Source organism: Desmodus rotundus, chromosome 10, assembly GCF_022682495.2.
Source record: "Desmodus rotundus isolate HL8 chromosome 10, HLdesRot8A.1, whole genome shotgun sequence".
In the NCBI taxonomy this organism is placed as follows: Eukaryota; Metazoa; Chordata; class Mammalia; order Chiroptera; family Phyllostomidae; genus Desmodus; species Desmodus rotundus.
Genome location: NC_071396.1, coordinates 56,999,569 through 57,121,464, shown reverse-complemented (window position 1 = coordinate 57,121,464; position 121,896 = coordinate 56,999,569). Strand labels below are relative to the sequence as shown.

General features: G+C 41.3%; 3 protein-coding genes and 2 pseudogenes across 18 annotated transcripts; 2 read left to right on the top strand and 3 right to left on the bottom strand.

Annotated features, from left to right (window-relative positions):
- Positions 1-1,482: 1,482 nt before the first annotated feature.
- HMCES (5-hydroxymethylcytosine binding, ES cell specific) lies at positions 1,483-27,992 on the bottom strand. 3 transcript variants are annotated; one of them, XM_024580671.4, is made up of 7 exons: positions 27,922-27,992; positions 27,192-27,397; positions 17,218-17,361; positions 16,236-16,361; positions 6,843-7,024; positions 4,182-4,374; positions 1,483-2,256 (listed from the first exon to the last, which is right to left on the bottom strand). In XM_024580671.4, the coding sequence occupies exons 2-7, from the start codon at positions 27,372-27,374 to the stop codon at positions 2,020-2,022; spliced, it is 1,065 nt and encodes a 354-aa protein (XP_024436439.1). In that variant the 5' UTR covers positions 27,375-27,397; positions 27,922-27,992; the 3' UTR covers positions 1,483-2,019. The 3 variants fall into 3 exon arrangements, with proteins under 3 accessions (XP_024436439.1, XP_024436440.1, XP_045043906.1); XM_024580672.3 differs by having other exon boundaries at positions 27,860-27,970; XM_045187971.3 differs by having other exon boundaries at positions 27,192-27,311; positions 27,922-27,940.
- A 1,256-nt stretch (positions 27,993-29,248) lies between these two features.
- COPG1 (COPI coat complex subunit gamma 1) lies at positions 29,249-58,774 on the bottom strand. The gene is made up of 24 exons (XM_024580218.3): positions 58,631-58,774; positions 57,667-57,719; positions 56,903-56,983; positions 56,570-56,641; positions 56,306-56,385; positions 55,139-55,214; positions 54,804-54,896; positions 54,290-54,376; positions 52,874-53,031; positions 52,646-52,779; positions 50,615-50,682; positions 50,178-50,366; positions 49,130-49,225; positions 46,431-46,674; positions 45,670-45,745; positions 44,492-44,595; positions 43,976-44,101; positions 43,594-43,662; positions 40,610-40,752; positions 40,112-40,283; positions 39,340-39,437; positions 37,670-37,808; positions 36,698-36,796; positions 29,249-29,724 (listed from the first exon to the last, which is right to left on the bottom strand). The coding sequence occupies exons 1-24, from the start codon at positions 58,665-58,667 to the stop codon at positions 29,594-29,596; spliced, it is 2,625 nt and encodes an 874-aa protein (XP_024435986.1). The 5' UTR covers positions 58,668-58,774; the 3' UTR covers positions 29,249-29,593.
- Positions 29,731-34,110, bottom strand: LOC128779410 (dolichol phosphate-mannose biosynthesis regulatory protein pseudogene; annotated as a pseudogene).
- Positions 58,736-80,311, top strand: LOC112322642 (golgin subfamily A member 3-like; annotated as a pseudogene).
- Positions 59,518-114,878, top strand: CNBP (CCHC-type zinc finger nucleic acid binding protein). Of its 14 annotated transcripts, none has more exons than XM_053912874.2 (6): positions 59,518-59,707; positions 82,158-82,260; positions 112,319-112,435; positions 112,555-112,647; positions 112,814-113,015; positions 113,793-114,878. In XM_053912874.2, the coding sequence occupies exons 2-6, from the start codon at positions 82,242-82,244 to the stop codon at positions 113,908-113,910; spliced, it is 549 nt and encodes a 182-aa protein (XP_053768849.1). In that variant the 5' UTR covers positions 59,518-59,707; positions 82,158-82,241; the 3' UTR covers positions 113,911-114,878. The 14 variants fall into 14 exon arrangements, with proteins under 14 accessions (XP_053768849.1, XP_053768848.1, XP_053768853.1 ...); XM_053912873.1 differs by having other exon boundaries at positions 112,811-113,015; XM_053912878.1 differs by lacking the exon at positions 82,158-82,260 and adding an exon at positions 63,120-63,210 and having other exon boundaries at positions 112,811-113,015.
- The last annotated feature ends 7,018 nt before the right edge of the window (positions 114,879-121,896 follow it).

The following is a 121,896-nucleotide window of genomic DNA, read 5'->3' as shown; positions in this document are numbered from 1 at the left end:
ATTCACATGCTCATGAAATAAGTGAAAATTTGAACAACTGGCGATACCTAGGAAAGGTGATGACCCAGATAGAAAACTGCAGAATGAAATGTCCTAGATACCATTTATGTAAACCTGAAGTCACAAAATATGTTCTCAGATATAAGAATATGCTTTTGACATCACATTTATATAAAAGTATAAAAACTTAAATGAAAAGAACATACTGCTGAGGACATTCTATTCCTTCTTATTAAAATGAAAAGACCCTGCCAAACTGACTTACAACCCTGACAGTGGGAAGATAGTAATGAAAAATAAAGGGAATCTCATTTCTGTTGTTTACTAAACCTGTAGTAAATATGACAAAAGTCCTAACAGTCAACCTTCTGGAAAGTTACATGTATTTTTAAAGTCTCTCAGTAAAACCACCCAAACTCCATGCAAATAAGCTCAAACAAAACTGGAGGCCACAAAGCAAAGCACCCCTGACCTTCAGTGAAATGTTCTTGAGTACAAACCACCACCAGGGTGATCTCACTTCCTCACCTGGAATGGTGATCTAAAGATAAATTTAGTGACGAGGCAGTGTAGGTGGAAGTCACCGCAAGGGTTGGAGTCAGAGACTTCCCTCCCCTCACCGCCCCCGCCCCCAAGAGGCGCTGGAACTGCCCTCTAACTGGTGAAAACATCGGCCCCTGATTTGCATAGGGCTTTAGCCAGAGCCCCTCCGGAGATCCGGTGGTGGTGTTGCAGCCTGCCCTCCACTTGGCTCAGAGCATGCTTCCACACAGCGGCACAGGACAGCATTCTGCAGGGTCGGAATGCCCCAAACAGTTAAAAGCATATCACTCGGGAAGGTTTTCTCCTAGCATACCACAGCCCGATTGGGGGGGCACGCACACGTGCACTCTCATGTGTGCTTAATTGCCAGGTGTGGCATCTAGTTAATGCCTGTGGCTCCTTGCCTAGCACAGGGCAGGACATATAATAAATGCTCACATTCATTTAACAAATATATGTACACCTACGGTTAACACTGGGAAAACAAAACAGTGAACAAGCGGTCTCTGCTTTCATGGAATTAATGATCTGGGTGATAGAGGGACAGTAGATAACTACCCCAAATAACTAACTAACTAACTAACAATAAAGTGATTCAGTGCCAAGGAGTAGCTTACAGAACAAATTATAGTGTCTCTGATCAGGCTGGGACAGACAGATGGTCAGCTCCCACCTGCACCGCAAGACCAAGTCATCCTCTGTGCCCTGCTCTACCGAGAGGCTGGGGATCTGCACAGGGCTTGGAGGGCTGGGACTTTGGGATTTCTCCTCACTCAGACTCTATGCTCCCTGTGTAAGGACAGGGTCTTGGCCTCTGTACCCCGTTCTACCCCCAGTCCCCTGTGTTTGGCAGGCATGCATTCAGGTAGATTTTAAGCTATTTTAAGCTACAGGATTCAGACAACTTTCAAGATTGAGAGAAAAGAGACTCAACAAAGAACCCTCCACCTAGTCTTTTTTATTGTTTCCAAAAAGGCAGTTTTGGCCACAGAAAGCCCAAAATAGTAAGATCCCAAATTACCCCCACCAATAGCATTTTCTGAAATATAGACAGTTTATCAAATATAATTTAATCAGAAAAAAAATACGTGTTAAGAACTTAATTCCAAAAGACAGAAAGAGTCCAAAGGCTGAGTAGAAAATGGCCTTTTACTAGCAGCACCAGGTAAGGTTGGTGCTAAGAACTGCCAGCAGGGTCAGGCTTTGAGGGAACGCTCCAACCAGTACTACCAACAGAAGACTGTAGGCATAATGAACCCCTGTGAGTTGATGGACGTGGACCTTCCCCTTCCCAGGCTGCCCCATTGTGGGTTCCTGGTCACAGCCAGGAAAGCCACTCCCCCACAAACCCACAGCTGTTAACTAACACCATGCTACCTCCTCCCAAAGCAAATTCACACACACAATGCAAGAATCTGTCATCAGCAATAGTATTCAGTGCAGCAAACCATGACCTTGGTCTCTCAAAGCCCTGCATTACTGGCTGTGAGGCCTCTTGGCCACTGGTTCCTCCTCTTTCTCCTTCTTCAGCCATTGTTCCAGGAGTCTAGCTCTGCCTCTCTTGGTGGGGAATGGGCTCTTCTGCAGGAGCTGGCTGGACCATTGGGGCACGTCTGATTCTGCCTTTTGGGATGTTTTGGGGTTTTCCTTTTTGGGTGACTTTGTGGCCAGCCACTGCAACATCTTCTGGCTGCTGCCACTTGCCTTCAGCTCCTAGGAAAAAGACAAAAAAGCTCAGCCCATTCAGCTTAAGCTTTTGGGAAAAGGACAACTCCAAGGGGCACAAGGTACTGATGCCTCTTTCCCTGTTAGAAAATGTTACTGAGGGCCAGTTAGGGCTCACTAGTCAGGAGAGGGAAGAAAGCAGCAACTGAGTGTGCTCCAAGGGGGGTATAAACGGTAGGGAGTAGCTCTTAAAGAAAGCTTCACGGAGGTATGTGGGGGCCATTCAGAGAAGAGCACTGACAGGCATTCAAACATGCAGCTAATGAAGCATTCTCAGGGAAAAGAATGTAACTTAGTGACCAGGCAGAGAGTTAGGAAATGAAGCTGGGGAGATATGGCTTCAAACAGCCTCCATAATTAGGGATTCAGCCTAAGGTTGAATAGGCTATTTCCCTACCATGCAGTCAGCCCCTCTGTACAGCCTCTTCTTGCCTGGCACTTCTCTTTTGCTTCTCTTACCTGCAGCCCCACCCTAAACTAAGGGTTCTGAATTCACATAATGCCACCACTCCAGAACATAAATTCTGTTGAGGTAAAGACCATGGCTGCAGTGGGGGCAGTGTGTAGTGTACAATGAATGATTTTTAGAGATATCTAATAAAAAAAAAAGTAACAGGGATGCAGAAGTTTGCAGAGAAATGAGACAAAAAAAAATGATGACACTGACTATGGGTGTGAAAATTTAAAAAACTTAAAGAAAAATAGGGGTGGGGGGATAGCTGTTCTTGTAATCATCGTCCTTAACACTGCTCAGGCATTCTAAGATGCCTGTTCTTGGCATACTCAGAGCCATGTCCTACTTCAGATCCCCCTATGCCACCTAAAAACAGTGTGACTCCTAAACGTTTATCCCTGAATGTCAGTAGGGGCCAGTGTTTTGCTCTGGAGCTCCCCTCTCCAGTGCAGATGCAAACACTTGATCAACTTCCTTTCAAAATACATCTTCAGGATCCTTACCAATTCTAAGAAGTTAAAAGTTTTTGGCAGGAACATTCTCGAATTGTCCTGAAGCAGAACACGGATTGGAACTTCTCCATCATGTGGTTGGGAAAGCAGAGGTACAGAGAGAAGACATCAAAAATAACACAGTTGGCCCTGGCTGTTGTGGTCCAGTGGATTGAGTGCTGGCCTGTGAACCAAAGGATTGCTGTTTTGATTCCCACTGAGGGCACATGTCTGGGTTGTAAGTCAGGTCCCCAGAAGGGGGCCTGCGAGAGGCAACCACACACTGATGTTTCTCTCCTTCTCTTTCTCCCTCCCTTCCCCTCTCTAAAAATAAATAAATAAATAAAATCTTGAAAAAAAAATAACATAGGCAGAGATGCAATTATGGTCAAGGGCTCCTTTGCTTTTCTCACAGTCACCTTCTAGATTAGGAGTCCCCAAACTTGATTTATTACCAGACTTACCAAGAGCTTCTCAATAGAAAAGTCCAAGCTCACTCCTGAATACTGATCAACTCAGTATGTCTAGATAGGGTCTAGCATTTATGTTTTGAAAGAGCTCTCCTGAGGACTCTGAGTTACAGCCAGCTTTTTTTTTTTTTAATCCTCATCCAAGGATATTTTTTATTGATTTTAGAGAGAGAGGAAGGGGGGGAGAGAGAGAGAGACATCGCCTGGCTGTCTCCTGCATGAACCTGCAACCTAGGTATGTGCCCAGACTGGGAATTGAACCCACGACCTTTTGGTGAACAGGGGTGTACTGGACAATTCTCCAACCAACTGAGCCATAACAGCCAGGGCAGAGCCAGATTTGAATCACTGCTCTTCTCACCCTTGCCATAACAAACGAATATGAGTTTTGAGTGGTTTAAATGAAAGCTGTGATTGTAAAAGGCCATATCCTAAAAGAAAATGCTAAACTGACAGAAGAAAGCTCAAAGAGGACTGTCAAGAGTTACAGGCTCCTACCTTTTTGACCAGTAAGTCCACAGGAATCAGACACTCAGGAGTGTTGTTTCGGGAGTTGTTCACCACATGAGAGACAGGATGGAAGATGACGTTCTCTGTGGGGTGGATTAACTTCAGAGCTTCCTGAGTTGAGACCTTACCAAAGTCAAGCCATTTAGAGACTGCTTCCTCTCCATCTAATATGGCAGGCATCCTAGCCAGTGAGGCCAAGACATTGGTTAGAAGAGGCAGAGTGAGGATAGGGAGAGAAAGGAGACAGACTTGAATCAGTTGATAGCACATATCACCACAAGGAGAAGCTTGTCCTCCTTCTGTGCCTCACACACTGATTGTTGCCATATGCTCCCTGACTTAACAGGGCACAAAATTCAACACTAGGAGAGCCAATTTATAAAGTTTTATGGCAAAGACAGTGAATAGTAATTATGAGTAGATCCAGTGGTGCACACATTAGAAAACTGGTGACTTTTCTATGATGCACCAGCCTAGAATTAAAGGAGAAATAGATGCTGGAAAACTTGTCTATCAACAATAATCTCCAGCCTTATATCCTATAACAGATTTACAGTAAGCAAGAGTTATTCACACAATTATAAACAAAAGGAACCTATGCCTCTGAAAGCAAAGAGGCTGTAAGACGACTCCTGGTACCCAGGAAGATGTTAAAAAAAGATCCTTTGTTTGGCTTCCAGTTTTATGTCCTAGGCCACAGGTGGCAAACACAAGGCCTGTGGGCCGAATCCTGCCCTCCACCTTGTTTTATACTGCCCGGCACCTTGTTTCTACCTGGAGGCAGTGCCAAGATCTCACTTAACTGTTAAGGAGTCGTTACGTGTATACAGTCCTAAAATTACATTTGGCCCTTTGAAGGCAACCTTAAGGCTGATGTGGCCCCTGGTGAAGATGAGTTTGACACCCCTGTCCTAGGCCAATGCAGAGCATCGTACACACTTCATTGGTGAGTGGTTGATTTTAGGAGACAAATGCATAGATCTATTTTAATCATTATTCTCACTTCAAACAATTGAACATACTTAAAAAATATTTTACAGGAAGTAGGTAAACATTATGCTCATCTCCTTTCACAACCACGACAAAACTGGAACTAAATTTAGAACAACCACTCTTGAGAACTACCTGAACACTATAACTCCCCTAACTAAGGACATAAAGCCACCTCAAGAATGGCAACGGGGGTAGAAATGAGCAGACCACACACTCATGTGTAGTGGTTAAGAATAGGGAGGGATATATCTTGACTGTGGAGGTTCCCACTGAGGAGCAAAGGGTCCCAGGCCCACACATGGCTTCCCAGCCTTTGTGAAGCAGTGCTGGGAAGAGGAGTCACCACAACAGCTGGTTATGAGAATCAGCAGGAACTCAGTGCAGGTGAAATGAGGCACTGCCTGCTGTAGACCCAGGCATCCTTTTAAAGGGCCTGCACATAGAGTCACTTGTTCATAAACACTCGCCCTAAGCTCAAGAGAAGGAACAGCAATTCAAAAGCACCAGGGACATACAGAGAGGAACTGAACTGTCTGACTTCAAGGAGAGGGCTGGAGGGGCAGCTATGTCTGGGACTAAAATGCCAGCAGGTGACATTTTTCCTTTATTGAGCCCTCATCTCAAATAGCTGGACAGATGCCAAATCTAAGATTCTATTAACTTGGATAACACTGCTGTTGCCCCACGCTGGTGATTCTCCGAGACCCTGTCTCAATGCACAGGCCTGACCTGTGCCGTAGACTTCCCTAAAAGCTCTCACAAGTCTATACCCCTGTCCTGGCTGGTGTGGCTCAGTGGATTGAGTGCTGGCCTTTGAACCAAAGGGTCACTGGTTTGATTCCCAGTCAGGGCACATGCCTGGGTTGCAGGCCAGGTCCCCAGTGGGGGTGTGTGTGAGAGGCAACCACACATTGATCTTTCTCTTCCTCTGTTCCCCTCTCTCTAAAAATCTTAAAGAAAAAAAAAAAGTCTATAAACCCCAAACAAGCTGGTCTTGATGTGCCCTGTACCTCTTGCAAAGCGATCCCAACCTTGGCACTAGTGGCCACTAGCCTGGGTTCACAGCATGACTAATCTAGGATCCTTTAAGCCCAGTGTAGGCAGCTACCAAACGCAAATCACTTTGTAACTCCTACCAGGCTGGGCACAGGCAGTGGCTAATGTTGGCCTGCATCAGAGTCCCTCCCTAGAATCCCCAGAACCAACACACCTGGTGGCTGGCCTCAGATAACACCAGAGTAGCACTCAAAAGGGCGAGCTTGTTGGGCACGAGAGCCCTGCTAAAGTTCATCCTGCTCTAGGGTCAGCACTCCCCACCCCGTGCCCCGCAAGGGCTCATCTACTGTGGTCACAGTCTTCAGCCAGTCAGCTTGAGAGTCAATTCTACCCACTGATGTGCCAACAGCCATGAAGGGCCAACTATAATAAAAGAACACATACAACCCACACAAGGGACACCTTTGGAGCAACTGGATTAGGTGAACAGGGAGGCAAACTGACTATTAACTGTATTTTGCAAAGCAACTCTCTTAGTTTCCAACTGTCTAAATTTGTACACGCAGAAACTTTACATTCCAAAAGCAACCTATCTAAAAGCAAAGAGAACAAACCCTTCCATGAATCCTTTTGGACCCATGGATAAGAAGTGTGACTTGCCTATGGTGGATGTCATTCAAGCCTTTGCAGGAATCCACTGTGATGACAGTGTAGGAATACAGGCAGTCTCCTCCCTCTGGTGGCTCCCAGCAGTCAAAGATCCCGGCCATTGTTAGTGGCCTCCAGTTGTCCCAGACTTTCTCCCAGTCCTCAGGACTGTGTGCAGCATCAATGCTGCCAGACTGGAAGGAAATACAGGGGCAAATAAGACACTTGGCAGCTTTCTTCTACATGCAAGTTGGGCACTACTACAGACTTAAGAGCACTGCAATCATTTTAGAAGTAATGGTCCATGATTATTAACTGCCTTTTAAAGGAAAGAGGGTTGGTGGTAAATACCATTCAAAGCTATATATATAGATTTAGGGCTCTTTCATTGCTTTCAGAATACACTTTAATACCTTCATTAGGCATTCAGGCTTTCTATGATCTGGCCCATCATTCTAGCTTTCACTTACAATGTTAATCTGAACCTGCTGTTTGTCAAGGAAGCTACCATGCAATTTTGTTCCCACTATCTTGCTGAAACAACATTACCCTGTCCACAATGTCCTTCCTACCCTTTCTTATCATGCCAATTCCTACTTGCCATTTGAGATTCAGTTCAAGGCCTAGAATACAGAAAGCTAGAAAGAGCGTCACCTCCACCTTAATAAGACAAAAAGCTAGGCTATCTATCAAATTATAACTTTTCTTAAATTCATTAGAGAACGGGGGTCTCAGGGCAACCAATTAGCCTGAACTTCATGCAAGGACAGGGGCCTCCACAGGGAGATCAGACACAAGCACTGGCTTACCAGTGGCAACATGAGGAAGGCAAGTTCTTCATATAGTAGATAAGAATTCAGATAAAATTATTATCAAATTCCTAATTGCAAAGTGTGGACTAGCCTGAGAGTATAGAATCCCTGGGAACCACAGACATCAGGGGCATTTGCATCAGCTTGTAGACTCTTCTCCACAGACCTCCGAGTTGTTCTCAGGAAAGACTGGGGGCAAGGCAGGAGACTAGAGAAAGCCTTCTTTGCTGGTGCATGCCTAGAGGAGGGAGCTCTCCTGCTTCAGGAAAGGCGTGAAGCTTTACCTGATCACTGTTCCTCTAAGGCACAGGTGGCAACCACAAGGCCCATGGGCTGAATTTGGCCTTCCACCTTGTTTCTACCTGGCGGCAGTGCCAAGCTCTTGCTTAACTGTTAAGGAGTAGTTACATTTATACAGTCCTAAAATTACATTGGGCCCTTTGAAAGCAACCTGATGTGGCCCCCAGTGAAAATGAGTTTGACACCCCTGCTCTAAGGAATAAAAGCCTTAAAGAGTCAGGGGAAGGGTAATAAACCTTATCACCCTCAAGAAACAGATAAAGACTCATTGAAGCTGGGGAAGAGTAAAACAAAAAGAACTTCTATTCCCCTGGGGAAGGAGAAAGATCACACAGAAAGGATGAGAGCTAGTGATACAGTTCTGCCTAAGACTGAGGCTGAACGAAGACGAGAGATCACTCTCCATCCCCCTTCAGATTGGTGACACCAAGTGACAAGCAACAGCAGTCTAATTCTGGATAAGGGGCAAGAGCATGGGGAGATCCTCTCTAAGGCACAAGATCAAAAGAAATACTGCAGCTGAAGGGAGCAGAGCAACTGAGGAAAACCCTCTGGAAAAATCAACCCTTACTATAAATGCAAGGTGACACCAGAGAAATTTAAAACCAGTGGTGCACAAAGGTAATCATAAAAACAAAATCCAAATCCAGTTCAGCTGACAAGATCCACTCAGTCTCACATCTTAATGGACTAATAGAAGGATAAGTGTATCCATTTCCAGGCATAAATATTATTTATCTCAGTCTCTGTGCTACATACTATGGCAATCAATCAAAAATTACAACACACATTAAAAAAAGCTAAATTGAAAACAAACAAAACAACAACCAATCAACTGCCAAGAGATAAAGAAACAAACAGAATCAGGCTCAAGAGATTATATTTCCAAATGCTGAAAATATCAGGGAATTTAAAGTTAATTGATATGTTAAAGGCTCTTATAGAAAATGTAGACTACATGCATGAACAGTTAAAGAATTTGGGCAAAATTAGAAAGAATCACAGGTCAATAAAAATTCCAGACTAAAACATGGAGTAAAATTAATGAAGCACACAGAAGAGAACATCCAAAAACTATGAACAATATCAAATTGTCTAACACATGTGTACTTAGAATCCCAGAAAAAGAAAAAAAATGTGACAAAGAAATATTTGAATGACTAATTTTCCAAAAATTATGAAAGACTCCAAGAAGCTCAGAGAACATGCCAAACACATACACGCACACACCCTACACATGTCATATTTAAATTGCTGAAAACCAAAGAGGAAATCTTTAAAAATATATCTTAAAAGCATTGGGGAATGAAGTTGTGATGGAAGTACACATTACAAACAGAAACCCCCCCACAAAAACTACAAAAATTACAGTAGGCTTCTCAAAAGAAACAATGAAAGCCAGAAACAATTAAGTACTTTTTTAAAGTACTGAAAGAAAACCCCCCAAACTGATAACCCTAAATTCTAAACACAGTGAAAATACCTATCAAAAATGCAGATAGTGTTCCCTGACTGGTGAGGCTCAGTAGGCTGGGTGTCATCCAGCGAACCGAAAGGTCACTGGTTAGATTCTTGGTCAGGGCACATGCCTGGGTTGCGGGCCAGGTCCCCAGTTGGGTGTGTGCACGAGGCAACCAATAGGTGTTTCTCTCACACATAAATGTTCCTCTCCCTCTTTTTCTTTCTTCTTACCCTCTCTCTAAATATAAATAAATACAATCTTTTTTTTTTTTTAAATAAAATCTCTAAAAAAATGCAGACACTGGTTGCCAGGTGCTGGGTCCAAGGAGTGACTAATAATGGGAATGGGTTTTTCAGGGGGTGATGATAATGTTCTGAAGTTAAGATAGTGATAATGGTTGCCCAGTATTTTGAATAAACTAAAACCACTATACACTTTTAAAGGGTAAATTTTAAGGTATATGAATTATATCTCACCAAAGAAAATCATGATTATTAAAAAAATGAAAAACTTGTTTTTTTGACAAAAGAATAGAATCCATTACCAGCAGACATGCACTACACAAAATATTAAAAAGAAATTTGTTAGGCAGAAGGAATATGATACCAGATAGAAAGAACCCTGAATACACACAAAGAAGTGAAGATCAATGGAAATGGCTAAAATGAAGGTAAATGTAAAATTTCTCTTTTTTATCACTCTAAAATATAATTGACTGTCTAAAACAGTAGCAATATATTGTGAATTTAAAGCATATGAAGAAGTAAGATGTATGATAATATACCAAGAGGTGGAGGAATTGGGAATACAGTGTTGTTAAGTCCTTATACCATACAAGAAGCTGTATATTATTATTATTTTTTTAAGATTTTATTTATTTTTTAGAGAGGGGAAGGAAGGGAGAAAGCAAAGGAGAGAAACACCCATGTATGGCTGCCTCTCATGCGCCCCACACTGGGGGCCGGGCCCGCAACCCAGGCATGTGCCCTGACTGGGAATCGAACTGGCGACCCTTTGGTTCTCAGGCCAGTGCTCAATCCACTGAGCCACACCAGCCAGGGCTGTATATTATTTAAAAGGAGATAGTAATTTAAAATGTAATTACAGAGCAGCTAGTAAAACAGTTTTTTTAAAAGTAAAACTGGGACTTCCAGCCAAAGATGCAGGCATAGGTAGATACACTGTGCCTCCTCTCACAACCAAAAGAAGGACAACAACAAATTTTAAAACAAAAAACAACCAGAACTGACAGAAAATTGAACTGTATGGAACTCTGACACCAAGGAGTTCAAGAAGAAACATTCATCCAGGCCAGTAGGAGGGGTGGAGATGGGGAGCTGGAGTGGAGAGGACATGGGGCAAGGAGGCAGCTGGAGGAGTGGGTAAGGTGGTGGCCAGCAGAGTGGGTGGTCCCACATTTGCCTGTGGATAAACCGGGAGGACAACTGGGGAACGAGATAGACCATGCAACCCAGGGTTCCAGCATGGGGAAATAAAGCCTCAAAACCTCTGACTGAAAAAACCTGAGGGCATTGCAGTGGTGGGAGAAACTCCCAGACTCACGGAGAGTTTGCTGGAGAGACACACAGAATTCTAGAACAGACACAAAAGCACCCACCTGGGAATCAGCACCAGAAGGGCCCAATTTGCTTGTGGGTAGCAGCGGAGAACAGAACAAACACCATTGTTCCCTCTCGGACCCCTTTCCCCACGTACAGTGCCATAGTGCAGTGATGTGGTAGCCCCACCCTGGTGAATACCTAAGGCTCCACCCCTTACTACGTAAAAGGCACGCCAAGATAAATGGCCCAAAATAAAGAACAGATCAAAGCTCCATAAAAAAAAATACAACTAAGCAACAAAGAGATAGCCAACCCTATCAGATGAACAGTTCAAAACACTGGTAATCAGGATGCTCACAGAAATGGTTGAGTATGGTCGCAAAGTAGAGGAAAAAGTGAGGCTATGAAAAGTGAAATAAAGGAAAATGTACAGGGAACCAACAGTGACAGGAAGGAAACCGGGACTAAACTCAATGGTTTGGACCAGAAGGAAGAAATAAACATTCAACCGAACAGAATAAAGAAAGAAGAATTCAAAAGAATGAGGAGAGGCAGAGGAAGAAATTGAAAGCTTATTTGAAAAAAATAATGAAGGAGAACCTCCCTAATATGGTGAAGGAAAAGACTTCCAGGAAGTCCAGCAAGCTCAAAGAGTCCCAAAGAAGTTGGACCCAAGGAAGTACACACCAAGGCATATCATAATTATATTATCCAAGATTAAAGAAAAGGAGGGAATCTTAAGAGCAGCAAGAGAAAAGGAGATAGTTACCTACAAAGGAATTCTTGTAAGACTCTCAGCTGATTTCTCAAACAAAACCTTGTGAGCAAGAAGGGGCTAGAAAGAAGTATTCAAATCATAAAAGGCAAGGACCTACATACAAGATTATCCAGCAAAGCTATCATTTAGAATGGAATGGCAGGTAAAGTGCTTTACCCTGATAAGGTCAAGTAAAAGGAGTTCATCATCACCAAGCCCTTATTATGTGAAATGTTAAAGGGACTTATCTAAAAAAAAGAACATAAAAATATGAACAGCAAAATGACAACGAACTCACAGGTATTAAAAACTGAACCTAAACAAAAACAAAAACAAAGCAAACAACTAGAAAATGAATAGAATCACAGAAATGGACATCACATGGAGGGTTACCAGTGGAGAGGGGGGTGGGGAAGAATGGGGGGAAAGGTACAGGGAAGAAGTAGCATAAATGTTAGGTAGAAAATAGACAGGGGGAAGAAGGACAAAGTAGGAGGGATCACAATACCTGATATCAAACTGTATTACAAGGCCACTGTAATCAAAATAGCCTGGTCCTGGCATAAGAACAGACACACAGACCAATGGAATAGAATAGAGAGCCCAGAAATAAACCCAAGTCTCTGTGGTCAATTAATATTTGACAAAGTGGGCAGGAGCATAAAATGGAATAAAAATAGCCTCTTCAACAAATGGTGTTGGGAGACCTGGACAGCTACATGCAAAAAAATGAAACTCGATCACCAACTTACACCATACACAAAAATAAATTCAAGGTGAATAAGAGACCTGAATATAATTCGTGACATCATAAAAGTCCTATAGGAAAAACATAGGCAGGAAAATCTCAGACATTCCACGCAGCAATATCTTTATAGATATGTCCCCTAGAGCAAGGGATATAAAGGAAAGAATAAACAAATGGGACTTCATCAAAATAAAAAGCTTCTGTGTGGCTAAAGAAAACAGCATTAACATGAAAAGAGAACCAACTGTATGGGAAAACGTATTTGCCACTGATACCTTGGACAACGGCTTCATCTCCAAAATATACAAAGACCTCACACAACTCCACTCCAGGAAGACAAACAACCCATTTAAAAAATGGGCAAAGGACTTGAACAGATACTCCTCCAAGGAGGACATACAGAGGACCCAGAAACATATGAAAGGATGTTCAGTATCGCTAGCCATCAGAGAGATGCAAAGTAAAACCACAATGAGATACCACTTCACACCGGTGAGAATGGGCATTGTAAACAAATCAACAAACAATAGTACTGGCGATGTTATGGAGTAAAGGAAACCCTAGTGCACTGTTGGTGGGAATACAGACTGGTGCAGCCACTGTGGAAAACAGTATGGAATTTCCTCAGAAAATTAAAAATGGAACTGCTTTTTGACCTGGCAATTCCACTGCTGCGATTTTATCCAAAGATCCCTGAAACACCAATCCTAAGAACTTATGTACCCCAAAGTTCATAGCACAATTTACAATGGCCAAGTGCTGGAAGCAACCCAAGTACCCATCAGTAAATGAATGGATAAAAAAAACTATGGTACATTTACAAATGGAATATTACGCAGCAGAAAGAAAGAAGGAGGTCCTATCCTCTGTGACAGTGTGGATGGAACTGGAGAGCATTATGCTAAGTGAAATAAGCCAGGTGGTGAGGGACAAATACCATATGATCTCACCTTTAACTGGAACCTAATCAACAAAAGAAAAAAAGCAAGAAAATATAACCAAAGACATTGAAATTAAGAACAACCTGACAGTAACCAGAGGGGAGGTGGGAATGGATAATGGGAGGAAAAGTCGGGAGGGTTTTCAGGAACATCAATAAAGGACACATGGACAAAACCAAGTGGAGGTGGAATCAGGGGAGGGAGGTGGGGATGGCTGGGGTGGGGGGAAGACGTGGGGAGTAAGTGCAGACAACTTTACTTGCACAACAATGAAATAATTAAAAAAAGAAAAAGAAAATAGACAGGGGGAGGTTAAGAATGGTATAGGAAAATGAGAAGCCAAATAACTTATATGTATGACCCATGGACAAGAACTAATGAGGGGGAATGGAATGTGGGTCGGAGGTGGTGTGCAGGGCTGAGGGGAATTAAGGAGGGAAAATGGGACAGGTGTAATAGCATAATCAATAAAATATATTAAAAAATAAAGTTTGGGGGAAAAAATAAAGTAACTGTTGACAGATTAAAAAAAATCACTGACGGAGAACCAAGATGGCGGCGTAGGTGGACACACTGCGCCTCCTCGCACAACCAGAACTGACGGAGAATAAAACGGCAAGGACGTCTGGCACCAAGGAAATAAAAAAATATACGTTCATCCAGACCGGTAGGAGGGGCGGAGACGGGCACCTGGGTGGAGAGGACTCTCGTGGCTGTAGCTGGACCGAGACTGGAGGAGTGTGGGACAAACGGTGCAGGCAGTCCAAGCACTAGCAAACCCTGTGGCCCCACATTCACGAGGATAAACCGAGAGGGCCGGACTCAGAGTGTAGGAGAACGGGGCAGGCAGAGCGGTGGGTAGCACCCCGTGGCCCCACATTCGCACATAGATAAACCGGATGAACGGCGGGAGAGTGAAGCAGACCGTGCAACCCAGGGCTCCAGCTCCCGGAAATAAAGCCTCAAACCTCTGATTGAAAACGCCCGTGGGGGTTGGGGCAGCAGCAGGAGAGACTCCCAGCCTCACAGGAGAGGTCGCTGGAGATACCCACAGGGGCCTAGAGTGTGCACAAGCCCACCCACTCGGGAACCAGCACCAGAGGAGCCCAGTTTGATTGTGGGTATTGGAGTGAGGGATTGAAATCAGGAGGAGAGTGAGGCAGGCGCCATTGCTCCCTCTCGGCCCCTCCCCCACATACAGCATCACAGCACAGCTACCAGCCTTACCCCGCCCCGGGAACACCTAAGGCCCCTTAAAGTAACAGACGCACCAAGACAAAAAAAAAAAAAAAATGGCCCAAATGACAGAACACTTCAAAGCTCCAGAAAAAATACAACTAAGCGAGGAAGAGATAGCCAACCTATCGGATGCACAGTTCAAAACACTGGTTATCAAGATGCTCACAGAATTGGTTGAATCTGTTCAAAAACCAGATGAAAAAATGAAGCCTATGCCAAGAGAAACAGAGGAAAATGTACAGGGAACCAATAGTGATGCGAAGGAAACTGGAACTCAAATCAACGGTGTGGACCAGAAGGAAGAAAGAAACATCCAACCAGAAAAGAATGAAGCAACAAGAATTTGGAAAAATGAGGAGAGGCTTAGGAACCTCCAGGACATCTTGAAACGTTCCAACATCCGAATTCTAGGGGTGCCAGAAGGAGAAGAGGAAGAACAAAAAATTGAAAACTTATTTGAACAAATAATGAAGGAGAACTTCCCCGATCTGGCAAAGGAAATAGACTTCCAGGAAGTCCAGGAAGCTCAGAGAGTCCCAAAGCAGCTGGACCCAAGGAGGAACACTCCAAGGCACATCATAATTGCATTACCCAAGATTAAACGCAAGGACCTACATCCAAGATTACTGTATCCAGCAAAGCTATCATTTAGAATGGAAGGGAAGATAAAGTGCTTCTCAGATAAGGCCAAGTTAAAGAAGTACATCATCACCAAGCCCTTATTGTATGAAATGTTAAAGGGAGTTACCTAAGAAAAAGAAGATAAAAAATATGATCAGTAAAAATGACAGCAAACTCACAGTTATTAACAACCACACCTAAAACAAAAACAAGAGGAAACTGGGCAGACAACTAGAACAGGAACAGAACCACAGAAATGGAGATCACATGGAGGGTTTTCAGTAGGGGAGTGGGAGGGGGAGAGGGGGGGAAAGGTACAGAGAATAAGTAGCATAGATGATAGGTGGAAAATAGACAGGGGGAGGGTAAGAATAGTGTAGGAAATGTAGAAGCCAAAGAACTTATAAGTATGACCCATGGACATGAACTATAGGTGGGGAACGTGGGAGGGAGGGGGTGGGCAGGATGGAGTGGAGTGTGGGGGGGAAATGGGACAACTGTAATAGCATAATCAATAAATATATTTTTAAAAAATCACTCACTTGCATACTTTAAAAAGATAAGTTATATCTCAATAAAGCTATTACCAGTATTTAAAAAAAAAATCTAGCCCTGGCTGGTGCAGCTCAATTGATTGAGCACAGGCCTGTGAACTGAAAGGTCGCTGATTCAATTCCCAGTCAAGGCCCATGCCTCAGTTGTGGGCCAGGTCCTGTGTGTGTGTATGTGGGGGTGGGTGGCGTGTGAGAGAAGCAACCAAAAGATGTTTCTCTGACACACTGATGTTTCTTTCCCTCTCTCTCCCCCTTCCCCTCTCTAAAAATAAATAAATAAATAAACAAATAAATAAATAAATAAATAAAATCTTTTAAAAAAATCCATGAAGGAAGAAAAAAATGCCCTTCTTTGGATTAGTTTCTCTGTACCTTTCTAAATGTTTATTGTGAGTGCTGATGATGATACCTTTTCCGTTTCTATTTGGGGGAAGTAGATGAAGTATGGCTGCCTCTGGCTTGTTCTCTGACATCGCTGCCACTCATAGAATCCATCTGCTAAAACAACACAGCGTCTCCCTTTTCCCAGAGGCACCTGAGGGAAAATGTGAGCAAGATATGGTCTTAGTGATAGAATCATGTTTCATGGACTTGAGTGAAAATCTTAAGTCTACCAATGTGTAACCTTGGAGCAGTTATTTAATTTCTCTGTACCTCACTTTCCATATGTAGAAAGTCACCACTCAAACAGATGTTGAAAAGATTAAATAATGTATGCAACAGTAATAGCTCTCTAACAAATAGGCACTTGTTGTAGCTAGTCTCCAAAGTTGGCTCCCCAATTAGCCATGCATCCAAGTATTCACATCCCATGTAGTTTCCTCCCACACTGATTTAGGGCTGGGCCAATAGAATACTGTACAAGTGATGCTATACAACTTCCAAGGCTAGGTCACAAAGCCTTGCAGCTTCTGCCCTGCTGTCTTGGATCATGTGCTTTGGGAAAGCCACATGCCATGTAAAAAGGCCTACTACCCTGACAACCACAGCCAGGCATGTGGAAAGGATTCCCATTGCTCTACCCATCCCAGCAGGGGTATCAGACATGTGGGTAAAGAAGCCATCTTAGACATTCAGCCCCAGCTGTCATCTGATTATAACTACACAAGAACTTCCAAGTGAAAACTGTCCACTTGAGACCAGTTAACCCACAGAATATAAGAAATGATATAATATAAATAGTTGATTTCTTTTAAACCATTAAATCTTGGCATGGTTTGTTACACAGTAATAAATAAAACAGCACTCAACACGAACAAAAAGAAACACACTTTGGGACTCTAAGGTAAGTTCCAAAGAGAGCTTTATTTTATTTTTCAGGTATGTAAGGCACTAAAAGCTCTGTTTGAAAAAAGAACAGAATAGGTCTTTGCCCTACATAAGCTACCTACCTTGAAGGATGGTTTCTCCATTATAGTATCACTACGACAGTTGCTAGTGTTGAACTGCAGTTTGGAAGGATCACCTTCTTTGAACCAAGATGGGACCAAGCCCCAACGCATGGGAGTAATGACACGCTCAGATGAGTCTGCACCCTGTCAGAAAAAGGTTAAGATCCAGTGAGATCATAATGAAACTTAAAAAACCAAATACAGCACATATATTACATTACTATCAAATACAAAAAATAGATTATTGAAAGGGAAGGATTCTACTTGAACACAAGTTTAGTGACTTATCACTATGTAACTTGTGTTCTTTAGCAATCATATTTATTAGAACACTACTCATATTCTGCTTGGGTAGAGTAGGGGATACAAAGAGGTTTTGTTCCTGCAAACATTTAATTGGTGCCTACTAAGGGAGCGACATAGAGCTAGGCTCTGCACTTTACGTGGTACCAGCTCTCAAGAGACACATATTATAGACAAGCTGACTACAATGAGGTACAAGCTGTGATTATGGGATATGGGGACATGTGGAAGAATGCTTAGCCTCAATGGGCTTACACTGTAACATGTGAGCCCACATAGACATAAAAATAGTAGGCTAAGGGCCATATAAGTGGTATATAGTGAGTGTCATAGAAGTTCTGTGGATGGTGGTCTGTGAGGGATGGAATGGATAAGTATTAGCTCCTAAGAAGGGGCAAAAGTGGCAGGGGTAGGATAAGATGGTTCTTGAATGGATCCCATAAACTGTACAGGACTGAGACAGAGAAGAGGTGGGAAGAAAGACCAGATATGAACTGATATAAGAAGCCATATCAAGAATATGCAGGAAGTGGTTTTGTGTACAAAAGCAAGTGTAAGGATACTATTTTTAGGAGGGCCTGCTTATAAGACTGGCTTTCAGTTAGCATCTAGGAAATAAGATTTCGAGTGTTCCCATCTTTCCCTTAACTGATAAGAATGGTTTACTGTGACTACTTTGTACAAAAAATGAGGCTTATGCTGAACACCCTCTTTCCTTCTGGGATTCTGGAATTTTAGTTATTGCTAAGCAGAGTGCTTATGTAACCAGCCCCCAATAAAAACCTGGGGCCCTAAGTTTCTAATGGCTTTCCCCTGGGCAGAAAAACTGCACACATATTTTTCATTGCTGGAGAAGCAATGTACTTAGTTTGTCCCTTCACAAGAAGAGAAGATAAGGAAGCATGTACACAAAGTTTTCCAGATTTCTACTTGTATCTTTTCCCCTTCCTGATTCTCTTGTGTATCCTTTCACTATAATAAAGCTTAGCCACTATATTCCTTATATGTTGAGTCCTTCTAATGAATCTCCAAACATGGAGGTTGTCTTAGGGTCACCCAACACATGGTTGTTAAACTTTATTGTTGGCATTTGTCCCTTGAGAATTTGATGATATCTACAGATTAAACTGCACAGACTATTCTGCATGACACAGTACACTATGGTTTGGAAGAAACCAGTAGTGGAGAGTGCATTTGGGGCGCTACTACGGTAGTTCAGGGATCTGGTGACAAGGATGCGGTAGCTTTGGTTACAGTAGTGAGAATAAGAGACATTCAGCCCTGGCTGGTGTGGCTCAGTGGACTGAGTGCCGGCCTGTAAACCAGAGGGTCGCCGATCCAATCCCAGTCAGGGCACATGCCTGGGTTGCAGGCCAGGTCCCCAGTTGGGGGTGTGCAAGAGGCAACCACATATCGATGTTTCTCTCCCTCTCTTTCTCCCCCTGCATCCTCTCTCTAAAAATAAATAAATAAAATCTTAAAAAAAAAAAGACATCCAAAAGATAGAAAAAATAAAATTGTGGTGCAATCGTAAAAAGAAAACAGGGATGATTAAGTTTTCAGGCCCAGAAGACTGAAATAAGGATGGCACTATTGAACAAAAAATCTGAAGAAGGATTTGATTTGGGGAAAGATTATGTTTTGACTTTTGGATAATAGAGGCAAGATTGTGGCAGTTTAAGGAAATGGTCAATAAATCGTTACCATTTTCCCCATGAGAGCTGGGGTCTATGTGATTTGCAGAATGTGGCAAAGTGACACTGATTTCTAAGGCTAGGTCAGAAAAGGTTTTTCAGCTTCCTCCTTATTTGCTCAGCTATTACTTTTAAAACTCTGAGCTGCCAGGTAAGAAATCCAACCAACCTAAGATTGCCATAGCATAAAAAAGCTCAGGCTGTGTGGAGAAGCCACATGTAGGTACTCTGGTCAACAGCCCAAGTTAAGAGCTAACATCAACTGCCAGTTAAGTGACTTAAGAAGCCTCTAGATCAGATATTGGCAAACTTTTCTATAAAAGGCCAGATATTAAGTACTGTGCAGGCCAAACAGTCTCTGTTGCAACTATAACTGCTATTATAGGGACAAGGCATATAGAGACAATAGATAAATAAAGGGATATTGCTGTAGTCCATAAAATTTCATTTACAAAAATGGTCAGATGGCCCTAGTTTTCTGATTCCTGCTCTAGATGATTCTAGCCCCAGATGCCAAGTCTTTTTGGCTGAGACCCCAGACTTCAGGGAAGAGACAAATCATATCTGTAATGCTTTGTCTTAATTCCTCATAATGAACATAATAAATGTTATTTTAAGTGACTAGAATAAAATCCAAATTAGAGCTGTTTACTATGTCCAAAAGTGTGTGGATTTAAAGCTTAGGAGACAGGCAGCATCGTAGAGAGAATTGGTCACCACACCTCATCTGTAATGGGCCAGATAGTAAATATTTTTGGCTTTGTGAGTCCGTATAGTGTCTGCTGCAATGACTCAAGCAAATGAACTCTGCCACCACTTATAGTGTGAAAGCAGCCAAAGACCAAATGAATGAGTGTGGTTGTATTCTAAGAAAACTTTATTTACAAAAAACAGGCAGTGGGTCAGATTTGGTCTGAGGGCTGTAGTTTGCCAACCTCTGGTATAGAGGAAAAAATAAGGCCTTTGTAAGACCCTGCTTCAAAAAGCCCTTCACTGCTACTTATGAAACTACTTGGACTAGTTTCAACTTCCTGGATCCTCAACTTTCCTTTTCTGTCAAAATAGAGTGAATAATACCTACCTTGCAGAGTCATTAAAATGTGTGGCATGGCTTCCTTCCCCCAATTCTGGGCACTCTTCTGCTTTTCTTCTGCTTATCAGTTGTCTATCACCTCTTCCCCCTAAATGTGCTTTTTTTCTCTCTTAAGAGAAAATTGGGGAGCCCCTATTCAACCCTAAATCTGTCCCTCTCCTAAATTCTCCCCATCCCAGAAGAACCTCTCAGGCCTAGGGTGCATGCAGGGGTGATTCAACCTTTGTGCTGGAAGGATGTAACTTCCTCTTGAAGAGTGTGCTGTTGTAAACATACTTGAAAACTACTACAAATAAAGTTTTGTTTAAAAAACATGCGTGGCATGGAATATGGATACAAATTGTAGTTTAGTATTTTTAGAATTATAAAGGTAGCTGGTAAAGCCATTAGTATAAAGTTTCTTAGGGAGTAAATCAAACACAGAATTTAACCTGGGGGATACAAACAGAGAAAAGGAGAAATGAAGGAAAAAGCAGAGTCCAAGAAAAAGTACTTAGAAAGGAAAAAGTAGAATGAGAAAAGAAAGGAATCATCAGTAGTGATGTCTCAGAAGGTCTTCTCTTTTGTTGCTCTTGGTAAGATCCTGTCCTGTTTCTTTCAAAATCTTGCCCATTTTAGTCAATCCCCTTTCTACAAACGTATAATACAACACACAGTACATTCTCATTATTCACGACAGGTTCTACAATGGTGCTGCAAACAATGAATTAGCGAATACTGAACTTTTGCTCTTAGGGGAAATAGAGGAAATACAGGACTAGTTTCCCATGAGCCTACAGTGACAATATTTTCATCAACTGATTAATATGTCACCTTGTTTTACTTGTATTTCTGTTTAAAGACACTATTTTATATATATTGTTGATTCATTAATGTTGAATTCATGACTAACAGCACAGTAAATCATACTGGAATGAAGATTATCTAACACATGTATTTTCTCTATAAGGCATATTATATATAAGCTTCTTACACTTGAGAATACCAGTCAGCAAGCACTTCAGGGCTATGCTTGAGAACAGCTTTTTTTTTTTTTTTCGCGGGGGGGGGGGGCAATTTTAAACAGTGAAATAACTAATGCAAAAAAGTAACACTAAATAGATTGCAAAAAGGATACTCGTTTATAACATAACAGCCAAAACGAGAAGGTAGAACTTCCTTTTTTTTTTTTTTTTTTGGTTTGTTTTTTAAGAGCTTTGTCTAACTCAGTCTCAGCTGGGAATGTGTATATCAGGTGACTCAAATATTCACCACCTGTATTGTCCATGAATGAACAGGAATATTATTTGGGGGGTTACAAATATATTTAGCAAGTAGGCAAATTTGCAAAAACAATCTATAAATGAGGATCAACTGTGTGTGTGTTTCATTTTTAAAGACAGGCAGCCTAGGTATGTGTGGACCCTGAGAAAGAAGATACTAACTAAGAAGGGCTCCGGATGGCTAAATGGGGTCAAATTTAAAACACTGAGCCTACCAGCCATGTCTATACAGGGGACTCTCATACCAATTTCACTTCAGAGAGAAGCCTGCACTAAGCTGCCTGCTTCCTGCACAGAACTGCTTGCTGGCACTGTGTTCCTGCCTTCTGAGCCAGCCCTTATAAATGAATTCCTGGGATCTTATTTCAACCAATAAGACTGAGGCTTTTCCTATCCAAACAGAGCTGTGCAGCTATATCCCATCAGCTTCTTCACCCACCAACCAGAGCAGCTCCATTCTGACCAGTCAGGACAGTGGCTTTTGGACCAAAAATGAGAGAATTTGGAATTCTCATTTGCATGAGGACAGATCAATCAGGGACCAGGGGCAGGAATTTCTGTCTACATAAGTTAGCTCCCCTCTGGCTCTGAGAGCCACTTTTCTTTTCCACAGAAGACTGAAGACTGTGTTACTCTTCCTGAGAGCTGACACACCAAAGAAACACTGAAGATATCTTGCTGTAGCGAAGCAGAGCAGACAAGTGAAGAGCAGAGCTGTCTACTTGGAGAGCGGCCTGTGTTCTCACAGCTGTGCTGTGTCATAGTTGGGCTGTTTGCCCTGAATAAAATTTCCTTCTTTACTACACCCCAAGTTGGGGATTCCTGTTGGAGTTGAATTGATACCAGTGACTTTGGATTGACAACTGTATGCCAAAAGAAAAAAAATTACGGTAATATGTGTTCAGGATAACTAAGAAAAAGACAACCCTGGAAGAAATGTAAAAGGACATAAATCCAAGTGTTAATCTCATCAGGGATAGGAGGAAGAAGAACAAATGTGTGAAAACACGGAGCCTTAGGCCCTAACCCTAACCCTCTCTTCCAGAATCAAATGTGCTTTCTAAGCAGAAGGGACCCTTGCCCAAAGCATAGATTAGAATAAAAGATATGTGTGTGTGTGTATGCATGCCAACTAAATGCTCTCTCATCAGAAATTTACAGGACAATACTTTTACATCTAAGGTTCTCAAAAAGGGGCAATTCTGACACCCACCCATCCCACCACTATCACAATCAAAACCTGGGGCAGGTGGGAAGGGGTGGTGTGCAAACCTAGTGGGTATATTTGGCAATATCAGGAGATGTTTTTGATTATTATGACCAGGACAATGCTACTGGCATCTAGTGGGTAGAGGCCAGTGATACTGATAAACATGTTACAATGCACAGGGCAGCTTCCCACGGCAAAGAATTATCCCACACAAAATGTCAATAGTGGTGAGGTTGAAAAATCCTACTCTTACAAATTCCAGTGATTATCTTTAACTTTAACGTGCTCACTGGACAACTGTAAATGAAACCTAAATGTGAGGCTGCCCTCTACTGGGAACAATCAATAAAAAGTGGCTGCAAAGCCACAATACTGAAAATATTGCTCAATATTAGTCATCTTTTCCTCTATCTTTTTGAACTGTGACCAGAAGAGCTGGTAGCTCTGGGGTAGATAAATGAAAAAGGAAGTGATTTGCAAACCAGTGGTTTCAAATGTAAATGTTGCAATCTATACATATGTGCTGGCCGTTGATGATATGGATTAAATGAACTGCTGAAAGTGGTTCTAATTTTGCTTCATTTTTTTTAGTATATTTTATTGATTATGCTATTACCCATTTTTTTCCCTCCTCTTTAGCTCCATCAGCCCTTCAGCCCCCTCTTACTAGCATTCACCCCTGCCCAGCCCAGTTCATGTTCTTTGTAATATAAGTTTTTTTTAACATTTGTAATGTTAACTTATATAACACATACAAGTTCCTTGGCTTCTCCATTTCCTATACTATTCTTAACCTCCCTCTGTCGATTTTGTACCTACCATTTATGCTTCTTATTCCCTGCACCTTTTCCCCATTCTCCCCCTCCCCCCTCCCTGCTGATAAGCCTCCATTTGATTTCCCTTTCTGTGATTCTGTTCCTGTTCTAGTTGTTTAGATTTAGTTTTTTAGGTTCAGTTGTTGATAGTTGTGAGTTTGTTGTCATTTTTGCTGTTCATAGTTTTGATCTTCTCCTTTTTCTTAGATAAGTCCCTTTAACATTTCACATAATAAGGGCTTGGTGATGATGAACTTCTTTAACTTGACTTTATCTGAGTAAAGCACTTTACCTGCCCTTCCGTTCTAAATGATAGCTTTGCTGGATAGAATAATCTTGGATGTAGGTCCTTGCCTTTCAGGACTTTGAATACTTCTTTCCAGCCCCTTCTTTCTCACAAGGTTCCTTTTGAGAAATCAGCTCACAGTCTTATGGGAACTCCTTTGTAGGAAACTGTTCCCTTTTCTTTTACTGCTTTTACGATTCTCTCCTTATCTTTAGTCTTTGGCTATTTAATTATGATGTGCCTTGGTGTGTTCCTCCTTGGGTCCAAATTCTTTGGGACTCTATGAGCTTCCTGGACTTCCATGTCTATTTCCTTCACCAGATTAGGGAAGTTTTCCTTCATTATTTGTTCAAATAAGTTTTCAATTTCTTGTTCATCCTCTTCTCCTTCTGGCACCCTTATGATTCGGATGTTGCGATGTTTAAAGTTGTCCTGGAGATTCCTAAGCCTCTCCTAATTTTTTTGAATTCTTATTTCCTCACTCTTTTCCTGTTGAATGTTTATTTCTTTCTTCCATTCCAAATCATTGATTTGAGTCCCGGTTTCCTTCCTGTCAATGTTGGTTTTCTGTATATTTTTCTCTATTTCACTTTGTATAGCCTTCATTTCTTCCTCTATTTTGCGACCATACTCAACCATTTCTGCGTGCATCCTGATTACTGGTGTTTTGAACTCTGTTTCTGACAGGTTGGCTATCTCCTTGTCGCTTAGTTCTTTTTCTGGAGTTTTGATCTGTTATTTCATTTGGGCCATATTTCTTTTTCTCTGTGCACCTGTTACAGTGTAAGGGGCAGAGCCTTAGGTATACTCCAGAGCGGGGCAACCCACTTTGCTTTGTTGTAGCACTGTATATGGGGGAGTGGTCAGAGAGGGAATAATGCTACCTGCTTAGCTCTCTTCCCGCTTTCAGTCACTTCCCCTGCTACCCATAAGCAAACTGGGCCCCTCTGGTGCTGATTCCTGGGTGGATGGGTTTGTGTACATTCTAGGACCCTGTGGGTCCCTACAATGGACTCTCCTCTGAGACTGGGAGTTTCTCGCACTGCTGCAACCTCCACAGGTTTTTACAGCCAGATGTTTTGAGGCTTTATTTGGAACCTTGCGTTGTGTGATCTGTCTCACTCCCCAGTTGTCCCTCCCAGTTTATCTGCACACGAATGTGGGACCGCCTGCTCTGCCAGTCACTGCCTCGCCCACCCGGTCAGCTAGCCACTGCCTTGCTGCACATCCTCTCTGCCCCAGCTGCTTATCGCCATCCCTCCTACCAGTCTGGATGAATGTTTCTTCTTTAACTCCTTGGTTGTCAGACTGCCATACAGCTCAATTTTCTAGCAGTTCTGGTTGTTTTTTCTTTTTTAATGGTTGTTGCCCTTCTTTTGGTTGTGCAAGAAGCAAAGCATATCTACCTAAGCCTCCATCTTGGCTGGAAGTCTAAGTTTGCTTTATAATTTACAGGTTTGAGGAAAAAATGAAACCTCAACTATTTATTAAAACTATGAAATCCTAGCAATCTTAATAAAATTTATTAGAGATGTAGAGTCATAACACCCATCAATCAGCAAATTCATACCCCTGACAGAAAAGGAGGGCTATACTTGCCAAGGGCTCCACCTTCCCCATTCCTAGTTCTGGGAAACATCCACTTGAGTGGGAACACTGGTTTGGACCTCAGTCCCAGCTCTATCCATCACAGATTGGGCAACCTACGACAAGTAACAGTCTTTCTACTCTTCTGCCTTTACATCTGTTGGAAAAATTTTTCTTCCAGCTAACATTCATTGTATAATTCTAAAGAGGTGGTACGAAAAGAACTAAGGCTAAAAGAGAATATTTCATGCACTTACTCCTCTCTTTTCACTTCAAATTATACCTTCTTTTGAAACATGTTTTACTGTTTCCTTTCCCAATCAAGGTTCCCTTTGATATTAACTTTATTTTGATTATCCTCTCATTTTAAAAAAAGCTGTCTTAAATGGCTTAAGAATAAACTATTTGATGTAAATAACTTCATTTACCAAAAAGATCAATGTTATTTGTTTGTTTACTTCAAAATAATGTGAGCCCTGTAATGTAGAAATGAGTCTTCTTTGACAATCACATTATCACAAGACTTCTGAAGAGTATGTAGCTGTGGTATAATCAGCTTTATAAAGTGACTTAAGCATTATGGATCGAAAAGAATAGAATTCCAGCATGGAAACAACCATGTTTTTAAAAATATATCAAGGATATTTACGTAATATATAAATTTTTAAAAAGATATGGAGAAACTATTAACATCTGAAGTGAAACATTTTTATCACATGCATTCTTGTAATAAAAATAAAGCAAAGAACCAGAACATTATTATATTTATTAGTCACTCCAACCCTACAGTAGGTAAATACTATAAACACAATGAAAACAATTAAACTTCAGACAACCATACGAAATACATCTGTTTCTAACTTTAGTAAAAGATAAACATAGAAAGATTAAAAACACAAGCAGAAATAATAGTAACTTCAGTGGTCAAGAAACATTAGAGGTATTTTAGACTAGCTAGTCTTAATTCCGCCATAGGCCTAGAGATTCTGATTCAGCACAACTGGTAAGGGACATGGAAATCTTTTTCTTTTTTTAAAGGTACTCAAATGACCCTGATGATCACCGAGGTTGGAAAGATGCTGTCTTAAAAAAATGTATTCAGATACAAGGGTCATATAAGTTTGACATGCATTATGGGTAGAATGTCTGTATAAAGAAGGCACTTAAATTGAGCCTGAAGAATACTGAATTATCTTGCAAGATAAGAAGATACCAATAAAACTCATTCCAATGAGGCCCAGAGTGGTTCTCAACTGGGGGACAAATAAGGACTGTTTTTCAATGTATCTCAGAGGCTGAGCATACACACCAAACCAAATATAACACGGGTTTGAACTGCATGGGTCCATTTATATGCGGATTTTTTTTCAATAAACATTGTAAATGTACTTTCCTTGTGATTTTCTTAGTAACATTTTCTTTTCTCTAGCTTACTATATTGTAAAAAATACAGTTTATAATACGTACAACATGCAAAATATATGTTAATCTACTGTTTGTGTTATTGGTAAGGGTTTTTCGGTCAACTGCAGGCTATTAGTAAAATTTTTGAAAAGTCAAAAGTTGTTATACGTAGGTTTTCAGACTTTTACGGGGGGTGCGGGGATTATTAGCGTCCCTACCCAGCCTCCCCTTCCCGCATTGTTTAAGGTTCACTGTTTCAGGGTTATCTACTTCTAAGTAGATAAACCACCACGAGCCATGCAGATAAAGTGATTGATTACCTTCTCAAAGTGCAGTCGAGACAGAAGCACTGGGCTGTTTGATTGAGGACTGTTGTTGTAAGAGGGGCAGTACTTGTCAGGATGTCTCCACTCTGGAAGCCGTTGCTGGCCCTGCCGATCCTGATAGGCACAAGCTCTTGTGAGAACATCTCTAGGTAAATGACAGGATGTTCGCCCACACATTCTCCAACGCGGTCTCTCACAACCTTTAGATTGCAAAACATTAGGAGAAGGTTTGAGCCACTAGCTCCTTCCTCTGGATGACTCTTTTTGTCCATATTGTCTCGTCCTCGCTCCCCTTTCCTTCTCTCCCCTCCTGGGATTAATTAGAGCCTCATACCAGCGAGCACCAGCTAATCCTGATGATGGCAACCAGATGCCACCCCTGGGTAGTATCCAAACTTAGCCGTTTTCTTGTCCATCGTGGCTCCTCTGCTCTCCAGTACCAGGGATCCCCAGGCCACAACACCCCACCTCCGGAGCAAGTCTCGGCATCAAAGTGGCCCCAAGGCCGCCCGCTGGCGTCACCTGGGCCCTCCGCTCCAGGGCTAAGGTCCCGCCATTGGCCCTAGCCCACCTTCCCACTTCGCCGTCCACCGGCCTCGAGTCGCCTCAACCCCCACCTCAGCCCTGGCCCCAGTCGGCCGCCCGTGTCGCCTCACCCCCACCTTGGCCAGCACCAGTAGTCTACATCTCCTCACTCTCAGCCGGGCTACCTTGGCGGTCTCACCTTTCTTTCCGTCCCCGCCGGCAGGCAGCGTCAGTCCCCGCTACCCTACTCTGCGGGCGGCGCTCCTGGCCCCGCCCCAGCGACGTAGCCTAGCCCCACCTCCACGTGGAGGGCGGCTCCCTTGACGTCCCCAACGCCCCGCAGTTCAGGCTTCTTTTCCCTCTCCCATTACGACTAGGGAAAGTTGTCTCCGGGATCTGTCTTCTCTAAGTGCCTCAGGGGACCAGGGCTACCTTTGTGGACTCCTCGATACTAGGGTTCTTGGAGCTCTACTTTCCTCCATATTCGTCTGCCCGCCCCCGCGGGGTTAACTGCCCTTCTACAGCAAAGCGAAGGAATGGGGCTAGGGAAGAATCCACAAGGCTCGTTCCAGGGACGCTGGCAGAGATACTAGGTAACTGTAGGGCACCAGGTCATGGTAGGGATGAAATCAGAAAACATTTTCGTTACTTCACAGTCTTATTAACTATCTCATAGTTTGGGGCAAATATTGGAACATCAGAAAAGCTTTCATGAATCAAACATGTTACTTTTAACTGCAGTGAGCACCAGAACGAGCCCTCTCAAGGCCCTCACCTTCACCACCTTACCCATAGGGGTCTCTAAGGATGAGGCCTGGATTTTTGAAAAACATTCTACTTGTATTTTGAGAGAGGGAAGTATCAACGTGTGAGTGCCTCTCGAACGCCCCCCAGGCATATGGCCTGACTGGGAAATAAACCTCACACCCTTTGGCTTGCAGGCTTGTGCTCAATCCACTGAATTACACCAGCCATGACATGACGCCTGGATTTTTAAAAATGGGGTTTGCAGCTGTATTTCAGCCACAAAGTTGGTAAAACCATCTGGCCTGAGTTTACAAATGCAGCTGAGGTGGCCTCTGAGCCTACTCCCTTGGGGCAAAAAAGATTTCTACATCTGGAGCCAATAAAGTGCTCTCTAAAGGCCGTTCCCTTCTGTGCATTCCCTGAATTGTTACCAAAGCAGGAGTAGGCAAATTCCAGTGCACATTCTACTTCAGGCCTGATGGTGATTGATCCAAAACCCTCTGGGACCTCCGTTATCACCTAGGAAAGGAGCGTATTTCTGAAAATGCAATAAATGCATACACTCAAAGCCTGTCAGCTGGTGTCATTCCCTCAGCAAACCTGCACTGCTCCTGTTCCTGGGTGTGGGGTTGGACAGAGATGAATGAGTAGGAGAGGGTCCTGCCTCATGGCAACCCTTTGGATGCTATGGATGTAAAGGGGATAAGTGTTCTTGGTGGTGTAGAGGCCAAAAGGGGAAGGCGGAGACCCTAAACATGAGTCTGCAGAAGTAGCAGTCATTCAGTAAATACATGCTGATTTATTTATAGGGATAAGATGGTTTCTCTGGGGATAAGTTCAAGAGATGTGAGCATTTTATTAACTTGTGATGTCCTTCTCTGGCAGGTAGGGCAGCAAGTTCTAGTAGAAGCTAAAATTATCCTTAAAAAAAAAAAAAAAAAAAAGTTGCCCCCTCACAGGGGTAAAGGTTAAATTAAAAAAAAAAAAAAACAATGATTCCAAATTGTTTTTGAATACAGAGGCTTAGGAAGGAGTTTCCACTGGGTACATGAGGAAGGTCTGAATTCTGCATAGTGTTGGGGGAAAAGGGTAGGAGGTAGGGGTAGGGTCTATGCAGGGTGGCCTCAGCCCACAGATGCCAAGATGATGTCTACTGGCAGTTCCTCTGAACTTCTGGCTGTCACCTGCATTGTAACTGTGTCCAAAAGCAGCAGCCGGGAGCGCACCAGGATGTCATGACCACCCCGGAACACACCTAGAAGGGAAGAGAGTACAGGTGTATAAGGCAGAAGGTGGCTGCAGAGGTTATGTTTAAGTGGCATTTGCAGCAACTGATCAGGGCTGCTCTGGGGTAGTGAAGTGGAAGCAGGTCTGGGAACAGGAAAACTGGGCTAAAATCTCTGAGTGCGGCCTTGAACAAGTCACTTAACCTCTCTGGGCTTTAGTATCCTCAACAAGTGGAAGAGATAATACTAATATTTTAAGCTTCTGCCAAAGATCAAATGAATTAATGGACATAAAAGGGTTTACCTGGTATCACAGAGGCTCTCACACATGCTGGCTGAATCTAAGAGCACAGATGAAGGGACAGCCCCTCCCTGATCAAACCACAGAGCAGGTGTCAGCAAGACCCAGGGGACTGGGTTGCTTCACTGTGGCCAGAAACATGGGTTTAGGGACTGTCAGCTTCAGGGAGCAGGGCACTGAAGCAAAGCTACCTCCAACCCTGTTTATAAACACTCAGGAAAAAAAAAAATCTATTTCCTTTTGTTCATTGTTTTAAGTGTGATAATTGTATGCTCCCCATAAATAAAGTGTCATTACCTCTTACAGGAACATACAGATACAAAAGATTTACATATACAATGCTGTATTTGTAATTTGCTTTAAAATAATCTGGCAAGGAAGACAATGAGTAGGGCTATAGATGCTATAGCTGTTGAAGGTGGAAGATGAGCACATGGGGGGTTCATTGTACTATTCAATTTTTTTGTGTTTAAAAATTTCCATGACGAATGCTTAAAATTCCATTCCTATTAGAAAATTAGACAAAGAATATGGAAGTGATTCACAAAACAGGAAGTAAAAATACAAATGGTACTTCACATTTGCGAAGATGCTTAATGTCATTCAATATACAGGAAATGTAAAATAAAACTACACCAAGATAGAATTTTCCACCCAGACTGGCAAAGGTTATATAAAGTTTGATAACACACTGCACTGTCCAGAGTATGAGAAGAAAGGCACACAATTTCTATGGAAGGCAATGGGAAACATTTATCAAAATGAGAAATGTACTTGGACCGCAGTGCACACAAGCAAAATAAAGTATGTGTATGTACACATGTGTATATGTGATTATTCACTTTAGCATTGTTTGTAATAGCAAAAGAATGGAACAGTCTAAATGTTCATTAATGCAGGCTGGTTTTATAAAATTATGGTATATCCACACAATGGAATTTCAGGCAGCTACCAAAAAAAAAAGAGGATTCAGTTTAGGAACATAAAAAAAGTTCCAAAAATGGTAATGGCAATAACTGCACAATAATATGAATATACTTAATACCACTGAACTGTACACCTAAAATGGATAAAATAGTAAATTTGATGTTTTGTATATTTTATCACAGTTCTTAAATACTTAGGAAACTCTGTGTTGACAGGGAAGATTTCCAAGATGCACTGTCAAGTGAAAAATAAAACCATTTGTACATAAACATTTGAATTTTTAAAGATTTATTTATTTTTTACTTTTTACAGACACCTGAGGACATGCTCATTGACCCAGAAGGTAAGGTAGGGAAAGAGAAAAGGAGAGAAACACTGATCAGTTGCCTCTTGTATGCACCCTGACCAGGGACTGAACCTGTAAACCAGGCATGTGCTCTGGCAGGGAATTGAACCCACAACCTTTTGGTTTACAGGACAATTCCCCAACCGAGCCACACATTTGAATTAAAAAGGGAAATATGTACATATTAGCCTTTATATCCATAAAATCACTGGAAGAAGCCCTGGCTGGTGTAGCTTAGTGGATTGAGTACTGGCCTATGGACGAAAAGGTTGCCAGTTGAATTCCTGGTGTTTCTCTCCATTTCTTTCTCCCTCCTTACTCCTCTCTCTAAAAATAAATTTAAAAAATATTTAAAAAATTGCTGGAAGGAAATACTGGCATTGTTTGTAATAGTAACAATGGTTGCCCACTGAAAGGGAACTGGATGGTTGGGAGCAGGGGTCAGGAGGGAGACATTTCACTGCAGGCCTTTTTTTTTACTTTGTGAATTTAAGTATATTTTATTGATTATGCTATTAGTTGTCCAAATTTTTCCCTTTGCTCCCCTCCACCTGGTAACCCTCTTCCATCCAGCAATCTCCCCATCTTAGTTCTTGTCCATGGGTCGTGTATGTAAGTTCTTGGCCTCTCCATTTCCTATATTATTTTTAACATCCCCGTCTATTTTGTACCTACCAATTATGCTTCTTAATCACTGTACCTTTTCCCTCATTCCCCACCTTCCCCCTCCTAGTTGATAACTCTCCAAATGATCTCCATTATTTATGATTCTGTTCCTGTTCTAGTTGTTTGCTTAGTTTGTTTTTTTAGATTCAGTTGTTGGCAGCTGTTTGTTGTCATTTTATTTCTTTTTAAACACACCATCCATGTTTATTGTCCAGCTCTCCTTAATAAGCCAGTACTAGGGGCTGAGGGGCTGGGCCTTCATGAAAAGTAGGTCTGAGGACCTGCTGTTACCATTTTATTGTGCCCTGAGGACTGGTGCTGGTCCCAAGGCCTGTCAGTCCTTTCCCTAGGCTTTCCAAATCCGAAAGTCCTGTGGGGCCCCAGGCTATGTCAGACCTGGGAAAGCTATTTTTGTGGAGGAAAAGGAAATGTGGGGATGGGCCAGGTGATGTCTCAGAACTTGCCAATTTCAAACAGCAAGTAAAAGGAGGGAAACTGAGGCAAGAGGGTAAAACCCAGAGGAAAAAGTAATAGGGGATATGAAGGCAAGGTAGGGAAGATAAGCATCTTTCAGACTCTGAGCCAGAAGAGGGAGAGAGGGAGACTTCCAGGTATTCCCTCCTCGCTCTGGAAGAGTGAGAAGGGGAGGAATGGGGGTTCTGATAGTCAAAGCTGAATGGCTCCATCACTCAGAGGGAGCAGCAATGCCTGGACAAGTCCTGTGGGCCCCCACCCTTGGTAACCCCTGTAGGGGTGGCAGAAAAGGGGACATTAACGTTATCATCCCTGGGCCCTCACTGAGCCTTCCTGGTCACCTTCCGGTTCTTTAGCATCACATAGGTGATGAACGTTCCCACAAACAGGTGCAGCAGGAGGCCAGCAGCTAGTGGGATGGCAATGGTCTAGGCGTGGCACAGGAAACATTTGTGGATAACACGCTGGCCGTCGATAAATGGCTGGCATTGTTGGAAGAGCTCCTGTGCGCATTCCTAGCCTTGTTCAGCTCTCTCTAAACCTACCTTCCACCTCCACCACCTCAGGGACTGACACCAATCAAACCACTGGGACTTTTGCTTTTCTTTAAGATGATGGCATTTTGTGTGCCTTGGTTTATTTCCTTCCTTCATTTATTTAATAGTTGTTTATGGAGCATTTGCCCTAAATTGGTGGTGCTGGGGACCAAGAGAATCATCCAGGCTGTTTAGTAGGTGAAGACGATCAGGCTAACAGCAACGAGGCTAAGTGCCACCACCTGGTCTGTTCCTGTGGCCATTTTCCTGTGTTCCCCTGAGTTTGTTGCCATTTTAATGTTCACAGTTTTGATCTTTTTCTTAAATAAGTTCCTTTAACATTTCATATAATAAGGGCTGGGTGATGATGAACTCCTTTAGCTTTGCCTTGTCTGGCTATTTGAAAGCCTTGTCTGGGAAGCATCTTATCTGCCCTTCCATTCTAAATGATAGCTTTGCTGGATACAGTAATCTTGGATGTAGGTCCTTGCTTTTCAACACTTTGAATACTTCTTGCCAGTCCCTTCTTGCCTGCTAAGTTTCTTTTGAAAAATCAGCTGACAGTCTAATGGGAACTCCTTTGTAGGTAACTCTCTGCTCTTCTCTTGCTGCTTTTAAGACTCTCTCCTTATCTTTAATCTTGGGTAATATAATTATGATCTGCCTCAGTGTGTTCCTCCTTGGGTCCAGCTTCTTTGGGACTCTCTGGGCTTCCTGGACTTCCTGGAAGTCTATTTCCTTCACCATGCTGGGGAAGTTCTCCTTCATTATTCTTTCAAATAAGTTTTCAATTTCTCACTCTTCCTCTTCTCCTTCTGGCACCCCTATGATTTGGATGTTGGCATTTCTGAAGATTTCCCAGAATCTCTTTATTCTCTCATTTATTTTTGAATTCCTGTTTTTTCATTCTGTTCTGGTTGTTTACTTCATGTTCCAAATTATTGATTTGAACTCTGCCTTCCTTCCCTTACTGTTGGTTCCCTGTGGATTTTTCTTTATTTCCATTAGTGTAGCCTTCATTTCTTCCATTATGCTTTTGCCATATTCAATGAATCATCTGAACATCATTATCACCACATTTTTGAACTCTGCATCTTACGGGTTGGCTATCTGTTTCACTTAGTTCTTTTTCTGGGAGTTTGTTACGGCCTTTAATTTGGGCCATATTTCTTTTTTATTTTTCTAAAGTATACTTTATTGATTATGCTATTACAGTTTTCCCAATTTTTCCGCCTTTATCCCCCCTCCGCCTTGCACCTCCCAAACCTCCAACATTTCCCCCACTTAGTCCAAATCCATGGGTTGTACATATAAGTTCTTTGAATTGTTTCCTATACCATTTTTTACCTATTCCTATTTTATGCCCAGTAATTATGCTTCTTCTTCCCTGTACCTTTTCACTCCTATTCTTCCCCTCCCCCTCCCCACTGAAAACCATCCATGTGATGTACATTTCTCTGATTCTGTTCCTGTTGTAGTTGTTTGCTTAGTTTTTGTTTTGTTTTTATTTTTTTTTTTAGGTTCATTTGATAGTTGTGAGTTTGTTGTCATTTTACTGTTCATAGTTTTTGATCCTCTTCAATTTCTTAGTTAAGTCCCTTTAACATTTCATATAATAAGGGCTTGGTGATGATGAACTCCTTTAACTTGACCTTATCAGGGAAGTGCTTTATCTGCCCTTCCATTCTAAATGATAGCTTTGCTGGATAGAGTAATCTTGGATGTAGGTCCTTGCCTTTCATGACTTCAGATACTTCTTTCCAGCCCCTTCTTGCCTGCAAGGTTTCTTTTGAGAAATCAGCTGATATGGGAAATCCTTCATAGCTAACTGTCTCCTTTTCTCTTGCTTCTTTTAGGATTCTCTCTTTATCTTGGGTAACTTAATGATGATGTGCCTTGGTGTGTTCCTCTTTGGGTCGAACTTCTTTGGAACTCTCTGGGCTTCCTAGACATCCTGGAGGTTTATTTCCTTCACCAGATTGGGGAAGTTTTCCTTCATGATTTGTTGAAATAAGTTTTCAATTTCTTGCTGTTGTTCTCCTTCTGTAACCCTTTAATTCAGATATTGGAACATTTAAAGTTGTCCCAGAGGTTCCTAAGCTTCTCTTCATTTTTTAAAATTCTTGTTTCTTCATTCTGTTCCAAATTGTTGCTTTGAGTCCTGGTTTCTTTCCTGTCACTGTTGGTTCCCTGAATATTCTGCTTTATTTCACTTTGGGTAGCCTTCATTCGTTCTTTTATTTTGTGACCAAACTCAATCAGTTCTGTGAGCATTCTGATTACCAGGTCTTTGAACTCTCCATCAGATAGGTTGGCGACCTCTTTGCTTAGCTCTCTTTCTGAAGTTTTGCTCTGTTCTTTCTTTGGGCCCTATTTCTTTGTCTCTGCACACTTGTTAAGTTGTATGGGGGCGGGGCCTTAGGTATTCACCAGGGCGGGGAACCTTCCTTGCTGCGCTGTGTTGCTGTCTATGGGGGAGGCGCCAGAGCGGGAACAATGCAGCTTGCTTGCTTGGCTCTAGTCCCACTTTCCAACTCTCGTGCAAGACTGGCAGTTTCTCTCATCGCAGCAACCCCTGCAGTAGTCCGCAGTCAGCTCTGAGTCTCAAGTTTCCTGTTCAGCCAGTCCCTCCCGCTTGGTCCACTGCCTTGCCATGGGTTCTCTCCGTCTACCCATCTTACCAGTCTGGTTGGTCTGGTTGACTGACTGTTTCTTTAATTCCTTGGTTGTTGAAGTTCCATGCAGTTTGATTTTTCTGGCACTTCTGGTTGCTTATTGATTTTAGATTGGTTGTTATCCTCCTTTTGGTTGTTTGAGGAAGCAAAGAGTTTCTATCTACACCTCCATGTTGGCCAGAACTCTCTGGGCCATATTTGTCTGCTCTATTTGGCATCCTCCCTGTGTTTGTTACTGTGTATTATGTAGAGCTGCTTTGACTCTCTTAGTGTACCTGTTAAGTTGTATAGGGTGGAGCCTTAGGTATTTGCCAGGGTGGGGCAATCCGCTTTTTGGCTATATATGTGGAGGAGGGGTCGGAGAGAAGTCAACGCTGCTGAGGCTTGTTCAGCACTTCTGCTGTTTCCAGTCACTTCACCCCCTTTCCATATGCGACTGGTTTCCCATCTAGCTGCTGCTCTGGTTGTGGTTTCTAGAGTGGGTGAGTTTGAGTTTGTTCTAGGATTGTGTGGGCCCTTTAAACTGCCTCTTCCAAGAGACTGGAACTTTCTTCTGCCACCCCATTGGTTTTTACAGCCAGAAGGTAAAAGGCTTTATTTTCCTGACGCTGGAACCCTGGGCTGCACAGTCTCGCCTGGGACTGGGATTGCTTGCTCCCAAGGTATCCCTCCCAAATTTATCCACCACATGTGAATGTGGTACAGCGTGTTCCGCCGGCTGCCTCACTGTTGCCACACTGAGCCCTCTCTGCCCCAGCTCCCTGTCTCTGGCCCTCCTACTGTCTGGATGAATATGGCTTCTTTAAATCTTTGTCAGACTTCCACACAGTTCGATTTTCTGGCAGTCCTGTGTGTTTTTTGTTTTGAGGTTAGTTGTGATCCTTCTTATGGTTGTGCAAGGAGGCAAAGTGTGTCCATCTACACCTCCATCTTGACTGGAAGTTGCCACCGCTTTGTGAATTTTCAACACCAGGAATTTGGACTCCCTGTGTTCCCAGTGGGAGCCCACAGCCCAGGATGCAATGGCACCCAGGCTACAAATTACCCAGGCCCTTCCCAACAGGAAATGTTGCTTACCGGCCAGGAATAACGTGTGGGTATTCTTGTTATCAGGCACTTTGTCTGACCTCTCACATGGATGCATTCCCAGGAATTTCACAATATTTCCCACAGCCTCTGTAGGGAGAAATCCTAGTATCATTAAGCTACATATCTTTTTGTAATTTCATTTTTCAATTAGTTTACATTCAATATTACTTTGTATTAGTTAAGCCACATAAATTATTTCCTCTGTGCCATCACAACTCCTCCATCCCCTAACCCTGCTCAGAAGTGCTTTTAATGAAGTAGCATCTGAAGTATATGCTGTAGTCATGGCCCTGGATCCTAGAGAAGAAGGGTCTGGGAGGGAATATGAGAAGTACTATAGGAAACCATTCCAAGCGTGGGAAATGTGGCCCAGCCCCCACTCGGAAAAGCCAGTGTGGAGTGAGGTTCGGCAGGTAGGCCCCATGCCCACAGATAGGTTCTCCTGTGGGGAATCAGGCCTGCATTGTACCTAGACCACTATGAGGCTTGCTCTTGCTAAAATTCCCTCACCCTGAATTGAGGCAGCAAATGTTTACCGAAGTGTCTTTAACTTCCTAAAGTCTGTGCTGAACTACCCAAGTATGGAATATAACCGGTTCGACCACTTTTCCCTTTACATTCGGAAATATCCTTCTTTCATGTATTTATCAACATCCTCTCCTTTGTTGTCTGTAAAAGGTAGCCACCCAAAACAAACCTGTGCATAGTAAATGAGGATCATCCTTGATGTAATGTGCCTAGAAAAACAATAAAAGCCTATCCAGGCAGGGGTCTCGGGGCCCTCTCTCTCCAGGCGGGGGTCTTGGGGCCCTCTCTCTGACTTAGAGAGTGGCCATGCAGTCCCTTTTTCTCCACAGTTATTTCTGTAGTCCATGTGTATTTGTCTACTGCTGCCACAACACAGGATCCTGCTGGCCAGGATCTGCATCAAAGTACTTCAACAGTAGCCAAGGATTTTACCTTCAAGAGTCTTGGTGGTAGATAAGGTGAATGTTTCCTCTTTCTCAAACTCATCTCCTACCTCATCCCAGGCAGCTTCAAAGTTCAGCTTCATAACCTTTTGAATGTGATCAGCTATAGTGACTTCTAGATCTTCCAGCTGGGGAGGCAGAGGTTAAAAGTTAGGCACACACCTCAAGTAGAGAGTCCTTGCTCTGTACACCTCTGGGCCTCTGCTCTGAACTCAGTGCTCCCATCTTCCTGAAATACATTAAGCAGTTACTTCCTAGGTGCTGAACACTGCCAAGCTCTGGGGACAGTACAGCAACTGGACCAGGTACTTGTCCTCAAAGTGCTCATAGTTAAATAGTCCCTTGGAAAATACTCTGACCCAAGTACTCACCTGAGGGTGTCAGATATAAGATCTCATCCCTTCTGAGGCCTGCCTAAAATCAGTGCCTCAAGGACCCAGGTACTATACAGGAACAATCATTGCAGTTTGACTCCTATGACTCTGTCACTCCTATAGGTCCTCCCCTTAACCTCAGCTGTGTCTTCTGGGCCTGACATATATCTGACCCACACCTCCATCTTAGCTGCGTGCTCCCTGAACATGACACATAATTACCACCCTCACCTTGGACTAAGTGTACATAAATGTTTCCCACTCACTCAACCAACAGATCTTCACTGAGCACCAACTTTTGCAGATATTTAAGGTGTGCGTTAAGTAGGACTTAGATTAGGCCCAACAGTACGAGCAATGCCTCAGACCCACCTCTCCCAAGAAGCTCATTGGGCGTAGGGCAGTTCATGCCCATTTGGGTCATTGTTGGCTCAGGGAAGGTCCTTCCTCAACAATGGTTCTAGGATAACACAACCCAACAGTGATGTCATTTGTATTGCACAGTGACTGGCCCTCTAGGTATAAGGACCTCTAACAATTTCTATCCCCAAAGTGAGCATCATGGTTTACACTCAGGTGGCACTGAGCCACTGTGCCATGGTCAAATGCCAGAATGATTCCATCTAAGCTCAGAAAGGTGGAATTGGAAGGGCTGTTTCAGTGTATAAAAAGGCTGGTTACCAGATGCAAACTCATCCAACTTCTATAAGAAGTAATTTGACAATATGAATCGAAAAGTCTTAAAATCATCCCTACCCTCCTATGAATCTATGCTAGGGGAATAATCTGAAATGCAGATAAAAATTTGTACCCAAAGGGATGTTTAATGAAGCATTTATAAATAGTAAAAATGTGGAATCCCAAATGCCTAACATTAAAGGAATCAAGTGAGTTATGATATAACTATATAAGAATATTTTAAAGTCATTAAAAATTATGTTTATGAAGTTATTTGCAATGACATGAGAAAATATACTATGGTTTCAAGTGAAAACAGCAATACCTATAATGTACAGAATGACCTCAATTAAAAAACTCCTCACTCCCACCCCAAAATAACTTCCAAGGACTATGGGTAATGTTTGTTTATACTGTGTTTTTATATTTCCCAAGTTTTCATTTCACCTGAGCAAGTATTTTTTTTCAAGTTAAAAACAGTTTCTTTCAAAGAGAGCTATAAAGCCAAAAACAGCAGGAAAATGCTTCAAGTCTGGTTGACTGCTTCTGGAGGGAGTTGCTCTCAGCTTCAGGCACAAAACTGAGCCTCCTGACCCTAGCTTCTTACCACATACTCATCCTCATAGCCTTCATCATCAGTCTCCCCAGTGGTGGGGTCACAGTCCTTGACAGTGAACTTCATCATGCAGCTGAATGTGCAGGCCACTGTGGGAAAGAAAGGCTGGGTGGTGAAGACATCCCTAGCTACTATAGGGGATCAGCTCCTCCATGGGATAGGTGACAACAGCTGGCTCTCTAGGCCTTTGCCACATTATCAGTAGTGGCAACATGCCATCCAACCCCACAAATCTGGACAAAAGGCAACACCTTGTTGAAGGGCATGAGAGTCAAGTCATGGGTTTGAGGCATCCCCTTGTGGGGAAGAAGAGGAAAGCAGAAATGGCACAGGATGGCTACATCCACATAACAGTAGCAGGCTCACTTTCATAGGCTGGAAAAAGAAGCTGGTGGTTTCCTCAGAAGGAAAAGATTTGGGATGTTTTGGTGTTTGTGTTTGTCTTTGCACTCTTTCATGGTATAATAAAAGGGTGCTGGTTTGAGGACCCGATAGACCTGGGTTCTGCCTCTTACCAGCCGTTCGAACTTAGACAAGCCATTTAACCTGAGCCTCAAGTTTCTTCATCTATGAATAGGGATGGCAATACTTATCCCCATAAGTCTTCTATGAGGAGAAAATGAAAAGTACCCAGAATTTAGCCATTCTACTTTTTTCCTCAGGACTGAAATCAAGGAGTTAAAGTTCTTAATAAGAAATAAATGGCTGGTGCACAAGCTGGCCAGCTCATTCTGATCCTGAGAGTATCTGGAGATTAACTCACCAGCTGTGGGGTCTTCCTTGGGCAGCGCCACCAGCGTGTAGCAGGTCCCAGGCTGGTTGTAGGGTAGGGTCCGGACAGGCACGTAACAGAGCACCTCATAGGCCTCAGTAGGCTCCATCTGCACTGTGACATTCTCCAAGGTCTGGTCATTGAGTGTGTTCATGCAGTCAAACTGGACCAGGGGGTACAGGATTACTTAAGACACTATTCTAGGTCTAAGCTGTTGCAGTGGAAGAGGCAGGAGATTCTATCTCTCACTCCATGAGCCAACCTAACTCCCATCCCAGTCACCCTGCTCAGGTTCCTTGTCTCCATGCTTCCATGCTGACACACGGAAGCCAAAAAGGTCCTGGGTCAAGGGTATAAGACACACCCTTGGTGACATACCAAGTCACCAATGCAGTGTATGGGGAGCCATTACCCTTCAGGACCCATCAGACCTGGAAACACTCCCTGGCCCCAGGAGGCTTCAGCAGGACCTCAGCCCTCCCTGCTCACCTGGAACACCATGTGGTCAGTGAAGGTGTGTTTAGTGCAGTGGATGACATACTCTGTCTCTGATTCAGTGAGGGCCACAGGCTCAGACGAGGACTTGAAGAGGGGCCCCAGCCCATGGAACTCTGGCACCACTGCCAACTGCTCTGAAAACCACAGACCACACCAATTACTCAGCTTCTCAATTCCCAGACCAATATGTGATGTTTTCTAAATGCTTATGTCTAATTCTTAAGGTGTTTCACCCTACTGAGATGGGTGGATATGTATACACAACTGTTTACTATTTCCTAAATATACTGATACATTTTCTCATCTCCCTAACTTTGCTCAAGTTGTACCACCCACTATGAATATTCTCCTCCCCTCTGTCCCACAAAAGACCTCAGAAGCAACAAACTAACTGGGAGACCTCAATGTTGTAGGCATAATCCATGTGGAGACCTTCCTCAACTTTAGAAGCTCAGCAAAGATTCTTAATAGAAGGTGGAAAGTAAGAAAATCTAAGAGGATGGGATGAATGTTGCTACAGAATCAGGTAAAAGAACAAGCTGGTCCTATATGTTTGTCAGCTAAGACAAATGGCAATAAAAAAATGTTTTATTGTACACCTGAAGCTAATATAATATTGTATATCAACTATAACTAAAACATACATTTTAAAAAAAGGGATATGTTCAGATTCAGAGTGTTGCAGAAAACCCAACATAGAGTGGTCTGTGGGCATCTGGTAAGGCCTAGCCCTACTGACCCCCACCATGGCCTGTCCAGGTGAATGAGGCATCTGGCAGCTATCTACACGTGGTATCTGCCTATGATGGCTAAAGCTGCTGCTTGCTTCCCTATTCTATGGCAGGGGCAGGATTCCTCAAATACGGTCATGGATTACCTGTGTCAGAATTACCTGAGGGTAAAGGTTTATTAAAAACTGATTTCTGTACCCACCCCAAACCTGCTTTATCAGACTCTCTGGGTTTAGGACCTAGGAATCTGAATTTCTAACACATTCCCCAGATGACTCTGATACCTGATGATATTTGAAAACTACTGCTCCAAGACTTTCAACTTGTCTTTTCAATTAAATTGAACTGCTTAAGGACAGGAATTGTATCTTGAGGCCAGGGATCTGATATTTTGCCCTGTACTTAGTAGGTACTCAATTCATGTTTCAGGGATAAAGACAGAAAGTAGGCATAATTGTTTTTATTTTGCTTTCCTCCTTACTACAAAGAGTCTATGTGACTGCTTCAGCCCTCTGCATCCTGAAGGACCATATCTAATAAATGTGCAGGAAATAGGACCCAGCCCACTGCTGGAACCTGGCTGTGGGGTATAGGGATAGGCTACAGATGCCCAGAAAGAGCCAGCTTAGATATTGCAAGGAACTTTTATGCTACCGTGATCATTAGCCACCAGAGTGCTTTTTAATGGAAATTCATTTTACGAGGCCTTAAGTTTCTAGACTTCCCACCTGGGGGATTTTGCTAATAGTTATCATCAATAAAATAGATAAAATAATCTTGTTCACAGGGTTGTTGTGAAGGAAGATAAATGAAGCAATAAATGTCAAAATCTACCAAAGTTCCTAGAACTTATCACGTGATTAAGAAATGTTAGCTTTTGGAAGACTGTTTAAAATGGAACTGATAACCTCTAACATGCTGAGAAGGAATCTTCCTTGGAAGGTGTGGCAGTATGATCACTCCCACAATATTTATGTGCTAATTCCTAGAACCTGTGAATATGTTTTGTTACATGGTAAAAGGGACCTTGAAGATATATGAAGGTAGATCTTGAGATGGGGAGATTATCTTGGATTACCTGGGTGGGCCAAATGTAATCACAAAAGTCTTTATGAGAGGGAGGCAGAGGGGTCAGAATCAGACAGATTTGAAGAGGATATGCTACCAACTTCAAAGATGGAGAAAGGGGTCACTACAGAAGGAAAATAGGTGGCCTCTACAAAGTAGAAACGGCAAGGAAACAATCTCCCCCTATAGTATCCAGAGGGAGCTCAGCAGCACTGACAACACAACAAAACCCATTTTGGACTTCTGACCTCGTAGGATAAGAATTTGTATTGTGTTAAGCCATGAAGATTGTGGTGGCTTAATGATAGCAGCATGAGGGAACTAATACAGAAGGAAAAGTTTAAGGCTAAGAGTGATCCCAGTTAGCTCAGGATCCCAGTATTCCTGAATTTGAAAGACAGTATGTTGACATGAGACAGGATTCTGGAATGGAATGGTAAAGGGGGAATTTAACTCAATTCAACAATAATTGGGCCTGCTCTGAGGAAGAAAGGCACTATGCTAAGTGCTATGGTAGAGAAAATAAAAGATAGGACATGTAAACTACACAGAACTAGATTAAGAGAAAACAGAAGAGATGGAGTAGAAGTGATCAGATGGAAGAGTTTAGGAGATCAGGGCTTCACAAAGAGGGGTATGTGCTAGTCCTTGAAGGTAGGAATGCAATGGATAAAATGGAATGGCAATTAGACACATAGCCGTGCCCCTCAAAAATGCAAGACCAGAGAAATACATAAATACTTAAAATGTTACAATATAACATAGAGTAAACACATCTGGAAGCCAATAAAAAGTACCAGTGTCTTTGGACCCCAACTGTGCCAAATCAGACATCCTGAACTGGTCTGGGTTCCAGGGGTTTGAATCTTCAGAATCAAGACTGAGAGCCAGCTCTGAGACAGTTTTATTTGGATCTTAATTCTAGCCCCTTCCTTGGGCTAGAACTTCCTTGTTGTGCAACCTTGGGCAAATTACTCTCTCTGAACTTTGAATTCCTCAGATTCCAAATGGACCTAATATACTCCAAATGAGGATCAAATGTACTCTCTAAAGTACTACTGGGGCCCAGCACTCAGGACAAACCCAATAAACAACAGTTCTTACCCTGAATTCCCTTGAGCAGAGCAACTACTCCAAAGCTGATGAGACTGAGCCCCACCGAGTACTGCTACTCACCCTGGAAGATCTCCTGTCGGGTAGCTGCCACTTTCTCAGGCTGCTTGGCTGCTGTGATGGGGGTGCTTTCTGCAGAAGCAAATACATATGGTGATCAACAACTCCACTAATGAGGCACAGTAATGGGGCAGTGTGGCACTGAGCATGCTGCTGTTATTTAGGGATTATAATTTCCTGAGTGTGTAGTATACAACATGTGAGAAAGAGAATAAATGTTTGTGTGTGTCTCCATTTCCTGGAGCCAGGGACAAAAAGGGTTATTCCCTCCTCCCACCGCAACCACATCCATCCTGGTTAGATTTAGTGGCTTCACAGCCAGTGCAGACCCTCCAATGGAGGCCTGAACCTGAGAGCCTCTGAAGGAAGTACAGATGTTATTTACCTGTTCTTGGTTCTGCCATGGGTGTGGTGGCTAAGGGCACAGACTTGAGGTCAAAAGGTTTTTCTGATGGTTCTAGAGTATACTGCTGTAGAGCCCTTTCCAAACCAGGGATGGACACAGTCAAACCTAGAGGCCAGTGGGATAGAAGTCACTCTGCTTGGAATACATGACAGAATGAGCACCAAAAATTCCCCCATAAAAACTGAGGGCCTAGATTATATGATCCTGAGAAAGTCACTTAACTCTTTGAGCCTTTACTTCCACATCCACACTCCCCTTGTTAAAGGATAGAGCATGGTACAAACAGAAGTTTTATTAACAACTAGCATTTCAATTCACTAGGCTGTTCCCACCCACAATGGTATGAACCACATGACCTGAGGTCTCCTGGGGTCATAGGGACACCATAAAAGTCCAGAAAAGAGTGTCTTGCCTCAGATTACCCCTGTTCAGATCTGTAGTGATAAGAAGGGTCACAACTTTGGTAGAGTGAAAGACAGATGGGGAAAGGCTCACCATTTAGAATATAGCCTGCATTGAGGGCCTTCTGCTTCTGCTCCAGGACACTGAGATAGAAGGTGGCTCGGTCCCTGACTTCATTGTCATCATCCATCACACACCTGGAGCCAGAACATAAGGTACTTCTGACTGGGGCCCCACAGGAGTTACAGGAGGTACCTGGCAGGGCTTCATCAGAGAGTAGTGACAGAAAGTTGTCTCTTAAAGCTCTGAGAGCTCAGTTTCCAGATGTGGTTTCCAGTCATTTAACTTATTAACAGGAGATGACTATATTCATATTCCCTGGATCCTCTCCCTAAAGCTCACCCAGTCAAGGAAGTAACTAATCTCCTGTATCTAACAGCAATATGACTGTATCCAACACATGTTTTATGTTTTATCAAAAGAAGAATTTAATATGATCTTGTAATCTCACTCTTGCTGAGTTATATCCTCAAGAGAAGTGAACACATACATCCACACAAAAATCTGTATAGAAATGTTCACAGTAGCATTATTCATTCACAAGAGCCAAAAAAAGTAGAAACAATCCAACTGTCCATGAACTTATGAATGGGTAAATAAAATGCAATATAGCCATACAATGAAATATTAGCCAATAAAAAGGAAAGAGGTACTGGTACATTTTGCAATAAGGATGAATCTTGAAAACATTTTGAGGAAGCCAGACACACAAAAGGTCACAAATTGTATGATGGCATTTATATGAAATATCCAAAATAGGCAAACCCATAGACATAGAAAGTAGATTAGTGGTTGTCTAGGACCAGTGGTAGGGGGTCTTAAGGGGAGTGGAGAATGACTACTAGTGGATACAGCATTTATTTTTGATGTAATAAAGATCTTTTAAACTTAGATTGTGATGATGGCTGTATACCTTTGTGAATATAGTATAAGCTATCACATTATACATTTTAAACGAGTGAATTGTAAGGTTAAAAAATATCTCAGTAAATACATATATTTTTAAAAACTCAAATGAACAACTGTCACATCTGAACGAAGGCATTTTTGTATATTATTTTCATGCTCTTCTGTGCTTCCTGTTTTTTCCCCTACAGTCCATAGTTATATAACTCCTCCCTCCCCTTTATCATTAACAAACAGACAAAAGACAGTTGCCTGAGCCTGAGGGAACTCTATCATCCATCAGGGTTCCTCAGGCCTAGACTCACCTCTTCAGCAACACCAAGATACTGGGTAACATCTCTTCATTCTGGGCTCCAAACTTGGCTAGAGCACTCACAGCACCTATGTTTATGAAGAACATAAGACATACTTGATACACCAGAGCCAGTGCAACAAGGCTCTGGGTGGATCTTGGAACCACCTGGCCTTGACTTTCTCATCTATTTTACGGATAAGGAAGCCCCAATCTAGGGTTCCAGGAGCCATATTCAGCATTAACTAGGATAAGGCCCCAGGAGGTAGCCACAACTTCAGGCTTCTCAGCTTCTGTATCCAAATGGCCTTAATTCACAGTTAAGCGTTAGATTAACATCAATGAGAAAATGAACTATTATTTCATTATTACGTACTGCTGAAAGAGGAAAATCTGTCCAATGGGCATGAAGAGAAAAGAACAGTAAATTAAAAATAAATAATATGATAGTTGCACAATGAATTGCAGACTCACTTAAAAGTAAATTTTATGGTATATGAATTATAATCTCACGGCTTTTGTTAAAAAAAATTAAGTTAAACCTTTAACTGAAACTTGAAAAAAAAAATCCATAAAACAAATACAGAGGTTAAGAACCATTCAACTAGATGACCTCTAATCATCGAAGGTCCTTCTACAATATTCTCAAAAACTGAGCTTGTGAGGCAAGAACACCAAGTACCCTGTCCTCATTTGAGGCTCATGCCCCTTTGCCAGGAGAGTCCACTGAAGAACAAGCTAAAGAGTCCAAATTCAGCCCTGGCTCAGACCCACCTGCCCGGACCTCCTCATGCTCCAAGACCACTCGGTTATAGATGAAGCGGATGTACTTGGAGGGGTTGTTGGTCTTGGGCCCCTCCTGGCCCAGAAGATGCAGAATGCGGGTGGCCAGCACAGTGAACTCACAGTCCTCGATGAATTCACACAAGTGTGACAGTCCTGTCTCCTTGCTCTCTGAGTTCTCTTCAATGATGCTGATGATGCAGTCCACGATGGCCCGCTTATATTCAAAGCCACCCTGCAGTTGGAGGGGTCGAGCTGAACAAGGAGGCTGCTTGCTGCAGAATGGGCTGTGAGGCTCAGAGCCTAACCAAGACTGAAGACAGTGGTCCAAACACAGAATCTGGAGACAAGGGACCTGGCCCTCTGTACTCAATCTCCTTTTTGTGTAGAACTAAAGACCTGGATTGAATGTTTGCTGGGGCCTTTCCAGTTCTAACAGTATTTGATGTAATAGAAATAATTTGAGTTTTATTCTTCCTAACTTTGAGATAAAAGGCAAAGTGGGTGGTGGAGATGCTATGGTAAACAATATGGCAGTTCCTCAAAAATTTCTTAAAAATATAACTACCATATGATCTCAGTTCCACTTATAGGTATTTACCCAAAACAATTGAAAGCAGGGTCTTGAAGAGATAGTTGTAACTTATGATCACAGCAGCATTATTTGTAATAGCCAAGAGGTGGAAGCAGCCCAGGTGTCCATCAACGAATGAATGGATACACAAAATGTGGTCTACATATGTAGTGAAATATTATTCAGCCATAAAAAGGAGGGACATTCTGATACATGCTACAATGTGGTAGAACCTTGAGGACATTATGCTCAATGAAATAAGCCAGTCATATTGCTTGACTCTACGTGAGGTCAAATTCATAGAGATAGAAAGTATAATGGTGGTTGCCAGGGACTGGGGAGGGAGGGTGAAAAATGGGGAGTTATTGTTTAATAAGTATAGTTTCAGTTTTGCAAGATGAAAAAGAGATTTGCTGCAAAACAATGTGAATATATTTAATACTGATCTATACACTTAAAACCGGTTAAGAGAGTGAATTTTGTCATGAATGTTTTACCACAATTAAAAAAAAAAAAAGGCAATGGAAAGTCAGAAGGTCCTAGATCAAACCTATGCTCTGCTACTTAGACTTTAATGACAAAAGTGGCAAATGAGATACCTATAGGTACCAGGCATGTAACCTGGAGAGATGAAACAGACTGATTGGGAACATTGGGGCAATAAACAATACCTGTCTCATCTGAAGAGGGAAATCACTACTCAGCCTTGTGTTGCCATATCTGACAAGTTTTTCAGGAGAAACTGGAAATCTCTTACAGTTGTTTTCCTGATTTTTAAATAATGGCTACTAATTTGAAATGTTTAAAGCTTTGTACATTTTGTACAGTCCAAGGAAATCTTAACTGTGGATTAAATCTGGCCCGTTCTCAGATTTCTGTTTTATGGCCATGAGTCACTTTCCTTTCCTGAACTTCATGCTCCTTCATAATAAGGATCATTAGTGTGTCTACCTCACAGATTATTTTAAGGAATAAATAAGACGCATCTGTACATTTTAATAAGGGTGTTCTATGAGTAGGTACACTGTAAACCTGTAAACCTTCAAGTGCTATTTTCATTATCAGTTCTATAGCCAGTCAGCAAGCCTGGTGGGCACTGAGTTCAGAGTAATGCATCAAGGCTTTGCTGGCAGCTGCTCTAACTAGAGAATGAGAAGCATCTCTGTGGAAAACTAGAAGCAGATCTATTTCTAAAAGACAAGGTCTCAGTGACTAAGTGCTGCGCTCTAATAAGTGAAGGTCTTACACTCAACCATTGCATGGAACCATTAATTTTTCTGGGAGGAAAGAAGATCCAGTAGAAAATCATGGGCTTTGGAGTCAGATAGATCTGGGTTCAGGTCTTGGTGACCACGGGCAGGTTACTTCACCCCTCTGAATCTCAAATCCCTGATTTTTAAAGGAAGAAAATAATGTCTATGGACAAGGCCTATTATGAGGGTCACAAGATTGTGTACACTGTGTAGTGTCTCCAAAATGCCAGGCCCATTAGCCAAAAGCTCCTTAAGCATTAGTGCTCTCCCCACTTCCAATATTCTTGGGAACCCCAAAGACCCCCAAGGCAATGGCTTCTCTACTGCCTTGGTCCAAGAGGCACTATGGGGCTGGGGCAGAGACATCAAATACTTGGGGACCAAATATACTCCGCAACCACTTTGTTTCTGCTCCTCTGAATTAACTGGTTTTGTTGAGACATTCAGGAAAGGTGGTGTCAGTGAATCACTAACTCAAATCAGGAAAAAAAAATCAGAACAAATGTCACAATATTAGCATAGTTTCACAAGAAACTACCCCATGGAGTTCCTGGAATGATCCAGAATATTTCTATAGTAGCTACCAGTACAAAACATGTTTTCCCATCATCTGCACAAACTTTACCTCAGGGCATCTACTGTGTCTTTAAAGCCAGGATACTGAGTCATTATAGTTACTACCGTAATTACTATAACTGCTACATATTTATCTATTAATTCATGAGGAGTTTAAAGGGCCATAGGAACCAGGAAATCGACCCAGTTAAGTTGATCTGGGTACACCGAAATTGACATAGAGCCAGCAGCCGAGTCATCCCCAGCACCAGGAGCCCTGGCATGCCCTGCTTGCCCCCTACTTTTACCTCTTCCCGCAGCATGGTAAACAGGAAGTTCATGAGGACACCGTGTTTTCGAGGATACTTCTGACACAGGGCACTGATGGCCTGGACAACCACCACCTGAGTCAAACAGACATTCATAAGCATCAGCCTCCTGCCACCAGGGTGCAAGTTAACTTAGTTCACCAAGTTCCAGTAAAGTCCTTCCTTAGGTAAGGCCAGGCCGTGGATGTGATATAGGGCAGGAAAACAAGGGGAACTACATCCCCACCCTCAGGGAGCACAGTCCCCGAGTCCATACAGGGCAGGGTGGCATGCAGAACAGTCTTAATGTCCCAGATCCATACCTAGGATCCCAAACTCTGCTTTGTTACTCAGACCTCAAAGTGAGTCTATGAGCCCCCTCTCCACCTCACTTGTCCTGCTTTTCTTCTACCATCCCCAACTCCTTTGAGATTCCCCTCAATTAGCTTTTCTGGCTCTTCTTTGGGTCTTCTCTCCCCCTCCCTCCCCCTCTTTTCCCCTCCTGTCCACTCTGCTCCCCTCCTCTCCTCTTCAGCAATCTTATCTCCTCCCATGGTTTTAACCACCTCTTCTATGTCACTGACTCCCAGATCTTTGTCTGAGCTCAGTGTTTCCAAATGTCTACCAGATAACTCCACCCGGTGCCCACAAACACAGCATGTCTGCAGTCACCATCACTACCTTCCCCCTTCCTTTATCCAATACATAAATTTCCCCCCTTCCACAAACCAATCAATGGCACCACCATCAACCCAAACTGGAAAACAGCATCATCTTTGACAACATTTACTTCCTTGATCCTCACAACATGCCTGCCAACTGGCTGTACAAATGAACAATGTAGGCAAACACCAGAGGCAGGACTATGCATATCTCCCAAGGCCGAACCCTGTGAATAGTTATGTACCAGCCTTCTCCTCTGAGTCCTCAGACCTGAACAGTCCCTCAGATCAATCCTAGCTCAGTGGCTGGGGAATATGGAGGAGGGGGGCACGGGGCATCTTCCTGACTCTGGTGACTGTGGATGTTCCCAAAGTGCCCCAGATACCTTGAATTCATCTGAGATCTCTGACATAAAAGAGGAAATCTGCTTCATGAGGCGGTCGATGCTGCTCTCACTGCCGGTCTTAAGGAGGGTGGTGATGGCCAACGTGGCAATGCTACGATTCGAATCTGTGACAAGGTTCTCTAGGTCCAGATTGCAGGCTGTTACTGCTGAAGGATGTTTCATAGCAACCTATTTTGGGAGGAAAGAGATAAAGAGGACAGGACTTTTGTCATTCCACTGCATGGCTTTGGCCCAGTCAGAGAGGTCCTTTGGATAAACTCATCTTACCACCCGGTACAAAGTAACTGAGGCCAGGGCTACACCCATCCAGATAAGGTTAGGGATTAGGAATTACCTCCAACTGGATCAGGCCACTTCCCCTAACCCTCTCAGGTCAGGCCCCTCTTCCACCCACCGTTGTACCCTTGTACCCTTACCTTATTGAGGGTTCGGACAGCGGCATAGCGGAGGGCTGCCTTGGGTGAGCTGCAGAAAAGCTGGAGCACTGTGAGGAGACAGATGACATATACCAGGCTGCCCTGACTGCTTGGCAGCTAGGAAAAACCCAGATAGGTCTCCAGGGGAGGAAGAGAAACAGGGCATCGTAAGCACGCAAGGGCTCTGAGGCTGTTCAGACCCAAACCCTCTGCTCATTTCCCTGCTGGCAGCCCTACCTCAACCAAGGAAGAGAGTTCTCTCCTTGAGTCCCTAAACCATGAACACAGAGGTCTTAATGCATGTGACAGCCCAATGGGTCTCGTCAATGATGAGAGCTGTTTACTGAGCATCTGTTGTGTGCCAGGCACTATGCTGATGAGCTGTCATGCCTTGTCTAATGGATTCCTCACAACTTTATGAAGCAGCCACTGTTATTATGCCCATTTAACAGATAAGGAGACTGAGGCACAAAAGGGTAAAGAAACTAAAATTACTCTAGGTTAGCAGTCAGTAAATGGCAGAACCAGGACTGAAATCTAGGACTGCCTGCACATGAAGCCTGAGCTGCGGACCCCTGCAAGGTAGAACTCTACTACTCTCTCCTGAGGCACGTACAGAAACCAACAGAACTTCCTCACTCCTGGCTTAAACAATGGCCTGGGCTCCTATACTACGTTGGTACACATTAGACAGTGTATCCCTCCCTGTGCCTTCGTTGCCAGGAACATCAGGGTTCAAGTTTACGTGGAGTAGTAGTAAACATGGCTACTGTTTTCTGAGGTGTCCATGTTCCTTTCTATAACTTGGCTTTTATTCTCTTACACTTTTTTAGAACTTATTTTTGTTTTTCTTAAAATAAGGTTAACTTTTATTTTGAAGTCTTCATCTTATTTATGTCTTTCATTATTCTGGAAATATGGGGAATATAATAAGAATGAATGAATACCCAAATTAGTGAATGAATTCATTTAGTTCTTGTATTTTTGTCTCTAAGAAGGGAGGGAGACTTCTCTCTCCACACATGAACCCCATCTCTCTGCCTGGGGTTCCACTATTATTTTGGAGGTTAGAATAAAAGGTCCATTCATTCCACAATATCTGCAACTCAAACTCTCCTGCCATAACATCTGGGCTTTCATTGGGTTTGTCCCTGCTAAAACACTAATCCCCTCTCTGAATATAGTACCCCTCAGAATCTCTCCTTTTCTAACTTCTCAACATACCCACTTTCTAGTACCAACCACTTGGCACATTACATGCTTGTTATTCTGATATACAATGAGATTGCAACACCTAGCACAGGGACTGGCACAAACAAAGCAATAAATGAATACTTACACTAGATCAAAAACAACTTGAGATGGTGGACTCTCCATAACAACAGCAAGGAACACTTTTGCTGTATTCACCATAGTGCGAAACATTATGCATAGTTTTAAGCCATTTGTATAGATCATACAAGTTTACTGCCTACTGTAACCTTGTGTAACAAGCACGATTACTATCCGTGTTCTAGAGAAAGTAAAGCATGGAGAGAATGGATGACTTGTCCAGGCTCACTCAGTTGCTAAGTGGCAGAGACAGGACTTCCACCCTGGCTATCAGGCTCCAGTGTTCAGGCTCTGAAACATCCCTCTGAATTGCTTCTCCTTTACATGAGACAGTTCAGCCGCTACAGAGCATGTCTTCCTGGTTTCATAAATCCTGGGTTCTTCCACCAGGCCCTCTTACCTGACATGCTGCAGAACAGATTTGAATCTCACCTATGCCACTTCCCAGAGTCCCAACCTCTTTAGTGGTATGATGGAACTACAAGTTATGCCACCCCTTAAATGTAAGACATGAGAGAAGCTCCAGTAGAGTGTCTGGCACAGAGCAGGTGCTTAGTAGGTATTAATTCCTTTTCTTAACATTAATTAGACTGTGGCCTACTTGAAGGGCATTTTCTTTCTTCACCTGTCCCCTAGCCCAGGGCCTAGGTCCTAGCAGGCAAAAATGTGTGACGCTGGGGTGAAGGAATATCTGGTAACCTGACACAGCTGGGGCCAGCTCTTTGGCACTGCAGCCTGGAAGATTCACGATGGCTGAGGCAGCCTCGTAGACAACCATCTCATGCTTGTTGCGCAAGCAGCTCTCGATGAAATCAAACAATGGGCTGTCACAGCTACAAAAGAACATAGGCAGTAAGAAGTTGGAAATGGCCCAGCATGGTAGGGTGAATGACGAATTATCTAGTGAGGGGAGACAAGAGCCATTACCTGCTGTCCTCCTCCTCTAGCTGCTTGCTGGCCACCCGGATCATCATGCAATAGGCAAAGGGAGACTTGAGGCCATGCCGAGTGAACTTGCTAATCATCTTATTGACAGCCAGGCGGTCATTCCTACGCACATGGTATAGGAGCCCTAGTGCATGGTACTAGAGGACAGAAAACAGCAGCAGAGTACAAACATGTGAAGCCTAAGTCTACAAACTGTGTGACCCTGGGCAGGCCACTGTATCTCCCTGGGTTTTAGCCTTCTCATTTTTAAAATGGGCACCACAGTAGTTGCCTCAGAGTGGCTGCGACGAGTCCCCCAGATGGTGTGTATAGATAGCTCCTGACACAATGCTCAACAAACTACAAGAGTATTAACTGTAGATTTTGTTCCGCCCCCAATTACAGCAAGGGCCCTGGCAGACATCATAAGTACAGATGTGAAGGGGGACAACAGACACCACAGAGATGAAAGAATAGGAGGAAACTCAGTGTCTTTAGACAAGAAAGAAAAAGAGGGATCTGGGCCCTGAGCATGGACATGTATTGTAAGGTGTCATGCAAGACACCTCAGATATATGACCTTATGATGGTAAACCTTACACAGGGTGACATTCTTAGCCCACTGACTTGCCCACGGACTCATGGCTGGTACTGGCAAAGCGAGATCTAGAGAACCTGAAATCCAGGGACTCGGTTCTAGAGATGTAAGGTACATAAAGTTATTTCCTATCCCTTCTGCTCTTTTCTGTTTCCTTACCAGAGTGGCACTGAAGTGCTAAGAAGGCTGTGGGTGCCTTCTATGTGAGAAGCTTCTCTGACCGTGGAAAGTGTTTTGAGGGGCCATAGTTGACCCTGGAGATGAGAACAGTGCGAAGGGTGAGGAACAAGAAAAGAGATAAGCACACAGGTACTGCCTACAGGTAAGCACCAGGTGTGTCAAATGTTACAGATGTTGTCTCATTTCATCCTCACAGCATTGTGAGGCAGAAACTCATTCCCATTTTACAGACAAGCAAACTGAGAAAAGTATACAGATAAAAGGAATTGTGGGCCTCAAACACTAAAGAAGAGTTGCACAGACAAAAGTCCCACTAAGATATTTCCATGCATCACTAACAAAAAGCTAGCTTAGCAAAGGCCCTCTGTCTGCCTGGGTAAGGTTTGCTACATCACACCCCCCAAAACAATACTCAGCTGTTTATCAAAATACTTTAATATTTTGGTACCAGGTAGCAAGCAGTCTCTAACTCAAGCCTTCCCCCCACAGCAATCTCCCTATAATCCAATGACAAAAGGATTGAAGTTTGCTCTGGCTAGGGGCCACCTGGATCTCCGTGGTGAGAGTCCATTCTGACTGGTCAGTGCCATGCCACATGTCTAAGTATTTCAAATACCACTGCTCTGCTCATACCTCACCTGGACCATGATGTTATCACTGGATGCTGCCTCCTGGGCCTCATTCACCCAGCGCTTGACCACATCAAAGCTGCACTTCAACAGGTGCTGTGAGCAACAGAGCACATTAAGCAGCAGGCAGGCAGGAGGAAGCTCTCCCAACACATATCCTGGACCTGGCATGCAGTTCAGCTAGGCCCTAGTTCTTTCCTCAGACAAAGCCCAGGACCTCTGATTGTCCTGGTCTTCTGAGATGGCATACGAGCATAGGATGGTTCCCACCCTCCCTCTCCCAGGCCCAAACTCCAACAAGCTGCCATCCGAAAGGATGGATCAAGGCCATTCAACTGCCCCTCCTCAATCAATCCAGAATTACCCAGCACTCTTCACTAAGCAGGTTAGAGGGACTCTCAAATCTCAGGACACAGAAACACTTTTTATTACCTACTGGAAAACAATTCTTATATTCTCTTCAGTTTCCTGATCCTACCCTCCCAACCCCTGGTCTTGCAGGGCCCCAGCTGCAGCTACACACCAGGGAAGACACCAGGGCAGAGCTGGAGACGCTGGGCACCTTGTCCACAATAGCCTGTTTCATGTACCGCTCAATTGCCTGCAGCATGGTGCTCTGTGGGGACAAAGTGGGAGTGAGAGGGGACCCAATCAATTCTCAGCAACCTTCAGAAATGTAAGTAATGGGGTGTGGAGCAGTGAGGTGAGGAGGAAGCAAACGTGCTTCCTTTTCACCATACCCTTCATCACTTCCTTTGCCCAGGAGATGGGGAAAACCTAAAACATATAACGGAGGAGACCGAACCTTGATTGAAAAACAGGGAAAAGACAGATGGCTGGGCAGGGCAGCAGACTCACATCAGTGATCTGGCAGAGGGCTCGCACGGCCGGGCCCCGATAGTTATCTTCTTTCCCAGTCATGTCCTTTGTCAGGCTGCAAGGGGAGGAAGGCACTGTCAACATGCTGGAGCCTGGCCTGCTCTCCCCACACCAAAGTCCTCACCCACTCCTCTCAGCACCACACTTACCCGGATTACTACACGAGTCTCCTAACTAGTGTTCTCTATTTTTGTCCCATCTAAGCCACTCCATGAAGCAGCCAGATGGAGGATTTTTTTAAAAAACTTAAAACTGACCAGGTCCCTTGCCTGCCTTCACTAAAACATTTCCAAGGCTTCCTACTACTATTACCATCAAACATAACAAGTATAACTTTCTTTAACAAAAAAGTCCCCAAATAAGTTTTGCGATCTCTACTGCAGTCATTTGTGTATGCTGTTTTCTTAGCCCGGAGAACTCCTCAGCCCCTCACCTCTACCTCTGTTCTGCTATTTCTCACTCCTCCTTCAGGATTCCATTCAGACAGGTCTTCTGATCCAAATTCAAATTGAGTGCCCTTCTGGTCTGTTCTCACAGCCTGTCTGGTTATTTCTCTGTGAATTCTGGGGCTGCAGGGACCGTGTTTATCTTGTTTGCTGTTCTATTCCCAGAGTTAAACACAGGACTGATAGACAGTCAATAGACATTTTCTAAGTGAACCTATAAATGAATATATAACACCACCACCTATAACCGCCCCCCCCCCCAAAAAAAAACTAACAAGAAATAAGAGAACTGAGCCCAAGTTCTTAAGGGCAGGGATTATACTCTAGTCACATCTGCGCCTTGAATCATGTAGCTTAATGTAGAAACCAGTACTTAGTAAGAAAGCCTATTTGTATACCTCTTGCATTCTCTATGTCCATTTTTCTTATGTTTTCTCTTGGTACTCACTAAAGTCTTTATGAGAGTTCCAGGCTGGCTCTGGCGACTAAGAGGAATCAAGGGAAGGAAGGGTTTGTGCCGAGCTAAGGCCGGAGAAGTAAAAGGGAAACAGCATACTCTGGAAGCTGCCATGGGGTGGGCAGTGGTAAATGAAAGATGAGGGAGTCAATTAAAAGGCTCATTCTCTAGTACACATGAGAAAAAATGGCCTCTGTATCAATAGAACCCATCCAAGGAACCACCCACAGACCCAGGACTTGCCTACTGGTGACGATGATGACATCCTCTGCAATGCAAGACATCTCCTTGATGGTCAAGTAGCACATCCGACGGAGGGTGGGCTAGGAAAGAGATGGAGAAAGCCCTATGACCCCTAGCCCAGCATGATGGCCAGGGTTAGAAAAAGAAAACTCCAGACTACATAAAGGCAGTCCACACTGACTGGTGGGGTCACTTTCCCTTGGCCCTCCTACCACCCCGTCACAGCTGTCTTCTCTCAAGGAAAGCTGGGATTGCGGCACTTACATCGTTGGACTGAAAGAGCTTGGTCATGGCAAAAAAGGCCTCAGTTGCTTCAGTGGTCCCCAGATGCTCTCCCTATTTTAATCAAGAAAAAAAGTCTCAGCTTGGGATGGAGGAGCCATAAGGCTCTTCTTGCTCAATCAGTCCAGGCCAGATCCTTAGCCCCTGTAGAAGCTCCATCAAAGGCAACACATCAAAGTTGGATGCTGAGGGGACCCAGAGCTGAGCCCTTGGCTACAACCACAGAGGCTGTTGAATAGCCAAAGGGCTATTTCACCAGTGTACTCCAACATCCTCCAACACTGTTTTCTCCACCCCTAAGCCTCACCCTGTTACCTGATTTATGAGGTAAAGGATCTTGGTGAGAATGTGAGCACATTTCCGAGGGTTGATGGGTGTTTCATTAAATACACGGGCCTAAGAAGAAGTGACCAAGGATAATTACTTTGTAGTCCAGTTTATTTCCCTTCCATTGACTACTCTCAAGCACATTCAAGGGCTGAGAGGCCCCAGAGTAAATAAATACACTTCTTTGGATAAGCTTATTTTCATAGGAAAGAATTTTTTTCTTTAATTCATCTATTAACATTTCCTGAAATCTTCAATTTAAGTATTAGTTAGGAATGTACTGATTTATTGACTAACATATACTTAGTAAATACTTGTTAACTAGAAAGAGAAATGAAGAACAACAAAAATGTAAGCACAACAAACTTTCTCCAGGAACAAAGTTTTCCTGTCTTTCAAGGAAAATAGGTTTCTCCCCTATTATTCTTTTTTTCCCCCCCACTTTTGAAAAAGATTTTATTTATTTATTTTTAGAGAAGGGAATGGAGGGAGATAGGGAGGGAGAGAAACATTAACATGTGGCTCTCTCTGGAGCACCCCCTGCTGGGGACCTTGCTTGCAACCCAGGCACATGCCCTGACTGGGAATTGAACCAGCGACCCTTTGGTTCACAGGCCAGCACTCAATCCACTGAGCCACACCAGCCAGCGCTCCCCTACTGTTATTTAAATAAGAACTTTGAGTGTGTTGGCCATCTCAATCACATTCATCCTGGACATGATGAAATACAGAGGGGAGCAAATGCCACTTACCTCCTGGAGTACTGCACTCTTCTCAAGATGCTGGAATGGGTTGGAGCCTCCACCTACAATCAGAGCAGAGAAAACTGAGTACAGGTTGTAACCCTAAACTTCAAAACTCACCCACAGATAAGGGACAGATGTCCCTACTGTCTGCCTAGTCAATAGTCAAGTTCAAGCTCCTTTGAACAGCAATCAAAGCTCTACAACCTGTATATAAAACATACCATTCTCCTGCAAGGGTCTCTCCCAACCCCAAACTACTTACAATCACCCAGAATCCATGGTACAATCCTTCTGTGCCTCTCAGTGTATTCTTCGCCTTACATTCATTTACACAAATGGTACTTAACTGAATTCCCATTACACGTGGGGACCACCATCTCCCAGTAACTAAGATTTCTTCATAGCAGATATCACAATTGTAGTTAACTACATGCTTTATTATTACTATTTTATTTACGTCTCTCTCCCCCACTATGCCTGTGACCATTCCAATATTCCTAGCTTAGGCAGTGAGTGTTTCAATGTTTGCTGAAAAAATAAATGAAAGAGTTCAGGTTCTCAGCCGCAGGACACTGGCTCCTCCGATAACGTTCCAGTTTGGTCAGCACCAACGCAGCCCCCGCGAATCCCAAGAGACTCAATGGAGAAAGGAACAAAAGAGCATCTGCTACTTCACCTACAGCTGTGGAAACTGAGGCCCAGAGAGGCGCGGGATTCATTGTGTGCCGCCCAAGGTCACCCAGTGAATAGTGCGTGACCCAAGCTACAAATGGGGGCAGTGGAGCATGCTTAGGATCTCCGAGGCTTGCCAACGACTAGCTGCGGACGTTCGCACAAGCCTCTGTCCTTCACTGGGCCTCGGCCTCAAGTCAGGACAGAAGTCCTGAGGGAAGGCTCCCAGGGAAGGTGTTGAGAGCCTGCGCGATGGCCCAGCCTACCCCAAGCCTAGCTACAGGCCTGAGCCCCTCACCCGATTCCTCGTCTTTCTTGTCCAATTTCTTCAGCATGGTGGTGCCAGCGAGGGAGCAAATCACCAGCCGTTCGCTGAGCAGCCGCGGATGCTACCAGTGGTAGGATGGCGGTTCTGCACAAGCCACTTCTGGCCGGCCACGTAACCCTGCACTCTGCGCAAGCGCACTCTGCGCTCCGCGCATGCGCATATTACAGCCTTGTGGCATTGTCCGCCTTTAACTCTATCCCAGCCGGGAATTGGCCCGCGCCAAGACGTCTGCGGGGGTGGGGGGAAGGCCTTAGAATTGGAATTGACGGGTACCCCAGGTCAGCATTGTACGCCCACCTTATCTGTACAATAAGAGTAGCATTGCGTTGTGGCGTAAGTTTAAACGGAAGTGAGGCTCCTAGCACATTGGCTTGCAGTAGACCCCCCAATTAATGTTATCTGTTATTATTATTATCGCCTTTTCAGGGAGGCCTCTCTAGCCACTCCTCACTTCCAGTGCGCTTCCCTGGTCTGAATTTTCTCCCTAGCTCAATCACCATCTAACAGACTATTTTTACTTTATTGCTTTTATTGCCTTTAGCCTTTAATTCACTGGTTTAGCATATAGTAGGTGCTCAGTAAACTTTTTTTGGAATAAATTAATGCTTGAACTTGCTCTTAAAATTTATTGAATACATTTGCCCATCTCCTATCACGTCTGCTCCTGGTGCAAATTGTTTTGTATTTTAACTTTCAGGGATCTAACTAAAGTAAAAGATAAACTTCAATGCGCTTTTTAAATACTTTGGGTATTAATCAAAGTGCGCCGCCTAGCGTTTGGGCGGGGAGATATGAAGAGGGGAAAATGAAACAGCCCCCAGGGTTTGTCTTCCTGGCTAGTTGGGCGGAACGCCTACACGCCAAGGTAAGGGCTGTGCGTGCCAACGCGCCAAATTACACCGGCTACTGCAAAGCCGAGTCAGGATGACTTAGCAGTGCGACGCGTGGCACCAGCCTGCCTCTGGAGGGAGCAGGTCGAGGAGAGGAAGGAGGCCTGCAGAACGGAGAGGAGCAGCGCGGGGCTGGGACAGAGACCCCCGGGAGAAGGTGAGTAAAACGGAAGACGGGTTGGGGGAGGGGCCAGCCTGCTGGCTCTGCAGAGTATACCGCTCGTTTGGGGCGGGAAGCTGGGGATGGGAAGAACGGCCTTGTGCCGAGGAGCAGTTGTCAGGAGCCAGAAAGATGTTCAAAAATCTTTAACCAGTGGCCCTAGGCGGGTAGCTCAGTTGGTTAGAATGTCGTTCTAACCTGCCAAGCCTTGGGATTCAATCTCTGGTCAGGACACATACAAGAAGCAACCAAGGAGTTAATAATACGAGTGGAACAACAAATCGACCCCCCTCCCCCTCCCTCCTCCTTCCGACCCCTCTTCTCCTTATTTTTTTCTCTTAGAAAAATAAATTTTAAAAAATCTTGAACTACTAACGCCACCCCTTATCCAGAAACAATCATCCAGAAGAAGAAAATAAAATTGTCCACTCTAGGAGTTTGCAGCAAGAAAATTGGAAATCCCCTAAATGTTCAGCAATAAGGGGATGATTATGGGAATTATGGTACAGCCATGGGATGAAATATTCTGCACCCTTTATAAAGGAATATTTCTTTTCTGTTTGGCTGTTGTTTTTAACTTATTTTTTAAATTATTGTTGGCATATGATATTAGTTTTAGGTGTACAACATAGTAATTAGACAAAGGGATATTTCTGATGACTAGGGAGGCAATGTGCAAACTTCTAATAATAAATGAGGCATTAAAAAAGAAAAGCAGGGTATAAATGTGTTCATAATTAAGTTGAAATAAATTTGCCTCATGGTTAAAAACCAGAAAAGAACCCCAGAGACTGGGATTCTTGTGTTAAGATGGTGAAATACTGATAAATTGTGTTGAGTTAAAATAGCCTTTTATGTTACGATATGTATCAAGGGCAATTTTTAAACCTTATCTTTACAATGAGAATTGTGGGTTGTGACTCCAGCTTTAAGAATTGGCTTATAAATAACTAAGGTTTTTATTATTTTTAAAATATGATATACATTCTTCATGATAATTTCTAAGTCCTTTATAGAAACACGATACTGGAAGTACAAGGGAAACTGGGGAAATCTGGGTAACGTTGGTAGATTGTACCAATAGCAATATCCTAGCTGTGATTTTATTTTTATTAATTTTACTAGTTTTGAAAAATTGAGACAAACTCTACATACCTTAAAATTTACCACTTAAAAATGTTTTTATTTATTGATTTTAGAGAGAGAGAGGAACGGGGAGGGGGAGAGAGAGAGATCAATTTGTTCCACTTATTTATGCATTCATTGGTTGTTTCTTTTTTATATTTATATTTTTTATTGATTATGCTATTACAGTTTTCCCAATTTTCCCCCCTTTATTCCCCCCTTCCCTGACCCCCAATCCTCCAGCATCCCCCCCTTAGTTCGCATCCATGGGTTGTACATATAAGTTCTTTGAGTCCTCTGTTTCCCATACCATTTTTTATCTTTCCCTGTCTACCTTATACCTACTAACCGTGCTGCTTCTTCCCAGTACCTTCCCCCCCCCCATTCCTCCCTTCCCCCTCCTCTCTGAAATCCCTCCATGTGATGTCCATTTCCCTGATTCTGTTCCTGTTCTGGTTGTTTGCTTAGTTTTTGTTTTTGTTTTTCTTTTGTTTTAGGTTCATTTGTTCATAGTTGTGAGTTTGTTGTCATTTTACTGTTCATAGTTTTGATCCTCTTTTTCTTAGATAAGTCCTTTTAACATTTCATATAATAATGGCTTGGTGATGATGAACTCCTTTAACTTGACCTTATCTGGGAAGCACTTTATCTGCCCTTCCATTCTAAATGATAGCTTTGCTGTATAATCTCGGATGTATGTCCTTGCCTTTCATGACTTCAGATACTTCTTTCCAGCCCCTTTTTGCCTGCAACGTTTCTTTTGAGAAATTAGCTGATAGTCTAATGGGAACTCCTTTGTAGGTAACTGTCTCCTTTTCTCTTGCTTCTTTTAGGATTCTCTCTTTATCTTGGGTAACTTAATGATGATGTACCTTGGTGTGTTCCTCTTTGGGTCCAACTTCTCTGGGACTCTTTGGGCTTCCTGGAGTTCCTGGAAGTCTTTTCCTTTGCCAGACTGGGGAAGTTTTCCTTCATTATTTGTTCAAATAAGTTTTTAATTTCTTGCTGTTGTTTTTCTCCTTCTGGCACCCCTATAATTAGGATATTGGAACATTTCAGGTTGTCCCAGAGGTTTGTAAGACTCTATTCACTTTTTTGAATTCTCGTTTCTTCGTTTTGTTCTGGATGGATGTTTATTTCTTCTTTTTGTTCCAAATTGTTGCTTTGAGTCCCTTCCTGTCTCTGTTGGTTCCCTGAACATTATGCATTATTTCACTTTGGGTGTCCTTCATTTGTTTTTTCATTTTCCACCAAACTCAATCAAATCTGTGAGCATTTTGATTATCAGGGCTTTAAATTCTCCATCAGATAAGTTGGTGATTTCCCCGCTTAGCTTTCTTTCTGAGGCTTTACTGTGTTCTTTCATTTGGGCCATATTTCTTTGTTTTGGCACAGCTGATAGGTTGTAAGAGGGTGGGGCCTTAGGTATTCACCTGGCGACCCTCCTTGCCCTGCTGCTGTGCTGCTTGTGGGGGAGGGGTCAGAGAGGAAACAGTGTGGCTCACCTGCTCATCTCTAGGGCACTTTTCAAGGGACTCTCCTGTGAAATTAGGAGCTTCTCAACTGCTGTAGCCCACAGCCGTCTCTGAGTCCCTTAAAGTCAGCCCCTCCCTCGCAGCCTGCAGAGCTCGGCAGCCAGCCCTGCCCCCAAGGCCTGCTGTGTCCCCCCAGTGTTTCTGAGTCGCCCATGGTCCACTGCCTTACGGGTCTGGTTGTTCTGGTTGATTTTTAATTTTTTTTTTTTCCTCCAGAGCTGGGGCCACATAATACCATATTGTCATTTATTTATTTATTTATTTATTTATTTTTTATTACAAAATCTTTTATTAAAAAAATCATAAGCATGTAATTTTGTAACATAACAATCATGCTCAAGCACACCATATGATATTTGAGGTGACATTATGAAATTAAAACTATAAATTATTGCACCCATATTTTTATTTTTTAAATTTATTTTATTTTATTTTTTATTCAGTTACAATTGTCTGCATTTTCTCCCCATCCCTCCACCCCACCCCAGCCAGTCCCACCTCCCTCCCCCACCTCTACCCTCCCCCTTGATTTTGTCCTTGTGTCCTTTATAGTAGCTCCTTGATTTTTAACTTAATTCCTTTGTTGTTGGAGTTCCATGCAGTTTGATTTTCTGGCCCTTTTGGTTGTTTATTACAGATTTCAGATTGGTTGTTACCCTCCTTTTGGTTGTGCGAGGAAGTGAAGGGTCTCTACCTGTGCCTCCATCTTGGCGGGAACTCCTTATTGGTTGTTTCTTGAATGTTCTCAGGGATGGAACCTGCAACCTTGTCCTATGGGGAGGATGCTCTAACAGACTGAGTACCTGGCCAGGACTAAATTCACCCTTATAAATTGTACAGGTCAGTGGTTTTCAGTATATTTAAAAGATGAATATTCAGTATATGGCTCAGTGGGTTGGCATCGTCCTACAAAGCAAACGGTGTCTAGTTCAATTCTGGTGAGGGTACATGCCTGAGTTGCAGGCCAAATCTCTGGTTGAGGGCATACGAGAGGCAACTGATCGATATTTCTCTCCTTTTCTTTTCTCCCTCCCTTCCCGTCTCTCTCTCTAAAAATAAATAAAGTCTTTTTATTAAAAAACAAACAAACAAACAAACAAACCAAAACGACTGTGCTCCCATTACCACTAATTCCAGAACATTTTCATCATCCCCAAAACAAACTCATATCCATTAGTGGTCATGTCCATTCCTCACTCATTCCTCATCCCTCTTTTCAGACTCCCCCCAACCATTAATCTACTTTCTGTCTCTGTGGGTTTGCCTATTCTGGATGTTTCATATAAATCGAATCATACAGCATATGGCTTTTTGTGTGAATGGCTGCATTCACTTTGTATAATGTTATCAAAGTCCACTTATGTTGTAGCATGAGTCAGTACTTCTGTCCTTTTTATTGCTGTATAACATTACACTTTATGCATATACCACTTTTTGTTTATTCATTCATTAATAGGTGGACATTTGGGTTGTTTCTACTTTTTGGCTCTTGTGACTAATGCTGCTATGAACATTTGTGTATAAGTTTTTGTGCAACATGTTTTCATTTCTCTTGAGTATGTACCTAGAGGTAGAAATGCTGATCATATGATAACTCTGATTAACTTTTTGAGAAACTGCCTGTTTTCCAAAGCATCTGCACCACTTTACAGTCTTACCAGCAATGTATAAGGGTTCCAATTTCTCCACATTGTTACCAACACTTGTTATTATCTTTTTGATTATAGCCATCCTACAGAGTGTGAAGTGGTATCTTGTTGTGGTTTTGACTTACATTTTTCTGATGACTAGTGATGTTAAGCATCTTTTTAGGTGCTTACTGGTCATTTGTATATCTTCTCTGAAGAAGTGTCTACTCAGATCCTTTGCTCACTTTTTAATTTGGGTTATTTATTCTTTTATTGTTATTTATATATTTAGAGTTATTTATATATTCTACATACTAGATCCTTATCAGATATATGATTTGCAAATATATTCTCCCATTCTGTAGGTTTTCTTGTCACTTTCTTTATAGCGCCTGTTGAAACATAAAAGTTTTTTATTTCGATGAGTCCAATATGCCTATTTTTTATCTTTTGTTGTTTATGCTTTTGGTGTCATATATAAGAAATCATTGCCTAAGCCAAGGTCTTGAAGATTTACCCCTGTGTTTTCTCCTAAGAGTTATATGTTCACCTCTTACATTTAGGTCTTTGGCCCATTTTGAGTAAGTGTATCTGTGTGGTGTGAGGTAGGGGTCCATCTATGTTCATTCTTCCATTCCATGAACATGGAATATCTTTGCATTTCGTGTGTCTTTTTCAATCTCTTTTAACAATGTTTTATAGTTTTCAGTATGTAGGTCTTTCACATCCTTTGTTAAGTTTATTTCTAGTTATTTTATTCTTTTGTTGGTAGTTTCTGTGTTTTTATAATTTTTTAAGACTTTAGTTTTTTATTTTTAGACAGAGGGAAAGGGAGGGAGAAAGAGAGGGAGAGAAACCTCAGTGTGTGGTTGCCTCTTACACACCCCACTGGGAACCTGGCCTGCATGCCAGGTATGTGCTCTGACTGGGAATTGAACTGATGACACTTCAGTTCGCAGGCTGGCGCTCAATCCACTGAACCACACCAGCCAGGGCTGGTTGCAATTTCTTATTCTGTGACTTTACTGTAGTTGTGTATTGTTTCAAATGTTTGGTTTTTTTTTTTTTTTTGGTTGTGTGAAGTATGCAGGATTTTCTCTATACAGAATCATGTCATCTGCAAAAAGTGACAGTTTTACATATACCTTCCAAATTTGGAAGCCTTTTATTTCTTTCTCTTGCTTGATTGCTCTGGCTAGAACTTCCAGAACTATGTTTATATTTTTATTATTGTTGTTCAATTACAAGTTGTCCCCATTTTCCCCCATTACTTTCCCCCACTCCACCTACCCCAACTCCCACATTTAATCCTCCTGCCTCCCTTGTCTTTGTCCATGGGTCCTTTATACACGTTCCTTGACGATCCTTCCCCTTCTTTCCCCCATTATTCCCCTCCCCACTTCCCTCTGGTTACTGTCAGTTTGTTCTTTATTTCCATGTCTTTGGTTATATTTCACTTGCTTGTTTGTTTTGTTCACTAAGTCCCACTTATAGGTGAGATTGTATGGTATTTCTCTTTCACTACCTGGCTTATTTCACTTAGCATAATGCTCTCCAGTTTCATCCATTCTGTTGCGAAAGGTAGGGGTTCTTTCTTTCTGCTACATAGTATTCCACGGTGTAAATGTACCATAGTTTTTTGATCCCCTCATTTACTGATGGGCACTTAGGCTGTTTTCAGCACTTGGCTATTGTAAATTCTGCTTCTATGAACATTGGGGTGCATAGGTTCTTTTGGATTGGTGTTTCAGGGTTCTTAGGATATAATACCAGCAGTGGAATTGTCAGGTCAAAAGGCAGTTCCATTTTTTTTTTCTCAGGAAATTCCATACTGTTTTTCACAGTGGCTGCACCAGTCTGCATTCCCACCAATAATGTACTAGGGTCCCCTTTTCTCCACAATCTTACTAGCTCTTGTTTGTTGATTTGTTTATGATGGCCACTCTGACCGGTGTGAGGGGAAATCTCATTGTGGTTTTACTTTGCATCTCTCTGATGGCTAGTGATGCTGAGTATTCTTTCATCCTCTGGGCCCTCTGTATGTCCTTCTTGGAGAAGCGTCTGTCCAAGTCCTTTGCCCAGTTTTTAATAGGATTGTTTGTTTTCCTGGTATGGACTTGTGTGAGTTCTTTATATATTTTGGAGATCAACCCTTGTCAGAGGTATCATTGGCAATTATATTTTGCCACAGGACTGGTTCCCTATTCATTTTGCTGATATTTTCTCTGGCCATGCAGAAGCTTTTTAATGTGATGAGATCCCATTTGTTTATTCTTTCCTTTTTTTCCCTTGCTCTAGGGGACGTATCAGTGACAATATCGCTGCATGGAATATCAGATATTTTCCTGCCTATGTTCTCCTCTAGGAATTTTATGGTGTCGTGACTTACATATTTAAGTCTTTTATCCATCTTGAGTTTATTTCTGTGTATGGTGTAACTTGGTCATTGAGTTTCTTTTTTTTTGCATTTAGCTGTCCAGATCTCCCAACACCATTTGTTGAAGGGGCTATTTTTACTTCATTTTATGCACCTTCCCCATTGTCGAATATTAATTGATAATAGAGACATGGGTTTATTTTTGGACTCTCTATTCTGTTCCTTTGATCTATGTGTCTCTTCTTATGCCAGTATCAGGCTTTTTTGATTGCAGTGACCTTGTAATACAGTTTGATATCATGTATTGTGATCCCTCCTACTTTGTTTTCCTTTCTCAAAATTGCTGTGGCTATTTGGGGTCATTTATGGTTCCGTATAAATTTTTGAAATGTTTGTTCTATATCTGTGTAATATGTCATTGATATTTTAATAGGGATTGCATTGAATCTATAAACTGCTTAGGTAGTATGGACATTTTGATCATGTTAATTCTTCTAGTCCATGGTACATGCTTCCATTTGTTTGTGTTTTCCTTAATTTCTTTCTTCAATATTACGTAGTTTTCTGAGTACAAGTCTTTTACCTCCTTGGTTAGGTTTATTCCTAGGTACTTTATTTTTTTTGTTGCTATAGGAAATGAGGTTATTTTCCTGACTTCTGTTTCTGATATTTCATTGTTAGTGTATAAAAATGCCTTCGATTTCTGAATAGTGACTTTGTATTCCCACTGTTTGGCAAATTCACTTATTAGGTCAAGTAGTATTTTGGTTGAGCACAGGTGGCAAACACAAGGCCCATGGGCTGAATTTGACCCTCCATCTTTTTTTATCTGGCCTGGTACCTTGTTGCTACCCAGCAGCAGTGCCAAGCTCCTTTCCCCTAGTTAAGAAGTAGTTACATTTATATAGTCCTAAAATTACATTCGGCCCTTTGAAGGCAACTGCAAGGCTGATGTGGACCCCGGTGAAAATGAGTTTGACACCCCTTGTCTATAGGGTTTTCTATGTACACTATCATGTAATCTACAAAAAATGACAGTTTTACTTCCTCCTTCCAGAACTATATTGAATAAGAGTGGTGACAGTGGGCATTGTTGTGAGTTTAGAGGAAAAGCTTTCAGTTTTTCACCATCAAGTATGATGTGGACTGATGTTTGTCATATATGCCTTTATTATGATGAAGTACTTTAATTCTATACCTACTTTATTGAATTTTTATCATAAATGGTTGTTTTATCATTTGCTTTCTCTGCATCTATTGATAAGATCATATGATTTTAACCTTTCTTTTGTTAATATGTTGTATTACATTGATTGATTTGTATGTGTTCAACCACCCTTGTGCCCCTGTAATGAACTCTACTTGATAGTGATGTATTATTTTATTTAATTAAAAAATTCTTTTTTGCTGTCCAATTTAGTTTTTATGTTTTTTGTCTTTAAGTATATTTTATTGATTATGCTATTATAGTTGTCACATTTTCTCCTCCTCTTTATTCCCCTCGGCCCTGCACACCCTGCCCCCCCCCCCCCCAACGGCACTCCCTCCTCCTTAGTTCGTGTCCATGGGTCATACATATAAGTTCTATGGCTTCTCCATTTCCTATACTATTCTTAACCTCCCCCTGTCTATTTTATGCCTACCATTTATGCTTCTTATTCCCTGCACCTTTTCCCCTGTTCTACCCCACCCCCGGCTGATAACCCTCCATGTGATCTCCATTTCTCTGGTTCTGTTCATGTTCTACTTGTTTGCTTAGTTTGTTTTTGTTTCTTTTTTTTAAAGTATGGTTGTTGATAGTTATGAGTTTGTTGTCATTTTACTGTTCATATTTTTGATCTTTTTCTTAGATAAGTCCCTTTAACATTTCATAAAATGTGATCTTCATCACATTTCAAACTCTTCTTCAATATTTTGGAAGAGTTTGGGAAGGAGAGTTTCAATACTTTTTTGAATGTTCAGTAGAATTCAGTGGTGAAGCCATCTGGTCCTAGACTTTAATTTTTGGGATGTTTTTGATGGTTGTTTCAATTTCCTCACTGCTGATCAGTCTATTTAGATTTTCCAGTTCTTCATGTTTCAGTGTAGGAAGGCTATATATTTCTAGGGACTTACCCATTTCTTCTAGGTTATTGAATTTGGTGGCATGTAGTCTTTCATAGTATCTGGTATGATCCTTTCTGTATCTGTGATGGCTGTGATCTCTTTCATTTCTGATTTTGTTTATATGGGTCTTTTCTCTTTTTCCTTAGTCAACCCAGCCAGGGGTTTGTCAGTTTTAGTAATCTTTTTGAAGAACCAGGTCTTTCTTGTATTAATTTTTTGTATAGCCTTTTTGTTCTCTATTTCATTCAATTCTGCTTTAATTTTTATTATTTTCTTTCTTCTGCTGACTTTGGGTTGCTTTTGTTCTTCTTTTTCTAGTTCTTTAAGATGTAATGTTAGGTTGTTTATTTGGAGTTTTTTGTTTGTTTCTTTAGATAGGCCTGTAATGATAGAAACTTCCCTCTATAAATAGAAATTTACATCCCAGAAATTCTGATAAGTTGTATTGTCATTCTTGTTTGTTTCTATATATCTTTTGATCTCACCTTTTATTTCCTTTCTGACCCAGTCATTTTTAGTAGTATGTTGTTTAATCTCCTTATTTTTGTGGGTTTCTTCACTTCCTTTTTGCCATGGATTTCTAATTTGAAGCCATTGTGGTAAGAGAATATGCTTGGTATAATTTCAGTCTTCTTGAATTTGTTAAGGCTAGTTTTGTGACCCAACTTAAGGTCTTTCCTTGAGAATGTTTCACGTGACCTGGATAAGAATGTATAATCTGAAAATCTCAGATGAAAGGCTCTGTAAATGTCAATTATGTTCATTTGATCTACTGTGCCATTTAAAGCCGGTATTTTTTTTTTCTCACAAACTACATGATTTTGTTTATAAGATCCAACATATTGCCTACTGTTATTACTCGTGTCCATTTAAACATTTCTCAGTTACGGCTATCATTTTTTCAAAATAAAGGTCTTTAGTGAATTTCTGTTTGAATGATCTATGTAGAGCTGTCAATGGAGTATTAAGGTCCCAACTATGATTGTGTTTTTAGTACGTTTCTCCTTTCGATTCTGTGATTGATTGCTTTATGTATTTCCGTGCTGCCTGATTGGGTACATACATAGTAAGAAGTGTTATGTCTTCTTGATGTAGTGTTCCCTTTATCATTATAAAATGTCCATCTTTGTTTTTTGTTACCTTTATCTTGAAATCTATTTTTTTCAGATATAAGTATGGCTACTTCTGGTTTTATGTGGATGTTGTTTGCTTGGAGATTCATTTTCCACCCTTTCGCTTTGAGTCTACCTTTGTCTTTGCAGCTTAGGTGTGTCTCCTGAAGGCAGCGTATGATTGGGTTTTGTTTTTTGATCCAGTCTGCTACTCTGTGCCTCTTTATTGGTGAATTCAGTGCATTTACATTTAGGGTAATTATTGATGTATGAGGATTTCTATAGCCATTTTATCCTTTGTTTTCTGGTAGCTCTGTGCCTCCATTTGTTTTTTTCCTTTGTGTTTCTATCTGTTGTTTTTGGTGGTATTCGATACTTCTTCCCTGTGTTTCCTTTTTTTTTTTTTTAAAGCTATGTGTCTCAGTTTTGGGGGTTTTGTGTGTGGTTACCATCAGGTTTATGAATAAGAAAGTTTCATATGTACAGTTTTTTTTTTCTTTTGAATGCTTCTGATCTCTATCCTTCTTTAGAAATTCAGACCATTACCCTCCCCCCTTTTATGTTTTTATTGTCACAAATTATCCATGTTAATGATGTAAATTTATTTGGTGCTCTTACTGGTGTGACCTTTGATTCTTTCTTCCAAGTAGAATAACCCCCTGGAGAATTTCCTGCAGTGGAGGTGTTCTGGTTTCTCAGCTTTTGTATGTCTGGGAAAGTCTTTATTTCTTCTTCATATTTAAAGGATAACTCTCAGCTTCTGTGTGTCTGGAAAAGTCTATTTCTTCTTCATATTTAAAGGATAACTTTGGTGGGTATATTGTTTTTGGCTGGTAATTTCTCTCTTTCAGTAGCTTGAATATTTGGTTCCACTCTCTGCTGGCTTGTAGAGTTTCTTCTGAGCAGTCTGATGATAACCTACCTGATGGGCTTTTTTTTATAGATCACATCCTTCTTTTCTCTGGTTGTTTTGATAATTCTTTCTTTTGTCATTAATTTTTGACATTTTTAATACAGTGTGCTGTGGAGATGGCCTCTTTGGATTAAGGTAACTAGATGTTCTGTTTCCTTCTTGGATTTGAGGATCTAGTTTTTTTCCATAGGTTTGGGAATTTCTCATCTATTCCCTTCTTCTCTTCTTCTTCTGCCATGCCTATTATTCTTTTGTTGCTTTCTCTGATGGAATCAGATAGTTCTTGTAGAGCTCTTTATTTTTTTTTTTTTTTTTTACACTCAGGTCTCCCTTTTCTTCTTCTCTGCATTGTTTTTAGATTTCTATCTTCAGTATCACTGATCCTTTTTTCCCTTTGTTTTGCATTGTTTCCTATGTTGACTAATTCATTCTTCATCTCTTACATTGAATTCTTCATCTTCAGGATTTCTGTTTGGTTCTTTTTTAAAGTTTCAATCACTTTAGTGAAGTACTAATTTTGTTTGTTATGTTGTTTTCTGGGCTTGTTAAATTACCTCTATATTTCTCACTTCTTGTGGAGTATTTGCAGTAGTGCAATCTTGAATTCTATGTCATTCATATCACATATTTCCATGTGTTCAAGTTTGCTTCCTGAAGATTTTTTAATATTCTTTCTGAGCTATCTTGCTACCTTGGTTACTCATGGCATTTGATATGCTCCTTTTCTGTTGAGGCATCTATCTATAAATGGCACTTGCCTAGCAAATTACTACAGAGGTCTTCCTATTAATTTTCAATAGGTGGTGCTGAATTGCAAGTTTTTTTTTTAGCTCTGTGAAATCACAAAGCTGATGGCTGTTGTCATTATAGCCATGATGCTTGGGGGTGCAGCTGTGTTTGGGGATTGGCTGTCTTCTTTGTTTTGCTCTCAGTAATGGTAACCTCCTTGGACCTCCACATAATGCCCCCACCACACACACCCCAACTGGGGATCTGTTACAGAGTGTTTCCTTTTCTCAGAGGAAATAGTGATTCTGTAGTAATGGTTCTCAGGTTTGCAGACAGGTTGCTCTGCAACCCAACACCAAGGGTGATGGGAGGTGAGTTTTGGAAGTCTGTGGAGCTCTGTAGTTTTTTTTCTTTATAATGCCAGCTGCCAGACAGCCAGACATGGCATAATCTGTGTGCCATGTCCTTGCCCAGGTGTCTTGTCTCAGATACAGTTCACAGTTTGCACTTCTCACTCTTGAGTGCCTACCGAGTCTCTCTGCTCCTCCCTGTTGAAGGAAGCGCTAGCTACAGCTGGCATCCTCCCTTCTCTGGGCTGAGTCTGTGGTGATCTCCTGGCTGCAGGGCTGCATCTGTAGTTACTTCAGTGCTTAGATCTCTCAAGCATGCCTGTACATTGAGCAAGGAATCCTTTGTTGAGTTATAGATGTTCAACTTGTTTAAATTTCAAGGGGGTAGATCTAGGGGATCTCTCATGCTGCCATTCCTCTGACATCACTCTGTTCTTATTTATCATTCTCTGTCTTCCCTCTGTCAATTCCACATGGTCTTAATTATCATAATCTTAGAATAAGTGTTGATATCTAGTTGGGCAAATCCTTCTGTCTTATTTCCCTTGGACTATGTCTTGCCTCTTCTTGGTCTTTACTCATTCATATCAATTCTCCAAATAAAGTTTGTTCTATAAACAAACTTGTTGGGATTATAATTAGAATTGATTAAATCTATAGATCAACTTAAGCAATCTTTAGAATTACCATATATATATTTGCTTTTTCACAGTTAATCTTGTTTTACTTGCATTTTCCCCTGATGGCTCCCATGTATTGGGGGGTCTGATGGGTGCTATGCACTGTGTTATGCGTTGCATATGTACTCTTATTTAACCCATGAGGTGATGGGGGTGCTGTTATCCCCATTCTCCAAGTTAACTGAGGTTTACAGAATTGGATGACTTGCCAAAAGTCACCAAGGGAGGATGCAGTTAAAGAGCCAAGGCTTGAGTCCAAGTCCATTTAATTCCAAAACTCTAGCTTGTACCAAAGGTTTATTTAAACCATCTCTTCTCAGAAACTTAATTGTTTCCAGTTTTTCTATGTGTAAATGACATTATGATGAACATCTTTAGGGTACATTTTGTTCCTGCTTTCCATTGTTTCCCTAGGTTACAATCCTGGTAGGGTGGTCCTTTATTAAAGGGTGTGCTGTATACTGCCTTCTAGAAATTCATGTCAGTCCCACTTCCCTAGCTTGTCGGCATTTACCAATCATTGCCCCTAGTGAACAACCAGGAAGAGAAACTGACATTTCCATAGCCACTTCTGTGGTCCAGATACAGTACTAATTCATCTTATATTATCTCATTTGATCCTCACAACAATGACAGGAAACTAAAATTCAGAGAGGTATATGCATTTATCCAAGATCATATAGCAAACTAGAGTCATAAAGCAGCCAGAGTGTTACATGGCTGTTGCTATCCTGCTTGGGGTCTGCTGAAACGCTACCTCCTCAGAGAGGCATTTCTGACCTCCATAGGTAAAGTACCATCCCCTTTCTTTTCCATGATCTTGTTTTTTTTCTTCATGGAAATTTACCACTGTCAAAATGATCATACTTTTGCATGCTGTATTAATCAGGGTTCTGCAGAGAAACAGAAACGATAAAATTTGCATGGTGTGTGTGTGTATTGAGAGAAAGAGATTGATACATGAGGTCTGTCCAGAAAAAGTCCAGCCACTGTTAATATAATGACAACAGTTTGCATGACATTGATGTAACCTGGCAGCCAAGGAGAATGGACTGGAATGCACATGTGTGAACAATGATGACTTCACTGTATTAGTGGGAGCGGTAGATGCCATTGAGTGAGCATGTGTACTGTGTGGCCATCATGTTCAAAATGACTGAGCGAGTAGAATGACAAGTCTGCATCAGATTTCGCATTAAGCTTGAAAGTCCTCCATGGAAACTATTCAGATGATTCAAAAGGTTGCAGCTGTGGCAGCTTCATTGCAACAATGTACCCGCTTGTGCATCATGTCTTGTGCAGAGTGTTTTGGTGAAACAGCAAATCACCAAGTGACTCAACCCTCCTACAGGCCAGATTTGGCACCTTTTGAATTCTGGCTGTTACCAAAACTGAAATCATCTTTGAAAGGGAAGAGATTCAGGAAAATGCAATGGGGCAGCTGATGGCAATTAGGAGAACTGTGTAAGGTCCCAAGGTGTCTGCTTTGAAGGGGACTGAGGCATCATTGTCCTGTGTACAGTGTTTCTTGTATCTTGTATCTTTTTCAGTAAATGTCTCTGTTTTTCGTATTACATGGTTGGATACTTTCTGGACAGGCATTATATGGGAGATATGTGTGTGTGTGTGTGTGTACACACACGCACACACAGAGATTGACTGATTGATTATAAGGGATTGGCTCATGCAGTTATGGTAGCTGGCAAGTCCCAAGATCTGCAGTCAGCAATCTGGAGACTTAAGAGAGGCAATGATTTAGTTCAAGTCCAAGTCTAAAGGTCTGAGAACCAGGACAGATGATGGTATAGTTCCTGTCTGAAGACAGGCAGGCTCAAGACCCAGGAAGAGCTGATGTTTCATATCAAATCCATAGTCAGGAAAAAAACTGATGTCTCAGTTTGAATGCAGTCAGGCAGATGTAGGCCCCACTTGTTAAACATTTTGTTTCATTCAGGCCTTCAACTGATTGGATGAGGTCCACCTACTTTGGGGAGGATAATTTGCTTTACTCAGTCTACTAATTTAAATGTTAATCTCATCCAAAAACACCCTTGCAGAAACACCCAGAATAATATTTGTCCAGATATCTGGATGCACCATGACCAAGTTAACTTGACATGTAAAATTAACCATCACACTTGTGTATTATTTTCTCTCCAACTTTAGCTGTTAAGGCAGATCCTGATCTGCCATATCCTTGACACTCGGCACATAGTAGGTGTTCAGTGAATTGCAATTGAGTGAATAAATGACTGCTCAGATTCCAGCCTGGTTTGAGTAACTCCATATTTATTTTTATGCAATAAGAAATTTCTTCATGTCAATCACTGACCTACTAAAAAGAAAAACATTGCAGCTGTGTTTGTGATATCTAAAGACAAACCAATGTTTCTATGCAGATACATGATTTTATTTTTATGTTATGAAAGAACCCTGGACTGGAAGTCTGAGGGCAGCTCAGCTTCTTGTGGATCCTCAGTTCCCATGCAACAAAATAAACACCGATCTTGCTCTTCTCTGTGTGTTACTGTTAAGTCTAACGGGCCTATCATAGAGCTTCAAGGTTACTGAGAATTTTCCTGTCACTACAAAGTAGGAAAAGAAGCAGCTATCTACAGGCTCTCTCCACCCTCCAGGAGGTGTGCTGTGGCTGAGTAGTTATTAAATGACTCACCAGAAGCTTATGACAGTGAATAGAAAATGTTAGACTATCTCCACCCACCAGCAGACTGAGGAATAATGATGGTCTAATAAACCAAAAGGGAGTATCTGTAATGAGCTCTGAGGCCTGCGCCCAGCTCTCAGTGAGCTTCTTTATACAAACTATAATACCTGGACCCAGTAAACATTGGATTGAGCCTGGGGCTAGGGATTTTGTAGTCAGAAGACCCCAGAACAAGTTTATATTTACATAAACAGCTAACGTATACACACATGATGTGGTGGAGTGAACACAAATCATACTTGCGTAAATAAAAAAGGAACATATTTCATATGCAAGGACCTAGTTCTGGCATCCCAGGACCCTGGAAGAGCTTATGATGCAGTTTGTGAAGGTCCCTAGACTCAGAAACCCCTAGGAAGTGTAGCCACAGGGTTGAATTGTTTTCTCTTTCAAAAAATGTCATTACTGTCCAGCTTTCTGTCATAGTTGGTCCTGCAAGTCAAGAAGCTACATTTGTACATGAGTATCATGTTTTGATTTCCAGCTACTTATGAAACTTCAAATCTCTTGAAAATGGAAAACTTCTTGCCTTCCTTCTCAGGGGATCCAGACTGTTAATGATGGCAGAAACAGAGCCTGCCAACAGCTCACGTGCAGCCCCTGAGTGTCAGCCAGCCTGAGTTGTCTGGACCAAGGACCCAGCCTCGGCTGTGTAGGGTGGCCTCTTGGAGAATGAATCTCACAGTGACACCTCAGCCCTCCCTGACACCCTCCCAAAGACCCTGGGCCTGGGGGTGCTGCCTGACCAGTGGATAAAGCCCAGCATGCCATTGTTGAGGCAATAGAGCTGTGGATGAAGGAGAAAGCTCAGACATGCCCAGCGAGGGAGACGCCTGTCAGAATTGGCTGACACCACAGTTCCCAGGCCTGCTTTCTCGGTCCCACCACAAGTCCAGTGGATCCTGATGTCCCTCCAGGCTCAACAAATGCTTCACTGCCCCTGGAGAAGGAAGAGCAGGTCCAACTTCAGGCTTGGAAGTAGCTGGAGGAACAGCTCAAAGAGTACAAGGTAAAGCAGCACCAGGAATGAGTGAATCCCGCTTTTGAAGCTAATCGAGAACTTCCATGTAACAAATGTGATTGATGAGTCAGACGTAGTTCTAGGATGTACAGTTTATTTCTCTGTGCTTCTGTGGAAAGTCCAGCCAACCTGCAACTAAAACAAGACCTTTTAGCACACTGGATCCTGAACTCATGTTTAACCCAGATATCTTACCAAGGGCCAGCACTGTGGTTATGACAAAGGAATATTCCCTCCTGTGCACCAGCATGCCTCAGTGGCTGAAAGTGGGCCACTTAGGGCTCCTGGCACATCCTAAGGAGAAAAAGTTTCCAAATCAAGCAAAATTTGGTCCCTGGTTGATTATAGAACTGAAGACCCCAACGCTGGGAATTTGGGTGGAAATGTTCTGACTACAGACTCTGCCAGGGCCTCCCTGATGCAGAACCAAAGCAGCATGACATCAGTGGTGGCTGAGGTCAGCCTGTGCCCTGAGGCTCATGACCTGCAGAACTCATCCCTGACTGGAGACAACATGTCTGAGGCATATAGGAACAAGAACAACAACTTCTATAGTGGCATCTCCATGTGGGGGGTGCATTGCCTTCCAGTGAACTGCAGGAGCACCCATGAACTCCTACATGGTCAACAGACAGGAGATTGCTGCCAGTTTCCTGGGCCAGTTCCTGTCCATCATAGATGTCCTCCAGGCCACTGCAGCCAAACACTAAAACTGGATCCTGGATGTCAATGGGGAGATGTGGAACTGGACAGACAGCATTTACAGCAGTGTGTCCATGGAAAGTTCTGTGGCTGAAACTCACAATGAGATATTGCAGGTTCTTAAAGAAAAAATGAGACTCAAAGCACAGCTGGAAGCCTTACCCTAGGAGATTTCCAGCAGGCACTTAAGGAAAAGGTGGAGCTGCAGGTGTGGCTGGTGGCCCTGAACACACAGCAACAGGTGCAGGAGGAGCACAGTCACAGCAGCCAGAGGAAACAGGACTCACTCAGTTCAGGGGTGGACACCCTGAAGCAGTCTTGCTGGGACCTTGAGCAGGCCATGAGCCTCCTGCAGAACACACTAGAGGCCAAGAATGCCAGTCTGGAGTCCTCCCACCACAAGCTGCAGGTGGCCAAGGAGCTGTACCAGCGACTCCTGGCCTAAGTGGAGGAGATACAGAGCAGCATGCTCAGCAAGGACAGCATAGTGCACAGTCTGCGACAGTACATGACGGCCTTACAGAGCCAGCTGTGGCAAGTGCAGCTGGAGTGCACAACACTCAACAGCAGGCTGAAGGCATCCCAGGTGGAAATCGCATTTCTGCAGAGCATCCAGCAGTGGTATCAGCAGCAGCTTTCCCTGGCCTAGGAGGCCTGGGGCAGACTGCAGGGTGAGATTGCCAACATCTAGGATGGACAGATGACCCAGACAGGCCTCCTGGAGCACCTGAAACTTGAGAACATGTCCTTGTCCCAGCAGCTGATGGAATCCCAGCACAGATCCATCAAGGAGAAGGAGCCTATATCCCTGCAGCTCCAAGGCATCGAGGATGACATGTTGGATCAAGAAGCTGCCTTTATGCAGATTTAAAAGGTGAAGATGATGGTAGGGGAGGAGCTGAAGAGGAGGCTGGGGGAGTTTGAGGAGGAGAAGGAGCAGCTGCAGAGGATGATAGCCTTGGTGGCAGCCCTGGAGTAGCAGCTAGAACAGTTGAAGTTGACCCTGCACCAGCAAGACCAGTAGCTCAAGGCCTTTGCAGCACGAGCACCTGGACCTGCTGAATCAGTTCACCTCAACCAGGAGATGCTGCAGAGCTGGGAGCAGGCCCTCAGTGACCTGCAGGTGCGCTGGGACAAGCTACAGTTTCAGCTGGAGGAGCTGCAGGCAAGGCCACTGCCAGGGAAGACACCACTCACTTCCTGCAGAAGGAGATTGTCTTGAAAGTGGCTCTGCAGGCAGCCAGGAGCAGTGGGGAGGAGCTTGACAGAGGGGCCAGACACTTTGAAGAAGGTGCTGAGGAAACATCAGACATTTTGGAGAGTTGAGACAGGAATTAGCCATCAAGTCCAGCCAGGTGGAGCACCTCCAGGAAGAGGCTGCCTCTCTGAAAAAGCAGATGCAGAAAATAAAGGAACAGTTTCTTCAATAAAAGGTGATGGTGGAGGCCTACCTATGGGATGCCACCTCCAGAGATCAGCTCATCAGCAAGCTCAAGGCCACAAAGAAGAGGCTGGACACAGGTAAAGGAGCTGAGGCGAGAGCTGCTTCAGCTCCAAGGGGACAAGAAGTCCGTGGACGTGGTGTGGGCACATTTGCAGAAGGAGGTGTCTTATGTCCAATAGCAGATGGCGGCTCTTGAAGGGCATCTGGAGTGGGTGCAGTGGGAGCATGACAAGATAGAGATGCACCTGCAGCCTCTGAAGTTTGTTAAGGAGCAGGTGGCTACACTGATGGATGCCAATGAGGTGCTCAAGTCACAGAAGAGCTGTGGTAGGGAGCTGCCAGGGATATCCCCAAACATAAGCAGAGGATGATGCATCTGGGCTTGGGCCTGAGCAGCACTCAGGAGATGAAGAGCAAGCACAAGGCCTATGAGAGCACTGTGAGCAGCCTCAGTTGCCACCTGCAGGAGGCCCTCATGGCCAAGGAGGTGGCCAAGGCCAAGCTGAGCCATCTGAGAACCCAGGCGGCCAGTGGCCCTAGTGACTTCAAGCTGCATGAGAGAATCCAGGCCCTGGAGTTGGAGCTGCAGATCATGGGTCACAGCAAAGTGATGCTGGGGAAGGATCTGCAGGAGGTCATCACACTGACCAGCCAGGAGCTGGAGGAAGAGCTTCAGGAATCCAGAGGCTTTAGGAGGAAGATAAATCACCTTGAGATGTTGAATAAGAAGTTGGCTGTGGAGATGGGCACAAGCCAGGGAGGCTCACAGACCTCAGCCAGTCCGATGCGGCTTTGCAGGAGCACAACAGCATGATGGAGACAGCGTTAGCCAAGATAGAAGCTGACCTCGTGCATCTGAACCTTCAGGTTCAGGCCAGTGTGCACCACAGACAGGAGGAGGATGGCCAGATGAGGCAGCTTGTGCAGACCTTAAAAGCAGCACTGGAGAGAGAGAAGCTAAAGTGCACACTCTCAGGGAACAGGTGGCTGTGGCCAAAGCAGAAGCAGAGCACAACTGCCACACTTCAAGGCCAACACCTTGGAGCTGAGGTGAAGAAGGAACTGTAGGTGAAGGAGCTTCTGCTGCAGATGCTGCAGGTGAAGGCCAAGCACCTCCAGTTTCAGGAGGGGACACGTACCCAAGAAGTCACGCAATTCCAGGCAGAGCTCACGGAGTTGTGGGTGCAGATTCAGCTGCTACAGAACTCCTGGACAAGCAGTGGAGCAGAGAGCCCGCAGGAAACCAGGAGATGGAAAACCTCAAGTGGGAGGTGGATCAGGAGAAAGAAATGTAGTCCCTGAAGTAGCATCTGAACCTGACCAAGCAGCAGAGCAGGCAGGAGCTGGATGGAGTCAAGCAGTCTTTGCAGAACATCAAGTCTGAGCTGGAGATGGTGCAAGAAGACCTGTCCATGACCCAGAAAGACAAGTTTGTGCTTGCAGGCTAAAGTGTCAGAACTGAAGAACAACATGAAAACTCTGCTGCAGCAGAACCATCAGCTCAAGTTGGACCTGCAATGTGGCACAGCCAAGATGAGAAAGGAACAGAGGGGTGACATTGGTGAAGGTCCCGGACTGCTCCATCCTGACCTCACTGCTGGAGAAGCTGCTGAGGCCCCCATTTGCTGTAAGCAAGGAGCCCCTGAGGAACCTCAACAGCTGTCTCCAGCAATTGAAGCAGAAGATGGACAGCCTGCAGTGCCAGATGGAGGCACATACTGTCACCATGCATAAGTCACTTTCCTCATGGACTCAGGGGGACCCTGCCACCAGCCCACTTCTGTAGGTGACAGCACCAACCCTGGAGGAGACACAGGGCCACCTGGTCCCAGCAGGGCATCCAGAGAGGGGCTGGGAACAGTGATTGCTGAGGATCCCCACGCTGAGTGTGTAAAGTGTCTGGATGGTCCCTCACAAGGTTATATATCTGACTGAGCCCTGTTTCCTTCAGTGATGGAATTTAAGTTTTGTGTTTGCCTTTAACAAGGAGTAAAATAACAGAGCCACTTGCAGATCATGACCAGCTTCCCCGCAAAGTGACTGATCTTAAAATCCTAGATGAGCTTTCAGTGACAGTGTTGGAAGGTCTCTGAAGGTCATTTGCAAGACGTGAAGGCACACAAATGATGTAGATGCTGCTCTGCAGCAGCTGGTCCTGGGGAACCTGGCTGCAGGTCCACCTCCTCACTTCCCTGTGGGACCCAGTATGAGTTTCACCTCCCTGTGGAAGTGAAACTTTATTTGCACCTTTGATTCTTATTTTATTTTCATAGATATCCCACCATAGGATGTATATGTAAATACCAAGAATCATAACCATATCTTTAAAAAGTATGTCCTCATGCTATTTTATTTTATTTTTTATTTTGTCAAACTAGTACAAATTATTAATAATATCTGACAGTTTCTAACCAACTGTGTTGCACATAAACCACTTTACATCTTTCAGCAAGGGAAAAATAACTCAATTTGAGTGGCAGAGACATCACCCAATGAATCTGGACACAATTAAAGTGTGCTTTAAATTTCTTTGTCAGAGGGGACACCACACTTCTCTACTCAACGTTTTTACAGTCCAGAAACGTTTTACAGTCCAGAGGACTTTTACCTTTTTACCCCTGTCATGCTGTGAATTCATAGGGAATGGTTCCAGCAGCTCAGGCCCCTTTCTACCAGTTCTCACAAAGTTCTCTGGGTGGAACAGGCTGGCCCTTCAGTTGAACCCTGGTACTTTTCAGTTTGGTTCCTTATTTTCCTCATATGATTTTAAAATGACCTAAATTGTCTGCTTATTGATTGCCTTTTGAAAATCTGCTGTCAGGAAATAATGTACATGTAGGATTAAGGGATGTCAGTCAGAAAATTGTATTATAAGAAATACAAGTAATTGATTTGCTCTACCTTCTAAAACCAAATATTGTTTTTGTTGTTGCTGTTGTTTTTCATTGTTCAGGTACAGTTTTCTCAATTTTCACCCCACCACACCCCCATCCATCACACCCATCCCCACCTCCCACCCTCAAAACTATACCCTTTGGCTTTGTCCATGTATCCATTAACATGTTCCTTGCTGGCCCTTCCCCTAATATCCCTCTCCCCCTCCTTTCTAGTTGCTGTCAGTTTGTTCTTTATTTCAATGTCTTTGGTTGTATTTTGCTTCCTTGTTTGTTTTGTTGATTAGGTGCCACTTAGAGGTGAGATCATATGGTATTTCTCTTACACCGCCTCGCTTATTTCACTTACCATAATGCTCTCCAGTAACATCTGTGCTGCTGTGAAGGGTAGGAGCTCCTTTCTTTCTGCTACATAGTATTCCATTGTGTAAATGTACCACAGTTTTTTGATCCCCTCATTTACTGATGGGCACTTAGGTGCTTCCAGCACTTGGCTATCGTAAATTGTGCTGCTGTGAACATTGGGGTGCACAGGTTCCTTTGGATTGGTGTTTCAGGATCCTTAGGGTATATCCCAGCAGTGGTATTGCTGGGTCAAAAGGCAGTTCCATTTTTAGTTTTTTGAGGAAATTCCATACTGTTTTCCACAGTGGCTGCAGCAATCTTGCATTCCCACCAACAGTGCACTAGGGTTCCCTTTTCTCCACAACCTCTCCAACACTCGTTGTTTGTTGCTTTGTTTATAATGGCCATTCTCACTGGTGTGAAGTGGTATCTCATTGTGGTTTTAATTTGCATCTCTCTGATGGCTAGTGATGCTGAGCATCTTTTCATTTGTCTCTGGGCCCTCTGTATGTCCTCCTTAGAGAAGTGTCCGAGTCTTTTGTCCATTTTTTAATTGGCTTGCTTGTCTTCTTAGAGTGGAGTCATGTGAGTTCTTTATATATTTTGGAGATCAAACCCTATCCAAGAGTCATTGGCAAATATGTTTTCCCATACGGTGGTCCTGTTTTCATTTTAATGCTGTTTTCTTTAGCCATGCAGAATCTTTTTATTTTGATGAAGTCCCATTTGTTTATTCCATCCTTTATGTCTGTTTGCTCTAGGGGACATATTGGTGAAAATATTGCTGTGTCGCATATGAGATTTTCCTGCCTCTAGGACTCTTCAGGTTCTCCTCTAGGACTTCTATGGTATCACAACTTATATGTAAGTCTTTTATCCACCTTGAATTTATTTTTGTGTATGTTGTATATTGGTGATCAAATTTCATTTTTTTGCATGCAGCTGTCCAGATCTCCCAACACCATTTCTTGAAGAGGCTATTTTTACTCCATTGTATGCTTCTGCTCACTTTGTCAAATATTAATTGACCATAGAGACTTGGGTTTATTTCTGGGCTCTCTATTCTGTTCCTTTGATCTATGTGTCTGTTCTTATGCCTGTACCATACCATTTTGATTATAGTGGCCTTATAATATAGTTTGATATCAGGTATTGTGATCCTTCCTACTTTGTCCTCATGTCTCAAAATTGCCGTGACTATTTGGGTCGTTTATGGTTCCATGTAAATTTTAGAAATGTTTGTTCTATATCTGTGAATGATGTCATTGGTACCTTAATAGGGATTGCATTGAATCTATAAAATGGGTAATATGGACATTATTATGATGTCAATTCTTCCAATCCATGAACACAATGTATGCATCCATTTGTTTGTGTTTTCCTTAATTTCTTTCTTCAGTGCTGTGTAGTTTTCTGAGTATAGGTCTTTCACCTCTCTGGTAAGGTTTATTTGTAGGTACTTTATTTTCTTGTTGCTATAGCAAATGTGTTTTTTTTTAATGTGTTTTTCTGATTAATGATTCTGATCTTTCATTGTTGGCATATAAAAATTCCTTTGATTTCTGGATATTGACTTTGAACCCTGTTGTTTTGCCAAATTCGCTTATTAGGTAAAGCTATTTTTTGGTGGAGTCTATAGGGTTTTTTATGTATACTATCATATCATCTGCAAATAGTGACAGTTTTACTTCCTCCTTTCCAGTTTGGATGTCTTTTACTTCTTTTTCTTGTCTGATCACTGTGGGTAGGACTTCCAATACTATATTGAATAGAAGTGATGGAAGCGGACATCCTTTTGTTCCTGATCTTACTGGGTTAGCTTTTAGTTTTTGCCTGTTGAGTATGATGTTGGCTGTAGGTCTCTCATATATGGCCTTTATCATGTTGAGGAATGCTCCCTCTGCTCCCACTTTGCTGAGTGTTTTCATCATAAATGGGTGCTGCACATTATCAAATGTGTTTTCTGCATCTATTGATATGATCATGTGATTTTTGTCTTTCCTTTTGTTTATGTGATATATTATGTTTATTGATTTATGAATATTGTACCATCCTTGCATCCCTGGGATGAATCTCACTTGATCATGGTGTGTGATGTTCTTAATGTATTGCTAAATGTGGTTTGCCAATATTTTGTTGAGGATTTTAGTGTCTGTGTTCCTCAGTGATATTGGCCTGAAGTTTTCTTTCTTTGTTATATCTTTATCTGGTTTTGGGATTATGATGATGCTGGCTTCATAAAAGTAGTTTGGGTCTTCCATCTTCTTGGATTTTTTGGAATAGTCTGTGAAGGATAGGGGTTAGCTCTTCCTTAAATGCTTTGTAGCATTCTTCTGTGAAACCATCCAGTCCAAGACTTTTGTGTGTTGGGAGTTTTTTTATTAGTGCTTCAATTTTGTCAGCTGTTACTGGTCCATTCAGGCTTTCTGGTTCTTCTTCATTCAGATTTGGAAAATTATATTTTTCTAGAAATTTGTTCATTTCACCTAGGTTTTCAAATTTCTTGGTATACAGTTCTTCGTAGTAATTTTTTACAATCCTTTGTATTTCTGTGGTATCAGTTGTAATCTCTCCTCACTCATTTCTGATTTGTTTATTTGGGTCATCTCTCTTTTTTTCTTGATGAATCTGCCTAAAGGTTTGTCAGTTTTGTTTATCTTTTCAAAGAACCAGCTCCTGGATTTATTGATCCTTAGAATTGTGCTTTTAGTCTCTATGACATGTAATTCTGCTCTGATCTCGGTTATTCCATCCTTCTACTTGCTCTGGGCTGTGTCTGTTGTTGTTCCTCCAGTTCTTGTAGGTGTAGGGTTAGGTTGTTTATTTGAAACGTTTCTATCTTTTTCATGTAGGCCTGTATCATTATGAACTTCCCTCTTAGCATGGCTTTCGCTGTGTCCCATAAGTTTTGGATTGTTGTGAGTTCACTTTCCTTTGTTTCCAGAAACTTTTTGATTTCTTCCTTGATCACTTTCTTGATCCATTCATTGTTTAATAGCATGCTATTCAGTCTCCATGAGTTTGAGTGTTTTTGAATTTTTTCCTTGATGTTGGTTTCCAGTTTCAGTCCTTTGTGGTCAGAGAATATGCTTGATATGATTTCAGTTTTCTTGAACTTGTTGAGGCTCATTTTGTGTCCTATCATGTGGTCTATTTTTGAAAATGTTCCATGTGCATTTGAAAAGAATGTGCATTTTGCTTCTTTGGGATGAAAGGCTCTGTATATACCAGTTAAGTGCATTTGATCTAGGGCATTGTTCAGTGCCACAGTATCTTTGTTGATATTTTGTTTGGAAGATCTATCCATTTTTGACAGTGGGGTATTAAAATTCCCTAATAAGTGAGTTGCTGTCTGTGTCTTCCTTGAAGTCCTCCAAGATTTTCCTTATATATTTGGGTGCTCCTATGTTGGGTGCATATATGTTTATAATATTTATGTCTTCTTGATGGATTCTTCCCTTGAGTATTATGAAGTGTCCTTCTGGGTCTCTCTTTATGGCTCTTGTTTTGAAGTCTATTTTGTCTGATATGAATATTGGTACCCCAGCTTTTCTTCCCTGTCCATTTACTTGTGATGTTTGTTTCTAGCCCTTCACTTTCAGTCTGTGTAGGTCTTTTGACTTGAGGTGGGTCTCTTGTAGGCGGCATATGTGTGGGTCATGGTTTCTTATCCATTCAGCTACTCTGTCTTTTGATTTGAGCATTTAGTGCATTAACATTTAAGGTTATTATTGATAGATATTTGTTCATTTTACCCCTTTGTACGTGTGTTCCTCTCTTTTTCAGTCCTTTCCTTTCTCTTCTTATAGTAGACCCTTTAATAAATCTTGCAGGGCTGGTTTGGTGGAGTTGTATTTTTTCAGCCTTCCTTTGTGTGGGAAAATCCTTATTCGGCCTTCCATTTTAATTGAGAGCCTTGCTGGATAGAGTAGTCTTGGTAGCTGACCTTTGTTTTTCATTACTTGTTATATCTCTTGCCAACCTTTCCTTGATTGGAGTGTCTCTGTTGAGAAATTAGCTGCTAGCCTTATCGGAGCTCCTTTGTGTGTTACTTCTTGTTTCTCCCTTGCAGAGGATTTAAGATTCTCTCTTTGTCTTTAATACTTGGCATTTTAATTATGATAAGTCTTGGAATTAGCCTCTTTGGGTTCATCTTGATTGGGACTCCCTGTGCTTCCTAAACTTGCATGGTTTTTTCCCTCTCCAGGTTTGGAAAGTTTTCTGTCATTATTTTTTCAAATAGGGTTTCTAGCCCTTGTTTATTTTCTTCTCCTGGTATTCCTATGACTTGAATGTTGTTATGTTTTTTGTTATCTTGGAGTTCCCTTAAACTATTTTCATATTTTTTGAGTCTTTTTTGGGGCAGCTGCTCTCCCTGGGTGTTTCTTTCCAACTGGTCTTCCAGCTCACTAATTCGGTCCTCTCCTTCATCCATCCTGCTTGTTATTCCTTCTAGTGTGCTTTTTATTTCCGATATTTTATTGTTCATTTTTTCCTGTTTTTTGTTTATAGTTTCTATTTCCTTTTTCATACTGTTATAGTTCTTGCTCAGTTCCTTGTAGTTGTCTGTGAGTTCCTTGAGCATCTTTATAACCATTATTTTGAATTCTATATCTGATAGTTTGCTTAACTCCATTTCATTTAGCTCTTTTAGTGGGGAGTCTTACATTCCTTTGATTGCAGGTTCTTTTTTTGTCTTGCCATTTTAGGTGACTCCTTTTGTTTGTTTCTGTGCTTCCTGATGTTTCACTTTGCTAGCTGTCTGTATGGTGAACTTCTATGGTAGGAATTCTATGGGACTCAGTGGGGTGGTGGAGCCAAGCAGGGGGCTGGCAGCTCAAATCACCTGTGGGGTGAGCCAACCGCTGCACGAGAGTTCCTTACAAAGCAGCTGTGAGCTTTTTTTCTTTTCTTTCTTTCTTTTTTTTTTTTTGAGTAAAAGCCTCTTGTGTAAGCCCATAGTTCTTAACAAGTGCACAGCTTTTCACACATCCCAACTTTCTAACAAGTGTGGAGACTATCTGGGTCAGGGTCCAACACGGCCCAACTCTTCTCCCTTCTCCAGGTGCTGCCTGGCTCCCCAATATCTCTGATAATGACCTACCCAGCATCCACAGTCCCAGTGCATGTACACCGCCTCTGTGTGTCTCCCATTTTGTCTATATTCCCCCCAGCGACTTCAAGCATCCAGGTCCCTCCTGGTTCCAGGCTGCCCTCGCTGCTCTGGTAGGGGAGGGAGCTGGTGATCTAACTCTCTTCCCAGTATCCTTCAGCAGGCGCCAGGCAGGGGACCACAGCAGCTGGGTCTTATTTTCTTATTTATTCAGCTACCTTATGTCTTTTGTTCGGAGCATTTAAGCCATTTCCATTTAAGGTGATTATTGAAAGATATGAATGTAGTGCCATTTTATTGTTAGACTGTTTTCCTCTGTTTTTTTCCTCTTTTTCTTCTTCTTCTTAAAGGAAGTCCTTTAACATTTGTTGCAGTACTGGTTTGGTGTTAACAAACTCCTTTAGCTTTTTCTTGTCTCCTTATTTCTCCCCTGATTTTAAATGAGTCTTGCTGGGTAATGTAGCCTTGGTTGTAGGTCCTTGCTTTTCATTACCTTAAATATTTCATACCACTCCCTCTGGCCTGAACTGTTTCTGTTGAGTAATCAGATGCCAGTCCAGTTGGTACTCCCTTGTAAGTAAATGCCTGTTTTTTCTCTTGCAGCATTTAGGATTCTCTCCTTGTTTAAGCCATGTCATTTAAATGATGATGTGTTGTTGTAGCACTCTATGGGTCCAACACATTTGGGACTCTCTGAGCTTCCTGACTTGTGTGACTTTTTCCTTCACCGGATTAGGGAAATTTGCAGTCATTATTCCTTCAGATAGGTTCTTGATCCCTTGTTCTCTCTCTTCTCCTTCTGGTATTTCCATGATACAGATGTTGTTACATTTCACATTGTCCAAAATGTTTTTTAAGCTCCTGTCATATTTTTAAATTCTTTTTTCTTTTTACTGCTCTGCCTGGGTGTTTTATTCTACCTTGTCTTCCAAATCACTGATTCATTCCTCTGCTTCATCTAACACACTGTTTTTCTCTTCCAGTGTAGTATTTATTTCAGATATTACATTCTTTATTTCTGACTGGTCCTTTTTTATGTCCCTATGTCTTTTTTTCATGCTGTTGAGTATCCTTACAATCATTCTAAACTCTCTATCTGATACATTGCTTACCTCTATTTCATCTAATTCTTCTGGAGAACTCTTTTGTTCTTTAATTTAGGGTCTTTTTCTTTGTCTTCCCACAATAGATGCATCTTTGTATTTTCCCTCTTAGTTGTTAAGTTAATCAGCTGTCAAACTGATCAGTTGTTAAATTAATCAATCTGTAATCAGCAGCCCAACTTAGTCAATAAACCTACATTGACATCATAATCACCCAAAGTCCAGCTTTTACATTAGGATTCTCTCGCAGTGTGTAAATCCTACAGATTTAGGAAAACTTATAATGATAATGTATCCACCATTATAGTATCATATGGAGTGATTTCACTTCCCTAAATATCTTCTGTGCAATTTTTAATATAAATTGCCTACATTTGAAAATTGGGAGATTTGTTATAAAAACCAAGAATTTTTACTTCTGCCCTGGCTGGTGTTGCTCAGTTGGTTGGAGCATTGTCCTGTAACTGAAGGGTTGCGGTTTGATTCTTGGTCAGGGCATATGTACCTGGGTTTTGGGTTTGATCCTGGTCTGGGCGTGTATGATCCCTGGTCTGAGCACACAGGATTCCCAGTCTGGGCACATACGGGAGGCAACCAATACATGCTTCTCTCTCCCACCAGTGTTTCTCTCCCTTCCTCTCTTTCTCTAAAAACAATGAAAAATATGGCCTCAGGTAAGGATAAAAAAATTTTTTTAAAGAATTTTAACCTGTGTAAAAAAATCTGCCATCTGGAAACCCTAATCTCATATTCTCCAAAGGCAACAACTAGCTGGAGCTATTAGTCAGGCGGGTTCCCATGCTCAGGTTTGTTTAAATCTTTTTTTTCTACCCCCAAGTTATCTTAGTTGGTTCCTTTCATTTTAGGTTGATGGTAGTTGAAACAGGGAGATTAGGAAGTGAGGGAGAAAGCAGCCAAGGATGGATCAGGAACACTGACTAAAGATTAAGAGGTAAAAAAAAGCAGACACAGTGGTATGTTTTATATTCACTGGTCCTTCTACCTCTGGACACTTTTCTGGGTTTCCCTAATACTTTCCTTGTCTTCTTATTGCTTCATCAAGAATCTAACCATAGTTGACCTTGGAGGAGTTTGGAGTTGATCAAAAATCTAATCATTGTTGATCTTGTACTTGGAACTCTTTTCCATACTTCTTTTATTTCCTTTTACCTTTCCCAGCAGAAGGTTACTGAAAACTAGAAATTCAAAATAGTTCTGTTCTTCCCATTCATCCTGGCAAAACTCTTGGATTGTATACAAAGAGTGAATGAGATAGCAAATGTTTAGGTATTTTACCAAAATTATTAACTGACCAAAATATTGGAGAATACTGCTTTGTTATATAGAGTAAAAATGACCTAGAATTACTCTTTGTAAGGTCCGATGAGTTTTTTTCTTATATTCTAATAATAATAACATATGGATAGCAATTTACAGTTAAAAAGTGCTTCTTACATACATTATTCTAAACTCACAACTCTGATGAGGTCAGTATCAACCTTCCCTTTGTGTGCTAGTTCTACTTGTATTAACATTGGTTCTAGAGATTACAGATTCTGTTTACTGTATCATTGCAAAGGCCAGCATAAAACACATGACAACTGACGTTGTCACCAATAAATCAAGATTGGAAGGTACTTCAAACAAACACACAAACAAACAAACAGAAAAGCCTGTGGAAAACGCCTTGACTTAGCAACTTTAGACTGAGATATAATAAATGGTGGCTCTGAGGATAATGAACAATTAGGGAAATTTCAGGTGTGATGCCAAGAGAGAAAATGAAATCCTCATTTACTTAGTAAAAATTCATTTAAGGCTTATGTTCTAGTGCCTTATTCTGTTAGGTACTGGAACTATAAAAATTAGACCTTGCCAACACCTGACCTTGGAGGGTCTATACCTATGGTTTAGAATCATATAATTAAACTAAGATGTGTTTTCAAAGACTTCCTATGATTTTACTCTTCAGAGTTGTTTTCTCTATTGTGAATCTTAACCTACAGTTTCATCATTTATGTGTCTAAACAATAACCCAATGTACTGTTCCTTAATAGGAATATATAAAGGTCTTAAAAGTGGGTAGGAGGAAAAAGTAGGTAAGGGTCTGTGGTATGGTCTGAAGAACTTTGAGGAGACTCTACTTTATTAGCCTCTCTGTGAAATCTATCACAAAGGATGTAATGGGATCTTCAAGAAGGACCCAGGGAAGAAACCAAAAAAAGCTAAGACCCTTGACTAATATCCCTAACCTATCAATGGAAAGTTATTTATTGGCTCTTATTCAGCTGGGAGCATTACCTAAGAGTACTGGAGAGGTAATAGTAAGGGGAAAAGGAGTTGTGAAAAAGAAGAGGCACAGAAATCAAAGACAATTTTTACCCTCCAGCTGGATCTTAGGTCCTCCTGAGGCCCAGTCAATACCCTTGGGATTATTTATCTCAAGGAAGCTTTACCTTCCTGTGTTATTCTTCGAATCTTCTAATAATAAGGAGTGTGTAAAGTGCTGCATGCAGGTGTGCACACACACAGAGTAGGACTGTTGCTCTGAAATTGGGACGATGCTTGCAGCTAAATAGAATTAACACCTACCACTTTCACTGAATTTTGAAGACTGTACACACAATTTAGAAGCTGAAACTCTCACATGCCCTTCTATTAGCCCTTTATGCCCCTCCTACCCTCGACAAACAGCCCCATAGACAGTCTCCTCAGAATAGTAAACCAATGTGAAAAGCTGTTTGAACAGACAGTCTGCAGACATTCAAACATCCTGTACTCAAGATTCTTATGCTCTGAAGACTGCACACAGAAGGAATCAGAACTAGAAATTTGGTTCAGTCCTCCCCTAATTTAAAAACCATTGTTAATGCTCAAGGATATCTGGCCAGTGTTATGATTACTCAATAGCCATGTAAAAGAGAGAAAACAATCTTGTGTTTCACTTTTTTTATTTAAAGATTTTATTTATTTATTTTTAGAGAGGGGGAGGGAGTGAGAAAGAGTGGGAGAGGAACATCAGTGTGTGGTTGTCTCTCCAGTACCCCCCACAGGGGACCTGGCCTGCAACCCAGGCACATGCCCTGACTAGGAATCTAACCAAGTGACCCTTTGGTTTGTGGGCCAGTGCTCAGTCCACAGAGCCACCCCAGCCATGGCTTGTGTTTTGCTTTTAATGGTAATAGTATATTTCCTGAAGGTCTTTTCTTCCGTGATAATTATCACTCAGATTACTCAGGTGACCCTCAGGGCCTGTCAGAGTCCTAAAGCAGATACCAAAATTGTCTTAGTTTGAGAGGCTATGAAAATGCAGCTCATGTACTTCCCTTCTTCTCTTCATTAAATATTCCTTTAGATTTCACCAGGTTTCCCACACCTGTTCAACTTGCATACCATCCACTTCATTTTATGCCAAATTTACCTATCATTGCACACTATTTTTATGATTGTTTACATTTTGTTATACTTCTGCTCTTATTTACATCATACTTATTTTTAAATTAACTCACATTTTATTCCTATTTTAAGAGGAACCTTTTGGAAGCAACCTGCGTCCATTCACAGGTGAATGAATAAAGAAGTATGCAGCCCTGACTGGTGTGGCTCAGTTGGTTGGGTGTCATCCCCTAAAGCGAAAGGGTGCGGGTTTGATTCCTGGTCAGGGCACGTGCCTGGGTTGCAGGTTCAGTCCTGGGTTGGTACAATGTTTCTCTCCTCTGTTTCTCCCTCCCTCCCCCTCTCTCTAAAAGTGAACAAATGAAAAATTAAAGAAGAAGTACAATGGAATAGTATTCAGCCATTAAACAGAATTTGAAATCTTCTTATTTGAAACAACATAGATGGACTCTGAGGGTGTTATGCTGAGTGAAATAAGTCAGACAGAGAAAGACAGATACCACAAGATCTCTTTTATAAGTGGAATCTAAAAAACAAAAACAAAAAAATGAGTGGTTGACAGTGGCAAGGGATACAGGGTGTGTGAAATGAGTGAAGGTGGTCAAAAGGTGCAGACTTTCAGTTAAAATGTAAATAGTCCCCAGAAGTTATGTACAGCATGGTGACTATAGTTAATACTACTGCATTGTATACTTAAAAGTTGCCAAAGAAGATTTTAAAAGTTCTCATCATAAGAAAAAAAAAAAAAGCTGTAACTACGTGTGCTGATGGACTTTAACTAGACTTACTGTGATCATTTCACAATGTATACAAATATTGAATAATCATATTGTATACCTGAAACTAAATATGTTATATGTCAATTATACCTTGATTTTAAAATGTATTAATACAAAATCTGCAACTTATTCTCAGATTATTTAGCAATAAAGTATGTATGTATGCATGTGCAAAAAAGAAAACTTTACAAGTGAGGAAACAGTATAATTTGTATATTATGTTATCATAATAAAATGATAACATTCTGCATAGCTACTTAACCTAGGCTCTAGTCAATAATAAAGGTTAAATACAGTGTTCTAGAGGAGCTAAAGGCTAGTAGGATGCAACTTTAGCTGATGCTTTTCCATACAGCACTGAAAAGCATACCATGCATTCCATCCTGTAAAAAACACTAGGTTGGCATCCTACTTAAATATATATCTCTTACCTACAGAGGTTGTTCCTGGCTCCATGAGGTTTCTGTTCCTCATGGAACAGGGCAAGTCAATCTTGAAGAGGGAAGGAAGTGGCCCTGATCAACTCAAGAAATCACTAGAAAACTAGATGTGTATTCAGAGTGTCAAAAGGAAGAAAAGAGAGCACAAAAAAAGATCGAATTAATGACCCACTTCAGTTTGGTCCAAAGCTGTCTTTGAATTCTGTACCATCCAAAGAAAACTTTATTTTGGATAAATCTTTGGCTTTTAGAGTCAGTTTTAGTCCCTTAAGAATTCTCAATGCATCAAATGAGAAATCCATCCCTTAGCCCTGGCTAGTGTTGCTCAGTGGATTGAGTGCTGGCCTGTGAACCACAGGATTAGCGGTTCGATTCCTAGTCAGGGCACATGCCTGGGTTGCAGGCCAGGTCCCCAGTAGGGGATGCGTGAGAAGCAACCACACATTGATGTTTTCCTCTCTTTGTCTCCCCCTTCCCCTCTGTCTGAAAGTAAATAAAATCTTTTTTTTTTCCAAAAGAAATCCATCACTTAAAGGGAAAAAATTACTTTCAATCATTCTTCAAAGGCAATAGAAATACTATGATTGCCTGCCTGTTCACATGTCCAAAATATTTCCTTTATATATATTACATCAGTGTAGAAAAGGAATTTTGTGACTTTGATGTATCAGGGTGACAGAAACTGACCTTTACCTTAGTAAAACACTTTGCAATTTGCAAAGCATTTTCATATATTATACTTTATTTAATCCTTACCACAATCATTTGAAAATGTCCAAAGCCTGTTTTCCTCAATATTTATTTGTATAAACATACAAACACATTTAAACATACGTATAAACTTCATACTCCTAGAAATCTTAGGACTTGCCATAAGTTTTTGCTTTGGTTTGAAGGGAAATTATAAGAAAATTTGTATATCATTTTTCTCCACCAGTAATTTGGGGAATATAATGTTCATATAAATAAACTAGTCAAGGTAATTTTGAACAGTGAATATTTTATAAGGTAATTTATCTAAATGAGAGCTAAATTTGGCACTGTTAACTTAGGTATGCAGACCATTTTACTGTGTCGTGCCACAGCTGGCGCACTCTCAGTGTAAATGGGAAAGACAGCTCACTGAGCTTAAGACACTACTGACCATGCCAGCTTGTATCAGCCACAGCTTTGTGGCCAGGATTGCAGAAGCATAGCTTCTGCTTTTGTGAAGGTAAAAAGAATAAACAGCTGAGTAGACAAGAAAGAAAAGAAAGCGTCTCACTATTACCTGAAATTGTACTGACTTTGGCTCATTCAAAAAGCTATTTCCCCTTTCAAAGTCACTTTGTGAGCATTGACTATGCCAGAATAATGAGCATTCTCTGCGGCAGGCTGAAGGGTGAATCAGGATTCTAAATTCTGGCTGCAGTGCTGGGGAAAATAGAAACACCAGTGAAAGAGTACATTATGATGTCAGCAGTTTCCAAGAGGTGTTCAAAATGCTGAAAAAAACCATGGTTTTGTAATGCAGTAAATGTATCTGATGCCCACCCCTCCAAAGGAGGAAAGTGTTTTCTAAAAGCAAATCTAAGGGCTCATGGCATCTGTCCTCAAGTAGGAAGAAGTTTTGCCGTTTTGCTTAGCATCCAACATACCACCATTTAAGCAGTTTGTTGTCATTTAACAGATCAAAGGAGATGCTACAAAGGGTGGGAGTGCAGCAGTCTCCCCAAACTCAATGTGGACAGCTCTGAATGACATTCCCTAAATGAAACTCCTCTGTCCCTTCATCAGTGATCCAAATCCAAGTTTCAGAAATTCTTTATCCCTTCCTAAACTTAATATCACCTTGTGAAATAATGATCACCGCAATGTTAACACATACAATCTTGTATAACTGACAAAGGATTGGTACCCAAAACATATAAAGAACTGTTTCAATTCAGTAAGAAAAAGGCAACAACCCGAAAGAAAAAAATGAACAAAATTGGCCCTTTTCAAAAGAGGAAACTTAAATAGCCTATGAATGTATTATCTCACTGGTAATCTGGGAAATACTATTTGAAAAAAATGAAATAATGAAAATCCATATTCACACCTAAAAATGTACATGAATATTCATAGTTGTGTTTGCAATAGCCAAAAACTGGAAACGGCACAGGAGTCTTCCCATGGATAATGGTTAAACAAACTGGTCCATCCATACCATGGAATACGACTCGATAATAAAAGGAATGGACTGTTGATACACATAACAATTCAAAGATTCTCCAGGAGATTATGTTGAGTGACAAAAGTCAATCCTAAAAGGTTACATACTGCATTATTCCATTTATATAACATCTCTGAAACAACAAAGGACAACATTTTGGAAATGGAGAATAGGGATTAGGAAGGAAGGACAGGAGCAAAGGAAAGTGGGTGTGACTATAAAAGGGCAATAGGAGTGAATCGTGGTGTTGTAACTGTTCTGTATTTTGAATGTAGAGGTGTATATACAGACTTTCACATGCCATACAATCATATAGAACTAAAGAAAACACACACAGAGAATACACATAAAATTGGGGAAATCTGAGTAAAATTGGTGGGCTGTGTCAATTTTAATATCCTGGTTGTGACATTATACTATACTTTTGTAAGATGTTACCACTGGGGGACATTGGGTAAAGGATATATGGATCTTTTGGTATTACTTTTTTCAGCTAAAAGTGAATCTACCATTATCTCAATAAAAACAAACAAACAAAAAAGAGACAGCATATTTCATCCATCAGATTGGCAAAAAAAATTCAATAATCTCACAATATAAAGTGTTGCCAGAAAATTCAGAAACATGGTGCCCTTATCACTGCTGCCGAGAGTATAATTTGGTATGGCCACTTTTGAGAGTAATATGGCAGGCAACCAGTGAAATTTAAAATACACACCTCTCATTGCCCCAGCCATTTTCCCCCTGGGTTTGTACACTCTTGAGAGACTCTCCACTTGTCCTGATGAGGCCTGTATACAAGGGGGCTTATTGCAACATTGTCTATAATAGCAAAGCATAAATGTCCTCCAATAGGGGAATGAATGAATAAAATATAGTATACTTATAATACACAGCAGAAAAAATAATGAACTAGATAAATATCCAGAAAGTATCCAGCCATGTAATATGAAAAATAGAGACATTTATTGAAGAAGGCAAGATGTAAGAAACATTGTACATAGGACAATGACGCCTCAGTCCCCTTCAAAGTAGGCACCTTGAAACCTCAAACAGTTCTCCCAGTTGCCATCAGCTGCCCTGTCATATTTTCCTGAATACCATCAATGGTCTGAAATCTCTTCCCTTTCAAAGGTGAATGGACTGTTGCCAAATCTGCACTGTAGCCACCTGGGTGATTTGATGTTTCACCAAAAAACTCTACACAAGACATGATTGATACATCTGTGGACTTGAGTAATGAAGCTGCCAATTACCAGTTGCCCGTAGCTATGGCTTTCTGAATCATCTGAATAGTTTTCATGGAGGAATGTTCAAATTTAATGCAAAATTTGATGCAGCCCTGGCTGGTGTGGCTGAGTGAATTGAGCACCAGCCTGCGAACCAAAGGGTCACTGGTTTGATTCCCAGTCAGAGCACGTGCCTGGGTTGTGGGCCAGGTCCCCAGTTGGTGGTGTGCGAGAGGCAACCACACACTGATGTTTCTTTCTCTCTTTCTCCCTCCCTTTCCCTTTCTCTAAAAATAAATAAATAAAATCTTGAAACAGTAATTGATGCAGATTTGTTGCTCTACTCGCTTAGGCATTTTGAATGCAACAACCATGCAGTACACATGCTCACTCAACGTCTACCACCCCCACTGACTAGTACAGTGAAGTCATCATTGTTCACGCATGCACATTCCAGTCCTCTCTTCTTGGCTGCTGGATTACATTGATATCACACAAACCGTCCTCGTTATATTAACAATGACTTTTTTTCTGAATAGATCTTGTATATATCAGAAACAATATCAACTTTGAAAAGTGAGGTACAGATTGATATTTATGTATTCAGAAAATATTTGAATGCCTACCCTGTATATGGAGCTTTTCTAGAACCTGGAAATACATCAGAAAATAGACAAAGCCAGACAAGTCATTGCTTTGTGTAAGTTACAATCTTGGAACACAAAATTTAGTAAAAAGATATTATTGATGTAAAATGTTTAATTGTTCATGTATGCTTTGATATATACCTAACTTTATGACACACATATAAGAAATAGGCCAAAAGGATATACACCATTTTCATATCAGGAGGAAAGGAAAGAAGTGGGACTTGGGCTGAAGAGAGTTAAAGGGCACATTAGCTATATCTGTCATATTTGAATTGCCTAAAAGCCATTCTATTGCCAGGTATAAATTCAGATGTTCTCTTTTGTAGTAACAATATATAATTGAAAGACATTTTCTAGCATAAAAATTTACAGTCTAAAGTTAATGTTTCTTAAACTGAAGTCTGACTATAATTCTCAAGATTGAGAAATTGATTACTGATTGATTCTTGCCAAACATGTGACTAATTTATAAAGTTGAATGCTTATTTGTGTTAATTTCCAAAGAAAAGAGCTGGAGACACATGGAACAAATGTATAGATTAGATATGGGCTCTGCTTTTCTTACCACCACTGCATTTAATTGGATAAATCAGGTTACTAGCATAGCTAACAAGCATAGAACTTTACGATACATGGGCGGCACCTGGTTAAAAACATTGGGTTTTTTGGGGACTTGTAAGAGGAACTCTGTGCAACTCAATAGGTCTACGTGCTCATTTAAAATTAGAGAATTAGACTAAACACTCTGAGATTAGACTAAACACTCTTCTAGATCTTAAATTCTAATTCACCCAATTATATATTTGTCAATTTAATTTTTAAAAAATAAATTACATTATTTTGTAAATTATGAGAGCTACATGATCAAATTTTGCACTTTATAATGCTGTCTCAGAATAATTTAAGACATCTTGTTTTAAAAAAGTGTTTGGAAGCAATTTAAACATTATTTTTCTATTCCTACCTATTTCAAAGTTTAATGTAGATGCTTGATAAGAAATTTTTTTCAAATGAAAACATCTACTTTTTCTTCTTTTATCCTCATCCGGGGACATTTTTTTTCATTGCTTTTAGAGAGGAAGGGGGAGAGAGAGAGACATCAGTATAAAAGTAGAAGAAAAAATAATGAACTAGATAAATATCCAGAAAGTATCCAGCCATGTAATATGAAAAATAGAGACATTCATTGAAGAAGGCAAGATACAAGAAACATTGTACATAGGACAATGATACCTCATTCCCCTTCAAAGTAGGTAGGTACCTTTGGGACGTCACATATTTCTCCCAACTGCAGCATGAAATTCCTTCTGCCCTGGTAGCAGAAGCTGCAGAACGAATGTTGCCACAACATGTTTCATGCCAAGATCCTGAGTCAAAATCTTGGATACTAGTTTTTGGAATGCCCAGATCAGCTTCTGGTTCTTGCACCATCAGTTGCTGATCTTTGTTGATGGCAGCCTGTACATGTTCAACATTCTCAGGTGTTCTGCTTGTTTCAGGCCTTTCAGAACACAGATCACTTTCAACAGATTCTCGACCATCTTTGAAGCATTTGTGCCACACTTTTATTTGTGCTGCATTCATTGCATTGTCCCCCAAAGCCTTCCGAATCACCCAGATAGTTTCCGCTGGGTAATGTTTCAAGCTTAACGCAAAATTTGATGCAGATTCGTTGCTCTATTTGCTCAGCAATTTTGAATGTGAGGGCCACACAGTGCACATGCTCATCCAACAGTGTATCACCTGCACTGACTAGTACAGTGAAGTTGTCATTGTTCATGCATGTGCATTCCAGCCCACTCTCCTTGGCTGCCAGGTTACATCAATGTCGCACAAACCATTCTGGTTTTATTAACAATGGATGGACTTTCTGGACAGACATTGTATACCCATATTATTTCCTTTTAATAGCAGAAGCTAAGGCATGTGCTATGCCATTGGGCTCTTTAGCAGAAATTAAGAGTAAGCAAGCATTATTACTCGGCTGGTACACATTTTAAGAAATCCTGAATCATGCTGAATCAGAGCATTTTAGCTGGTCCTCTCTCAGGACATTTAATACTTTCTTATGGCCCTTGTTATTCTACAAGATGAAGGGCAAGGTTCACATCTTAACTGGTCACCTTTGTAACCACTGCAATGTTGAGCACAATACCTGGGTAAGAGTGAATACTGGAGGGGAGGAGGGGGATAAAACATTTATATGGAATGGAAATGTAATAGGAACTTCTTCATTAGAATACAATTGAAAGTTTATCTTTTGAGTGGGTTGGCTTTTTTCTTTCTTATTTTCAAACATCTTTAGTGAATAGGTGTACCCAAGGGCATATCCAGGCAACACAAGTCACTGTAGTTAAATTCCATCATAGACCTTCTCTGGAGACAGTCAGAATGCCTCATGATCAGTTTGGCTCTATTAATAGTAGTCATTAGGGAAAGCTGGAAGCCAGATAGAGAAGAACCATTAGCTGTTACTGCTTCCAAAGCTAAACAGCAAAGACCACATTATGTTTCTATTCCTTTTACTAAAGTCTTTTAAAACCTATAAAAGGATATTATGTCCAGTGTCTCTGTTTCATACCCACCCCCATTTTTAAAAACATATGAGGGATATTCATCCTTGGGTCTAAAATGATTAGCAAAATTTTATGTAGCTCTGTGGTTGGAGTGGTAAACAAAAGTCAAGCCAGGAAATAATTTATGTTTCCTATTACAGTTGCAACTTGTCTTCCTAGTGGGCATAGATGCACCCAATGTGGACTTCCTACCTAGACTCTCACATTTGTTAAAATGAAAAGCAGACAGCTCTGGCCAGGTGGGTCAGTTGGTTGGAGTGTCATCCTGTACACCAAAAGGTCGTGGGTTCGATCTCAGTCAGGGCATATACTTAGGTTGCAGGTTTGATCCCTGGTTGGGATGCATATGGGGGGCAAGCAATTGATGTTTCTCTTTTACATTGATGTTTCTCTCTCTCTCTAAAAATCAATAAACCTCGGGTAAGGATTAGAGAGAGAGAGAGAGAGAGAGAGAGACTGATAATTTAGGACACCAGTGAACAGACAACAAATGCAACGGACAAGCCAAAAACAGTTTACACCTCTCCTTGGATTAAGTGGTATTAAAAAAGGAAAGCAAACAGAGACCAACCCTGAAGCTTCCCTGAGCAGACAAAACCAGTTCAGTCATTAATTTAGCTTAATTATCAATCACTGCAAAGACACTACTTTCTCACTGTAAAAGCTGCTTTGTAATGGTAAACCCCTGAGTCTCATTCCATGCTTTGGTTTGAGTGCTCCCAGTTTATAAACTTTTTGGCATGTGCACAGTAAATTTTTACCAATGATTACTTCAGTGACTCTTTGGTTTTACTTTGGCTATTTCTGAACCTTTGACACATTCCACTGACACAACTCAGGAAATCACTACTAAAATGTCTGCAATTACACTACTCCTTACCTTGATGTAAACATTAGTCAGGGAGGGGAAAATCATAAAGATGTATAAGCTTCTTGGTAACACAACTGTATAAATACAAAATACTGTTTTGTTACTGGTAATACAATGTTACAATTCAATACAAAAAGTGCTAGACAACTCGATCTTACTGGAAATAGGACATTTTCATTCTGAATTTAACAATAACTTTACTTCAAATAATTAACAAAAGTTAAAAAAAATCTTTGGTCTTTAAAATAGTCCATTTCTTCTTTAATAATTGCTACCCTTCATTGAGCACTATGTTGAGCACAATCTACTAAATACTTTACAATGACTAAGCAAGCACTAGTCAGTTGAACCCAGATTTAATGCCTGACCCTTAACGCCTGTGCTCTTAAACAACGTACTGCCACTTCACAAACATTTCAAGTCGTACTGCCTTGAGAATGGAAGGATTCAGTGAGGTAAAACTAGGGCAAAGAATCAGTAATTAAGAGAATAAAAAGTCGGGAGAACCAAGATGGCAGCGTAGGTGGACACACTACCCCTCCTCGCACAACCAGAACTGACAGAAAATTGAACGGCAACGAAGTCCGACACCAAGGAAATAAAAAATAAACATTCATCCGGACCGGTAGGAGGGGCGGAGACGGGCACAGGGGCGGAGAGGACTCGCGTGGCCGTGGCGGAACCGAGACTGGCAGAGTGTGGGACGAACGGGGCAGGCAGTCTGACCACTAGCAGACCCTGCGGCCCTACAGTTGCGCACGGATAAACCGAGAGGGCTGGACTCAGAGTGTAGGAGAACGGGGCAGGCAGAGCGGCGGGTGGCACCACAGGGCCCCACATTTGCGCACAGATAAACCGGGATGAACGGCGGGGAGCAAAGCAGACCACGCAACCCAGGGCTCCATCCAGCTCAGGGAAATCCTCAAACCTCTGATTGAAAACGCCCGTGGGGGTTGGGGCAGCAGCAGGAGGGACTCCCAGCCTCACAGGAGAGGTCCTTGGAGAGACCCACAGGGGCCTAGAGTGTGCACAAGCCCACCCACTCAGGAACCAGCACCAGAGGGGCCCAGTTTGATTGTGGGTAGCAGAGTGAAAGATTGAGGTCCAGTGGAGAGTGAAGTGGGCGCCATTGCTCCCTCTCGGCCCCTCCCCCATGTACAGCATCACAGCACAGCGACCAGCGTTACCCTGCCCCAGTGAACACCTGAGGCTCCACCCCTTTAAGTAACAGACGGGCCAAGACCAAAAAAAAAAAAAAAAAAAAAAAAGAAACAATGGCCCAAATGACAGAACACTTCAAAGCTCCAGAAAAAATACAACTAAGCGAGGAAGAGATAGCCAACCTATCGGATGCACAGTTCAAAACACTGGTTATCAAGATGCTCACAGAATTGGTTGAATCTGTTCAAAAACCAGATGAAAAAATGAACCCTATGCTAAGAGAAACAAAGGAAAAAGTACCGAGAACCAATAGTGATGTGAAGGAAACTGGGACTCAAGTCAACGGTGTGGACCAGAAGGAAGAAAGAAACATCCAACCAGAACAGAATGAAGAAACAAGAATTCGGAAACATGAGGAGAGGCTTAGGAACCTCCAGGACATCTTGAAACGTTCCAACATCTGAATTTTAGGGGTGCCAGAAGGAGAAGAGGAAGAACAAAAAATTGAAAACTTATGTGAATAATGAAGGAGAAGTTCCCCTCATCTGGCAAAGGAAATAGACTTCCAGGAAGTCCAGGAAGCTCAGAGAGTCCCAAAGAAGCTGGACCCAAGGAGGAACACACCAAGGCACATCATAATTACATTACCCAAGATTAAATGCAAGGACCTACATCCAAGATTACTGTATCCAGCAAAGCTATCATTTAATGGAAGGTCAGATAAAGTGCTTCTCAGATAAGGTCAAGTTAAAGAAGTTCATCATCACCAAGCCCTTATTATATGAAATGTTAAAGGGACTTACCTAAGAAAAAGAAGATAAAAAATATGAACAGTAAAAATGACAGCAAACTCAACAGTTATTAACGACCACATCTAAAACAAAAACAAGAGCAAACTAGGCAAACAACTAGAACAGGAACAGAACCATAGAGATGGAGATCACATGGAGGGTTGTCAATAGGGGCGTGGCAGGGGGAGAGGGGAGGGAAAGGTACAGAGAATAAGTAGCATAGATGATAGGTGGAAAACAGACAGGGGGAGGGTAAGAATAGTGTAGGAAATGTAGAAGCCAAAGAACTTATAAGTATGATCCATGGACATGAACTATAGGGGGGGAATGTGGGAGGGAGGGGGGTGGGCAGGATGGAGTTGAGTGAAGGGGGGGGGAAATGGGACAACTGTAATAGCATAATCAATAAATATATTTTAAAAAAGAAAAAAAGAAACCTCATAATGAAACAAAAAGAATAAAAAGTACATTGCTGACACCAACAACATGGGTTGCATACTAATTTCAATCTGCATTTTAAGTCTATATGAGCCTTTAGTAATTTCAGGGCCTTTTAAAACTCAAGAGACTGGGGACGACGCTTTTTTTTCCCATTACACAAAAATTACACAGAATTTTGTAATTTTTTAGTTCACATTGAACAATTTAAATTGATTTTATCTTAACAGTATCTATGAATATATGTGTGTGTCTGTGTGTATTCGTGTATATGTATATATGACACAATGTCTGTTGGAGAAAACACCAAATCTAAAAGGCCATTCCTGAATGTAATAGCCCAGGCCAGATGGCTCTCCTGGCACTCACGATTACACCTTAGGTCGTAGAGAATGTTCATAAATGTGCTAAATCGGTCACAAGGTTTGTTGGGACACTATTAAGTCTTAATGCCAACCTTTCACCATCTTCACACCCTCCCCAGGGCTGGCGCCTTTCCCTCCACAGCCAGTCCTATTTTGAGGCGGGTACAGAGGACCTAAAGGTGAAAGCAGGTAGGACTTCTGATCGCTCCCCCTGGCTCACACAAAAACCAAAACAAATCTCAGGGGCTTCGGCCTACAGCTCCAGCCTCTTCTGTGACTAGACAGGCCACTTTGTCCCAAACTGCTGTATCCGGAAATAGGGCCTGCCTTTGAAAGTACCGCCAAGTCAGGGGTCTAAGGGCAGACGCTGTTTTGGGAGGCCAAGAAGGGGAAGGAGTTTTTCCCAAGCCTCCGATTATCACAAACACTTGACTGAGACCCGTCCCCTGGAATCCCTCGTCGGGAGCTGCCGGGAGACACAGCCAAGGCAGGGACACACAGGCCAACCCACACTCCGGTCAGGTGGGGCGTGAAGTAAGCGAGAAAGGCCAAGTAGGACTGAGACCTGGGAACCTGGAAAATAAAGGCCGCAGCGGGGGGCGGGTAACTGCTGGAAAAATCTAGGAGCACGGAAGATCCCCGCCCTGCGCTTCCCCACGCCGCGCTCAGGCTGGGCGGTCATCCCTGCAAGAAGCTCTGATTGGACGTCCGAGCTCTGCGCGCTGATTGGCCGCGTGGGCGAGGCGGAGGAGAGCCGTGCGCAGCGGCGTGTGTGGGGCCGTGTGCAGACCCGCGTGTGGCGCAGGCAAGGACACTCCTGAAAATAAACAGCTGCTGCCGTGTGAGCTGCTTGCTTCAGCCTGCGTCTTAGTTTCCGCTGCTGCGGGCCGGCTCAGACGCCGAAGGTGAGGACCGAGAGTGGGGTCGGGTGCTGGGGATAACCGCCCTGCGGGCCCTGGCCTGAGGCGGGGGAAGAGGGTAGGGAGCGGTGAGTCGGCGATGGCGCCCGCAGTTTGGCCTTTTCCGCTCTGCTGCGTCAGGCGGGAAACTCGGGTGCCACCGAAACCTCCTGGCCGCGTATCCGGCCTCCGGTCGTCGGGCCACCCTCCCACCCTTCTTTCCGTCCTGGGAAGCTGGGCCCACTCGCGTTGTGGTCTCTCCCAGGGCCAAGGCCGCATTCCGGGCCACAGCCTTCCAGCAAATGAGGCCCTGGCTCGTGCGCCCTTGGGACTGAGGATCTCAGACTTCAAGGGGCCCAGAATGCGGGGCGATGGGGGGTTTTGGCGGGAACTTATTAAAAGGAGGCCATGTGCTGGGAAAAAGCCCTTGGTGTGGATGCGGGGGTGGAGGGGGATGGGAGGGGGATGGGGTTGGATACAGGCCATGTGCTAGGGTAGTGGGCCTGGCGGGCCATGTGCCAAGGTTTTCCTGGACTTAGAAAAGGGACCTAGAAGAAGTTTTTGCTGTTAGAGTGGTGGGGCACTCCGCTGGAAGACCTGAGAGTTTTGGGAATTCATACTCTCCATTCTTGACAGCTTCCCAGTTATTGAATCTTTATCGTCACTCAAGTGCAAAGTTACTTGTCTTACATTGCAATTCGAAAAGCGGCAGCTGGGGCCCGCTTTCCGTGAATCAACACTATTCAAGTTACAGGGGCCTTTAAAAAATCCCATTATGAGAAAAAACAAACACATGAATTTGTCAAGCCTCCATAATCATATCACATCATTCATTAGATTAATTAAATGAATACTATTGACTAAAAGTGAGACACGATGGTTAATTAGCCAGTCTCTGCCCAGATTTTTCCAAATGTGAAAGCCTACTTTAGAAAGGCATCAATGCTCACGTTTGGGTTTGTGTGTTAATTTTATTATGGGTAAGGATTTTGCTTGTTGCCACATGTTCACCACATGGCCTCAGACACTTCCAAGGAAGTGACATCTGGTCTTCGGGGGCCTTAGAAAAAGAAAACATTGCTTATTGTGACTTCAGATAGTGTGTAAAAGGCTGATTTCATTTTTTGTTTCTTACGAAGTGAAGAAGGATTCATTTATGTCGTCTTGCCCCCAAATTCCAAGTTTTTAAAAATAGGTTCTCTTTGTTTCCTTGTTGTATGACCCAGTTCTAGAAACATCACCATAACCTATTAATTTCTGCATCACTGATAATCGTAGTGAAGTTAACGACTTTGTTTCTCTTTTGCTTAAGCACCATAAATTGCAGGTTAGAATTTGAGGTCTTTAATAAGATGTATGAAATGAAGTTCCTGCTTCTTAGGCTTATTTTTCCTCCCCCTGCAAAGCAATTATTTTCAAATGCTTCTAACAAATCACACTGATCATGGCTTAATCAAACACCTCCAAGTGTCACATATAGAGGTGCCTGTTCTTTTTAGCTTGTTGATCCTTATTCTTGTCTACAAAAAGCTCTCTGTGTCGTGGAATATAAAAAGAATAATTTAGATTCCCAAGAACTGAACGAAGAAATATTTTTCCAAATCGAAACTCTTGGCAACACAGAATTAAAAAAAAAAAAAAAAAGCTAACGGGCTAACAGTGTATGTGTACTTAATGTCACATAAGAAAACTTGGGTAAGTGTTTTTGTTTTTGTTTTTGTTTTTGTTTTTGTTTTTTAGCAACCAAAGGTCCACATTTCTTATTCATTATCAGAGGGGTGATATGTCTCTTAGTTTGTTATTTTTTGAGGGTGATGTTTCAAACATGCGGCCTCAAATATTTTGAGCCAAATCAGTGGAAGACCAAGGGTCAAGCCTTTGAACATCTGGAGCAGGCAGAGTGATCTTTTTTAAAGGTATTATAAGTTATTTTTGTAGTATGGTTTTATGACTGGATTCTTTTTATCTTTTAAAATCTAATAAAAATACGTGGTATATACATGGAAACATACCAAATCAGTGCTTACAAGCAGTAGAGCCAGGATTTGACCTCAGGCATACCTCATTTTATTGCACTTCACTTTATCGCAGCACATGTTTCGTTTTTTACAAATTGAAGGCTGGCTTCTCTACCAGCAAAAAGATTAAAACTTTACTGCGGTAGTCTGGAACTAAACCCACAATATCTCTGACGTGTACCTTTAATTGGAAAGATTGGTCTGTTAACTAAACACTTGACCAAAGAGAGATTTGTTCTTTTATTTTTCTCCCTGCAGGAATGGGAGTTGTTTTTGTGTTGTTGTTGTTGTGTGTGTGTGTAAGAATTTTGGCTTTCCTCTCAGCCTCCTGACAGTAAGTGGAGAGCCAGGAGACTGATGCCAAGGTATTCTGGCCTGCTGTGTGGAGAATGCTCTATCAGTACTCTCTCAATTAATAGAACTCCTATTCTGAGTGTCAGATGCTGTTGCAGTTACGGGTGTGCCGCTGAGAGATTCCAATAAAACTGTACCATTTTTATGTTGTATGTAAAAAGCTGCTGGAATAATGAAATGAGAGCTGTGGCCACCAAAATTCAAGTTGTAACTCAATTGATTCTGTTAATTAGTAGTATGAGAGTATAATATAGTGATTACCTGGAGTGGCTCCAGAATTACAAATAAGGGTGTTAACTAGTGAAATCAGATGCCAGTCTTTCCCTCTGTGGTGGCACTCTTAACTTTCTCCTCGAGAAAGGTTAAGAAGAGTATCTGCCTTGGCTTAAAATTTGGGAAAGCTGTGGGATAGCATGCTGTGAATAAGTTCATTCAAGGCTGTGGATTTTTCAATATTGAATTTTAAAATTTATTTGAAATATAGAACAGATAAATTTTTGCATTAAAATTCAGATTAGCATGTGCTTCGTACAATTATTTGCTTTATAGTAGTAACGTCCTGTATAATATTTTTGAAGTAGGGAGTGAATTGGTATACTCCTCTAATAGCATTTTCATGTACTTTATTACCCCTTGGCTGTAACAAAAGCCTCTACTGTTGAAATCCTGACTTTAGAACTTTCTAGTTAAATGGCTTTAGGTAAGTTATTTGGTCTCAGATCCCTACTTTATGAGTAAAATGGGAGCAAGAATACATAACTTGCAGGCTTTTAGGTGTTAAACCTTGACTCCTAGATGAGCTATTAATTGAAACCCTTCAGGCGTAACCAGGGCAGGCAGAAATGTATGTAAATAATAACCAAGGTAAATGCAGGAATCAGTATAAGAACATAGAATTGCTCCCAGTGTTGTACTCTGTTCTTCATTATTCTGGCCAGAGTGCAAGTAATACACAAGGTAATTTCCTTCCAGTCTTTCTGTAGTTTGTTTTTGTTAACAGTCTGAAGTGTTTCAGTACCCTGTTGGAACACTAAACTGATTTATTAGAGCAAGCATAAAAACTAGTGAGTTGCTTTCATGGGAGCAAAAGCTCCATGTAGGTCAACAACGTGGATGAGTCAGGGATAACCCTAAACTTTGTGAAAATAACTAGACATAGAGCAAACGTGAATATATACAGCAGAGTTAGGAAAAACATATAAAAAAATTAAAGCTAGCTAGATCCCCATCATACTTTGTTACTTCCCCCCCACACACACACACAACTTCCCTTTTGCTACTTATTTTCAATGTATTTGTGGGGTGACTTATGTTCTTTTATTCACTGGATCTCACTGTTAGTCTCGGCCATGTACTGTTAAAATTTAAGTAGTTTACTGGCTCTGTTAGTATCAAAAATGTGGTACAGTTACTGATATTAATAAAGATAAATTAGTATAACCAGTTGTGTTTTGGTACCAATTCCAGGATATAAACCTTAAAGCCTAGAGGAGTGCAAAATCTGTAAAATAGACCTCTTAGTTTACAATACATGGCCCCAAACAGTGAATCTTGAATCTTTTCAAGCGATATCTTGACTGAGTTTACAACTACTGCCTGGTTGCCCTGTCCTCTGACCATATCTTTAGGTGTAGTTTATGTGGTTAAAATCTGATACAAAAATAATCTAAATGGAAACATCATTTGATTTCTGTTGAAAATGTGAAGTCATTTAGAATTCAACTGCTTTTCTTCTCTTTAGGAAGTAGACTTTGTGAAATGGGAAACTTGAGTATAAGAGTTAGCCTGCTATGTAGACATTAGTCTGAGTTCTGTCTACTTTTAATCAGTCTGACTTAATTGAGGGGAGAATGGAAAAGAAACTGTGAGCAGAGGACATAAACCCTTGCAGCTTTTTAAATTGAGGATCTGTTAAGCAAGTGGCACCTGACAACAATTCTCGTCACAGATAGTTTTATCTTCCTTTTTCCAAATAAGGACAGGTTGGGGGGTGGTGCTCAAGTGCCTGAGGTAACACTGAAATCCTTAAGCTGGGTCAAATGGTTAACGCAGAGTAACCTAATGGTCCCCAAATCTTACTGTGTAAGGATACATTGGTGTAGATACTCAATGATTTTTTAAAAGATACTGCAATTGATTTTTAGCAGCAGAAGGAAGAAAATATATGCTCTCTTGCTGGCAACAGTGAAAATACAGTATTTTGTCTTTTAAGTTAGTATATATGTATATTTTGTAGCGTTCTGTAAAACGTTACTGAGGTGGGTTGTGAGTTCTTAAGAGTAATAGCAAGAGCCTTGGGGGCAGATTACAGGTCCTGGCTTGACTGCTGACCTTTTTAGTAAACTGGAATGAAAATTTGTTTTATAGGGGGATTTTATTAGATAATCTTAAATATTTTTTTAATCTTAAATATTCTTGTGTTTAGAGTGATTGTAGTCGATCTTTAATGAGTACCTAATTGAAAATACACTGTTGCTTTTCACACTGGTGTGCTGCAAGAATTTTTAAAATATGCAATACCTGACTATTTAGTCAGGGGCACTGACCTCTTCCCTTAGATTGTCAAATTTAAAAGAATGACAGTGGCTAACACAACAATAGCCATCCTGTGTGAATGAATCAAAATTACACCTATTTTTTGTCAGATTGGCAAAAAACATTTTTTTGGCATGCTGCAGAATTTTAATAAATAGTTTATGTGTGCCTTGAGATGAAAAAGGTTGAAAATCACTGCTTTAAACTAATGATGCAGTGGCACATGATAGCAAGGATTTAGGTATTTTTATTGCCAGTACTTGATTAGATTTTGGATTGGGTCTGTAAAAGAAACAATTTGTTTTCATTCAGCAAATGACTATTAGGCCTCCCATTCCCTCAAAAGCAGTTAAAATAGAACTATGTAATTACTAAAAGGATAATCACGGGTGTTGTGATAATTCAAAGATGAATCATTTGGTCTCTGCCCTCAAGGAATGTGATTAAAGGCAAGGATAGTAGTGCCATCAGACAGATACTAACAAAGTGTTCTGGGTCTTAATAATAGGAAGGAGAGTTCCAGGCTGGGAGATGTCAGATTCTTTTATAGAGTTGGCATTTGAGTTGGTCCTTGAAGGTTGGAAAAGGTTGTGACAGGCGGAGGGGGCAGAGGCAGGACAGTGCAGCAAAATTCTAACCAAGAGCAGTCATAGGCCTTGAGAATCATGGAGCCTTAAGTCTCAACTCTGTCTTACCTTCCTGCCTTTAGTTTTCCTAAGGAGTAGCATGTAATTCTCTCAAGACCTTTTGGCTAAGTACGTACATTTGTGTATAACTGTTAGGATGGGGACCTTCCTCCTAGGATAAGTAGCGTGCCTCTGAAACACAGAGGGAAATCAGTTGGTTTAATGTTACTACAGAGATGAATCTATGGCAAGAGACTCGGTGAAAATGTAGACCAGCTGATTGATTGGCTGTGATTGGGCCTAAGAGGGGAGAAGGCAGATTGCATACACATTATCTAAGCCCACTGGGATATGCTCTACTGATGATGGATTTTGGAATATTAATGAAGTTAGTGTTTCCTTTCCCTTTAAGACTTAATGGGGTTTTTAAACGTTAATTTACTCCAGTAAACAAATTTATGTGAGATTAAAATTTGTTGATGCAAAAACAACCAAAACTAGTTTCAATGTATAAAATTCTACCTTTCCCACTGAATTTTGCATGTCTTTCACAGAATGGTTTAATTGCAATCTAAGTGGAGACATACTGCTTTCCCTAAATTTGTAGTTCATGTAAATCACATTTTAACCAACTTTCAGTTAGGAATTAGGGTAGGAAGAAGTTGAGTTTTATGTTTAATGTGAAAGTGTTATTTTAGTTAATTGTCTTCTTTCTAAAATACTGCTTTTCCTGTTATTTATTTTTACTCCACTTTGGGTCTGGGTCCCAAGAATAGAAGTAAAAACAGTTCATGAAAAACCTACACATAGATTTTTCTCGAGTAGCTGAATATTTTTGAACTAGTATTTTTGTGCTGGAAATAAACCTGAAATTTTAACTGCTGACTTTATTTCACAGATAAACATCTGATGATTCATTATAACATATTCTCTTTGTACTTCACTATTATGCAATAAATCAGAGTTTCTTTTAAAGCAGTAGTCTAAAAGGGAGATTGCCCAAACTCGGTTTTTTAGCCTAAGAAATGCATGTTGACTGTTGGATTATCATATTTTCTAAAAGATAGTGTCTTGTTTAAATACTAAATTTTAAAATACTCAAGACTTTTCACGTTGTGTGGATTATCTTATATTAAGGAAGTGATTATTTCTGTGTTAAATGTGCTCAAACTGGAGAAGATGCAAAATGAAGAAAATAGAAATGAGGGAAGTATGAGGTGCTGTAATCAGCTTTTACCTGTAATTATTTTATATGCCATTCATCTTTTTTATCCTGGCTGTTCTGTTAGGTGGAAACCAGCACTTCACATGATTTAGAATAATACCATTATAAGAAAGCAAATGTAATCTCAAATTTTGCAAAAATACATTTTTAATCTTCCCTGACTGGTCTCTTCTGTCTAGAAATGTGCATTATATATCTGAAACCACTAAGTACAAGTATCCTACACAGGTGTTGCCCCATGTGTGTTTTGGGGGGACAGGGTAGCAGTAGTATGTTTATATGAAAAGTGGCAAGAGTTGGTTGAAAGATTGCTCTGAAAGTTTATCCTGAATCTGATACAGAAAGTTACGATAAGTAAATAATGAATTTTTAAAAAATATTTCACAATGGAAGCTTTTGAAACTCAACTTCAGCTTAATTTTTGGTCACTAGATTCCTGTACAACTTGATAAACCATTATGCACCGTGTGCTGACTTAAAGGTGCTTTGGTTCATTTGGTGATTCCACTTTCCAGTCAGTCTATATGAAACTGTGTTTTGCTAGATCATGCTGTTTGTGCTTGGCTTTATTTTAAAAGTGCCCTGACTGGTGTGGCTCTGTTAGTTGGGCATCTTACTGTGAAGGATGGGTCACCAATTTAATGCCCAGTCAGGGCATATGGGTGGCAGGTTTAGTCCCTGGTTGGAGCACATGCAGGAGGCAACCAATTCATGTAAAATCTTTAAAAAAAAAAAAAAAAAAAAAAAAAAAGTGTGTACTGCCCTGGCTGGTGTGGTCCATTTGGTTGGAACATTATCCCATAACTAAAGGGCTGTGCATTTGATTCCTGGTCCAGGCACAGATAGGAGGCAGCAGGCTGATGTTTCTCTCTTTCCCTTCCTCCCTCTCAAACCAATGAAAAAATTTCCCTGGGTGAGGATTTTAAAAAATAATAAAATTAAATTAAAACTTTTGTGTGCTGTTGCTTGAAACTGGAATTAAGGGTAAAAAATGTTTAAATGTGGAAGTTGGGCAATGTAAAGGTTGCCTTATTTTTAGCTGGTTCTTTTTTAAAAACCACTTTACTAAGAGTTTGTCCTGCAACATTCCATTTCCATTCCAGGAAGAGTCTGTTTATTTTTAGATCATTACGTAAAAGTATAAAATCCATTTGTGTTGGTAGGAGTTTGCTTTCATTTGGAAACAATATAAAATAAAGGGGTCTTATGAAATTCCAAGTAGCTTTGTTTTAAATGTAAAATTACAGAACAATTTGAGAATAGAAGAATAGAAAAATATAAATGGTCCCAGTGCTGTAGATGGTGTTAGCACGCTGGTATACCTCTTTGTTCTTTTTCTGGTATTTTTGACTTTACCTTCTAGAGCAGGGGCGTCAAACTCATTTTCACCAGGGGCTGCATCAGCCTCGCGGTTGCCTTCAAAGGGCCGAATGTAATTTCAACTCCTTAACAGTTAAGGAGTAGTTACATTTATACAGTCTTAAAATTATTTCGGCCCTTTGAAGGCAACCACGAGGCTGATGTGGCCTCCGGTGAAAATGAGTTTGGCACCCCTTCTCTAGAGGTGAAATTCTCCGAAGACTCAAATTAGCAAGCAAGAGCTATAGTATAACTAGGCATTATGTTAGGTACTGTGGTTACAGACAGAAATTATTTTGCACCTATCCCTCAGAGAATCCAAACTACAGCTCCATTGCTTTGGGTTATTCCAATTTTCTGGCCAGTAAATGACTCCAGTTACCAAAAATAAAGGTTACTGGCTTATAACCATGAAAAGTGTCTATTAAGTTGGACCTGGAATGAGATATTACTAATTATGTTTAATAATGGGTGTTCATTAATACCCTGAAAATTCCATCATTCAGTCAATAACCAAATTAGTATTTGTGTATTGATCTCTGCATGCATAATCTTGATATTTTTAACAATCAAAAATTGTATGAAAATATATATAATGTTTTACAATTTGTTTTTTGCTTTTAATATATTTTCTATTATGTGTATAATGCCTAAGCATGTAGTTATATGATTATTTTTCTAACCAGTATATTTGCTGGCTTCCCACCCCCACTCCCCCAGAATATCCGAAAACACAATCAAGACAAATAAAAGGTAAAAATAATATCAAGTGGTTAAATGTCATTTTTAATATTTCAAAGATCTAACTGCAGCCATGAGCAGCAATGAATGCTTCAAGTGTGGACGATCTGGCCACTGGGCCCGGGAATGCCCTACTGGTGGAGGCCGTGGTCGTGGAATGAGAAGCCGTGGCAGAGGTGGTTTTACCTCGGATAGAGGTATTTTTGTCAAATAAAAAATTTTGAAGTACTTGAATATTCATTATTATCAAGACTCGTCTAATTAGCTAAATTATTTTTGTTTTTGCCCCAAATAGGTTTCCAGTTTGTTTCCTCGTCTCTTTCAGACATCTGTTACCGTTGTGGTGAGTCTGGTCATCTTGCCAAGGATTGTGATCTTCAGGAGGATGGTAAGTATTTAACACTTCTCATATCTTTTTAGAACTTAGAGAGATGAGCATGCACATACATTGGAAAAAATTTTCCACCCTTGAGATTTCATATTGTATGGTTTAAAACATAGCAACATTTTGTAAAGATTTTATAGTCTTGGTCTGCTTCTTTTTCTTACTGTTGAAGCCTGCTATAACTGCGGTCGAGGTGGCCACATTGCCAAGGACTGCAAGGAGCCTAAGAGAGAGCGAGAGCAGTGCTGCTACAACTGTGGCAAACCAGGCCATTTGGCTCGTGACTGTGACCATGCAGATGAGCAGAAGTGCTATTCTTGTGGAGAATTTGGACATATTCAAAAAGACTGCACCAAAGTGAAGTGCTATAGGTAAGTTAGAATGTTGCTGCTTGGTTACTCATTGTAGAGATTGTTTCAGAGATGAATTAGCTATAAATGGAAAAGAACTTGTGGATTAGTATATCCAGTAAAAGTTGGCTGTAACCAGATGAAATAGAATTTTGGCATACGTAACCAGCAGCCTATCTGTACATTAGTCAGTATTCTGCCACGATAGCTTACGGCAATTGGACAACTTACACTACTTTGGAATTTTTAATCTTTTAAAAATAAAGAATGTTGTAAGTTTTGATATGTACACACCTCTGAGATCTTAGAGATTATTTTTCATAAACACATGATATCTTGGTCCTGAATGGTATATAGCTCAGTGGGTTGGGCATTGTTCTGGAAACCAAAAGGTTGCCAGTTGATTCCCAGTAAGGGCGCATGCCTGGGTTCCAGGCTAGGTCCCCAGTTTGGGGGGCACGTGAGAGGCAACTGATCGATGTTTCTCTCTCTCTCCCTCCCTTCCCATCTCTCTAAAAGTAAATTAAGTCTTTTTTTAAAAAAGATATCTTGGTCTGTATTTGGGTTTTGATGTTGGTTTATACATTTTGGGGAAATTTTAATTTTGTGGTTTTGCCGCACAACTGAGTATCTTTGTTCCTTTTTGCTTTTAGGTTAGGGTTTAATGATAAGACTTACTGTCTTGAAAGCAAATACGTTAATTCACTTGTTGTTGCTTTTTGTTATGCAGTGACTGTTACTTTAATACAGTTTTATGTTTTCTGAGCTCCATTGTGAAAACTTTAATTTTTTTTTTAGGTGTGGTGAAACTGGTCATGTAGCCATCAACTGCAGCAAGACAAGTGAAGTCAACTGCTACCGCTGTGGTGAATCAGGGCACCTTGCACGGGAATGCACGATTGAGGCCACAGCTTAATTATTTTCCTTTGTCGCCCCTCCTTTTTCTGATTGATGGTTGTATTATTTTCTCTGGATCCTCTTCACTGGCCAAAGGTTGGCAGATAGAGGCTACTCCCAGGCCAGTGAGCTTTACTTGCCATGTAAAAGGAGGAAAGGGGTGGAAAAAAATCGACTTTCTGCATTTAACTACAAAAAAAGTTTATGTTTAGTTTGGTAGAGGTGTTATGTATAATGCTTTGTTAAAGAACCCCCTTTCCTTGCCACTGGTGAATAGGGATTGATGAATGGGAAGAGTTGAATCAGACCAGTAAGCCCGTTCTGGGTTTCTTGAATATGTTCCCGTGTAGAAGGTGAAAACCAATTCTGGAAGTGTCTGTGAGCTTCCATGAGTAACTTTAATTTTAGCATAATGATGGCCTTGGATTGTCTGACCTCAGTAGCTGTTAAATAACATCAATTAACATCCGTATCAGGCCCTACATAGATCATACAGTTGAGTGGGAGTAAACAAAATAAAAAGATAAATGTGCGTTTAACATCTGGGAGGAAAATTGGGATAAAAGCCTAAACAGGAACAACTTAGTGTTGCTACTTGATATGCAAATGACAGAGGTTTAGAACACATTCTCTGGCAAAGACAAAATTTAAAACCCACCTATGGGTTTTATGAGTAAACATCTATGTTCAGAGTAAGCGTAATTTGGAGCTATCCAGGAATTGCAAAGAAATGCATTTTCACAGAAATCAAGATGTTATTTTTGTATACTATATCACTTAGACAACTGTGTTTCATTTGATGTAATCAGTTTTAAAAGTCATGGAAAAAGCAACTGAAGTCCTAGATAATAGAGATGTAATTTTAAACTATCCAATAAAGCTGGAGGAGGAAGGGGAGTTTGACTAAAGTTCTTTTTGTTTCAAATTTTCATTGATGTATATAAGTGCAAAATGCCATATTAAAGAGGGGAATGTGGAGTACTGAAAGTTGACAGTTTGGACTCTTCTTTTTGTATTAACTCAGTTATGTCTTCAGTAATGAAAAATATCTATTTCAAGGAAGCATAAGGTTAGCTACTTCGGTGTCAGTTTTGCAGGGATATAGAAGATTTAATTTTCTTTCTCTTCCATTTTAATAATGTCCTGTAGTTGTATGTTCATACTGAACAGTTATAATCCCGTTACTATGTTTCAGCATTTTGTATTTTTCCTGGACTTCATGGATCTGAAATATTGTATTCCTTTTTTTTTTTTTTCCTACAATCAGACCTAGATTTGAAATGGACCTTAGAAATCATTTAGTTTAATGAATTCAGTTTATAGATGAGTTACTGGAAATTTAATGAGGAAGGTACAGCTACATAAAGCTTAGAACCCTCAAGTATCCTTCCCACCCTATGCCTTCCATTCCTTTTTTTGTTCCCCCCACTAAACTAAATACAGTTGGTGGCGTGTTTCCCCGACTTCTTTCTTTTCACAATGCCATGTGATTTCTTGGGTGTATTGTAAATTTTTCATCCTTCAAATAGAGTCTGGTCAATTTTTGATCGTATATCACTGTGGTGTTAAGATACTGGTGTATCAGCTGTGCTGTCCCTATTCCAACTTTGTCAAATTAATAGCTCAAAGCAGGCAAGAAAGAAGTCATAGGTTTATTACTTTGTAAATATAGGCTTAATGTTTCTATTTCATTTTATATTTTTACTCAGCAAACTGTCCCACATGTTAACTAAGCATGTTAAATATTTTGATAAGCTTGGTTTCTACAACCAATGTGAGATAGCATAACAGAAGACCTGTTTTCAAAGGCATCACTGTTAAATGTAACATCAGGGATGGGGTGGTACATGCACATGGGGTTATTTTCTCCCAAGGTTTCTGTTCTCAAATAGAAAGACAAAATACAGCAAATGAGATATTTAGAGCTGCTTTGTTTCACCCCATTCTTTGGGCTGCATTTGTAGTACCTTTGTGGCACCCTTTGATACACATAATTAGGATCTATTTATTCACAGCTGACTACAAAGGTATTCTTTGATTAGAGCATTTATTTGTATTGATGTCAGTTACTGAGCACAACATGAAAATGTGTTTTGCAGGGAAGTCAAACTAATTACTGGGAACCAATGGGTAAGAAACCCAATTCTGAACTTGAAGTGAATTCTTCCAGGAGGTATGGACTATAAGGAAACCACTGCCGTGTGTTTCTCTAATTTTTGTTGAGATTCCTATCCCTATAAGCTAGATATAAAAGATCAAGGATTTTCCTCGTAACACTGGTTGGAGAGGTTGGATGAAGGAAGATAAATAGAGGTAATATAATGAATTTTGCATTGTCTAAAGGATGAGACTTCTTGCTCTTGCATCCCTGTTAAGTTTTGCTGCCTTTCTGCCTATTTCTATAAGCTATTTCTCTTTAGCATCTTGAAGATTCATCACGGACTTAAATGGATCAATGTCTTACAGAGCCACTTTTTCCGAACTATGTCTACGTCCATGCAGGGTTTATAAATTGCATTTGGTTAAATTCTTTAATCTATTAATCTCTCAACATTTGCCCACTTTTTCTCCTTGTAACCATGAGTTTTTTAAGAAAATAGCAGTTTTCTTGAGTGTCCTATATTTACTGATTTTTTCTTTCTCTTCAGGTGTCTATTGTTACCTAGTCTAGAAGCTTGATTATTGTGTTCAGCTTGCATTTGCTCTGACAAGTATATTTTAAAAGTGTGTAATGTTGCGTTTTATTAGTTACTGTTGATACAGAACTTGATCACTTACGGTAATTTCATTTTTTCATTATACTGATACGCATTTCTCTTGAAAATTTAGTAGTTGTCTTTTAGTATCCTTCATTTAATGCTTTTAGCATTTATCCATTTGTGTTCATAAACTTCTTACGTGAAAGGAGAGTCTAATGTAATTCTGATTTAGCAAAACCATGTAACACTGAGAGTTATGTAGTGCACTTACATGGGTTTGAAGTTATTTATAAATATTGAATATCACTTGGAAAAAAAACATGTAGGAAAAGTTGGTTTTCTTAGTAGGAAGTCACATTTCTGTTGAAATTGTTGCAGAGAATCTTACAAAATGAACGTTTATATGTAGTTCCTTGAAAGATTTTGCTTGTGAAGATTGTAGCTGTTGCACTTAAGTTATTTTTTGATTTTTTAAATAGTTAGGTTGTTCCTGGTATATGCCGTTCTTAGCATGTAGCAATTCTAGGGTCAGGAGGCCAGATAGTTGGTTTTGTAATCATGGCAGACCATGAGATATCTTTCCCTGGGAAGTCAGCAGACAGCTTATTTAATACCAATATTCTAATCGAGAATTCCATCTAAACTTTCTAAAGAATGTTTTTTGTACTTTAAAAAAATTGTTGTTCAGCTACAATTGTCTCCATTTTCTTGCCACCACCTCCCCCTGCCCCACTCTCAGTCCTTCCCCCCTATGGCTTTCTCCATGTGTCCTTTATACATGTTCCTTGGCTGACTTCCCCTTCTTTCGCTCATTATCACCCTCCCCTGGCTCCCCTGGTTACTGTCACTTTGTTCTTTATTTCCATGTCTCTGGTTATATTTTGTTTGCTTGTTTTGTTGATGTAGGTTGCACTTGTAGGTAAGATCATAGGGTATCTGTCATTCACCGCCTGGCTTATTTCATTTAGCATAATACTCTCCAGTTCCATCCATGCTGTCACAAAGGGTAGGAGTTCATTCTTTTTGCTGTGTAGTATTCCATCGTGTGAAAGTACCATAGATTTTTGATCCGCTCATTTACTAATGGGCACTTAGGTTGCTTCTAGCACTTGGCTATTGTAAATTGTGCTGCTGTGAACATTGCATAGGTTCTTTTGAATTGGTGTTTCGGGATTCTTAGGGTATAATCCCGGCAATGAGATTGCCAGGTAAAAAGGCAGTTCCATTCTTAGTTTTTTAAGGAAATTCCATACTGTTTTCCACAGTGGCTGCATTCTGCCTTCTACACTCTGCATTCCCACCAACGGTGTACTAGTGTTCTCTTTTCTCCACAACCTCGCCAGCACTTACTGTTTCTTGATTTGTTTATGATGGCATTGCGACCAGTGTGAAGTGGTATCCCATTGTGGTTTTAATTTGCATCTCTCTGATGGCTAGTGATGCTGAGCATCCTTTCCTATGTCTCTGGGCCCTTTGTATGTCCTCTTTGTTGAAGTGTCTGTTCACGTCCTTTGCCCATTTTTTAATTGGATTGTTTGTCTTCCTGGTGTGAGGTCATGTGAGTTCTTTATATATTTTGGAGATCAAACCCTTGTCAGAGGTATCATTGGCAAATATATTTTGCCATATGGTTGGTTCCCTGTTCATTTTCCCGATATTTCTTTTAGCCGTGCAAAGCTTTTTAATCTTATGAAATCCCATTTGTTTATTCTTTCTCTCATGTCCCATGCTCTAGGGGGCATATCACTGAAAATATTGCTGCATGGAATATCAGATATTTTCCTGCCTATGTTCTCCTCTAGGAATTTTACGGTGTCGTGACTTATATTTAAGTCTTTTATCCATCTTGAGTTTATTTTTATATATGGTGTAAGTTGGTGATTGAGTTTCATTTTTTTTGCATGTAGCTGTCCAGATCTCCCAACAACATTTGTTGAAGAGGCTACTTTTACTCCAATTTATGCTTCTGTCCCCTTTGTTGAATGTTAATTGACCAAAGAGATGTGGGTTTATTTCTGGGCTCTATTTTGTTCCAGTGTTCTGCGTGTCTGTTCTTATCCCAGTACCACACTGTTAGCCTTGCAGTATACTTTAATATCAGGTATTGTATTCCCTCCTACTTTGTTCTTCTTTCTCAAAATTGCTGGGTCTGTTTGGGGTCGTTTATGGTGCCTTATAAATTTTTGCAATGTTCTATATCTGTGAAATATGTCATTAGTATTTCAATAGGTATTGCGTTGAATCTGTAAATTGCTTTGGGTATTATGGACATTTTCATGTTAATCCAATCCATGAACACATTATATGCTTCCATTTGTTTGTGTCTTCCTTAATTTCTTTCTTCAGTGTTGTGTAGTATTCTGAGTACAGGTCTTTTACCTCTTTGATTAAGTTTATTGCTAGGTACTTTATTTTTCTTGTTGGTATATCAGTAGGGATTTTTTTTTCCTGATTTCTGTTTCTACTTTTTCATTGTTGATGTACAGAAGTGCCTTTGATATCTTAACAATGACTTTGTATCCCGATGTTTTGCCAGATTCACTTACTGGATTGAGTACTTTCTTGGTGGAGTCTATAGGGTTTTCTATGTATGCTATCATGTCATCTGCAAATAATGACGGATTTACTTCCTCCTTTCCAATTTGGATACCTTTTATTTCTTTTTCTTGTTTGATTACTGTGGCTAGGACTCCCACTACTATATTGAATAGAAGTGAAAGTGTGGACATCCTTGTGTTGTTCCTTATCTCAGTGGGAAAGCTTTTAGTTTTTGCCCATTGAGTATGATGTTGGCTGTAGGTTTCTTGTATATGGACTGTATTAGGTTGAGGAATGCTCCCTCTACTTCCATGTGGCTGAGTGTTTTTATCATAGATGGCCGTTGTACATTGTCTAGTGCTTTTTACGTATCTATTGATATAATCATGTGATTTTTGTCTTTCCTTTTGTTTATTTGATGTATTATGTTCATTGATTTGCAAATATTGTGCTATCCTTGCATCCCTGAGATGAATTCCACTGATCGTGGTGTACAGTGTTTTTACTGTATTGCTAGATGTAGTTTGCCAATATTTTGTTCAGGAATTTAGTGTCTATATTCATCAGCAATCTTGCCCTGTAGTTTTCTTTCTTTGTTGTGTGTTTATCTGGTTTTGGGATTAGGATGATGGTGGCTTCATAAAGAGAGTTTGGGAGTCTTTTCTTGGATTTTTGGAATAGTCTGAGAGGAATAGGGGATAGCTCTTCCTTAAGTGTTTTTGTAAAATTCTTCTGTGAAACTGTCCAGTCCAGGGCTTCTGTGTGCTGGGAGTTTTTTTGATTACTGCTTCAGTTTCACCAGCTGTTAATGATCTGTTCAGGCTTGTGCTTCTTCATTCAGGTTTGGAAGATTTTAATTTTCTGGAAATTTGTCTACTTCACCCAATTTTCAAATTTCTTGGCATATACTTGTTCATATTAATTTCTTATAATCCTTTGTATTTGTGTGGTATCAGTTGTAATTTCTCCTGTTTCATTTCTTATTTTATTTCTGGGTGACTTCTCCCTTTTTTTCTTGATGAGGCTGCTTAAAGGCGTGTTGATTTTGTTTATCTTTTCATACAAGCAGCTCCTGGATTTATTGATTGTTCTTTGGATTGTTCTTTTAGTCTCTCTGTCATTTAATTCTGCTCCGATCTTGATTATTTTCTTCCTTCTATTCACTCTGGCCTTTGTTTTTATTGTTCTTTTAGTTCTAGTAGATGTATGGGCAGGTTGTTTATTTGAAGTGTTTCTGTCTTTTTTAGGTAGGCCTGTATTGCCATGTACTTCCCTCTCAGGATTGCCTTTGCTACGTCCCCTAAGTTTTGGATTGTTGTGTGTTCATTTTAATTTGTTTCCAGAAACTTTTTCTCTTCTTTCATCTCATTGTTAATCCATTAATTGTTTAGTAGCATGCTATTCAGTCTGCATGAGTTTGAATGCTTTTGAGTTTTTTCCTTGAGGTTGGTTTCTAGTTTTCAGGCCCTGTCCGAGACATTGCTATATATGATTTCAATTTTCTTGAATTTGTTGAGACTTGTTTTGTGTCCAATAAAGTTGTGTATTTTTGACAGTGTTCCATGTGTGTTGGAAAAGAATGTGTATTTTGCTTCTTTGGGATGAAAGGTTGTATATACATCAGTTAAGTACATTTGATATAATGTGTCATTCAGTTCTACAATATCCATGTTAATATTTGTTGCAAGATCCATCCATTGTTGGCAGAGGGGTGTTAAAATCCCCTACTATAATTGTGTTGCTGTCTATATCTTTCTTGAAGTCCTCCAAGATTTTTCTTATATATTTGGTGCATGTATGTTTACAATGTTTATGTCTTCTTGATGGAATGTTCCCTTAGAGTATTATGAAGTATTCTTCTGAATCTCTTTTTATGGTCTTTGTTTTGAAGTCTATTTTGTCTAAGTATGCTACCCCGGCTTTATTTTCCTGTCCATTTGCTTGGAATATTTTTTTCCAAACCTTTACTTTCAGTCCATGTAGGTCTTGTTCTGAGGTGGGTCACTTATAGGCAGCCTATGTGCAAGCCATGTTTTCTTACCATTCAGCTACCCTATGTCTTAATTGGAGCATTTAGTTCATTTACATTTTAAGGTTATTATTGATAGGTACTTATTAATTTTTCCCCCCAAACCCATGTTCCTCTCTTTCACTCTTTTTCTTCCTGTTCTTATAGTAGTCTCTTTAGTATATCTTGCAGTACTGGTTTAGTGGAGATGTATTCTTTTAGCCAGCTTTTGTCTGGGAAACTCCTTATTTCATCTTTCATTTTAATTGATAGGATTTCTGAGTAGAGTTGTCTTGGTTGCAGGCCTTTGCTTTTCATTACTTGGAATATTTCTTGCCATTCCTTTCTGGCTTACATAGTGTTTCTGTTGAGAAGTCATCTGCTAGCTTTATTGGGACTCCCTTGTATGTTACTTTTGTTCCTCCCTTGCTGCCTTTAAGAATCTGTTTGTCTTGGAATTTTGCCATTTTAATTATGATATAATGTCTTGAAATAGGCCTCTTTGGGTTCCTCTTGATTGGGACTCTGTGCTTCCTAAATTTGTATGACTTTTTCTCTCATCAGTTTTGGGGGGGGGGGTCCATCATTACTTTTTTAAACAGGTTTTCCATTTGTTCCTCTTCTGGAATCCTTATGAAATGGATATGGTTGCATTTTATGTTGTCCTGTAGTTCCCTTAACCCCTCCTCATTCTTTCTGAGTCTCTTTTCGGGAGTCTTTTTCTACCTTGTCCTCCAGCTCACTGATTCAATCCTCTACT

What these genes read in the sequence shown, in the direction of transcription:
- HMCES (XM_024580671.4), bottom strand. Translation starts at nt 27,374, where the DNA reads ATGTGTGGGCGAACATCCTGTCATTTACCTAGAGATGTTCTCACAAGA. An exon ending in CTCGACTGCACTTTGAGAAG is followed by an intron (nt 17,362 to 27,191) that starts GTAATCAATCAC and finishes TTTTTCTGACAG; the next exon opens with GGTGCAGACTCATCTGAGCG. An exon ending in TGGACTTACTGGTCAAAAAG is followed by an intron (nt 2,257 to 4,181) that starts GTAGGAGCCTGT and finishes TCTTTTTCCTAG; the next exon opens with GAGCTGAAGGCAAGTGGCAG.
- COPG1 (XM_024580218.3), bottom strand. Translation starts at nt 58,667, where the DNA reads ATGCTGAAGAAATTGGACAAGAAAGACGAGGAATCGG. An exon ending in TCCTTTACCTCATAAATCAG is followed by an intron (nt 56,642 to 56,902) that starts GTAACAGGGTGA and finishes TGATTAAAATAG; the next exon opens with GGAGAGCATCTGGGGACCAC. An exon ending in GTGATAACATCATGGTCCAG is followed by an intron (nt 53,032 to 54,289) that starts GTGAGGTATGAG and finishes TCTGTCCTCTAG; the next exon opens with TACCATGCACTAGGGCTCCT.
- CNBP (XM_053912870.1), top strand. An exon ending in TGGTTTTACCTCGGATAGAG is followed by an intron (nt 112,457 to 112,554) that starts GTATTTTTGTCA and finishes TGCCCCAAATAG; the next exon opens with GTTTCCAGTTTGTTTCCTCG. An exon ending in TTGTGATCTTCAGGAGGATG is followed by an intron (nt 112,648 to 112,810) that starts GTAAGTATTTAA and finishes TTTTTCTTACTG; the next exon opens with TTGAAGCCTGCTATAACTGC.